The 144179-nt window shown below is 38.5% G+C and overlaps 4 protein-coding genes and 1 long non-coding RNA gene across 9 annotated transcripts; 3 read left to right on the top strand and 2 right to left on the bottom strand.

Annotated features, from left to right (window-relative positions):
• The first annotated feature begins 14227 nt into the window (after positions 1 to 14227).
• Cavporv1r632 (vomeronasal 1 receptor cavPorV1R632) lies at positions 14228 to 15169 on the top strand. Its single transcript, NM_001167416.1, has one exon. The coding sequence runs from the start codon at positions 14228 to 14230 to the stop codon at positions 15167 to 15169; it is 942 nt and encodes a 313-aa protein (NP_001160888.1).
• Positions 15170 to 39753: 24584 nt separating this feature from the next.
• Positions 39754 to 59170, top strand: LOC134470275 (zinc finger protein 665-like). 5 transcript variants are annotated; one of them, XM_023563156.2, is made up of 6 exons: positions 39760 to 39860; positions 42837 to 42927; positions 49168 to 49241; positions 53250 to 53376; positions 53928 to 54056; positions 55967 to 59170. In XM_023563156.2, exons 3-6 carry the CDS (start codon positions 49191 to 49193, stop codon positions 57985 to 57987), a joined length of 2328 nt encoding a protein of 775 aa, XP_023418924.1. In that variant the 5' UTR covers positions 39760 to 39860; positions 42837 to 42927; positions 49168 to 49190; the 3' UTR covers positions 57988 to 59170. The 5 variants fall into 5 exon arrangements, with proteins under 5 accessions (XP_013003253.1, XP_013003255.1, XP_023418924.1 ...); XM_013147799.3 differs by lacking the exon at positions 49168 to 49241 and having other exon boundaries at positions 39754 to 39860; XM_013147801.3 differs by lacking the exon at positions 49168 to 49241 and having other exon boundaries at positions 39754 to 39860; positions 53969 to 54056.
• A 5133-nt stretch (positions 59171 to 64303) lies between these two features.
• LOC134476684 (uncharacterized) lies at positions 64304 to 67374 on the top strand. The gene is made up of 3 exons (XR_010048482.1): positions 64304 to 64640; positions 66517 to 66624; positions 67104 to 67374. It is a non-coding gene; the product is annotated as an uncharacterized LOC134476684 (long non-coding RNA).
• A 3433-nt stretch (positions 67375 to 70807) lies between these two features.
• LOC106026655 (zinc finger protein 83-like) lies at positions 70808 to 85856 on the bottom strand. Its single transcript, XM_013147814.3, has 7 exons — positions 85691 to 85856; positions 82484 to 82626; positions 81270 to 81426; positions 81089 to 81179; positions 78280 to 78406; positions 77708 to 77836; positions 70808 to 74150 (listed from the first exon to the last, which is right to left on the bottom strand). The coding sequence occupies exons 4-7, from the start codon at positions 81101 to 81103 to the stop codon at positions 72463 to 72465; spliced, it is 1959 nt and encodes a 652-aa protein (XP_013003268.1). The 5' UTR covers positions 81104 to 81179; positions 81270 to 81426; positions 82484 to 82626; positions 85691 to 85856; the 3' UTR covers positions 70808 to 72462.
• Positions 85857 to 115767: 29911 nt separating this feature from the next.
• Positions 115768 to 116658, bottom strand: Cavporv1r631 (vomeronasal 1 receptor cavPorV1R631). The gene has a single exon (NM_001167415.1). It carries the CDS (start codon positions 116656 to 116658, stop codon positions 115768 to 115770), a length of 891 nt encoding a protein of 296 aa, NP_001160887.1.
• Positions 116659 to 144179: the final 27521 nt, after the last annotated feature.

The raw sequence follows: 144179 nt of genomic DNA on the forward strand, positions 1-144179 counted from the left end.
TGGACTTGATAGACATTTACAAAGGGTTCCAATCAAAAACATCAGAATACACATTCTTCTCAGCAGTATTTGGAACATTCTTTAAAACAGACCATATATTAGCCCACAGAACATATTTAAATAAATACAAAAGGGTTGAAATTATTCAATGCATGTTATCAGACCATAGTGCCATGAAATTAGAAATTAATGATAAAAGTTACAGCAAAAATCCCACAAACACATGGAAACTGAATAAAACAGTCTTGAGTAATCAGTAGGTTACAGGGGAAAATAAAGAAGAAATTAAGCAATACCTACAAGCAAACAAAAATACAAATACAACTTACCAGACTCTGTAGGATGCAATGAAAGCTGTCCTCAGAGGAAAATTTATTACATTGAGTTCCCATATCAGGAAAACAGAATAAATACAAATAAATGACCTGATGCTACATCTCAAATATCTAGAAAAAGAGGAGCAAGTCCAGCCCAAAGCCACAAGAAGGGAAGAAATTATAAAAATCTACCAGAATTTAATGCAATATACAGACTAAGAAAACAATCCAAAGAATCAATGAACCAAAGAGTTGATTCTTTGAAAGAATAAATAAAATTGATAAGCCCCTACCCAAACTTATTCAAAAAGGGAAGAAAAAGCTCAACTTCATGCAATAAGGTATGAAAAAGGTGAAATCACTACAGACTCTGCAGAAATACAGAAGATCATCAGCACCTATTTTGAAAAACTCTGCTCTCATAGGTTTGATAACAGAAGAAATAGACAAATTCCTAGGAACATATGAAGTAACAAAGCTAGGTCAAGAAGATGTAAAACTGCTGAATAACCCAACTTCTATTAATGAAATTGATAACATATTTAATCCTTTCTTACAAAGAAGAGCCCAGGCCCAGATGGATTCACAGCAGAATTCTACAAGAAATAGAAGACTTAATGCTGACACTCCTCAAACTCTTCAATGAAATTGAAATGAAAGAAATAGTTTCCAAGTCATTCCTGGAATCAAATATTATTCTAGTACCAAAACCTGAGAAAGAGAAACTCAACTAAAAAAGAGAACTACAGACCAATCTCCCTAATAAACACAGTTGCAAAACTCCTCAATAAAATATTGGCCAACAGGATGCAGCAAATCATCAAGAAGATTATATACCATGAGCAAGTGGGATTCATCCCAGGCACACAGGGATTGTTCAACATACATAAATCAATAATTGTAATCCACCATATCAATAAAGCCAAAAGTAAGAATCACATGATTATTTCTATATATGCAGAAAAAGCTTTTGATAAGGTCCAGCATTGCTTTATGATAAGAACCTTACAGAAATTTGGAATAGATGGTCTTTATTTCAGTATAATAAAGGTCATCTATGACAAACCAACAGCCAGTATTATACTAAATGGCCAAAAACTAAAGGCCTTTACCTTAAAATCACATACAAGACAAGGATGTCCCTTATCATCACTCCTATTTAATATTGTACTGGAAATACTAGCCAGAGCAATTAGACAAGAGAGAAATAAAATGTGTAAAGATAGGAAGACAAGAAGTTAAATTATCATTACTTGCAGATAACATGATACTCTACATAGAAGACCCCCAAAAACTCCACTGAAAGACTTCTACATATAATAAATAAATTCAGCAATGTAACTGGATACAAAATCAATACTCAAAAATTAATAGCATTTCTATATACTGACAACAAAATCACAGAGAGAGAAATAAGTGAAGCCACACTAGACTTCACACTAGCAACCAAAACAATGAAATATTTAGGAATTATTCTCACAAAAGAAGTGAAAGATCTATATAGGGAAAATTATAATACACTGAAAAAAATTGAAGAGAATCTCAGAAAATGGGAAGATATTCCTTTCTGATGGATAGGAAGAATAACTATTGTGAAAATGGCCATTCTCCCAAAACTGCTATACATATTCAATGCAATCCCAATAAAAATACCATCAACATACCTCACGGATCTAGAGAAATCACTCCTCAAATTCATCTGGAGCAAGAAGAGACCTAGAATAACAAAGACAGTTCTAAGCAGCAAAGGTAAGGCAGTATGCATCACAATCTCTGACTTGAAATTATACTACAAAACAACCATAGTAAAATCAACATGGTAATGGAATCAAAACAGAGTCAAAGATCAATGGAATAGATTTGAAGATACAACCACAAATACAAACACACTCAACCACCTTATTTTTGATAAAGGGGCCAAACGCATCCACTGGAAGAACCACAGTCTCTTTAATAAATTATTTTGGAAAAACCAGCTCTCCATATGTCAAAAACTAAAACTAGACCCATGCCTATCACCATATAGTAAATTAAAATCTAAATGGATCAAAGATCTGAATATTAAAACAGAAACACTAAATCTATTGGAAGACAAATTGGGTAAAACCCTTGCAGACATTGGGATAGGTAGAGAATTCATGAACAGGACTCAACCGCATGGGAAATATTTCCCAGAATCAATAAGTGGGACCACCACTTATTAAAAAGTTTCTTCATGTCAAAAGAAATCTCCAGAGTAGTGAAAAGAAAACCTACAAACTGGGAAAATATTAGTGAACTGTCCCCCAGACAAAGGACTTCTGTCTAAAACACATAAAAAATTTTAAAAAAATCAGACCCCCAAAATTCAAGGATACAATCCAAAAATAGGCGTCTGAGATGAATACATGCTTCAGATGAAGAACTACAAATGGCAAATAAATACATGAAGAAATGTTCATCAGCATTACTTATTAGAGAAATGCAAATTAAAACCACACTGAGATTCCATCTCACTCCTGAAAGAATGGCCAAGATCAAGAAAACTACCAACAACAAATGCTGGAGAGGCTGTGGGGAAAAAGGAACTCTCCTGCACTGTTGGTGGGAGTTTTGACTGGCACAACTATTGTGGAGATCAGTCTGGAGATTTCTCAAAAAGCTGGGATTGGAAGTCCCATTTGTTCCAGCTACTCCACTTCTAGGCATATTCCCTGGAAAACTGAAAACGTCATACTACTGTGATATATGTGCACCCATGTTTATAGCAGTACAATTGGTAATAGCTAGATCTTAGAAACAACCTAAGTGTCCATCAACTGAGGAATGAATAAAAAATTGTGGTACTTTTATACAATGGAGTACTACTCAGCTATAAATAATGATCACATTGAGATATTTATAAATAAATGAGAGCAGCTTGAGACCATACTCACAAGTGAAATAAGCCAACTCACATGTATAAATACCGAATAGTTTCCCTAGTGTAACAAACGGTAAGAATAAATAAAAGTATGTGGTAAACATGATTTCCCATTATATTGCTTTGAAGTCTTATAATGTTTTCATTCATTAATTGGAATGGTTTTATTCTGGGTTGTTTGCTTTTATTGTCTGTGATGGTGTGAACATTATTATGAAGAAAATAAGACAATATAATAGCTAGTGCTGATTTAATATCTGACCGGCGCAGCTCCAATGAACAGGAGACAGGAGACGCTTTTGTGGACGACAGTTAACTGCTAGTTTATTTAGGCGGGCTCTGGTTTATATATTCGGCCATGACCAATCACAGGCTGCCACAAGGAAGCAGGGCGGGAATGGGATGTAGGCTCCGGCTACTATATCCAGCTGTGGCCAATCAGGAGTTGCCACAGAGTATGGAGTGAGCACGAAGTGCACACGGGTTGGCTAATTTAAGGAGGGACATAGCGCATTGCGGAAGCTGGCGTGGTCCTTAGTCCCGGGTGGGGTATGGTATGTTGAGCGCCTGCGCCCAACAAATATCATCTTGTTTTGAAGTCCCATGAAGCTTTTTTCTTCTGTCTCCATCGGTTTATCATGTTGTATCTTATTGGATTTTATTATATGTTATAGTATAAACAAAATTTTTTATAGACAAGGAGATAATATAGAAACCATTGTTCATTTTCTGTTAGTTGGTTCTAAATACCCTGTAATACTTTCATTCTCTTGAATGGTTTTACACTGTCATGTTGTGTTTGATGCTGTAATATATGAAGTTATACTCAAATATTTCAATGAAAGAGATACTATGGTAGCTACTGTTATGTCAGGGTATCTTGTGGTGAAACAATATGTTGCTTAAATTGTTCTGTTGTGACATGTGTTATTATGTTGTTATGTCCTCTTTTATCTTAATTTCCTTTTTTCTTTTATTTTTTAATAAAAAAATTAATACAAATATTATGAGATCTCATCATTAACCTTGGAAAGCTAAAATGGATAAAGGAAACATTAAATATGTATGGGTCTGCTGGGCGTGGTGGCACAAGCCTGTAATCCTAGTACTTCTCAGGCTGATCCAAGAGGATCACCATGAGAGCAAGATCAGTCAGCGTTACAATATGAGTTCAAGGCCAGCCTGAACTTCACAGTGAAATACTGTCTGAAAAAGACAAAAAAACAAACAAAAAATGCACCAGTCAGTTTTTACAGGTTACTCCATGCCAACAAATATTCCTAAATTCTCAGTAGCTTACAACATTTACTTCTTTTTCACTCATATCTATTTTCATTCAACTATTGCTTCCACAATTCCATAGTGATTCAGGGTAAAATTTTCTATATAGGACATACCATTCTTTCTGTTGTTTTATATGGCTTATTTGTGTGTTTGCATTGAGATAAGGTCTCCATAGATAATGCAGGCTGACCTTGAACTCACTATTTATGCCAGGCTCACCTTGAGTTTGAATTGATCCTTCAGCCTCACCTCCACACCAGGCAGAATAAAACCAGTCTTCTTATAGTAGGTGAAAGGTTTGGCCCAGACAGGACACTGTAGCCAGGAAAGCCACAACCGGAAGCAGGAAGCCCCATCTTGCCCTGCCCCTAGGAAGTTACCTGTGACGCCATCTTCCCGCCCCTGGGAATTTACATATGGCGCCAAACCTAGGACCAATGGGCTACCTGTGTATCCCTAATGCCCGCCTTAGGTTCCACCCCAAACCGAGGCTATTTACAGGCCCCCACGCCGCGTGTCCGCCGGAGAGATTGCCGGACGCCAGCGGTGGGGTTGCCGGTCATCTCTCTCCGTGTTCTCAGAATAAAGGCCGCTTTTTATTTTATATTTCTCATCTTTTGTTAATATTTTTCATCTTTTGGAAATAACTCTATCAGTAGGGTTGAGCAAGCAAATGGAATCTCTTAAAACTTCTATTTAAGGGCCAGGGATTTAGCTCAGTGGCATAAGCACCTTCCTAGTAAGTATGAGATTGTGAGCTCAATTCCCAGTGGAAAAACAAAACAAAACAAAAAATCCTTCCATTTAAGTTAAAATAACCAATTTTCTGCCACCAAGCTTCTGTAGCAGGACACAGAGCTTTCAAGGGTTTCTCCGTAAAACCAGCTTCCTGCAGGGATCTACTAACGGCTGAGTCACGAACTGCCTAGGCCCCTGGGTACACAGCAGCCCATAGTGCCTGTGGCTTGCTGTCACTCTGTTTCTTGGGGTGGTGATGCTGGATAAAAGAGAATGTTAAAGCCAGAGATTTATCTCAGTGGTTTAGCACCTGTTTGGCATCATGAGGTCTGGAGGTTCATTTCCGGTATCGATGAAAAAAGGAGTAAGTTAGATCTGGCCTACCTTTGTATATACTTCCTGGTTTTGAGATTCCCACAGGGCCAGAAGCAGGAGCACACTGAGTTTGTTTGGTCTAAGGTCGGTATATGCTAAGGATGGGTCACTTCCTTGTAGAGCCTGCTGGGTGAGCAGGTAAACCCCAGTGTGCCTTTTCCTCACTATGTGCACCATTATCTATCACTTACATGTTAAATAGGTTTTTTAAAAAGTCCAGATACAAATGTCTGAACCTGACATGGGCTGGGGAATGCACATTTTTACAAGGAGTTCCAAGTGTCTCCTGACACATCTAGGGAATCAACTTCCTTTTGGTTAGAGGTCTAATGTATATGGGAAGGAGAATTTTGTGTTACCTTTGTTTACCTCTATTTTGGTTATTACAGCAAAATATCTGAAACTAGGTCACTTATAAAAGAATATTTTTGGGTCATGAATTTGGAGGATGAGATGTCAAATCAGATGGTGCTAGCATCTGTCCTTGTGTCAAGTCCTAACAGACGGCTTCCAGCTGGGGTGGGTGAAGAGAGGCTGAACATAAACTCTATGAGTAAACCTGGCTAGATTGTCTTTTTTCCTAACACTGGTCATGATGTATGTTTCACTGAGAGAGTTTCCTCAAGTTTACAAAAAGAAACATTTTCAGGAAAAGTCAGTGTCATCAGTGTGAGTGGTGTACCAAGCAAGCTGAAGAAAAATGCTACAGTTATTTCCACATTCTAGACTATATCACCAGGCATGGAAGCATACATCTGTAATCTAAGTACTCCTGGAAGCTAAGTCAAAGGATCAGAAAGTTGAGCCCTTCATGGGTAGTTTAAAACACTCAGAAATACTCTCTCAAAATAAAAAATGAAAAAGGGCTGGATTGAAGGATGGGGAGCAGTCAGAAATAAGGGGTGTTGGGCCCAGGGTTTAGTCATTATAAAACTTTATGTATAGTGCACCTCAGTTAATGAACTTAACTCTCCATGATTGTGGTCACAGATTGCATAAACTTTTTTGTAAAAAAATGTTTTAGATGGATTGATATGTTCTCAAATAAAATGTGGAGATGATTTTACAATTCTGTAAATGTACTGAGTTACTGAAATGTGTACCTAAAATGAGTAAATTTCAGTTCCATAGTATGTAAATTGTATCTCAACAAACTTTTTTTTTGGTACCTGGGATTGAATTCACCACCTTGCACTTGCCAGGCAGGTGCCTATACCACTGAGCTAAATCCAAAACTTGTTTTTAAAAATTCCAATGTGACTCCTAGACTCAGTACAAATCAATTTCAATTTACTGCACATATTACTACACCTTTTAGATGAATATTGTCTTTCAAGTCTACTTATTAGTAATGTTTAATAATTATTCATTAATAAGCATAATCAGCAATCAACCATTTATTTACTATACTTTCTTTTTTTAATTTTATTTTAAAGAGAATAAAACAAAAGAGGACAGAACAAAGTATAACAGAGCTGAACAATGTAAGCATCACAGCACTTAATAACAAGACAACTGGATATTAACAGTAGCTACCATAATGTCTCTTTATTTGAAACAGTTGAGTATACCTTCACATACAATAATATCAAAGATAACAAAATAGTATAAAACCATTCAAGAGAATGAAAGTATCACAGGGCATTCAGAACCAAATAACAGAAAATGAACAATGGCTTCTATATTTCATTTTCCATAAAACATATGTTTATACTATCAAACATATTAAAATCCAATAAGACACAACATGATAGAACCAATGGAAATAGAAGAACAAAAGCATGGTAGGGCTTCAAAGCAAGATGATATTAAGTCAGGAATGGCTGCCATAATGTCTTATTTTCTTCAAAATAGTTGTTCATACCATCACACATAATAAGATCAAACAAAACAGAATGAAACCATTCCAACTAATGAACGAAAACATTATAAGTCTTCAAAGCAATGTAATGGGGAATCATGATTATCATAAAATCTTATATACTCTTAACAGTTGTAATGGTTTATGTCGGTGGCTCCCAGGCCTCATGCATTTGCATTATGCATTTGTGATTGGTTCATTGTCTAGTGCCTGGATTGATGGTATCAGTGTACACCCAAATAGAAGTAGAGCCAGCATACAATGTAATGGCAGGAAGAAGGTGTGTATCCCTCTCTTGCAGGTTTCTTCCTTGCTGTTTGCAATCACCATGAACTGCAGTCTCACCATGCCACCCAGCCTAGGCGCCAACTAAATACGGACTGAAATCTCCAAATACTGTAAGAAATTAACCTTTCCTTTCCTAACTTTTGGCATCAGGTATTTTGTCTCCTCAATGAGTAAAACATAACTAAGACACCATTTCATACACTATGGAGACCGTATGTCCATTACCACCATTCCTATTCAGTATACATCTAGAAACATTAGCCAGAACAATTAGATAAGAGAGAAAAATAAAGGGAATAATGTTAGGAAAGTAAGAACTTAAATTATTATTATTTACAGATGACATGGTATTCTACATAGAAGACCCCAAGAACTTCACCAAAATTCTACTAGATTATGATAAGCAAATAGAGCACATAGCAAAATTCAAAGTCAACATTCAAAAATCCATAACATTCTTGTTCACAAAAAGCAAAGTAACTGAGAAAGATATTAGGAAAACAACACCTTTCACAACAGCTTCCATTAAAAGGAAATACCTAGGAATCAACCTAACAAAGGAGGTAAAATATCTACAAATGAAAATTAACCATTCTCTGAAAAAGGAAATTGAAGAAGATCTCAGAAAGTGGAAAGATATTCCCTGCTCATGGACAGGAGGAGCCAATGTTATGAAAATTATCATACTCACAAAACTGTTACACATATAATGCAATTCCCATCAAATATCATTAGCATATCTCATAAATATAGAAAACATTTCTAAAATTCATCTGGAAACAGAAGAGATCTAGAATAGAAAAGGCAATCCTGGGCAACAAAAACAAGACAGCAGGCATCCCAGTCCCTTACTTGAAATTATACTGTAAAACTGCTGTAATAAAATCAGCATGGTACTGGCAAAAAAGCAGACCTCAATCAATGGAACAGAATAGAAGATGCAGACACAACTAAAAGCAGGGAAAAAAATGGAAGGGAAAAGAAATATGTATATAATTTCATATATATATATATATATATATATATATATATATATATATATGAATGATACCTAAGATAGCTGTACTACTAATTCTATCAGTCAATGGAAAACAATCATTAGGGTTCTTACACAAGACTTCTATCTAGAATGTGTAAAGAATTGAAAAACTCCCCTCCAATTCAAAGAGCCCAATCCAAAAATAGGCATCGGACATGAATATGCAATTCTTTGATGAAGAAATACAAATGGAAAATAAATACATGACAAAACGCTCAACATCATTTGTAATTCAAGATGTATGAATTGCAACAACACTGAGATTCCAGTTCAGTCTAGAAACAATGGGCATTATCAAGAAATCAACAAAAAACAAATGCTGGAGGGGATGTGGTAAAAAACAGCTCTTCTCCATCGTTGGTGAGACTGGTCTGAATACTTTGGAAATTCAGTGTGGAGATTCCTCAAAAATGATGACTGGAGGTTCTATTTGATCTAGCTGTTCTCTTTTTGAGTATTTTCCCAGAATAATTAAAAACATCATTCCACAAAAATATATGTACACACATATTTATAGCAGTCCAATTTGTAATAGCAAAATCTTAGAAACAACACAAATGCCCATCAACTGAGGAATGGGTAAAAAAAAATAAGTGGTTATTTTATACAATGGATTACTACTCAGCTATAAAGAATGATTAGCTCAAGGTTTTTGTAGGTGCATGGTTGCAGCTTGAGACCATTCTCATAAGTGAAATGAATTAGACTCACATGTGTAAATACCATATTTTCTTCCTAGTATATGAAAGAGTATATAAGATCCAAAATCTACAATAAATATTATGAAAGGGTAAGAAACTGCTCAAACAGATCTGAATATCTCTCTTTTGAAGATAACAATATGCACTAAAGCAACCATCATTAATTTCTTGTCATCCTGCTTTGAAATCCTATTTTGCTATTGTTTTTGGAGTTTTTTTATTATTGTTGTCTGTTTCTTTTGTTTGTTTTTATATTTTGGATGTTTATCTCTTTAAAATAAAATAACACAATATAATTAACTGGAATTAGTGAAAAATCAGAAGATATGACAAATGAAATTAAAACCCTTTTGAAGGGGGGCTGGGGATTTAGCTCAGCGGCATAAGTGCCTGCCTTGGAATCAGGCAGTCGTGAGTTCGATCCCTGGTACCGATAAAAACAAAAAAGACCAAAAAAAAAAAAAAAAAAAAAAAAAAAAAAAAAAAAAAAAAAAACCCTTTTGAAGGAAAAAAAAATAGCAGAAAACTTCCCAAGTACCGGGAAAGAAATTTAAAAAACAGGTAAAGAAGGTATATGGAGCATCAAAATGTGTCTCAAATATGTTCTATTAACATTAGTTCCATTAACAGTAGTTGACTCAAATATGTTGGTTTATACAAGGTTTTTCTTCTGTTCTACTTGTGCAAATCTCTGCTTATGGTAGCATTAGTGTTTTAAGTATTATGGCAGTGTATTTTATAGTGAAAAGAATGATATCTAAGGGTTCATTTATTTTTGCTCAAACTTTGTTCTTTCCAGTCTCCTCTAGCTCCATGTATATTTTATACTGGTTTTGTGTAGGATTTCAAAGACACTGAAGCCCATACTGGGCACCTGACATTCTCCACCAGGGGAATAAAGATCTCTTTCTAACTGCTCCTGTGATATGTGGGGTTCTGGTTCCATCTCTAGAGGCAATGGTTGAGAGCTGTGAATCATTATCAGCTTACTGTAGTTTTTAGTCTGGAAGATGCAAAGCTGATCAGCAGTTTACAGGTACTGGTAGTATAGTTACACACGAAGGACATTAGTGGAGCTTCCTTTCCACCAGTGCTGTCACAATTGGAGCCTCCACAGCATCAAATGTTTTCTCTTTCTAGTGCATCTGGCTGTTTTGATAAGGATAGACTATTGCCAATAACTCCTATCGTCTGAGATCTTTCACCATCATCCTCTCCTTCCTGGCCATATTATTTTGTTACAGAAATTTGTTCTCAGATAGGCATCTATGGCTACACCACTCTGAATATACTTGATCTCATCTCATATGTCTTAGTACTTCCATGGAAGACTGACTGGAAATAGACGAATTCTCCTCAAGCCATCATGAAGATCCTGTGTACCTTGACCAATCCATAAATCACCCAGTCCTACTCTTAGTCACAGTGTTTCCTTGGTTGAGTTTCTCTAATTTGAAGCCAATTTCGTTTTTATTTTCCAGTAAATGGAGCCTAGAGAACATACACTCAGTCTCAGAGATACACTCAATCTAGACATCTTCTTACAACAGTGCATTAGCATGCACAAAGTGTGAGCACCTAACAATCCAAACTTCCTTCTGCTACAATATATCTTCAGTTTAGTTTTCCTAGGAATTTTTTTACCTACTATGTTGTCTATTTCTTCTTTATATGAGATGTCATTGAAAAATGTGATGAATTTCCAAATTAAAATATATTTATTGTTGTAAAGACACATTGCCATTAATGTTCCTCCAAATACTCCTCACTATTACTGTTTCATTTCTGAACCATAGATTTCTTATTTAATACTATTTATTATCAAGAATGATCTTTATTTTTCAACCAATGTCCAGAATTTTCTACCTATACTTTGTGAACACCTAGAAATCATTTACAAAATATATTACTTCATTTGGAAGTTTTTAGATTTCCTGACAGAATTTTAATATTAATTGCCATTCAAGTGGATCACAAAGTTCACACTAGTGGATGTACTTGTGTAACTTTGTCCACTGTTGTTGACCTTTTTAGAATTATGTTCTTACTTTCACTAGTGTCTCTTAAAATCCTTCCCGGATATTTTTGTCTCCCACCATTGCTCTTCTAATAACATAAATGTTGGCACCATGGAGTAAGGTTAAAAATAAGATGTAAACAGATTTGGGCAAAAAGCAATTAAGGGAAGCAGGGAATATGAGGATATTTGTTCACTACCAGTCTCTTTCATGTAGGGCTCAGCATTTCCTGCCCTACTTCACAAGGGACCTGTCTCCCTGCAGTTGTTAAGGAGAAGTCATAGCCTCTCCAAAAGTTTAGTGTTTTCTTAAAAGATTCTGACAAGAAACTTATAAAAGTTGTTGACAACCATCACCTGGGAAAAATAGCTGTCAGAACTGATCTCAACTCCCCAAGCCAGCATACTCATTGCCACTACAGATGAAGTGGTAATTACAGGTCTGAGGGGAGGTGAAGTCACAGAACCCCAGATCCATATATCAGGCACTAGCCACCTCCCTGTAGTACTAATCTCGGGCATAAAGAGAGGTGAGTGTCACACTGTGATCTCCAACCTAGGAAAATGAGGCATCCTGGTGAGTAATTTCCATTACAATCAGCAAGACAGAGTTAATAAGGGAAAACTTATATGCAGAGTGTGGCTAAGAACCCTAGCATAAAGAATTCTGGATTAAGCCTGACTGAATGCCAAAGCTATACAGGGAGCAGACACTTTTCTGAGTAATGAGCTCAGAGAGTAAAAAGAGATGAGGTTTCTAGAACTTCTGCTAATACCTGATAGTGTCTAAATTAATGTGATCATCACTGGCAGTGATTTTGTGGACTAGTCTATGTGACATTGCAGCCTGATATTTAACATGCTTATTGAAGTTGTTCCAATTGATATAAACTTTCATTTACAATTACAAATAACAAGGCAATCTAACATATAAAAAATGATTGTGTCTGTAAGGCTCTATTATTTACCTGAAAATTTATGAATGGGCTGGTTTTAAACATCTTTTCAATACATACACCAACACGCACACACAGAGACAAATGCCAAATATGTGTGGGATGGATGTGCAATGAATTTGTGATACTAGTATACAATCTGTGCATATATAATGTTATTACATTGTATAAATTTGAAGTGTATAATTTTTGCCAGTTAGGCACTGGAATATGTCCTAAACAATATAAAATAGGTAACAAAAGGAAACATATGCATCATTACTTAAAAAGCAAAAGTTTAAAAATTGCTGTTCAGTCTAAGAAATAATAAATATACTTTTCAAGATTACAACACTGAGCCTATGATTTATTGAGATCCATAAAAAATAAGATGAATTCACAAGACAAATTATACCCTGCACAGTAAGTGAATCAATCAATTGGACAAATGGAAAGGTTTTTCACCAACTGTGTACGTGTAATTCATGGAGACAGTAATCATATCTCTTCTAAAAATTACTCAATATGTTCAGTGTCTTGTTATATTTTCTCTCTTAAATTTAGGGTAGTAACATATAAGAAAAACTAATATAACTATTGTATATTCCCATAATTTGCTGGCAGTATTATATAATCTAATTTTCATATATTCATAAACCTTCATATGAATTGTAATGAGCCATCATGGAATCGCAATTTCATTGAAGATGTACATATAGAGGGAATCTGTATATTGTCCCTTAAACTTAGCTTTGAGCAGAAAAATACCTTCAACAAAACACGTACAAGTATACACTGCACTATGACAGCCCCCCAAAAAACCAAATCCACTCCTTTAACACTTACATAAAAAAGTTCTATGCCTTGTCTTTCCATTTTGCATCTGTTTATTCTGGTTCACAGATCTTGTTGCATTGTTAGTAATTTCTGTTATGTCAGGGATCCAGTAGCAAGTGAGTAAATCATATGAAATGAATAACCAGTTTGTCACTATCCTACAGTCTTCCACAATATATTGTAATTACATACCATAGTTTAGTGTACGACATGGTTATTGTCTATAAAAGAAATTATTGCTCTTGTTTCTGAACCTGAGGGCAATTGAGTGATTCATCAGCTCTCCTGGAATTATCTTTTTTTTCCCTTATTGCACACAGCTTATCAGGAATCTGCTTCCTGCCACAATAACAAAATTCAGTGCGTCTATATATTTTAAGTATCAAAATGTTCACTCATAAATGATGCTGACCAGTAGTATACATGTTCAAAAGTAAATGCAAATACAATATCAAATATTATGAAAGAATATAGCAGAGATATACCTAAAAAATTACATGTACTGGTGGATTTCTTATAGAACTCAGGCATAGAGCTTTTAAGAAAGCATGGAGGTTCTCCATGTCATCACTCAGCCAGGAGCAAGGCCATGCCTAACTTTAACTAAGGCATAAATTTAGACAAATACTTAACCACTCTGCTCCTAAGATTTCCTTATCTTTGTAGTTCCTCATCTTACTCATGCTTGCATCGCAGATGGTGAAAAAGGAATTATCATGACTGTCCACTTCCCAATAGGAACTTATACATTAGAAAATCTCCTTAACTGTGTAGATCTGACTTGGAGTCTTCTCAAAGAAAACATTCAGCACATAGTTTTTCATGGGAACAAGTGGCAGATGGGGATGCTTGGTCCATGTGACCTGGTACATGTAGCCAATGCCTCATATTTCCTTGCAGGGTCCTCGGTTCAGGCAACAGGGAATGGGCATGATGGCAGCCAGTGAAGTGGTTGTAGGAGTGATCTTCTTATCACAGACTGTGATTGGGGTTCTTGGCAATTTGTCTCTTCTTTACCAGTATTTCTTTCTTTACTTCACGGGGTGCAGGTTAAAGTGCACAGACCTGATTCTTAAGCACTTGATTGTTGCCAATCTCTTAACTCTCCTGTGTAGAGGAGTACCCCACACCATAGAAGCATTTGGTTGGCAAGTTTCCCTTGGTAACATGGGGTGCAAACTACTCATCTATCTACACAGAGTGGGCAGGGGAGGGTCCATTGGCACCATCTGTTTCCTGAGTGTCTTTCAGGCCATCACCATCAGCCCTAAGAACTACAAGTGGGCAGAGATTAAAATGAAGGCTTCCAAGTATGCTGGCTCCACTTTGTGCCTCATCTGGGTCCTGTACAGCCTTGTAAATGTTGTTTTTCTTATGTACATTACTGGAAATTCCACCAACAAAAATCACACAGGTCTAAAAAGTCATGGATACTGTTCCAGTATTCGTCACGATAAAACCGCAGATTTATTATATATAGCCTTGTTGTCATTCCCTGATGCTTTATGTTTGGGGCTCATGCTCTGCACCAGCAGCTCCATGGTTTCCATCCTGTACAAGCACAGGCAGCAGATGAGAGACATCCACAGGACTAATGTCAGCCTTGCATCTTCTCCAGAGTCCAGAGCGACGAAACACATCCTTTTCTTGGTCAGCTTCTATGTCTGTTTTTACACACTATCCTGCATCTTTCAAGCCTTTATGTCTTTTACGTATAATCCCAACCTATTCCTAGTGTACTCATCTGCAATAGTTGCTGGGTGTTTCCCAGCTGTCAGCCCTCTTCTGTTCTTGAGGTGTGAATCTAGAGTATCCAGGTTCTGCTTTGACTGTATAAGGAATGGAAAAGCTCCTTTTAATATGACAAATGGGTAAATGTTTAAGTTTGTGCACTATTGAAGATTTTCTCCATCATCCTACAGAATTATTCACACTTACACATTCATATGACATGAGAATAAAGATTTATACAACTGTACTGTGTATTGCATATTTAAGTGTTTATACAATTTTCTTTATCATTTATCAAGGAATAATTCTGGAAAATTCTCTACTACAAACATATTTCACAGTTAAACATAGTGCTAGTTACAAGGTAAGCTGGTCTAACATATATTAAATGTTTTATATATTCCCGTATTCTAGGTGATGAACCTAATAAAATACAAAACATGTATTTTTCATTTATCTACTTTTATGCTTGTATCTTATTTCTGATGTAAGAAAGATCCAGTGAATTTAATCAAACATCATTTCACTTTAGCATCTGAAATTACCCTTACAATTTTCATATAACAATGAACTGATTTGGGCAGTAATAATCAACCTATTTTGTCACTGTAACCTTGGTTACTTTTTTTTTGCTGATCTCTATTATGTTAATTTATTTTCATAAAGCTGCATTTCATTGTAGGGAGATTAAATGCATGGCCCTGTTGATGGATATTAGCAAATGTTCTAGCACTGAAACATGCTGCTAGTTGCTTTATTTATTTTTTAAAAACTGGTCAGTATATGCTCTTAATGATTTTTTAATAATTCACAATGATGACATAGGATATTGATGTATTACCCTTTTAAAAAATTCTTTTAAAGAGAATAAAACACAACAATAAATGGAACAAAACACTGGTATTTTTCAGAAAATTGAATGCAGATCTCTTTTTCTCTGGGAGAATGATTTGGGAATGACAATGCACAATATATGTACCATATTGCCTTACTGATGTGCTTTGAAATTTTGTTGTAGTTTTTTTTTCTTCCTCCTCTTTTTTCTTTTTTCTTTTTTTACTCTTGGAATAAAATGGATTTGAGAAAAGTGGAACAAAACTAAACAGTGAGAACAATATTGGATTTCAAAAACAAGACAGAAGGAAATCCCTAATATTGCCATATTGCATATTGTTTTTCTCTAAATAGATGTTTAGACTACTAGCTTGAGGCCTGCAATGTAAATCAAAGAGTTCTAACAGTAAGACTTTTTTTTTACTTCACTTGCTATCATCTCAGACTTTATTCCTCTGAATCAGCCAGTTGCTTATGGGGGTGGTTGCAGGAGATTTCCTTGTCTTCCAGCCCATACCCCAGCTGGCTCACAGCAGTGCATGGCTAGGCTTCTGGGTTCTCCTACCAGCCCACAACTGCCACTGGCTCATGAGAAGGTGTGGCTCAGCTTCTTGCTTCTCCTCCTGGTCTGTATAGCTGCTTCTCGGTCACAGCAAGTGTAGCATGGCTTTTTGGCTTTTTTCCAAACCCACAACTGCCACTGGCTGATGAGAGGCTACTGGTTGTCATCTTCATTCTCCTCCTGGCCCTCATGGCTGATTCTGGCTCATGGGAGGGCACATCCTGGCCTCTTGGTTCTTTACCTGGTCAATGACTGACACTGGCATATAGGAGGTCACCATATATTTCCCTTTTAACTGTTAACTATTAACTTAAACTATTGTGTCTTTAGAATATTTTTGCATATAAATCATGCATGCTATGATCAATGTCAGTTCCCAAAAGGCTTATGTGACTTGCAACTCCAGAGATGTCCTGATTTTCCCCAAAATAGCATCTGAGTTTTCCTTCTTTATGACTAATTAAAATCATTTTTATATAAGACCTCTGAGTTAGTGTCTTTCATTTTTATTTAAAGCATCAAACTGTACTCTGAAGTTTTATGCACAATCTACTCATAACCAATTTGTTAGGTACTAGTAGTGATTTGAGCATGTTTTAATGCTACTAATAAATTTCAAATTATTTTGAAAATATAGCATATGATTACTTTTGCTTCTCAATATCCAATGACTAATCCAGGTTAATGTCATGTCCCCTCTGATTTGGATTTCATGACAAGTCTCCTGCTCACTGTATCTGTTCTTTTTTCTTTTGTCTTATCAGTGAGTGAACCATACAGTCAAGACAAGTCCTGATGTTAAAACTCTAAAGTGGATGAGGATCAGAGCAGATTATGAAGTTGGAATCATGATTATTCTTTCAGCTTGTAGACAGGAATTACACTGTCAGAACCTGTCTACAGTGAGCACTATGGAACTCTGGAGCACATTAAAGATATGAAACTTCCAAAACAAAGCTTGATGGGTAAACTAACGTCAATTTCTGGCATTTGTAGCTGTTAGCACTGTAGCATCTGCTCATCCCTTCTTGATGGCACAGGGCCACCTGTATGTGTTCCTGGAGTAGTCTGCCTACGTCTTCTAAAATCATGTGGGCTGAAGACCTATCCTGTTCAATTCTTAGGACACTGTCTTGTGACTGCTTGTTCTAGGCTTGGTAGTATTGTCCCAGAGCCTGACAGACACACCTAGAAGCCTCCTGGCACTATTAAAAGCCACGCCTCTTTTGTGGGATTTAAAAGAACAGTATCCCTCTTTTCTATTTTTACTATTTCTTTCTGATTGGTTTACCACTCCTGTCAGGTAGCCATTTAAGATCTCTAATATTTAAAATATTTGTAGATTGAGTGAAATTGAGAATATGGTTATGCATGAACAACTCAAGAAAAAAACACTGTAAGAACCTCAGAGGACCTTACCTTTACACCTCAGTTTGATCACCAGTTTGTACACCTCAGCTTGTAGTACACAAAACATACAATACAAAGTGCAAATAATAATCAAGGAAACAAAAGCTCAATTCGGGGAGGGATAAGATAAGGTGATTTCTTGAATTCTATTTTTCTCGTATTATTCATAAGTCCAGTTTCCAATTAAGGAAAAAATTAATTGAAAAGAGAAAGAAGGAAATAAAACAACCAAAAGTCATATAGAGAAACAAGAAACTGGTCTATTCAAAAGCCAAAAAATATTTCACCACGGTGTAGTAAAAATTGTCATTCAGAGATCGCCCCTGAAGTATCCAACATGGGCAGTCAGAGCCAACATGGGCACAGTGGTAGGGTAACTGAAATAGGCCCTGCAATAGGTGGCATGGAGAAATAAGAAGCAATAGGGGGAAATGAAGCAGTGAATAAGCTCAGGTCCTATTCAAATATAATCTGAAGACACTGTTATTCACAGCATCATGGTATCAAGTGTTCTCTCCACTAGGATACTGCCCAGATCTGTGATAACCACAGCATGCAGGTTTTGCACCCAAAAGGGTTATGTTAAGCCCCAGTCTAGAGACCTAGACATTCATGAAAGGCAAAAATGTTTCAGAGGAAGAAGCCAGGAGGGCAACCACAAGTGGACACTCACCCGGGTGCCCTTGTCCATAACACAGGCAGAGCCATGGTCAATGGTTTTTTACTGCAACTGGGTATTTTTCTATCACATTTGTGGACATCAGAAAATATCATCCACACTTAGTAAAACACTGAGATAGTCATGTTTAAACCTTAACAAAATCTCATTATTCAATACACTAAAAAAGAGTGTGCTAGGATTTTGAGGCCTGCCTGGCTACATCTGAGTTCTAAGCTATCTTGAACTGCATAGTGAGATCCTGTCTACAAAAAGACCAAAAAAGGTCAGTTGAGAGAATTTAATTCATAGTTGGGGAAATTAACCAAAGGTCATTTTATAATAACTTTTAATAATGTCCTAAAACAATATCCCCTCATCACTTCAATTTTACATAAAAGTTAGCTAGCCATTGATTATTTGTGATATGATCATAATGAAAGACATGAAATTTGTCATGTGCCACTCAATGTTTAAGCATGCTATATAATTCATTTAGCCCTCACAATAAATCCAGAATTAGGGTATTTCTATCCCTACACACAACTTAGTGGAGACAAACTTCTTTCCGTGGAATTCAATACTCTGTGAGATTGTTTAAATAAATTTTTTTTCTAGACTCTGGAATCATTTGCAGGGAATGTAGGTGAAACATGAAACTTCTGAGGACCAACTAGATATGGTGCAGAGCAGGCAGTGATTGATATTAATTCATAAACTGACATAAAAACAGATTGAATGGAGTGTTTTAAGCCTAAGTGAGTTATACCAAGGTAATTGGCTGGTATGGGAATGAAATTACTCTACAGGCCAAGGCCAGGGATAAATCCAGCTAACAGTCTATGAAGTTATGGCTCCTCAAAGCAAGAGAAATCCTGCAGCTGAGGACTTTGACTCACCCAAATTCCATCTAGCTTAGGAGTCTCCGTTAACAGATAATCAGGTTGATCTTTAACCATGAACTGTTCATGTGTGCTTTTCCAAAAATGTTTTATTCTTTGAATCTCTGAAACTTATTTGCATCAGCAGTTCACCCCCATTGATCCAGCCCACGGATCAATCCATGGGATGTACCTGGAGGGAGAACAGGGATTAAAATAAAAACATGGGGGAGACAGAGAGAGAGACTGAGCCAAGTTGAGAGAGTCCAATCAAGCCCCGTTTATTCTGGAAGTGATTACATCTTTTACAGGCCAAGGGTGGCTGGTGGGACAGGAAGAGGCTATGGGCATGAATACAACAGGGTCATCGTCACATCCGGGTATGTGATGTAAACAGGAGAGGATTATGGTAAATGTAGGCAGATGCATTGTGCCCATAGGAGAGAGAGAGGCAGGGAGGCAGCAATGGGGCTGTCACATGGCTCCCTACATCTCCTCCCTTTCTATATTATTTAATCAGGAGGATGGCAGGGCCTGTGAGAACAGCATCTGTCTTAGGTCAAGGACCTTATTACATGAACCCAACCAGGCCTTACCCGTCATGGGCTTGTGGGACAGCAGTTAGTCCTGTGCCTGTCTTAGGTGGCTGATGGAGTTAACATTCATGTCCTAGTTGCCTGTCTCTGACTGCCTGTCCACTGCCCCAGGGCAGTTAGGCTGCATCATCATATGGGCCACTTGTGGGAATTCCTTCCCGGTAGGTTTGTTGATCTGCCATCACCAGCTGGTAATAGTGTACCTGAATGGGCTTTGGGATAAACGTGTTTTTCCAGTTATTAATGAGCGTCATAATCCTCTGAAAAATACAAGGACTCACAGAAAGGAGAAGCAATAGGGCAGCTAGAGGACCCAAAAGGGGCGCTAGGTAAGGGAAAAGCTCCCCCCCCACACACACACACACATCGAGGAAAAGGGGTTGGCAGCCATTTGTTGTTGTCGCTGTTGAAGCTGTTCTTCTATTTCTTGGAGCTTGACTCACATAACACCAGATGCAGTCTATTTGGCTGATTTATGTTCCTCCAGACCGAGAAGAGCCTCCCCTGCCGTCACAGGGGGTTGTGTGTATGGCTGTCAGCAGTTGTAGTGTGTTTGGAAGGGGTCTAAATCCACCATGGGTATGGTACGGCTCAAGGAGAAGGCTGAGTAGGCAGCATAGGGCTCCGGGCAGTTGTGTCACGTGTAAGAGAACACAGGAGACTGTGCCTCAGGAAATGACATTATTCCTGGGTGTTGTATGGGGTCTTTGAAGAACTATTTGTTTTACAAGGCACTCAGGTAGCCATCTAGCCTCTCTGTCTTGTTGAGAGTAAACACATACTGAGCCATGTCCCCATATGAGAACAGGGTCAGGGCCATGCCCTGAATTAGTCAGGGGGTCTCTCCATAGTATAGAAGCAAATTGCTTTTGTGTTTCAGAATGCCAAAAACGCATGGCTGCTGACTGTCCAGCAGCATTCAAATTTTAAAAAAGTAAGGATGAATAAGGCATGAGATAGAATATTTTTAGGTGTCCTCCTTGTGGAGTACCATTCCCCCTTTTTTATTTTATCAACAGTGAGTTTTAGGGAGAGATGTGCTCTTTTAACTATGCCTTGACCTTAAGGGTTATAAGGTATGCCTTTTATATGATCAATATTAAAATGTTGACAGAAACGATCAAAGGCAGAACTAGCATAGCCTGGACCATTATCAGTCTTTAATTGTTGTGGGCATCTCAGAACTGATAAGGTAGTTAACATCTGGCTAATAACATTTGGTAGCTTTGCCAGTCTGGGGAGAGGTATAAATGAAGCCACTAAAGGTATCTATAGTTAAATGAACATATTTAAGATTGCCAAACTCAGGAATGTGAGTGACATCCATTTGCCATAATGCATTGGGGATAAGTCCTCTAGGATTAACCCCAAAGTGTGGAACTGGGAGGTGCATGGCACAAGAAAGGCAATTTTTTATTATCTGTCTGGCTTGTTTTTTAGTGATCTTAATACAGAATTACAGAAAAACAAACGGTAAGAAATCAACAGTTAATAAGTTATATATTGTCATCCTAGAAATAGTTGTCCAGCTTACAAAATCAAAGCATGTAAAGTGATGTTCAAACAGCGACACTGCTAACAGTTCTGCTCAATGATCCAACAAAAACTCAGTAACATGTTTATCAGTCCCACACACTTGCCTTCCATCTCAAAGAGGGCAAGACCAAACATATCAAAACAGAACAAAACAGTTTTTAAAAAAAGATTTAAAGAAATACAGATTTCAAAGCAAGTCTACTGGAGATCTTTACTGTTTATCTAATTGTCTCTAGTTTCCTCCAAACAGTTGTGCCCATCTTTATGCACATTAAATACACACTACATATTATAGACCTAATCAAATCATTACAGGATGATGAAGGCTTCTCAGGTTTTTAAGATCTGACATTGGGGAAGACAATAATAACTAACATAGTGTCTCTCATTCTCCTTTTAGCAGCTGTCCCTATCCATATATATACTGAAATTAAACTTAAGAGACTAGACCAATATCACTCCAATCAGTTAAATGAGTCAAAGTAATTGACATTGGAATCTCTATCTCTTGAGCCTTTTCTGTAAAATGACGAGTCTCTCCACAGGCAAAACAGTTTTGTTTATGGTTTTGAGACAAGAACTGTCCAACTGCAAACCCCTGCAAGGCAGCAGCCACAGCAAAGGTGAATGCATCCTGTTAGGCCTGTTCTATTTTTACGAGGTCTGATAGCGGCCCGACAGACAGTGCCGGAGCCTTTAAAAGCCAGCTGTTCAACAAAATCAGTGCTTGTATCAGCGTGGCCAAAGACTCCGCTAGCAGCAGCAATCAAACAATCAACAAACTCTGAAAAGGGTTTATTTGGGCCTTGCTTAATGCTAGTGAGAGAGGAGCTCATATTATCTTTTGCAGGCAGCTTTCTCCAGGCTCAAGTAGCTGCTGTTTGAATTTGAGCAAAAAGTATTGGATTGAACTCCTTTTGAGCCTTTCTGCATGCATAGGCATCTTGCACTATTAACATATTAAGGTCCCACCTATTGCCAGACTGTGTATTGTGCCTGGCGGTCTCTTTGCAATTTTTTGTATATTTTGATTTTTGCAAAAGATTATCCCCACCCAATAAAGTCACTCAGGCTAATCTTTGCCAATCTGTAGTTGTGAGCCAGCCGTCAGCCAGAGAATTTAAAACAGCAAGAGTCAAAGCAGCTGTAAGGCCATATTGGGCAACCACTATCTTTAATTCTTTTAAAGCAGCCACTGTGAATGGCGTATGTGTCCTAATGACTCATGGAGCTAGCGGTGTGGTGCTCATGCCATCTTGTGGCTGTGCGGCACCATCTTGGGGAGGTACATTTGTTTCTGTCACCGGAAACACCATTTCAGGAAGGGACCCACACTAATGTGGCAGAAGTGAGGCAAGCGCCATTTTAAGAGTGCCACGAGGCTTGCCGGAGGCAGGTGCCATCTTAGGGGCACTATAAGGCTGTGTAGCTCAGAGGGCCTTGTGTGACAGTCTCGTCTATCTGAGGATCTGCATGCTGCTGGGCAAGCAGCTCAGAAATTAAATTCCAATATGCAAAGGTGGTCACCAGAACCTTTTCCGGGCTGAAAACACTATAATAATCTTTTAAAGCATCTCTTACTCTTGTCCACCTCTTGGTATCTATAGAACCCTCTAGGGGAACCCAAGGGCAAACCTTATGAATAAATTGAAAATACTGCAATAATTCTTTTGTTCTAACCCTTACCCCTCTTGTCTTGAATGCCTTTATAAGGCCTCCCACAGACACTTTGTGTTCCTTCAATGCTTGACCCATGTCCGGGAAAGGAAATGGGGTCACCATTCACTCACCATGACTCGGGCAGGATGCTGGGTAGTCGTCCACGCAGGCCTTGGTCCTTGATTTAATGTCCTTTTGCTTTTAGCTTTAATCCTTGATTTAGTTTGCTCACTCCTTGCTGCGGTCTTTGTTTCAATTTGCTTTCACTTTCAGCCGGCTTCCTCGAATGGCTCCCTCGTTGTCTCCTCTGTGCCAGGAGCCCCCACGCTGGGCGCCACTTGATCCAGCCCACGGATCAATCCATGGGGTGTACCTGGAGGGGGAACAGGGATTAAAATAAAAACATGGGGGAGACAGAGAGAGAGACTGAGGCAAGTTGAGAGAGTCCAATCAAGCCCCATTTATTCTGGAAGTGATTACATCTTTTACAGGCCAAGGGCGGCTGGTGGGACAGGAAGAGGCTATGGGGATGAATACAACAGGGTCATCGTCACTCCTGGGTATGTGACATAAGCAGGAGAGGATTATGGTAAATGTAGGCAGACGCATTGTGACCATAGGAGAGAGAGAGGCAGGGAGGCAGCAATGGGGTTGTCGCGCGGCTCCCTACACCCCATCACTACCTGCATCCCACCATCACACCCTCTACTCAAGCTGTGCACCTAACAAAGGCCAGGGACACAGTGCCTCAAGGTCTTAGTCTTCTTTAGACTTTGATTTGTATTAATAAAAGGGGCACCATTTGGGTGTCCCTTGTAACTAAAACATATGTATCCTGTCTGTGTTTGTTTCTGTCCTTGTACCACTGAGCAGATTGGTGGTCCTAAGCCAGGGATCTAATATAGAAGTATTTGAATAAACTCACCAAAAAGCCCTGATGTTACAGAAATTTTCCTGACATCTACAAGTTTATGAGATAATGAATTTTAAAACACATACACTTAATACAAATTTTAGATTCCTAAGAAAAATCTGTTCAAGATGTGGAGAGTTCTGTAGTTTTCCGACAACAGATGGACCTAAGTTGGCTGCCTTGTTAGCTCAATGGTTGGTTTTTCTTACTGCAGATACAGTCCCAGGCATTCACACTGAGAAATATCTCAAGACCTCTTTCATTTTTATTTTAATACAAACTTTTGTTACAGACTATGCTACTCAGGATGGGCTCAAACTTGAACTCCTTCTGCACATTATTCCCAGAATTGAGATTGCAGAGTTTTGCTACTACTTCTGGGCTTAGATGTGCTCTTTCCCAGTGGTATCCAAATTTTACTCATTTCTTAGGAACTTATGAACTTCACAGCTTTCTTTTTATATTATACTGTAATGTTATTTTCTTACGTTAACTGAGTTTCATATATAATTATTTTTAATGTTCAAAGAACTCTATAAGACAGACTAATAAGACCCATTTTAAACACAATTCAATTCACAAAATTTCAATAAACAGTATCTGTTCATTTATCTCTAAATTTATCAGCATTTCCAGAATTTACAAACACCATAGCCTAAGAGGCAGTGATTCATAGGAAACAGTTGTTGACAGCCCCTGTTATTCCTTGGTCTCTTGGTCACATCCATGTCACATGAGGCTTGATACTGAGCCCCCCCCAAGGTTAGGAGATCTTATTTCCAGTCATTGTCCCCAAATGAGGAAGAAACCAGAAGGTGTTCGTAGAGGAAACTGAGAACATGGTCCTCATAGTCCTCATTTAATACTGGAGGACTCTGGTCAGCAGGGTATGTTTCACAGTTAGGTTGTGAGTAGGAAATCTCTCCTGGAATTCTGCCAGCCCTTGTCATATCTCATGGAGGAAGTTTGCTTGGGTTTGACCAGACCTTGGGTGGAAAGCAGACACTGGAGCACAGCACAGTCCTGGGTGCAGGGCATAGGGGAGGCTCAGGCAAGATAAATAGAGCAAAAGTTGCAGCCCCACACTGCACTGTATGCTTGGGGTCCTTCAGGCAGTTGGGGAAGCTACACAATCTCTCATTCAGGTAATTGATTAACTCATTCTTCACCTGGGAAGTGGGAAAAAGTCTGAGTCTTGCTTTCTTTGAATGAGTCAGGATGGGGCCTGGGAAGATGTCTTGGTTAATGCCTGGATTCTGATTCTGGAGTCCTGGCTGTGCTTTTGCTTCAAGAACGGGAGACCATGCTTTTGAATTCCTATGAGATTACTTGATGTGCATGGTGTCATAACCCTGGGCAGACTTCTGGAAGGCTGGAGGGGCTCTCCTGAGCACCTAACACATCCCGTGGCAGTTGGTATTGAACTCAGAATAGGGTCCTAGCAGTTCTGTGAAGCAGAATTTGAGAAGTCAAGGTGATTTACCTTATTCCTTTGTCTTGTCCACAAATGCCATTCTGAGGTCTGTCCTAAGACTGTGTAGGACAGAATGACCTCAGATTAGATGTCTTGATGGTTGGCTCCCCCCTTGGGGACAGGGCCCAGTGTTGACCTCTTCCTGAAGACATGGACAGGCATTGGCTTTGTAGGCTGCTGTGGGAGAGGAAGCCTGACTTTAGTCAGCTCCTGAAGAGCTCATCTCAGCACATACAGAGCTAAGAGATTCAACCACATCTAAATGTAAAACATAACAAATACAGATCAGGTGAAGACAAAAAAAAAACAGTAGACAAATATAACAGATGGAAAAATAATCAAAGATTTCATGCAAATTAGGATTTTTTAATAGGGAAACTGTATACAATGGGAAAGTACACATGGAGTTAAATTTCATACAAAAGTGATTGTAGTACCTGCCTATAATTCCTCCACTCTGGGAGGCTGAGGCAGTACTGTGGTGACTTTGATCACAGCCTAGGTACCATAGCAACTTGGCACAACTTATCTCCAAATGAAATATAAAATTTAAAAAGACTGAGAATGTAGCACAGCCCAAAGGCCCTGCTTCAATCTTCAGTACTAAGAGCAAGAAGTCACAGTTCATCAGGATAGATTCTAACTTCTGTGGTGACCATGGGAGGAAAAAAACAATATTAATCTGATTTTTTATCAATAATATGAGTGTTGATCAGATGTTGTCACATTGTTCACCAATGAAAACTCTATTTATATCATCTTCTATTCAGCTAAAGGGAACAAAATACTTCCCAATAATATGTAAATGACAAACAGTTTTTGAAGGGCAACTTGGGACTTTTAGTGAAAATGTGAAACTTTCCATGTCTGGTTATAAGATTTCAGATATTTGATACAACATTTCACAAATGCACAGAAATGCTTCCACTGGCATTTGCTGGCCAACTACTGAAAAATGTCATAAATTTTTCCAATGAAGTTTTATCAAAGAGGAACAGGACTCCTGTGGGACAGTTCCCATGTGAGGGGCACAAAAATCTGATTCCTCATGGAACGCAGGCAAAGAATCACAACAGGCAAGCCAGCTCAGAGCCACTCACTCTCAGAAAAAGCACAGGATTCCCACAATTACCTGCATCTTCTGGACACTGACTTGTGAGAGTAGCCAGGCAAGGTGTGCAGCTTAGCCTCTCTCTATAATCTCTCCTTCCTGTAGGGTGGATGATGTTAATTATTTGGAAAGGATCCACCTCCTGTATCCCCAAGTGATAGGAAGCATCAGCAATTCTGAAGCCAGGTTTTAGTACTCACAGGGACTGAGGGAGGATCTCAATACCCCGTGGGCCTGGCCTGTCTTTTTCTGTGATTCTGGGACTCATAAGCAGCCCCTGCCTCCAGGACATTCCTCCTTCCATTTAGAGGTCTCAGCACTGTACACTTCCATTTGGACTCCACTGCTCCATGGCCTGCCATAGACCACATTCCAAGGCATTCTATATCCCATCAGTGATTCTCAGCACCAAAACCTGTGAGGATCCTGAGAGGTCAGGCTTCTGTTTCTCCAAGCAGTTTCCCTCACTGTGATGGTGATACCTGTACAGAGTAGAGGTGGAGGCACTGGCTCCTTGGGTTTCAGCACTCAAACATGCTTTGATGCTGTGGGATCCTCACCTCAGATTTTGTTTCTTTGTTCTGTCTGTATTGCCAATGAGTCCAAGAGTCCAAAGCTGCTGAGGCTTCATTGGATTTATGTTCTTATTCTCCATATTGTTTCCCAGGAAACAAAGAATCCCACTCTAATTCTTCAATGGGCACACCCTTCTCCTTGCTATGTCACTGAAGGCTCCAGAGTTCTGGCATTCTACCTGTGGGTAAGAGATGGGATGTTCACTGAGTCAGTAGTAATCAGTGGAATCTTTCAAAAACACAGATTTTGGCACTTGAATATCCAGTTGGCAGTATAAGCTATACCCATGGTCTATGAGTTTCAAGGAAGTTCAAGATTTTGTGATCCTGCCGAGAGCCAAATTTACAGAGATTCAAAGACAAAGAATTTTGATGTGCTAAGGTAACAAGGGTAAAGAAGAGTTTGAGTATAGAACCAATGTGAGTTCCAACATGACATGAAACAAGGAAGGAGACTGATCCTCAAAAAATCTCTGAACCTAGGTCAGCTAGGTGAGGATTGCACAAGCAACAGGACCTTGGATTAGAGAGAACTGTCAGTTCAGACACTGGGGCCATATTGAAACACAATGCAAGAGTACAAGAAACTCCTTCTCACAAGTATGCACTCACCATGGTTCCCTCCTACTCTGCTGGGAGAACACTGAGCTTCACAGGTCTCCTGTGCTGCTTCTTCAGGACCTTGTTCTCATGAGGTGCTTGAGTCTGCTGAGGAGCATAAAGACCTGGCCTCTGCTCTGTAAGCTGGGTCTTCTCCCAGCCCTGCAGACTGGCTAATTGCTAGGTTGCCTACTCATATTAAAGAACACACATTGTATAGACACAAGTGAAGTTCTTCATGTGCTCACTTCCCCAAGGAGGAATGAGAAGTTCTCATTGAACAGTCGGTCACACCCACTAGAATCCCATATTCTCAGTACTGATATCTGAGCCTGTCACTCTCTCTCATCATCTACCCGCTCATAGCATAGTACACTGCCTGAGAAAATGCCATCTGTTTTATACACAGCAAAATTCGATTTACATCCTTGTATGAAAATACATTTGATTCTGAATTTCTCCCCAGCCATTCTCTCCAAGTTCAATACCTCTAACAATATCTATTAAAACCCATATACATAAATGCCAACAACTATTCCTTTTCCACATATTACAAGAAAATCCATTGTTTTTGCAAAATATCTTGTGGTTCAGGAAACCAGCCACATATTCTAATGCACTACAAAGCTGTGACATTTAAACTAATAAAACACTTGTGACATTTCGCATGAGACCCTTATAACCATGTCAGTTTCCACACCGGCAGCCACAAAGCCAGAGGAATGGGTTAATCCTGTGTACATACTCACACCAGACAACTCACTCCTAAATGTGTATAGTGAAATACAGAGGAGGGAAAAGTTTCCAGACATGTTCATAATGAAATTAACAGCCCATCCTTGTCCTGTGGAGAAAACCTCCAGGCCATATTCATAGCACTCACTGATATTCAACCTACCATTCCTTTTTCTCTCCAAGTCTCTGGGAGGTTGTGTGAGGCTGCTCTACTGAAGGCTGACATTTTTCATAGTTGGGACACGCCCCTGCATCAACAGAAATCTTAGTAGAACTTTCACAGGGGCAACAACCTCCCATTCATCTCCCATCATATCAATCTGAGGAAAAAGAAGAGAGACAGAAGCCACAATTGCAGTTCTGTAGATGAGAAGAGGTCTCTGGATAAGAGATGACAAATGGATTCCCAATCTCATGATCTGTTTGATGTCATAGTAACCAATCTCTAGCTCCCTTGTACAGCCCACCAAGTCTTCTGATGATCTCTAGATTGGGACAAGGGTGCAAGCTGAAAGCATTAGGGAAAAAGCTGTGCTTCTGTGTATTTTCAGCAGTTATATCAGGCTCTATCCATCTTGATGTAGTCCATGTCCATCTTTACTTATGAGTACCTGTTTGTTGAGGTTGTTTTAAGGACTTATCTTGCCATGGGAGGAAAGTCTACCTTAGAATTGATCCCAGGATAACTCTGCCTCCTTTCTCCCTTATCTCCCATGCTTATGTCATTCTGTGGGACCCCACTGTATTTTAAGGAGTTTCCCCTTGTCCACTGAGAGAGTGTTGGGTTCTATCTCTCTTAGTCCTGTACATTGGGTTCTGTTTCCCTGCAGAAGATAGAGAATGACACCAAGGGTCTCTTGGTTTGGATGAAATCTTCCATGTGTGGGATGTAGGCAGCCCCATTCCCTCTCTGTGCTTAAAATCTCATCTACAACCTTTTCCTGAGAAATCCATGTAGGTGCCCTTCCACTAGTAACCATACCAGTGTGAAAGAGCAATACGCACATTAGACAAATAGAAATTTGCTCACTACATCTAACATAATTTACGTATATGGAATGAAGTAAATTATCACAAAGCCTTATCAAGAAACCTTCATGATATTCTGTGAAATTTTGGGAAACATTCATCATTTACTTTTGTTCAAAATAAAGGTGAATATATAGACTGTCCCAAACTTACCACATCCATCCTCCTCCCTTGAAGGCTGCTTGCCTATAATCCTAGCACTCTTGAGGCTGAGGCAAGAGGATCACCATGAGAGCAAGGCCAACCTGGGTTACAATGTGAGTTCAAGGCCAGCCTGACCTACACAGTGAAATCCTGAAAAGACAAAAAGAAAAAAAAAGCACCAGTCAGTTTTGAACAAGTTACTCCCTGGCAACAAATATTCCTAAATTCTCAGATACTTACAACATTTACTTCTTGGTATCTATTGTCATTCAACTATTGCTTGTCCATAGTGATTCAGGGTAAAATGTTGCTGTCTAGGTCATGCCATTCTTTCTGTTATTTTATGTGGTTTGTTGGTTTATGTTGAAACAGGGTCTCATAGGTCTGCAGGCTGGCCTTGAACTCACTATGTATCCCAGGATCACGTTTAGTTTGCAGTGATCCTTCAGGTACAGACTCTTGTGTACTGTGATTACAGGTGTGCACCTCCACACTAAGAAGAACAAATCAGTCTTCTTTGAACAAAGTTGAACAAGTAAATGGAGTCTCTTAAAACTTCCATTTAAGTTAAAACAACCAATTTTCTGCCACCAAGCTTCTGGAGCATGACACAGAGCTATCAAATATTTCTCGGTCAAATCAACTTCCCACAGGGATCTACTGATGGCTGAGACATGAACTGCCTAGGCCTCTGGGTACACAGCAGCCCATAGTGTTTGTGGTTTGCTGTTACTCTGTTTATTGGGATTATGATGCTGAATGAAAGAGCAAGTTAACACTGGGATTCACCTCAGTCTCAGAACTCCTGCCTGGCAAGCATGAGGTTCTGAGGTCCATTTGCAGTACCAATGAAAAAAGGAGTAAGATCTGGCCTATCTTGGTATATGCTTCCTGGTTCTGGCCTATCTTGGTATATGCTTCCTGGTTCTGAAATGTCACTGTGCCAGAGGCAAGATTCATGCTGAGTTTGTCTTGCCTAAAGGTCAGGTACATGCAGAGGAGGGGACATGTCCTGTAGAGGATGCCAGGTGAGCACATAGAGCTCAGTGTGCCTTCCTCTTACCAAGTGCATCATTTTCTATCAATTACATGTTAAAGAGGATTTTTAAAAAATCCTGATATTCATGCTTGAAACTGACATAGCCTGGGAATTCACATTTTGGTGGTCCAAGTTCTCTGACACTTCTAGGGGAGCAACTTCCTTTTGGTAGAAGTTCTATTGTCTGTAGAAAGGAGAATTTTGTATTACCTTTGTTTACCTCCATTTGGTTATTACAGCAAAATGCCTGAGTCTAGGTCTCTTATAAAAGATTTTTGTTGGATTAGGTACTTGGAGGATGAGATGTCTAACATGATGGCACTGGCATCTGTATTTTGTGCCAAATCCTAACACAGGGCAACTTCCAGCTAGGGTGGGTGAAGAGAGGCTAAACAAAAACTCTATGAGTGAACATGTCTCGACTGCTTTTCCCCTAATGATTGTCATGTTGTATATTTCACTGAGAGAGTTCCCTTAAGTTCACAAAAAGAAACACTTTCAGAAAAGTCAGTGTCACCAATGTGAGTGGTACACCAAGTAAGCTGAAGAAAAATGCTGTAGTTCTTTCCACAGTCTAGTATATATCACCAGGCGTGGAAGCACACACCTCTAATCTAATTACTCTGGAAAGCTAAGTCAAGAGGATCACGAAGTTGAGCCCATCATGGGTAATTTAAAACATTCAATAATAGTGTCTCAAAATAAAAAATGAAAAAGGGCTGGATGGAAGGATGGGAAGCAGTCAGAAATAAGGGGTGCTATGTCCTGTATAAAATTTTATATACAGTGGCACCTCAGTTAATGAACTGAACTCTCCATGATTGTGGCCACAGATTGCATAAACTTTTTTGTAAAAAAAACATGTTTTGAATGGACTGATATGTTCTCACATTAGAATGTGTAAATGGTTTTATAATTCTGCAAATATACACAGTTATTAACTGTATACTTAAAATGAACAAATTTCAATTTCATAGTAAGTAAATTATATCCCAACAAAATTTTTCTTTGGTCTCTGGGATTGAACTCATGACCTTGCACTTGCCAGGCATATGCTCTTGCCACTGAGCTAAATCCAAACTTATTTTTAAAATGTCCATTATCATTTGTAGTCTCAATGCAAATCAATTTCAATTTAGTGCACATATTACTATACCTTTTCAATTCATGTTATGTCTCTCAAATCTACTTATTAGTAAAGCTCCATAGTCATCCATTAATAAAGCTACTCTGTAATCAATAATTCATCTGCTACACTTATTTTCCTACTCATAATTTTGTTTCTATATATTACCTTGCCACAATATTGTCCAATTAGCTTACTTTTTTATTTTAAAGAACAAGACAGAACAAAGCTAATTGAGACACTGCAGTGACATTGGTACAGAACTTCACAGCATGATACCAGGATAACAGTAATAGGTACCATAGTGCATCTTTTATCTTCACAATTGCTGTCTAGTCATTTAGGTATATCAAAATCAAACCAAAAACAGAACATTATAAAACCAATCAAAAGAGAATATTGAAAAGAGCAAAACCAAAAATCACAACAAAACAGTGAAAACATTTTCCTACAAACAGAAGATAGAAGAAAATTCCCGCTCTTTGCTATATTGTGTATGGTCAGCCTTCCACGAGATGTTCATACCTCTGCCCCCAATTGCTAACAAGGGTGGTGTGGATGAGATGATGATTCTCAACTCACATGCTGGTATGCTTACTAGAGACATCCACTGGTTCCCCTATTGGCTTGAGCCAGGGCTCTTACCAAGAAGGAAGGTGAATTGCTTTCTTGTTCAGATGCCAAAGTTTCACCATGGCCGGATCTTTGGAGCCATTGACTGGTTCTCCTGACTTGCGCAGCGGTGCTTACCAAGAAGGTAGGCAAATAAATATATGAAAAATGTTCATCATCATTACTCATTAGAGAAATGCAAATTAAAACCACACTGAGATTTCATTTCACTCCTGAAAGAATGGCCAGAATCAAGAAAACTACCAGCAATAAATGCTGGAGAGGCTGTGGGGAAAAAGGAACTCTCTTGCATTGTTGGTGAGACTGTAGAGTAGTGCAACCAGTGTGGAGGTCAGTCTGGAGATTTCTCAAAAAGCTGGGATTGGAAGTCCCATTCAACCCAGCTATTCCACTTCTAGGCATATTCCCAGAACTGAAAATATCATACCACAGTTATATATGTGCATCCATGTTTATAGCAGCACAATTTGTAATAACTAGATCTTTGAAACAACCTAAATGCCGGATAAAAAAGCTGTGGTATTTTTATACAGTGGAGTACTACTTTGCTATAAAGATTGCTCACATTGAGATATTTATAAATAAATGGATGCAACTTGAGATCATACTCATAAGCGACATAAATCAAACTCACATTTATAAATACCATATAGTCTCCCTATGTGTAAGAAATGGTAAGTGTACATAAGAGTTTATGGTAATCATGATTCCCCATTACATTGCTTTGAAGCCTTACAATGTTTTCTTTCATTGTTTTATCATGGTTTTATCATGGTTTGTTTGATTTTATTATCTGTGATGGTATGAACAGCTATTTTGAAGAAAACAAGACATTATAATAGCCATTGCTGATTTAATATAATCTTAGTCTGAAGTCCTACCATGCATTTGTTCTTCTGTTTCCATTAGTTCCATCATGTTGTACCTTATTGAATTTTATTTTGCCATAGTATAAATTTTCTATGGAAAATGAGATAATATAGAAGCCATTGTTTGTTTTCTGTTATTTGGTTCTCAGTGCCCTATAATATTTGCAATCTCTTGAATGGTTTTATACTCTTTTGTTATGCTTGATACTATTGTATATGAAGTTAAGCTCAACTATTTCAAAGAAAAGAAAGAGACATTATGGTAGTTATTGTTAATTACGGGTTGCCTTGTGGTGAAATACTGTGTTGCTTTCATTTTTCTGTTCTGATCTGCTTTGTTCTGTTCTTTTTTGTCTTAATGTCTTTAAAATAAAATTTTAAAATATTTTACAGAATAGTCCTAAACAGCAATTTTTATATGCAGTTATTTGGTCTTTTCTTTTGTCTTGGCAGTACTGGGATTGAACACAGGGCCTTCACACAATGTTACAGTTCCATGCCCACCCTCTGCCTTTTTGTCTTTTTCCAAATTTGAGACAGGGTCTCACTACTTCTCTATGTTACTCAGGTTGGACTCAAACTTGAGGTCCCCTTCCCTCAGGCTCCTGGGGTGCTAGGCTTGCTGGTATGTGTCAACACCCTGATGGTGTACTTCTAGCATCCATAATGTGCAACAGGAAACGGTGCAGTACAGTTGGTAGCATTTGGAAAATTGTGGTCTTTCCTAACCAAGAAGTCAAGAAACCTAAGAGTAAAGATTCAGATTTTACTCAGTCCAACTTTATTTCTGCTACTGACACCTTCCAAATTTGTCTTCTTATTCTGCCAGGTTGAAAAGCTGATACAAATCTTGAATGCTTTTTGGCATCATTTGGAAGTTCATGTTGCATTTAGTTATCCCCATCCCAGCCCACCCAGCAACCATGTAACACTAAGCCAATCCTCACCCAATTCCTCTAGTCATGATAGACAAATTGGGAAGTCTATCCTCCTCTCTCCCAGAGAGCTTCTTTCTCATAATACTTTAGCATTATGCATTATCAGTTTCAATATCTGAACCAAGCTCTAGGCAGATTCCCATGAACGGAGTGGCCACAAGTGCACATAAACAAAAAATATTTTTTGCTAGGGATATGGCTAAGTGGTAGCATGCTTGCCTACAGTGTTCATGGTCTAGGTTTAATCTCTGGCACCCCCAAGAACAAAACAATGTTTTTGTAATGAAACATCAGTTTTTAAAAACTTAGCAGTGTGTACATTATCCTTCTTCCTGAACTTCACATATGCTTACTATTTATTTTTATTGCATGTAAGTCAAAGTACAAACCACAACAAAATCCATTCAGGATTATATAAAAATATAAAATTTGATTAAATTGTAAGACTTATGGCACATTCTGAATAAAAATATACTTGTTAATGTGAATTTACATATGTATATGCTATTTGAATTTTGATTAAACTTTTGACACTTCCTTAATTTTCACAATTAACACTAACTTTTCATTAATCCTTGGGATTCAACAATTATTACCACTGAAAAATGGGTGACCATTATTTTCCCTGCATTACTTCTATCAATAAGCATATTCTAGTAATCTATTCTATCATAAATAGTTGTCTTAATGTCCTGCATAGGCATAGCTATTACAATCAACTGGTAGAAAAATCCTTTTGTATGACACACGGTGGCCCTATCTGACATTGTTGATGGCCTAGAGGTCTACATCAACTTCTACCTCATAATAGTAAGATGCAATACAGGAATTTAAAATTTACCATCCTTTTCTTCCACCATTAAAATATGAATGTGTTATTTCCTTATTATTCTTCATACGAATTCTACAATCTGTAGTCAGTTGTGAGAATTGGTTTAAAATTTTACTGTTAGCTATACTACATTACTGTCCATGTTAAACACATTTATGGGTTGCCTTGTATAAATTCTCTCATAACAAAGGGATTGCTGTTGTTTGTTTTATTTTGGTACTAGTGATCGAACTCAGCACAGTACCTGTGCTAGCCAGGCAGGTACTTATGCCTCTGAGCTAAACCCCCAGTTTGGATGTTTAATTTTTTAGGAAAGCTTTTCCAATTTTATTACAGTTGAGTGTTTGATCTCTAGGATGACTTTCCTGATGCTATGGTGTTATCAGCTGAATGTACTAATGTGTGAATCACTTTTGTGAGATCTTTCTCAGATCTACACTCTGATGTCTAGTATAGTGTGAAATCTAAGTAAAGTGTCTGCCACATACACTTACATGGTTTCTCTTTAAGACTCCCTAATGTCACATCGCATGTTACTCATGGTAAAGGTTTTGTCATTGCATTCACAAGGTTTACTTCCAGTACAATTCTTTGAAATTCCTCAAATTTAGATCTTGAGGTAAAAATTTTTTGCCATACACAATGCAGTTACAGATTTCTCCCCAAGATGTATATTCTTATACCTAACAAGTAGTGAGAAAAACATTGAAACTTTGGGATATTAGTTGCCATTTGGACCTGGTGAACTTTGAGTTTAGGGCCATACTTAAAGCGTTCTGCTATGTTCAGTACATTTGTAACATTCTCTCCAGTATAGATTATCTGATTAGTGAGTTGTGGGGCCTTAGTAAAGGCTTTATCAAGCTCACTGCATCTGTAAGGTTTCTCCTCTGAATGAATTCTTTGGTGAATCCTGTGGTCAAACCACCTAAACATCTTGCTACATTCAATACATTTACATGACTTCTCCCCAATATGAATTTTCTCATAAATTTATGGTGTGATCCTGTTCAAAGCCTTACTACATTCACTGCATTTGTAAGCTTTCTCCACTATGAAACAGCTGTTTAGTTATACATTAATGCACATTAAAGGCTTTACCACACTGATTACATTTCCAAGGCTTCTCTCCAGTATGAATTCTGATTCAGAAGGTGTTAACTGTGACTGAAAACCTTGCTACATGCATTGCACTGGTTTTTCTCCAGTACATTATGTTATGTATTGAGATGGGAGCCCTGGTTAAAGGTCTTGTCACACTCATCACATCCTTAAAGTTTCTTGCCACAAGAAATACTTTGAGCACTGTCAGACCAATATCTATAGGACTTGCCACATTCTATGCATCTATAAGGCTTCATTTCAGTGTGTACTTTTTCATAATGTCTAAAGTGGAGCAGCTTGATAAGTCTTGCTACACTCCCTACACTTGTAAGGTTTTTCTTCACTATGAATTACCTGATGGTAAGTTAGGCTAGAATGTACATGGAAGGCTTTCCCACACTCTTTACATTTGTTAGGTTTCTCCCCCGAAAGAATTCTCTGGTGACTTGAAAGATGGGAATTCTGACTAAAGACTTTGTCACACAGTTCACATTTATATGGTTTCTTTCCGGTATGGGTTAGAGCTAGAGAAGTAAAAATAAAATAAAAAGGGCTGGGAGTTCACTTAGTGCAAAGGTCTAGGGTTCAATTCTTAGCCAGGGGAAAAAGTAGAATATTTTCCCTCTGTTTTCAATCTCTTAGCAGATTGTTTCTATTGCTCATCATATTCTGATTTAACATTTTCATTTTATTTTTAAAAAGTGCTTTCCTTCTCTATTTCCATGGTGGAGAGAATTTCTGGACTCAGAGAAGATTGTTTTTATTTTCAGTTATATTTTTCCTAAATTTTATTTTATGTTTTGTACTTTTGGGAATCTTGCCCAGGAGTGCTCTATCACTAAGCTATTATATCCCCAGCTTGTTGGTTCTTTCTTTCTTTCTCTTTTTCTTTCTGTTTCAATCAGGGTCTGGCTGTGTAGTTCATGCTGGCCTTAAACTCATGATCCTCCTGCCTCAGACTACAGAGAGCTTGCATTAGAGATTTGTGACACCATATCGAGATTATTTCCCTAATTTTCTTAAAGTGAAATAAAGAGTATTTCTTGGATAGCTGAGATGAGTTTGTGAGTACTACACTGGATACACTGAATCCCGGTGTTGTTTGTCCTTGATGATCAATGGGGAACAATGCTTGTTAATCTGGTAACTCAATCTTCAGTTAAGCCTCAGTTCTCCCACACAGTGGAACTGTGGATCACCCTTGTGCATTGTAATGCAAGACAACATCTCATTGGTAACAACCTCCTTAGAGAGTGTTGACAGCGGACATGTTCCCTAATCTATGGATCTTGTCACTTGTCCTCTGCTCACCTGACCGGCGCAGCTCCAATGAAACAGGAGACAGGAGACGCTTTTGTGGACGACAGTTAACTGCTGGTTTATTTACGCGGGCTCTGGTTTATATATTTGGCCACGACCAATCACAGGCTGCCACGAGGAAGCAGGGCGGGAATGGGACGCAGGCTCTGGCTACTATATCCAGCTGTGGCCAATCAGGAGTTGCCGCAGAGTACGGAGAGAGCACGAAGTGCGCACGGGTTGGCTAATTTAAAGAGGGACGTAGTGCATTGCGGAAGCTGGCGTGGTCCTTAGTCCCGGGTGGGGTATGGTATGTTGAGCGCCTGCGCCCAACACTCACCTATGGTACTTTCTAGCATTTTCCCTCTCCAAATAGAAGAACAGATAACTCTGAGTAACTCTTGGACATTTGCAGAACTTGTGGTTGGAGGATTTATCCTATTACCATTAAATTTTGAATAAAATCTCTCCTATCCTGAATTTGTTCTGTTTCAGTGGTATTTTTGTCCCTTTCTTTTTCTTAAAAATTTTTTTCAGTAGTAAATATTTTCATTGTTATCTGTATTCACATATGTACTATATATGTTGTCTGTTTCATCATAGGTTATAATAGATCCTCAACAGTCAATATGTAGAAATAGTTACTGGTGTTAAATATAAAATTTTGAATCTTTAGTAATTTTCAGCTTTTATGATGATATCACCCGGAAGAAAGTATCAAAATCTCTGTGTGACAGAAGAATATCTTTTTTTCATTTCTTGTGACTATATATATGTGTCTCTCCATTGAAAAATTTAGAAGCAATAAAACTCCCCATACACAGACTAGATCCGTGGCTCTTAACTAGAATTACCTTTTATCTACTGTAGTGAAAGAGGCCCAGTTGATTCCATGTACAGAAGTACATGCTGATAAGACTGGGCTCACAGCTCAGGGTCAAAGCATTTGCTGCCAGGCCTAATGTCCTGAGTTTGATCCACAGCACCACTGCGAAGGGAAGAAGGAAGAAAAATGAAGGGAAAGGAGGACGAAAGAAAACAGGACACAAGGGAGCAAGGAGGAAAAGAAAGTTATGCTGAGATAGATTCTTGTATTCACCTGCGTGACCTGCTGGATGTTCTGCTTATTTTATTTTATTTTTGGTACCGCGGATCAAATTCACAGCTTCACACTTACCAGGCAAGTGCTTATGCCACTGAGCTAAATCCCAAGTCCTTCTGCTTATTTTCAACTAAATATATTTTATAGGTGCCAATTTCCTATCTAAACATTATCATGTTTCAACTGGTTACCATTCCCAATGAATGAAACTTCTTCACAAATAAAGGTGTGAGAAAAACAGATTTCACAATAGATGTTTCCTCATTTATTGCCATAAAGTTTATGGCAGTAGAAATGGCTATTTAAAATGATGACATGGTTTTACTGTTTTCCGAGTTCACATAAAAGAGAACAATGTGCTTGCCATATATCTTTAGAAATATCTCAAGATATTCTTTACAGAAAAATACATCCAAATGGGGCATTTTGACTTATAACTGTAATCCCAGCACTCTGACAGGGTGCCAAGTTTACGCTCAGCCTGGCAATTTAGTGATTTAGTGAGACCTTGCCTCAAAAAAAAAATCTACTTTTAAATTTAAATATAACTTCTCTCCTATTTTCTTAAAGCAACTGTCGGTGACCTATCTTTATCAGAACCCCTGGTGCCCTCATGCCAACACTCCAGCCGTCCTCCCTCAAAGAGAAAGTGAATAGAAACGGGAAGAATGCTTGTTCTGTGTTCTTGGACATCAGCATGAATGTGCACCTTCAGCAGAGACTGGTCTGCATTTCGCGGTCTAGTTTGCATCTCCTTCAAAAGCAATAGCGAGATATTTATTGAAGGGCTGAAATTCACTTTAATAGTAGGAACTTTCATAGGTATAATTATCATCCTACATTGATGGCCCCAGTCCCACGCTATCTTGGTTTCCAGATCAAGTTGTTGTCACAGCAACTCCTGGGGACGCCCAAGGACTAGGCAATGGAGATGTGGCTTCCGCCCCCAGCCCCGCCCATCTCGGGTCTTGCTGCCGCGTAGCCCCGCTCCCACTCGTCCGCCGGGACAATCCTTTCACACTTTCCTCCCTGCCCGCCCCTATCCCGGCCCCCATCCCCGCCCCTATCCCGCCCACTCACATCCTGGCAGGGCCCCGCCCCCTCGCCTTCCCTGCTGTGCGCGGTTTCCTGCAGATCCGGAAGTGCATTCTTGAAGTGAAGGTCGCAGCGGCCCGTGTGAGTTTCCCTCTCTTTAGGTTGTCTGCGCTCCGCTGTCCCCAGCGCCTCCTTGTCAGGTTGTGAGTGTCTGGGGAACGTCAAGGCCCTGCCCCGCCCCCTGCGCCCCAGTAAATTCGGACGGCGCTGTGAAGGTCGCTTGGCCCTGCGGGGCGGAGGCGCTTGAGGCCGGTCCTGCCAGTCCAACCCGGGCCGCTGACGCCTCCACCCGCGACCGCCTCGCCTGCTGCCCTCTCCGCGGCCGGCGGCGTCCTCACCACGAGGGAACCCGGGCTCGTCCGCGCCTCCCGGGCCGGGTTGCCTCCCAGGCCTCCCCCTCTAACCTCCCCGCCAGGCCAGGGGAAGGTGACCTGGACCTGGCCTGTGACTTCAGGATTCTTGTGTCCCAGGGTTAGCTATGCTCCTCCAGAGGCGGCTTCTCATCCATGCCCTCCCAGTGAGGGGTGGGAGAGATAGACCTGTAAACATGGCAAAGTAGTGGATGGGTGAGGAATTGGCAGAAGTGATGAGAATGAAAGAAGCAGCTAAGATGGTAGCAGAGAAGAAAACCAAATAGAGACATTTAAAGATCTGTGTCTCCAGAGAAATGAAAAATAGTGAAATAGGAAGAGAGCCCTTGGCAAACAGCAGCGTGGTGTTGGGACAAGAGGAGAAGGTGGCGGGTGACAAGGGGAGCAAAGGAAGGACGCCTAGGACTGTGAGGTTCAGAGAGCAGGACCCAGGGGCTGCACCAGGCAGGGGGAGGAAGAGCATCCATGGGGGAAGAAAGAGGCAGAAATAGGTGAAAATTGGGGATAATCAAACGACTAAGTTGACAGGGACCCAGAGGTGAACCGAGTACAAGAATGAGGCAGAATAGGTATAGGGGCAGTACCTTAGGGAGGAAATCAATGGAGAGTGAGAAACAGTGGCCATAAATGGTGGTGGAGGGAAGAGAAAAGAAGAGCTGGAGAGAGGTTACAGTGAGACTGTACAGAGTGACAGAGAAAAACAGGAAGGGAGAAAAGCCGGGAGGAGGAGTGGACCCTGCGTCCAGACCAGGATGGTCAATTAGGTACGCATCCTTAAAATGTGCTATATTGATTTCTGTGTTGATAATTCACTGTTGATAATTCAGTGGATTTAAAATTTGTTTAAATCATATGGACAAGGGTAAGACTTGTGATTCTGCCTATAAGCTCTGTATATTGTGCAATTTTGGGACCTAGAGGATACCTTTCCCTTTGTGGTCACTACTCAGTGTGAAGGTGGAGTTCTGACTCATTTTACCTGTGGGTTACCCTGTTTTCCTGGGATGGATTGTGGTTTGGGAAGTGTGTGGGATAAAGGAAACCAAGAGTGGTTTTCCTAGTCACGCTTGATAGTGAACACAGCGCAGTCTTCACTTCTAGTTAAGAAATTATGTTAGGAAAGAAAAAGAAATTGTTAGGATTTGTGTTAGGATTTGATGATTAAGGAGGCACTTGTCCCTAAGACCCCAACGTGGTGTTCTATAAATTAATTTATGTCTGGCACTCACTCCCTGGAAATGGCGTCTGATCCCACAGGGTGAGGCCTTAGACCCACATTGCCTTCACTTCAGATTTGCATTTAAACTGCCATCCACTGGCTATAAAAACGGGATTCTTCTGACTCAACTGCTCAGGTTAATTTGTCAGATTGTCTCCCAGCGTTCACTGACATTTACCTGTTGTTAAAAGGATGCAGATGAATAGGTACATAGACCCTTTGCAATCCTCAGTGTCACAGTTTGGGTGACTTTGTACTGCCTTGAGTTTAGCTCAGTATCTCTGCCTATATTTATTTAGATCAGTTAGTTAGTTAATTAATTATTGAATTATGTTGTTTTCGTTACGTGGTGTAGGCATTGAACCCACAGCCTCATGCATACTAGGCAAGTGCTCTATCACTGAACTACATGTCCATCCCTCTGCCTGTACTATTTATAATACAGAAGATAAAAGATTGTTTCATTTATAAAATAAAGAAAAATTACGTATTTCCTTGTATCAGGCAAGGAAGCTTGTTTTAAAATTCCTTTGAGGGATAGAAAATTTTTGACAGTTTTGGCCCATTTTGATCTGCTTCTGGAAGTCCTCCTGTGGTCATCTCCTGCAGTATCCTTCTGCCCACTCTGGTCCAGCCACACAGGCCTCCTGCCTTTTCCTGCTACTGCTATAGCCCCTGCCTCAGGGCTTTCCCTTGGTTCTGTCTCTGCCTGAACTCATTGGCCCCTCACCTGCAGGTGATAAATACTTTCCCATGTCTATGGTCTAATATCAGTGATTCCATGGAGAATTCTGTAGCTTCCACTAATATCCTAACCATCCCCTATCTCCTCCTCTGGTCTGTGTTGCCTGCTCTGCAATTTCTGATCTCCCCAGTCCACAGTGTGGATTCTGGGGACCACAGGGTTGCAAAGGGAGAGCTGAGTCAGAAGCTGGGAGGGGAGTTGGACTTGCTCAACTCTGGCTTCCATTGGCAGACTGAGGTGTTTTGTAGCTAATTCTCCCTTTCCCATCATCAGCCTGAGACCCAGTCTTCATATTATTAAAGTTGATTGTATTTGGTGCACAACCTTGGGCACCTAGACTGTCTTGTGTCTATCAAGGCCAAGATCAACTTGTGATCCATGGAGAAGTGAAGGGAGTGTGCTGTGTTTGGCTCTAAATAGGCCTTGGTGTGTTCCCTCGTAAAGCCCCAGGGAGAGAGAGAGAGAGAGAGAGAGAGAGAGAGAGAGAGAGAGAGAGAGAGCTCACAAGAAGTGTCAGGAAGTCTTCTGTTGGTCTTCCTTTAGGAGTCTCTGTCCCTACCTCTTTGGTCCCCGGCCCCTACCTATCCCTCCTGCCCCCTCCCTGTGCAGTGGGCAGCAGAAGATGGTCTTTCCTCATGGCTGGTACTCCTTGTGTGCAGGCTATGATATAGGAAGAACGTGTGTCTGTTCTGAGCATTCACCAGTGTGTTTTCAACATTCAGGTTTCACTCCCCAAAACTCATGTTACCTGCGGAAGGAGCTGGGAAGAGGAGGAGGCAGGAAGAAAAGGAGTCGGACATGGCTCTTACTTGGGTAAAGTGATGTTGTTATTTGCATGTTCCACATTGCCTTCCTTCCTGAAGTGCTTTGCATGGGCGCTGCATCTTCGGATTCTGTCACCTGGCATACTCTCTGAGTCTCCCCTGGGCTGCCCTGGGCCCTCCTCACATTCCCTAGGACTCACGGTAACCAGTGACAGGTATCATGTGAGGAGGCTGTATTAATCATGGTCCTGGGTAGGGCTTCCTGCCAGGCAGGGACTAGAGACAGATGTGGACCCCATATGTCAGTTTTGTGGGCAGCAGGATTGTTTAGGGCACATCTGGATGTAGAAGCTGTTCATGGAAATCACTTATTAATATAAACAAATATCTTTCTAAGTTCTGGAAAAGAAGACGTATGGGAAAAATGTGTTCTGCCTGACACTATATACTACATTTACACGTAATCAAGTTAGTGTTTTTGACTGAAAATCTCAGTGATTAGAAATGGAATGGAAAGTTAGACACAGCAATGAGGGATGTTTAATTGTGCCAGTTTTAAATATGTGATTGCCTCTGTGTCTAGCAGCCAGGCACTCTTTTAAACTGTTTTCACCACTTCCATCTGTGGGAGATAGTGATGTCCTTGCAGGGCTCTTAAGCAACAAGTATTTAGGGGGAAAATGATCATATTTTCACTTCGATATCATAGCAGAACTTTTTTGGCATCAGAGGGGATGGAACCATATTCTCAACTCAGCAGTTAGTATTAAATACTCAACAAGAAACATAGCAACATGTGATGTAAACGTTTCTCTTACAGTGAAGCCATAGACCGTCACCAGTCTTGGGCACCAAGGTGTAAACCTTGTCCTTTCCTCATCTTCTCCCTCTGTCACACATGAGCAGGAGGCACTGCTGTCAATTTTGTGGTCTGTGGCAGAAGTCTGATCATGTGTGGGACACTTGTGTTTGCGTATCACTGTAGGGCTTTAGAGAAGATTCTTCAGTGAATGAGGAGGAACAGAGACCACTTACTCTTTTGCATTCGTATTGAAGTATTCTAGGAATGAAGACCTGTGTTTCTTCCTTTTTCTCTACTACAAAGAGAAGTGAACTGCCTGTGAACTCAGCAGTTTTATGAAAGTCATTCATTACCTCCATTTGCAAAGATGTTCTCTCCTATGGATAATCATTCCTTATCAAGTAAAACTCGTCACTAAGTTCCTTTATGTTTTACAACCTCAAAACTAGACTGTTTGTATGCCAGTTCCTTGTGATTCCAAGTAGGTTTCATGGTTTGTGGATATGTATATAAAAAGAGAATTTGTAGTTTAGGACCTATTTATAATCTGTAGTATATACTTACTTACATATACCTTCTTGTTCCCTCCGTCCCTCCTTTTTTTTGTCTCCCCTGGGGATTGGACCCGAGGCCTTTATAGTAAATGGCTCCCTCTTGTCCTTTTTTTGATTTTTCTGAATTTTGAGACAAGGTCTCACCAAGTTGCTCAAGCTAGGATCAGAATTGGAATCCTCCGGCCTCAGCTTCCCAGAGTGCTGGGATTATAAGTGTGTGCCAATATTATCTTTTCTGAAGTTTTATTTTTTTTATGTTCTACTTTACTTTTTCTTTTTCTGCAGTACTAGATATTGAACCCGGGCCATTTCACTAACCTGTATGCTCAGTGGTGGAGACAGGGTGTGAGTTGCTTACACCTCTAACTTGTAACCATTTTATCTCAGCCTTCAAGTAGCTGAGATTGTAGGTATGATCCACTGTGCCTGGCTGTTTAGCTTGCTTCTTCATGTAGAATTTCTCTTAGTACAAGATTATGAAGTACTATATTTCTCTTAGATTTTGTGTTTTACTGTTTATTTTTTCATGTTTAAATTTAATTTAAAAATATTTTTATGAGAGAGATTCTTGCTAATTCTTTGAATTATTCGGGCTGAACCTAAACTTTGAGAGGCCCCAGCCTCTCAAAGCCCTGAGATTGCAGGTAGGCACTACCATACCTGGCTGCATCTAATGTTTCATTGTTTAATAATTTGTTTATATCTCTTTTGTTTGCATGTTTGTGCACATGCTTTTCGTTCATTTTATTTATTTATTGGATGTTATATTACTTTATTTCAATGCTGCCTAGAGATCAAAGTCAGGGCCTCATGTGTGGTAGGCAAACAGTGACTGAGCTACATCACCAGCCCCTGGGTTTAAAGTAAAAGCAGAAGATAATATATATCATACAAGATTTATATGTAGTTTGTGAGAACACTCTATTTTTTCTTTTCAAATTTCTGTTAGTTTTCTTTTCAGCTTTTTCACTCAATAAAATTCTTCAGTTCCATTTTCCAATCAGATATAGTTCCATTGGTCTGATTTTGCCTTTCTCACTTGTATTTTTGTGTCATATACAAGAAGCCATTACCATCTCCAATATACTGGACTTCCCTTTTGTCTGTAGTTTGTGTGTTTTTGCCACGACAAGCAGTTAATTTTGTCTAGCACATTTTCTGAACCGATGGATACGGTGAGGGAATCCACCTTTTAGCTTCTTCTATGTCAGTGTTGTGCATTGCAGGGATTGACTTTGTTCAGTTGGTCTAGCTTTGTCTTCTAGAATCGAATCCTGCCTGTCAGGGTGTGTGTCCTCTGAATAGACTGTAAATTCTGGTTCCCTAGTTATTGCTTTGAAGAATTTTTCAATGTTCCTCAGGGCTACTGGTCTGTCCAGTGCTGGCAAAGCTGTGGCACATGCTACAGCAGGCTGTTTGTTATTGAAAGCTCTCAAGGTTTGCAATCACTGGCCTCTTTTCCTGTGTTGGTATCAGAATAGTGATGGTCTCACAGAATGATCTGTTCTTAAGTGTGGGGCCTCGATCCTGCTTGTCAAGTACTCTGCACTGTTATACTCCCCAGACCTTTTTGAAGTTTTCGAGATAAATGACTTGGGCTGGTTTTGAACTTAACTTGTACTTCTCCTGCCTCAGCCTTCTGAGTATTGGGATTATAGGGGTGTGACCCCATGCCTGGTTTAGAATGCTTTTAATGTTTCCTTTTCTTCAGATTATTAGAAGAATTTGAGGAGAATTGATGTTAGTCCTAATTTAAGTGTAGGGCAGAATGGAGTGACGAAGCCCTCTGTCCTTGTGTCTTTGCAGGGAGGTTATTGGTTATTGCTTCATTTCCCTTACTACTTATGTATATATGTTCAGATGTTTAAAAATCTCCCTGATTTCATCAAGGAAATTTGTATATTTCTAATGATTTATCCTTTTCTTCCAGGTTATCTCATGCCTGTTACATACATGATTTTGTAGCTACTTATTTTTCTCTTTTCTTCCATGATATGAGTTGAAATATACCTGCTTATATGTATTTGGGTCTTTTTTCAAAGTTTTTCTGTCTAAGCATTTGCCATTTTTGTTGATATTTGTAAAAAGTTTATTTAGATTCTGTGCTTTCATTTATTTCTGCTGCAGTGTTCATTATTTCCTTTTTCCTGTGTCTGTTGTTTTTGGTTTGTGCTTTTTTGCTGAAATGCAAAGTTAGGTTGTGTTTGAGTTAATTTTTATATTTGAACAGAAGCTTTTACAGACTCTTTCCCTTTACTGCTTTGATTGCATCCGTGAGCTTTGTATACTGTGCTTTTCTGTCTTTGTCTCTAGATGTTTTCTAAGTTCTGCTTGCCTTATTTGACTCTAATTATGAATGAGTTCAGTGCAACATATTTGCAAATTTTCATTTCTCTTCTGGTATTGATTTCTACATTTATTCCATTTGGAACAGAGAAAAAAAAATTGAATACCAAAGTTTTTGAGGTTTTTGTGACCTAACCTCTTATCTGTTGTGTAGATGTTCCCTGTGTGTGTTAGAGGTAGGAGTTTCTGCTATTGTTGGGTAGAATGTTCTATACAGGTCTGTGAGGTACATATGCTATGTGCTGTTGTTGAAGCCCTCTGTATATTTCTTGGTCCTCTGATTATTTTTTCCATAAGTCATATGGAGCATAGAGTGTCCCCCAGGTATTGTGCTAATTCTCTCAGCATTTGCTTCATACATTGGAGAGGACTGATGTTGGGTTTATGCTTGTAATTATCGTATGTCCTGGGGAGCTGTCCTTTAGTAATTATGGAAAGTCATCTTTTATCCTTTGATCGCGTGTGACAGTTTTTAAAAGCTGTGTTTTAAAAATATAAGAGTAGCTACCTCTGCACTCTGTAGGTTTCGGTTTGCATGGAGTATCTTTGGGTCTTTCCCTTTTAGCCTGTGTGTGCCTTCAGAAATAAACTAAAACTGTTGTTTAGAGTATAGTTATATCTTATGTGTTTCTTCTTTCAGCCAGTCTTTTTCTTTTAATTAGGGTGTTTATATCTAATTAGTCATAGAAAAGGACTTACTGTTGTTCTTTTTTTAACTGTTGTATGTCTTTTGCTTTGATTGCATCCCTCTTATATTTTTGCTGTCTTCTTTGTATTTCCTTGGTTTTGTGAAGTGGCTACTTTTCATCGTCTTGTCATTTTTCCTTGTGTATGTTGTATAGCCACCATTGTGGTTATTTCATTATATAGAGCACGTTGTCACTTTCACATAATTTTAAATGAAAAAGTTTGAATTAATCACATTTAAAACCTCTACACCATTACATTTCTGTCTCACATACCCCCTTACATTATTCATAACACAAATGATGTCTTTCTGTATTGTGCATCCCTTATTAAAGATGTAGAATCTTTTTATGCTTTTAAGAAGATTCTCTGCTGGAGTTAAAAGTGATCTGTAAACTTTAATATGTTTTTCTTTCTCCATTTATCACCCTTTTGTTTCAATTTGATGGTCTCTTTCAGCAGTTCTTAAAGGGCAGGTCTGGTGATAAACTCCTTCCAGTCATTCCTGGAAGGCTCTCTGTCTCCTCAGTCTTTGTGGACACTTTAGCTGGATGCAGTGTTTTTAGTTGGTGGTGTTTTTCTTGTAGCATTTTGAACATACATAGTTCCGTTGTAGCCTACAAAGGTTCTACTGAGAAATTTGATATTCAAAGGAGCTTGTTGCTGTATCTTGTTTCTTGTCTGATGATATTCTCAAGGTTTCCATCCTCTGTCCCATGTGTTGGACATGAAACTTAGGGTATTACATGTTAGGCAAGGACTGTACCAATTGGCTTTATCTGTAGCCTATGTCTCTAACTTTTGGTGGTTTGATTATCATGTGTTTTGCAGTATATGTCACATTTATCTCATTTGGATTTCTTTAAGCTTCTTGAATTTATATGTGTGTCTCACACTTGGAACGTTTTGGGCCTTTCTTATGATCAGATCATTTCTGTATCCCTTTCTCTCTTCTTTTGTTTGATTTTTAGTTTTTAATGAAATCTGATTTTGTTCTTAATTATTATAGCCACAGCTAAATTTGTGCTGATGTTGTACCTTCCCCACTTTAATCCTTCTAATGAGCTGACAAAGGACTACTGCCAATCACTGCCAGTCACTCTGCACAACAGTAGTTTCAGTCTTGTGTTTTTAGATACTATCCTGAATAATAACTCAGTCTAACTTAAAGAATTCAAAAGTAAAGTCTAACTTGCTATTGAATCATGCTTTTAAAAGGATCTGAACTCACAGATCAACTATAAAATGTGAGAAATGGTAAATATTCTTGATTTGGTATTACACATCCACTACTCTGAAATGCCTTTCAGTCAGTAAAAGGTAGCACTTTTTAGATTCAGGAAATTCTGATTAAATTGGCATAGTTAAGACCAAAAATATAGACATTACTTCCTTGTCTGCAGCCACTGTTTAACAGGCCAGTAAATACACATTGAAACAGGGGAGTCTTGCTTGATTCTGAGACAGTGCAGGATTCCCCACTACTTAAACATACTCATGCAGCCAGTTATATAAATCTAAATACAGAAACACTGTTTGATAGATTTTGAGATGATAGTCTCCATTTTTGTGAAAAGCCAATCATTACTAATCAAGGCCAACCATATATTTAGAAATATGACAGTATTTATTGAACTAGAATTACTATCAAAACTTGAAAAAAAAGATAACCATTTAACTGCAGGCCAATTTTACTGAAATCAAGAATGTCTAACAAAAATATTCTATCAGCTGTTAATGATCTGAATTCTAGCAAAAGAGATATGTTAAATTATGGTGTGCATAAAAAAGCCTTGAGACATTTCTGTTCCATAATAAATAAGGCAGTGACTTACTCATTAGTAGCTTTTCTGAGGTAAGCTATTAAATGTGCCCTTTCTCCCTTCTTCTTAAATGCCAGGGAAGAGCATTTTTTTTCGAGGGATGTGCTTCTTGGGATTCTCCAAGGCCGCCATCAGTGTGCCCTCTCCCCAGGTAATGCCTTTTCCTTGTTGGCATCTGTGTAAGAATCCAACAGCCTGACTTGTCTCCCACTCAGACAGACCCTGGAGATACGGCCCAGTTTTTCGATTGCTTCCTTTCTCCAGTGTGGCATTGAGGACATATCTGTATAAAAATCTTCTGCCTTTCCAGCATCATTCATTTTTAAATCAGTCTTTCATCATTACCACAAGGAAGATTCCTTTTCAGAAGCCAGATGTCCTGTGCTCTAGCCCAAGGACACACTGGTGCATGGCTAAGTGCTGGCGTTGGTTTAAGCACACTTGCTCACCCTTTTTCTCTTCTTCATTTGAGGTACATGTGATGTTATCCCATAAGTCTCTAAGCCATCTTTACTCTTCCTGCGTTTTTTGAGACAGGGTCTCACTCTGTTGTTAAGGCTGGCCTTGAACCACTAAGTAGCTTAGGCTGGCCTCAAACTTATGGCAATCTTCTTGCCTTAGCTTCCTCAGTGCTGGGATGATAGGTGTGCACACCTGACCTCCTCCTTTTTCAAATCCATTTTTCTTTCCTTTTGCCTGGTCAGGTCTGCTTTTCAGTTTCTCTTGAGTTTAATTTTAGTTATTTTATTTTTTGGTTCTAAAATTTCTTTGTAGTTTTTCCTCATAGTTTCTGTGTTCATTGTTTTTCTGATTTCCTAAAGTTGAATTTGTTTGCTGTCTTAAATCATTCAGTAATGAATGATTGAATCTCTCATTTTCAGTTCTTTGGTGGTTTATACATCTGAATTTCCAGGCTGGCCTTGAACTCACAATCTTCTGCTTCCTGACTGCTGGAATTACAGATGTGTGCCATCATCCCTTGCCTATGTCTGATTCTTTAGTGTTGTTTTGTGACTGTTTAGTTTTCTGATTTGAATGATCACATCACATTTGTTTTTTTCTCTTTGTGCAGCTTGTTTTCTTTCTTTCTTTCATTTAGCTTTTTTTTGCAGCAATTTGAAACCAGGGCTAGAATGTGGCTCAGTGGTAAATGACCTGCCTAGCACGTTCAAGGCCTTGGGCTCTGTCCCCAGTGTCACCAAAGTAAAGCGAGCAGGTAAGCAGGTTTGGTGCTGCATGTCCGTAAAGCACAGAAAATCAGCTGCCTCGCCCAGTTCTGGATGTTTGGCTTCCTTTAGGGAGGCTTTCCATTCCTTCCTGCTAGAGATTCTGGAGAGTTCTCAGGCCTCTGCCGGGATTTGACTTTTCTGACATTTTGCTTATAATTTCTAACTGAAGACCCCTGCCAGTTTCTACTCAGCTCTCCCACTTTCTTTCTGCAGCCACAGGAGTTTAGGATGTGGATTTGAGCCTAGATTGTGCCTTTGTTGCTGCAGACACTGGTTTCTATCAGTTGCCTTTGCGTCTGTGCCCTGTCCTGCCTGATGCCCTTGCCTGTTCATGCAGTTCAGTGTTCCTTCTCTAAAGAGTCATGATGTTAGATGAGGTTCTCATACTGTGCTTTCCTGCCTTAACAGATTGGGAGTAGACTGTCCTCTCTCAGAGAAGGGGTTCTGGCAAGGAGGTGCCACAAGTTGACCCTTCAGGCTTGCATTAAGAATTGCACTGTCATTTACAAATGGGGAGGGATTGTCTCAGTTACTTTTCTAGTTAAGTTTAAGGAGAAAAGTTTTATTTCAGCTCACAGTTTGTAGAGGTTTCAGTCCATAATGGCTGGCTCCAAGGCAGGGTGTCATGGTAGAGGGGCATTGCAGAGGAGGACCAGTGCATGGTGTGGCAGGGCAGGGCAGATGGAAGGCAGCAAGCAGCAAGCTTACCTCTGCCTTTCACTCCTTCCAGGCTACTGGTCTTTGGGGTGGTGCCACTCACACCCAGGGTGGGCCTTCCCATTATCCACACCCAGAGCTGTGTTAAACAAACCGTGGAGTAATTTAGTAACCATATACTCACTATCACAGCCATATTCCTGGCATCACACACTCTAGATATACACCTCTAAAAAGCCCCACCTATGACTGCATGAGATTTTATAGATACAGTACAAGAGGGTGGGAGGAGAGTGGAGGGGAAGGGGACACACAGAAATTTAAATGTGTCATGTACCTGTACCAGCTGCTCACAATGAAGGTAACTGCTCTGCTTTTGCAAATATGAAAAATTGGTGATGAAAATTATATCATTGAGAGACACCATCTCTTGTTTCACAACATAAATAAGTGTGTGTATGTGATTATGTCACATATACAGTAATTTTTGTTCCTGAGACAGTATCTTGCTTTGTAGTTCAAGCTGGCCTTGAATTCATTATGTGGCCCAAGCTGGCCTCAAACACATGGCTATCCTCCTGCCTCAGCCTCTTGAGTGCTGCAATTATATGCGTATGCCACCATGACTGGCTCATCTGTGCATTTTTAATGTGATACTGGGACTGAACCTAGGGCCTCTACTCCAACTTTTATTCCCAGTCCTTTTTTTATTTTTATTTTTTATTTTGAAACAAGGACTAAGTCATTCAGTTACCCAGGCTGAACTTGAATTTGCAGTCCCCCATGGTAGGTTTTGTTTGTTGTCTTCATTTGTTACGTGTTCAGGTCTTCCTGTGCACTCCAAGCTGGACTCACACTGACAGATACCAGGATTATGATATGTGCCATGGTGCCACACCAGCATGTGATATTTTGTTTTGTTTTTTTGGTACCAGAAATTGAATTTAGGACCTTGTGTTTGCCAGGCTGTGCTGCTGAGCTGTATCCCTTGCCCATGTTTTTTTTTTTTTTTTTAATAAAGAACAGCTTGCATGTTTTTTTTTTAGTTAAAATTTTATCTGCAATTAAATTTTCTGTTAAAATGTTCTGCAGCCTTAAATTGCTGTGCACTGTCATGTTAATATGTTAATGAGTTGACACTACTATATTAAGAATACCGCATATCCAATGTGTGCATGTGTGGCTGTATAATGACCTTGTGAGAAGCTCTGTATTGTCCTTGAACTTCCTAAGCTTTCCTCCCTTAAGTCATCTGTGGTTTATTTTCTTCGGATGTGCTGTTGCCTCACTGATTCTTAAGGTTCTGTTTCAGTCTCAGACACCTGGGGGCAGGTACTTCCTCTCCCAATCTGAATTCCTTTACCTGAGCAGAAACCACTTGGTGTCTGTGACAGCTCGTCCTCAGGTGTGGACCTGTACCTGTCTTTCTCTCTTAGATGTCATGTCACTGCAGCAGCTAGTATAGAGCAGGCGAAATGCTCAGCACTTGGAAGTGTTCCCAAGCTTTAGCTATTCTGTTGCTATCATCATGGTTTTTAGATTCTGAATTTTTTAAAAATCCCCTATGGGCCCTCATCTTTAAAGTCGCCACACATGCTATTGAGTGTGTATTACTTGGTGGGTTAAACATTATGTCTAACAGTGCTATAGAGATAAATTTATTTGTATGATTATTTGTATATATTTTTTCTCTTCCTTTCTATATCTCTGTCTCTGTCTGTCTCTCTCTGTCTCTCTGTCTCTCTCTGTCTCTGTCTTTCTCTGTCTCTCTCTCTCTCTCTCTCTCTCTCTCTCTCTCTCTGTCTCTCTCTCTCTGCTTCTACTGGGGATCCAATGCAGGGCCTTTGCACTGAGCTACATCTGCAACACTTTTTGTACTTTATTTTGAAATAGGATCTTGTTAAATGACTGCATTACCTAAACTGGATTCAAACTTGCAATTCTTCCTTACCCTCCCAGAGTCCTGGGATTATAAGTGTGTGCCATCCCATCTGGCTCTGTCATAGTCTTTCTGGTGACTAGTCCCCTTCCTGAAACTGCACAGGGGTCTCTTGCCAACTGACATCTTGTTAGCATATAAAAGCACCTAGTGATTCCAAGTGAACTATGCATCTGGAAACATTCACAGATACCAGATGTGTATTTCATAATATTGAAGCATGGATTTAGCTCACTCTCTCCAATTAAATCTCTTTACAGCTCTGTTCTTTTTTACTTTATGTCATAATCGTAACTATCCATGTGGCGCCCAGTGACATCCCTTTTCATTGCAGGAATGCTTAACATTCAGGGATGTGGCCATAGAATTCTCTCCAGAGGAATGGAAATGCCTGAATGCTGCTCAGAGGACTCTATATAGGGAGGTGATGCTGGAGAACTACAGGACCCTGGTCTCCCTAGGTAAGGATGACTCTACCAGAAATTGGGTCTGCCTTCTGTATAGTTTCCCTGTTCGTACTTCTAGCTGAACCTGAAGTTTTATTGATGCAGAATTGAAACGCTTTCCAGGGTACCCTCTGCACTTTAGCCATCTCCTTTCTTTAGATTTTCTGCCTCCTTTTGATGCATCATTGGGTGGCTGTAGAACTAAGTATTCATCCAGTCTTATGGCTGATATTATTTTCCTTTCTTAACAGTGCTGGGGCTCAAACTTGGGCTTGTATATACTAGGCCAGTGCATTAACACTGAGTCACATCCTCAGCTCTTACAGCAGACTGAAAATACCTAGTTCTTTTTTTTTTCTTTCCCTGTTCATTTGATTGAGTAGTTCTTGGGAAACAACTGGATGTTTGCATGTTAAAGCATTTCCCAAGCCTAAAGGAATAAACCAATGGGTGATTTTGTGCAGTGTTTTGTAGATCCATCTAGAATATTTTCTGTCTTCACATGAACATAGCACTGGATTCTAGAAAAGCCACAGAATACTGTTTTCCTTTCTTTTTATAAACAGGAATCTTTCTTCCTAACGTGAGTGTTATTTCTATATTGGAGCAAGGGAAAGAGCCATGGACTGTGGAGAATGAAATGAAAATAGCAAGAAACTCAAGTAGGTGGGAATGCTGTAAAGGACTGAATACAGGTAAGACAACATGGACAGAGGAGCTGCGGAATGCCATTGGTCACGGCAGTTGTTTGGGGTTTGATCTGTAAAGCTCAGGCAGCAGAAGCAAAAATAGGAAAATGTATTGCATAAAAAGAAAATATTGCTGTGCCCCAGATCACAGCATTGAGAAAATATTTATAACCTGTGCATCTGAGGGAGCATTAATATATAAAAATATATAAAAAATGGAACAATCTTAGCATTAACACAAAAACAATTTAATAGACATTTCTTGAAAGACATATACAAATGCATAACAGATATACAAAAAGATTATCAATATCACTAACAATGGAAATAGAAGTTTAAGTCTAAATAAGTTACCATTTTCTACTTATCAGAATAGCTTTTATCAGAAAGATAAAAGGTAATGTGGACAAGGATGTGGAGAAAAAACTGTTATCCACTGTTGATTGAAATGTAAAGTAGTGTATTCATAATGGAGAACACAACCTGTGTGTCAGAGAGCTCACCTGGCACACAGGCTGCGGTTTGATCTACAGCACTGTGGTTTGATCTTAAAGCTAAAAATAGAATTACTGTGTAATGCAGGAGTCTAGCTTCTAGGCACATGTACAAAAAATTCAAGATCAGGGGATCAAAGAAATAATCCACAGTGCATGTTTTCTGCAGCGTTATTTACCATAGTCAAGGTATGTAACTGACTTGCATGTCCATCAGCCAATACTGGATAGAGAACATGTATACAGACAGCTGGGGGGGCAGCTCTGTTGGCAGCAATGTGTGTTTACCTGGTAAACATTTTATTAAGTGAAAGAAGTCAGGCAGAGAAATACAATACTGTGTTCTCACTTACAAACAATCTAAACCAGTTGGACTCCTAGAAGCAGAAAGAATGGTAGCTGCTAGATAAGTGTAACACTAAGTTGTTGGTAAAATATATTTTTTAAATAAAGAAAAGTAACAACAAATTTTTAGGTGGTAGATATGGTAATAAGTTTTTAGTCATCATTTCCATGTTGTAAACATTTATCATGACATTAATTTTTCCCTATAAGTATATATGTATATATTTATAATGTCAGGTATTCAGTGAAACATTTAGAAAACTGTTCCATTTCTAGTGTACTGTTTCTTAGAAAGCCTTGCTTTTTGTTTTTGAGACAGTGCCTCACTATGTATTTCAGGCTGGCCTTGAATTCACCCCAATTCTCTTGCCTCAGCCACCTGAGTGCTGGCATTATAGGCATGCACCACCATGCCTGGCAAACCTTGCTTTTTCTTAAGAGAACATTACTCATAATTATAGTTTATAACTTTGTATAAATATAGATACTTTCTATTTGCCTGGTTATTTTATCATGGCTTACTAGAATTTTTTGTGGTTTTTATGATGATTTATAGATGATGATTTTTTAGCATGAAAAATGCAGAAATTATCTCATACTAACTTGTTATAAAACTCTTGCTGTGTGAAGGTATGGGTAGTTTTATAACAGAAATTCCAAAACATGCTTTTTTTCTGTTTTATTGAATTCTTCCTCTTTACCCATTGTTTTATTGCTTTGGAATTAAAGGTTACCATTTATCAACTCGTTACATAAATTTGCTATGGATAATTTACCATTAAAGTATATCATGTGGTATTTTAGGATTTATTTATGCTTAATAAATATGAATTTTTTCTCTTCATTTATGAGATGGCCATGTTTTTTGGCAGTTAGTGTGTGCTTCAGGGCCATGGTAGAAAAATAACTTTCAGAGCTAACATTTTGATGATAGTTTGAAAGTACATTTTCCTCCTATTGATTGGAATTGTATGTAATTAATTACCTTTCATTAATTAAGAGTATAGTTTTGGGCTGTCTTTTTCACTGTGAATTTGTCTAATTAATTAGAAATATATGTTACTTTGTATCTTGTAGATATCTCTCCTAAATGTGTAATAAAGGGTTCATCACCAAAAGGGAAGAGCAGTACAGGAGAAATATTTAAAAGAGTGACACTAGAAAGACATGAAAGGAATAACATCAAAGGCTTTTCATTCAAGGATGTCCATAAGAATAGACATGGCTTTGAGTTGCACTGGAAAGATACTGAAAGAAATTACAACAGCGTGCTTGTGGTTCAGAAGGAAAGTCTCATTAGTAGAAGAGGTCAAGGTAGTAAAAGGGACACAGAAAATAAACTTATGAAAAATTGGCTTGGCTTAAGCTTTCAGGCCCATCTGCCTGAACTGCAAGCACTTCAGTCTAAAGGAAAAACTGGTAGTCATGAAGGTGACGGGTCCATCAACAATGCTTCCTCAGTTTCACCACCTCAAAGAATTGCTTCTGTCAAAGCACATATTTCTCAGGAATATGGAAATGACTTTATTTATTCTTCATTACTCACAAGACAGAAAGCTCATGTTAGAGAGAAACCTTACCAATGTAACGAGTGTGGCAAGGTCTTTAGTTACACTTCATCTCTAGCACATCATCGAAGAATTCATACGGGAGAGAAACTATACAAATGTATTGAATGTGGCAAGGCATTTTTCAGGCGTTCATACCTTTTGGTACATGAGAGACATCATACAGGAGCTAAGCCTTACAAATGTAATGAATGCGGCAAAGTCTTCACTCAGAATTCTCACCTTACAAGTCACCGGAGAATTCATACTGGGGAGAAACCTTACAAGTGTAATGACTGTGGCAAAGCCTTCAGCGTGCGTTCAAACCTCACTAACCATCAGGTTATCCACACAGGAGAAAAACCTTACAAGTGCAACGAATGTGGCAAGGTCTTCAGTCAGACTTCAAGCCTTGCAATTCATCGGAGAACTCACACTGGGGAGAAACCCTACAGGTGTAACGAGTGTGGCAAGGTCTTCAGTTCCCATTCTAACCTAAACACCCATCAAGTGATCCATACTGGAGAAAAACCCTACAAATGTTCTGAGTGTGGCAAGGTCTTTACTCAAAATTCACACCTTGCAAATCACTGGAGAATCCACACGGGAGAGAAACCTTACAAGTGTAATGAGTGTGGTAAAGCCTTTAGTGTGTACTCAAGCCTGACCACCCATCAGGCCATCCATACTGGAGAGAAACCTTACAAATGTGATGAGTGTGGCAAGGTCTTCACCCAGAACTCACACCTTGCCAGTCATCGAGGGGTTCATAGTGGAGAGAAACCATACAAGTGTGATGAGTGTGGCAAAGTTTTCAGTCAGACATCAAATCTTGCAAGGCACTGGAGAGTTCATACTGGAGAGAAACCTTACAAATGTAATGAGTGTGGCAAAGCCTTCAGCGTGCGTTCTAGCTTAACTTCCCATCAGGTTATCCACACTGGAGAAAAACCTTACAAGTGTAATGAATGTGGTAAGGTCTTCAGTCAGACGTCAAGCCTTGCAATTCACCAGAGAATTCACACTGGAGAGAAACCTTACAAGTGCAATCAGTGTGGAAAAGCCTTTAATTCACATTCTAACCTAAACACCCATCAGGTGATCCATACTGGAGAAAAACCCTACAAATGTTCTGAGTGTGGCAAGGTCTTCACTCAAAATTCACACCTTGCAAATCATCGGAGAATCCATACTGGAGAGAAACCTTACAAGTGTAATGAGTGTGGTAAAGCCTTTAGTGTGTACTCAAGCCTGACCACCCATCAGGCCATCCATACTGGAGAGAAACCTTACAAATGCGATGAGTGTGGCAAGGTTTTCACACAGAACTCACACCTTGCGAGTCACCGTAGGACTCACACAGGAGAGAAACCATTCAAGTGTGATAAGTGTGGCAAAGCCTTTAGTGTGCGTTCAAGCCTAACTACCCATCAGGCAATTCATACTGGAGAAAAACCTTATACATGTAAAGACTGTGGCAAGGTCTTTAGTCGAAGTTCCAACCTTGCAAGCCATCAGAGAATTCATGCTGGACAGAAACCTTATAAGTGAATGTAATTGGTCACAACTTCTTGCATAACATCAGAGATTTCATTTTTAGGAGAATCTTTATAAATGCAATGAGTATTAAAAGCCATTTGTCAATAGTTAAAACATTAGTGGACATAAGAGTCCATGCTGAAAAGAAATCTTACAAATTACACAGCACAAGCCTTAATCAAGTCCCACACTAGATGCCAAAATATACATCTTTGATGAAACCATACAAATGGAAGGTACTTGTGTAGTTATGCTATTAAGAGATGATCATAACTTTAGATGAGGATTTATTCCAAAACCAGTTCAGTCTCTAGCTCTCTATTATATTCTGCAGAATATTTCCAATTAAAAATATGTGAAAACCCATGACCTTAAACACATGAAAGGTACAAGGATGTTTGGAAATACTCATTCTCTTCTGGTTATAAATTATTTTACCCAGTTATTTGAGGTCTCTTTGCTAGTTTTGACTCTGAACTTGAATTTTAAAACATGTTCATATTCTGTCTTCCCTACCAGCCTTTTATTGTGGCCTCTGAGAAAGAACTAGTAAGATAGGCTTACCTTTGGTAGATAAGGGTCATTTCTGTGTAATGTCTGAGAAGGAGTTTGCCTTTTGAAGTTTAAATATTGTCTAAACTGGCAACTGGAAAAGGCAAACAATAAGGTAAAACTGACAAATCATCACATTTATTTGTGTACATTGCATCTGCAAAAGATCACCATGGTTGATAGGAATAAACATGCTACCAAATGGTTGTGCAGTACAGCAGGCCAGGAAATTAGGCCCTGGGGAGTTTATGGGCTAAGAATGATAGCCTGGAAGGGGCTGAGTGTGAAAGAACTAATATAGAAAAATGACCACCTTCTACGTTGACAGTATGACAGTAAATGTCATAGAGCAAATCATGAATGAATGATGTCATTTTTCAAGTTGAAGAAAGATCATTTATACTGTAGAGTGTAATTGAAAGAACTAGAGTAGGGACTGGGAGGAGTATAGCTCAGTGATAGAACACTTGTCTAGCATGCACAAGACCCAGAGTTCAATCCTCAGTACCACAAAGATGAGTAATTTTAAAAATAGCATTTTGTTGAGGATCATTGCATTTAACTGCTGATGTTAACAGCTTGCAATTGCTTTATTCAGAGTATATTATTGGTGTGATGTTTTAATAAAATTAATCTTTTAGTATGACTGCTCCTTCTTTTGTCCACATGGTTTTATTTCTTCTCAGTGCAATATTTTACAGACAGTAACAGTAACAGTATATAGTTTAAAACAAGTTCATTAAAGGTGGATTATCACAGGTAGAGGGGTTTACAAGTTCTGAAAACACGAGAGTGGAGTGCTTGCAGCTGCTTTTCTATTGTGTCAGCACTAGCCTGCCTAGCTGTTGGGCACCAGCTGAGGTAGAGAAAGGGTAAGTGAACTTTTCCTAAGAGGGTTCTGACAAAGCCCACCACCTGCAAAGCTGCTGGTGGCAAAGAGAATGAAAGAGCCACTGTGCAAGAGCACCTTCTGCTGGTTAGGTGGAGAAAAGTATGTTTACTGGCCATGGGCATTAACTCTTTATAGGTTCACTGATTTGTACCCGCTCAGCATCTGGGGAAAGAAATTTAAGGACTTCAAAACAGATCTGTTTTCCTATTGCACACCTATTGGTGTTTTCCAGGAAGTTTCTGGGAACACAATTAAATTTATCTTTTTTCCCTTCGTACTGGTCAGTCAGGGCTTGGTGCAAGATTCTTTCCTCCCATCCTGGTTGGCCACTTTGCAGATGTCAGGCTGTGTGCTGTCCATGCCAGACATACGACAGTTATGCCAGAAGATTGCTACACATTGCACTGGACTTATTTTGCAGCTAAATGAAGACTTTGGGAGTCCATCCCCACTTGCTTTAATTAGGCACTCAGCATATCCTACTGTGTCCATGAACTCAGGACAAGACTGCTTTCTTCTTTTTACTAGTAAATGTTTTCAATACTTACAGATTACAACGGTTGCAGAGAGTTGCTGCATATACCTAATACATCTTATTTTTTTCCTTTTTTCTGACATGATGTCCTATCCTTACCTCTCTTCCCTGCTCCTTTCAACTTTTGGTTCCTTTCCCATTTGGGAAAGCTCTATTTTCATCATTTTTCCCCTCTCAATCCCCTCTGCTTTCCCTCCCCCAAATTATATAAAACCAAGCCAAAAGCAAAGCCCAGCCTTGGTTTCTAAGAAACTTTAAAAACTGGTTTGGTTTGTTTTCAGATGTGTGCCACCATGCCAAGTTGGACAGGGCTGTTTTTAAACATGTCATTGATTTTGAGAATTCAGTAAATGAGGACTTGGTTGCTTCTGAACTGCCTCAAGTTCCCCAAGCTGCAGAGAGTGAATCTTCAGTGTGGTGACATAGCTGTTAATGTTTTAAACATGCACAAGACAGTCTATTGATAGCCCTTGATTTTGGTCCAAAAATGATTCTGTAGAAACTTTCAATTTAAAATAAAAATGGAATAAATAAATAAGTGGAATGCTGACAAAGTTCATCAGTAGAGCTGGGCTCTGGGTTCAATCCCCAGTACTGGGAGAGGGACAGGAGGCTAGAGAGGGGTGAGAGAGAAAGATTGGGTCATCTAATCACAATCAGCAGATCTTGGATGTTTTCTTCAAAGACATACTGTCTTCATGAAGCACTTCTTACGCTCTCTCTCGTTCTTGGGAGAAATTTATCACAATTCCATTTGGATAGACTTTCTGTCATGGATTTTTCTATTCTTACAATTTAGCCTATTGTTATTTCAAGATTGGAAGTCTCATAGGCACATTTCAATTAATCCTGAAAGCTTAGTTTATTTTGTTATATGGTAGCCTGAGTAGCACATTGATTTCAGAACCATGGTGCTTAAGAACTATAATGAGATTTCCTTATTATTTGGATATTATGATTATTTTCTGTGTTGACATTTGAACTTGGCCTCATGTGTGCTAGGCAAGCAGTCTACACTTACCCCCAACCCTACTGCTTAAATTGTATACCAGTTATCAAAGTTACTGTGGTCTACACTAAATGACATCAGGAACCACTAGAGGTTGGTATTGTGTCTAGGAGCTCATCGCTTTCTACTAAATCACCACATGCCTCACTGTTTTTCCAGTTTTCTTCTTCAGTCTCTTTTTAGTCCTGAACGACCCCCGTTTCTGCTATGAAAACTTACCCATGACTCCTGATAGGTGTCCTTCCTTATTGGCTGTGCCTCTGAGAGTCACATTTATCCTTTTGCAGGGACAATGAACAGAGAATGAAGCAGCTAATGCTGTGTAGGAAGGAAGCAGCCAGACCTGAGTCATGGTCCTATTAAGTGGTGACTTCCCTTCTCATGTTGGGAACCATGAATTATAAACCTAGTGTAGAGGATGTCCCAGCCTGTTCTTTTCCTGCCCTGTAAGCTGGACTGCAATGTGAAAACTCCCCACTTAGTCTTAGCTGAAGCTCTATGGCTAGTGGCACTCATGGCACTCATAGGGCAAGATAGGAGCTGCTGAGAATGACAAGAATCTTTAAAGCAATGCAGTAGCAATAGTAAAAGTTTCCTCTGGTAAAAAATAGTTTCTTTACTGACCTTTGTCTCATCCTTGCAGGAATGCTTTTTTAAATTTTTTACAGTCATCACCACTTTTACAGGAAAAGTACACTACCCCTATGAAATTGTACCTACATGCTCAATAAACAGAGGGCCAGCCTTGTTTTGCTTACCTTAAAGCACTGACCTCCCAACCCCCTTTACATATTACCAAATAGTCTATCTGTTATTTCAAAGTATGCAGCATACAGGCAGTTGGAGATCTTGGCCAAGTCACTGGCAACTGGGACTGCAACAGGGACATTCTCCTGATTAGGCCTATAAGAGGCACCCAAATGGAAAGAAGAGGGCATGAGATGGTAAGAGGATGCTGCAGAACAAATTCAGAGTCCTGAGTGAAAGAGAAAGGCAACATGGTGCCATGGAAAGATTTTAGTTAGCTGTGATGATGGAGCAGAATTTGTTAGTAAAAGGACAAAGATATGCACAGTTATTATGTACATTGCTAAAGCAGGCCAGAGCTCAAATCAGTACCTGAAAACTGACAAGAATGTTACAAGAAATTGCTCAATATAATTGGGGCAAAGTGGGAGACAATTGAGATCTTGGCAGAGGATAAACTGTTTTTCCTGGGACATTTTCATCTAGGGGATTGGTAAAATCTCTTTCAGGTCTGTTACTGAAATTATGCCTACATGCTCAGAGGGCCAGCACTTCCAAAGTACTAGCACTTCCAAAATTCCCGTTTCAGAGCAGGACAAGGGAGAAAAATGTAAAGAAAAGGAGAAACCACCTTCTGTGTGGCCAGCTCCTGGCGAAGACCCAGAGTTGGATGAGGCTTAATGGGGAAACTCTTCATTGGCCTGCACCTCCAGAATTTTTAGAGGGTGACATAATGTGCCAAAGAGGGCACTGCAGTGTTCTCCAGGTGACAGAGGCAGTGGCATGGGACCTGTGCCAGGAGGAATGAGGTGCCACTGGCAGGCCAGTGGTGGAGCCATATAACAGAGAAGTAACTTCTCCTTCTCTGCTTTCATTGGTGACTATGGAGAGGGAATGAGAGCATGGTGGCACCAAAATATGTTCATTGCTATGACAGCTGTCAGAGCCTGAACTGTACCATTACATGAATTGACAGAAGGATCAAAAGGATTAACTGATCATAATTATATACCAGTCAATTTGGGGCACCTCCAGGAAGGTAATAATTGGATTGTATTGCCCAACATTCTGTACACAATGGAGGGTAAGTGAAACGAGGGGTATAATTTATGCAAGCCTTAGCCTGCATCTCTAATAATGATGAAGGGCCAGGTAGCTCCAATTAACATGTAATAAACTTTTGATTTATGATAGATGTCAAGATTCAGGCCCAAGTAATGGGTGAGATTAGGCACCTATTACTAGTACTCGCATACTGGCCAGGTTACCAGCACTCTCAGAGTGCACTCATCTTTTCACCCGTATTGACATGGACAGTGCAGGCTTGGGGAGCAGAGATGTCTTCTGAGAAACATTTCCCCAACTGCTATGTGAGGAAAAAAGGTCTCTGGCCAGCATCTCTTAAGAGACCATTGGGAGACCGGGAAGCTCTTTCTGTGACATGAACCTACAGACTGGCCTCCCACAGAGAGATCCAGGAATCAGACCTCTGACACACAGGAGACTTGATGAGAAGCTCATGTTTCCAAGTGCTTTAATGTTTTACAGCAAAGTGAGTTCCTTTCAATCTTCATACCAAGGACGTATGGCACCACTAACTTACACCTATTGAAACAGATGAAGTGAAAATGCCAGGAAAGGATTTTCAAGGACATGCACATAGGCACACATTGGATAGATGAGCGTTCCGGTCCTCGCCCACTTGGCCTTTCCAAAGCTGAGTGTCCTTGTGCTATCTGTGCTAAATGTGTAATAGCTATATCAGAAGGCTAATAACTTCAATAAATGCAAATATTACATGTCATAAACATGAACTAAGTTTAGTATCAACAAGAAGAAAACTGGGAAAAGGGATTTACAGGAAGGAGGGTGGTGGGAAGAGGAAGGGGATTAAGAAGGAAAGAAGCTGTATAATGAGTTATCACTCCCTAGAATGTATACTTCATGTACTGCAAACATGCACTAAAAACCAAACCAAAACAAAAAGATCCAGCTAGTACACAGATGTGTCTGTGATCCTGCAAGTAAATGAGGAGTTTGATGAGTCCCTCCTCAGGCATAACACACTACCTAGTCTATTACTGAACTGTGACAAAGCAGGACTATTTTCTTTTTCCCTTTCCTTCCTTCCTTCCTTCCTTCCTTCCTTCCTTCCTTCCTTCCTTCCTTCCTCCCTGCCTCTCTCCCTCCCTTCCTTCCTTCTCTCTCTCCCTTTCATCATCACTCCTTTTCCTCTCCTCTCCTTCGCTTGTTTTCATTACTGAGGATAGGACCCAGAAGTGCTCCACCATTATCACTAACACTTGATTTTTATTTAAGGGTAGGACCTGGGTTAGTTGCCCAGCCTGGGCTCAAATTTAGGATTCTCATGCCTCAGTCTCCTGAATAAATGGAAATAAGTTTGCCCCACAGACCTCTGCCAAATTTTGAGTTTTACTTGTTTTGGGAAAAATTTGTATTTTACTGTTTTTGGGCAATGTGCCACTCCACATTCTCTCTTGATGGTGGGCACAGGCCTGGTGTTCCTTCAGGAGAAGAACCCTTAACCTAGAATGCTTTGTTGCTAAATTGTATTACTTGGTGAGATGTTTTATATTTTAACTTACAGTAGGTTGTCTGTATATTGCTAGAAGTATATAGCACATGTTAAACTTTTTAATTCTGGAAATGGTGAACAATAAATTGTACAGTTCTGTAGTGAAATGAATGTGAGAGAAACAGAAACCCCAGAAAAAATGACTCATCAATCCCAGCAGAAGATCCAGAAATAATCCAGTCATAGAGGCAGTGTGCTATTTGCTGTATGTGGACAGAGATTCTGAACATCCTCAACCCTATATAGAGACTTCACATTTGGAGATCCGGAGTAGAGTGGAGTTCAAACTTTGCCCAATTATGAAGTCAGCTGTGCACATCCAGAAGGACAGCAGGTTAGTATCCATCATTTGGGACCTTGGTTTATTTCACTGGAAAAGTGGAAGAAATCTGCATTGGGTGGGCTCAGCGCTGAGATCAGGAATATGTGTTTAATAGAATTTCCATCACAGAGTTTGATCTAGGTGGGTGAGCATTTTTGGAGCCCCGGTGCTTTTGATGGAAGGAATTGAAAAAGTGTCATCATTTTTGCTCACTAACATTTGATTTCAATATTAGGAAGCAGTTGGCAGGAGGTGGTAACAGGTAGGGCTGTGAGTATAACTTGTGGATGAGTCCACAGAGTATTTTCACTGTGAGCTCCTGGTACAGTGTTAGAGGCAAAATACAGTCTATACTTTCGTACTTGGAAAATAGTCTTTCATTTATTTTGGTAATCTGAATTCTTAAGAAGAAAGTGTCCTTTTTTCTATTTTTAAGGTATGGTTGTTTTAGGGTTAAATATAGTATTTCCTGAAAATTTATTTCCTTTTTTGTTTGTAGCATTGTTTTTGTATTTTCCTAATATGATTCATTATGAAAATTTTATTACATTTTTATGGTAGCCTATAGTAACATATGCTATTGCTAGTTTTCAAGAAACTATTTTTGTCATGTTCTATTTATTTATTTTTATTATAGTCATTCTTTTTATGTATCTGGTACTGGGATTGAACCCAGGGCCTTTATGCTGAGTTGGGCTTCAGCTATTTTTTTTTATTTTGACACAAATTCTCACTAAGTTGCTAAAATATACTGAGATTATGCACATGTCACTCCACCTGACTTACAGTTTTATTTTATTAACAAATGTCATCTTTTTTGCCTTTTAGGTAAGATCGTGGTTTTTTGTGTCTAATGTCTTAAAATGTGCACCTCTGTATACTTTATATTTTGCAGCAATATGGTTGCTTAGAGTCAGAATCTCCTCATAGGATTTGCTTCACTTTTAAGTTTGGGTATAAAATGGTTTATCATTTATTTTATCAACAAATATTGATTTGTATTACAATATTTTTATTTCAAGATATTTTTCAGAAATATTATGAAGTGTGTTTAAAACATGGTTAAATTTATAAAGAAGTTACAGAAACAGCTATACCTAATTTTGTGAAGTTGTGAAAAAGAACAGACTACATTTTTTGGTAGACTCATAGATGATACTTGTCCTACAGTGTGGTTACATTCTGATAAGCCTACTGTAAATTGAAACTACTGTACATCAAAAATTCATCAAATACACTTAACTTATTGAGCATCATGCCTTAACTTAGTCTACTTTATTTTTTTTTTTTTTTTGTCTTTTTTTCCTTTTTATCGGTACCAGGGATCGAACTCACGACTGCCTGCTTACAAGGCAGGCGCTTATGCCGCTGAGCTAAATCCCCAGCCCCCAACTTAGTCTACTTTAAACTGAACAGAATACTTATATTAGCATAGAGGTGGGCAAAGTCTGTTTTGCAAAAAAGTGTCAAAACTCTTATGTAATTTACTGAATATTTATATTCACGACACCAGAACACAATCCACTGTAGTGCTTGTGTGGTTTACCCTCATGGTCTGTCATGGCCCACACAGAGCTGGGCTTTGCTGCTGCATAGCACCATGGGAGATTATCATACTATCTGTCATTAGCCTAGGTACAGAGAAAAATTTAAATTCAAATGGTAACTTTGAGTCAGTCTATATGTTTTCTTTGAATCCAAGTAAATGATCAGCTTCTTCCTCTTTTCCTTCTCCTTTTCCTTCTTCCTCATCTTCCTTTTTCCTTCCTCCTCCCTCTTCTCATTCTTTCCCCTCTCCTTTCTCCTACCCTTCCTTCCCCTGTCCCCTTCTTTCTCTCTCTCTCTCCTCCTCCCTCCTCTTCTTCCTTCTGCTGTCTTTTTGAGACAGGGTCTTGCTGTCTAGTTCAGGCTCGTCTTATGCTCACTATGTTGCTCAGGCTGGCCTCAAGCATATGATGAATTTCCTGACTCAGCCTATTGAGTGCCAGGATTACAGGTATGTAATCTTCTTCTCTCCCCCCTCCTCTTTCTTTGGTTAAACTTTTCCAATGTTTTAATGGCATATCAGCAGGGTCTCTCAACAATATTCTTTGTATATCAATCACGTTAGGTATAGTGAAAAGCTTGATTTTGACTGATGGCTTTTCATTAATACTGGTACTATGATATGTATAAAGACAGCTACATGGACTTTTCATCAAAAGTTATTAGGTCAGATGATGGATACAGAGGAACAATGCGATCAACTGCATACTGCATATGGGAGATTGCAGTCACATGGTGAGTCTATGGAGTCATAATCTTTTTTTTTACCGAGAAACAGAACTCCTTGGATGTGACCAATGCAGGTGAAGCCCAACACTCTCTCAGTGCAATATGCAGTATGGGATTCTACAATGAGATGTAGTGTGGGAGATGAAGGAGTAAGGAGTCAACCTGGGGTTAATGCTGTGAAGGTTCACCTTCCATTGCTAGGGGAATACTTCACAAAACATCAAAATGCTGGCAGTGACAAGTGAAAATGGGATGGCATAACATCAGGATGGACAGAGCCAAAAGCATTGGAGACAACTCAGTCTAACTTCCTGGGAAAACAGCATTCTCATCACTCTTCACCTCTCTCCATTTGCACCATTTGGAGGTCATCAGCTTATACTTTGTGGGCTGTGGAGCAGAGGAACTGTTGGTTACTATAGTATTAAGTGGTTCACCAGTTTGGGAAGCCATTTATCCTCTCTTAAGGCCTCATCCAAGTGGCAGCATTCACACTTTATCTCCATTCCCCTTTCTTTTTCAGATAGATAAAATGCTAGAGAAATGAACAGTTTTTACCTCTGTGGAAATTTTGCTGTGATTTCCTCTGGTGCTGGGAGACACTCTAGCAGCCCACTGTGTCAAAAAAAAAAAAATCTAACAAGAAGAAAACCAAAAAAACCCCCACAAAGATCCTCTGAAGAAGAAGCCTCATAATACCTCCTGAACACTTGGAGACTAAAATGGGAGGTGTGATAAACATCAGGGAGCAATATGGCCTTGATGCTTTCTGTAGCTTGAAGGTGGGTTGTGGGCTGTGGACATGTCTGGATGTGCCTGGAGGGTTCTGTCTTCTCTGTCTCTTATTGTAAGTGGCCTGGCGCTGTTTTCACATTGTTCTCCTCCACATGTGCTCTAGGTGGCTTGCCTTAGTGCGGCCTTACAGATGCCTGTGTGGAACCTGTGGTGTAGTTACAAGGTGCTCACATGAAATGCTGAGTACCCACTAGTTTAAATGTTACAGGTTTGCAGTGCTTGTCTGAGCAAGTGGCTGGTTTTCTGAATGAGAAATTGTTTTTATATGTAGTGGGTTTTAGGGAAATATGTGAAGTACTTTTTGGGTTTTGATTTCGTTAGATGCTTTATGTTTGGAGGAGATAGGTCAGTTATAATTGTAGTTCTTTGATTAATCTCTTTTCTGATAACTGTTCTTCAAATTCCAATAGGAAGAATTTTTGACCAGTCATGGTATACAATAGTTATGGTCATTCAAAAGAGAGGTACACATAATTTCCCTTGCACAATCTATCCCAAAGATATATTACTCTTCTCCAATAAAAACTTCAGTCCCTTATGGTGTTATCTTATCTTACAGTTTTTAGGTTTCTTACATTCTATAGTGCTTCTACATGTGGAAGAGGGTGGGTTGAATACAGTAGGCAAATGTAGGGAGAAAAGGCTCCCTAACTTTAGCCAAAGTGACTCTATCCTTTTGTGGATCACTGTTTAGCTGTATTGGATTTCAGAACTGCAGCAGATATTGCATTGACCATATCATGTGTGACAAGGCACTTACCCGAGGCTATCTCCCATATTGTGGGACATATTGTGATAAACACCCCCTCCTCCAAGTGGTACAGAGTTGAATTATTCCCTTAGTGCGTCTAATTTGCTGTGTGAGTACAGGGTATTCTGAGAACATCTGATGACATGACATACTGTCATAGGATTATAGGAGAGCAGTGGCTGGTACTGCATGGCCCTTGCTATGGGTGACAAGGCAGGCCTAAGGCTGAACTAGCAGCCCACGGGGAAACCCTGGGATGGCGGTTTACCTCTAGGTGAGTGGTAGTTTCTATTATGAATGCATGGGAACCACTGTGAATATAGGGATGCCAGTTTCCACAAAGCAACATGTCAGATGTGAGAAGAGACTCTCAGACCACATAGGGGCTGGTAATGAAACTGGGGTTGAGTCATCTCTAGTTATCAAGTGAGGGGGAATTAGCCTTCCTGATGACACTGAAGGAGCTAATGAGCTCAGTGTGGCATATTCTGGGGGGGTCAACTTTTGGAGTCCAGTTTGTCTAAATGGCATGCCTAAAGCATTTCATGTGAGTAGCTTTTAGACAGTTGTGAGGCTGTAACAAGATTGTTGCTTTTCAGTTGCTTTGTGCTTGTGCTAAAATTATTCTGTTCAGTTTATGTGAAAATCTGTTATTAAACCATTAGTTCTGCCTATGGTGCAAGTACTGGTGAGCCAGCTCTTAGATCAAAGAACAGATAGGAAAATACCAGAGGGGTTTAATATCTACATCATCATAGGGCATGTGATCGAGTCATTAAATAGGACAGGTAAAGGGATGTAAGTGTTGAGTGTAAAGATATACTTTGGTAAGAAGGGATTTTGTATGCTAAGATTTTGCCCCGCCAGACTGAAAAAAGATGGGAAGAATAATTGTAACATTAAATACACAATAGGTTGTGAATGATGAGCCTTTCAAAGGGAAATACGTTCAGCTGTTTTGTCTCTGTTCCTGTTGGTTTTGTGAAACTTAGCACTTACTTCTTACAAACAATTATCTCAATCTCCACTTCCCCTCCAATATAGGACTGGAGAAGACCAACAATTGGAACAGCATTCAAGTAATGATCCTCAGTGGAAATAATAATCATTGTGAATAATCAGTGATGCTTTCAAAAACAATTTCATTAGAAGAAGGGGAAATACAAGGAAAGCACAAGAGTTGTGAAAATTAAGAAAAAGCCACTCATGTCTGTCCCACCTAAAGGTAAACAGAGCTGGCTTGTAAACAAAAGCTTCTTAGCTATCAAAGACTGATGGTAACTGCTGCAAGGGGCTCTCCTAAAATCCTGTTTATTCTGAGTCTGTTTTATTCCTCATTTAACAGACCTGCCATTAAATAATCTGCATCTTGGTATTCACCGCAAGAAAAACCTTATACCAGGGTAAAGGGCTAAATCAGGGCCCGCCCATCATAATGCAGAGAATTCGTCTGCTGGTGTAAATGGAGAAGATGAAGACCTGGCATCACTGCTTGGCTGTTCAGTGGGCCCTTATTAGGGCCCAGAGTCTGCCACACTGCAGCACAAGGTCAACAGACACTGTGGGCCTACGTGCTGAGACCCTCAGAGCTCCACAGGATGGAATGAGAATGGAATGCAGGTAATTTTATCACAAGGGCTTCAGTCTTTTTCTCTTACTTTCTGGCTGATTGCCACAGTCTTATAAGTTCAACTTCTCAAAGATGATTAGAAACAGCAGGAGTGAGGCAGCATACACATTATCCTTCACTATGTAAGCAACCCCTCATAAACTCAGTCGCTAAGCTGTAGTTGTCTGTGTCATGCTGTGTGCCTTCTCAATTTGGAGGCAAGTGTTTCTTTTATATCTTTCTATCAAATGAATGGATCAGCAGATGACTGGTATAATTTTAAATCGCTATCAGCTCATATATATATATAATGTTGGCATCCTGGTTCATGGTTTTTCTCCCCAGCAATTTGGTTTCAAATAGAAGTGTTTGGCATAATTTTTTGTTTTGAAGCTCTGCTGTGGTAACAAACGAGCAGAGATATCTTCCCCACAAAATCACAAATGTGGCCACCATTTCCAGAATTATGTAACGAACTAAGTCCATACCATTGTGTACCACTGTGGAGTGTGTATGCATATATATATATATATATATATATATATATATATATATATATATTTTACTGGAGATTGAACACAGGCCTTTGACATGTGCAGAAGTGCTTTATCACTGAACTATATCCTAATCCTTTATATATTTGTTTCACACAATAGTATTTTTGTTTCACGGGGGCCTCACTAGTTGCCTAGCTGGCATTAAATGTGCTCCTTCTACCACATGGCTGAAGTTTAGGCATGCACTATGACATCAGGCCCAAATACTCTTTAATGTAAATCATAAGTTTAAAAGGCAGTGTCCTTGTTCCAAAGGAACATGGACACCCTTCCTCACTTTATGAGGTAAGACCTTTATTTTACTGATGCCTTCGTAAACACAACTATGAAAAGCTTGTAAGAAAAGTTTTTTAACAGGTTTCAAAGGTTGGATTAAAATCCAAATATAGTCCTTCCCCCCAAAAGTCTGAGGAATGAATAATAGAAATATTTAGCCATTTACAAATATCCTTCCATCTTAGACATGCATCATGAATGTTAATATAGTTTAACTTGTAATTATTCTGTAGTATGCAAGAGACGTTTCATCTTGGCTAGATCTATTCTTCATACAAATGCTGTGATATGGAGAACATTGAGAATCAGTTAAATAATTTACCATAGCATTATACTTGTAGTTCTTTGTAGTACTAATTCATTGGCGAATCCTGAGGAGATAGCCTTGAAAAATGAACTTTTTGTTCACTTTGAAAGGGTCAGTTCAGGCTGTCCTCAAAGTAGTGGCTACCCTCCTAAGTTTTCCAAGACCTGGAATTACAGGCAGGCTTCACAGTGTTTGTCTGGTTTCACTCCAGAACAAACCCTTTTATGACAACAAAATAAATATTTGACAAGGTTCACTACACATATATCTGTAAGGCTGCTCGCCAGTTCAACTATTCTATAGTTTTGATGCTTGGATAAAAGCCTTAATATGCCCTTTACCTTTGTGTGGCTTCGTCAAAAGATATCATTTGGTACCTACTGAATTTTGAAGCCTGAAGGTCTCTGTTGCATATGCATTATGGTATTTTTAACTGTCACTCTTTAGTATGGATTGAGATACTGGTTATTGAACTCATCATGAAGGTTTTGTCACTCTACTGCATCTGTGAAATATCAGTCATGTACAAATTGTCCAGTGTTATGCAGGCTGTGAATGTGCACATTTGTTACATTGCTATGGCTTCTCTCCAGGATGATTATGTGTACTCAGGTGTGAGCACTGGAAATAGGGTTTGCCAAACAGATTACACTCTTTTAAGGACTTTATCTAGGATGTATTTTGTGATGTGTACTGAGGCTTTACTGCTACTCATGTATTTGCGACTCTCACTCCATTTGTGAGGTTTCTTTCCACTTTGAATTTTTTGGTGAATACTAATGTCAGATTTTCACCTTAAGGCATTGTTACATTGGTAAGGTTTTAGCTTACAATTAATTATGTGTTAAGTAACTCAAAGTCTGTATAATTACACATGAAAATTATCTTTCCAGCAGGAACTTTTCAAAGCTTTGTAAGGTTCAAACATTAATGACTCCAGCCTCATTTGTCAGCTTTCTCTCCGGGATGAAATTCTCCATTACATTCCAAGTTAAGAATCATCAGAGATGTCCTTGAGTTTTTTTTTTTTTTTTGGTATGGCCTACATGCTTAGTTAGGCTTAAGCACATACTAACAGCTTTGCTACACTCATTAATCTTGTAAGATTTCCCTTCCCAGTGAGTGTTGTGGTATATAAGCTGTCAAATTTCACTAAAGATTTGGGCGCATTCATTACATTTCAAAGGATTTGGTCAAGTATGAATTTTCCAATGATGTGCTAGAGATGAGTTTAGACTGAATACTTTGCCACATTCATTGCATTTTTAAGGTTTCTCTTCAGTATGAATTTTTTGATGACGTGTTAAAGATGAGTTCAGACTGAATACTTTGTCACATTCATTACATTTGTAAGGTTTCTCTCCAGTATGAACTCTACGATGATATACAAGGTATGAATTTTGAGTGAAGACCTTTCCACATTCATCACATTTGTAAGGTTTCTCTCCAGTATGAATTCTACGGTGACATATGAGATGGGAATTGCGATTGAACGCCTTGTCACATTCATCACATTTGTAAGGTTTCTCTCCAGTATGAATTCTACGATGACATACAAGGTGGGAATTGCGACTGAACACCTTGTCACATTCATTACATTTGAAAGGTTTCTTTCCACTATGAAATAGCAAATGTTCTGCAAGATATGACTTACGGCTAAACCCTTTACCACATTCTTTACATTTGTAAGGTTTCTCTCCAGTATGGAGTCTTTGATGATTTGCTAGGGAAGACTTGTGACTAAAAACATTGCCACATTCACTACATTTGTAAGGTTTCTCCCCAGTATGAATTCTACGATGCTGTGCAAGGTGTGAAATATGGTTGAAGACTTTGCCACATTCATTACATTTATAAGGTTTTTCTCCAGTATGAATTATCAAATGTTGTGCAAGGTAGGAATTGCGACTAAAGACCTTGCCACATTCATTACATTTGAAAGGCTTCTCTCCAGTGTGAACTGTTCGATGTCGGGCAAGGTGTGAAATCTGATGGAATACTTTTCCACATTCATTACATTTGTATGGTTTCTCTCCAGTGTGAATTCTATGATGATTTGCAAGGTGTGCAATCCTTTTGAAGACTTTGCCACATACATTACATTTGTGTTGTTTCTCCCCAATGCGGATTTTCTGATGATTTTCTAGGTCTGATTTATGGCTGAACACTTTGCCACATGTATTATATTTGAAAGGTTTTTCTCCAGTATGAATTTGCTGATGTTGTGCAAGGTGAGAAATATGATTGCAAACTTTTCCACATTCATTACACTTATATTGTTTCTCACCTGTATGAGTTCTCTGGTGACTTACAAGATTTGATTTCTGATTGAAGGCTTTGCTATATAGACCACATGTAAATTGCTCCTCTCTAGCACAGACTGTTTGATGCATAGTAAAGTGTGGGGCTTGATTAAAAGATTTGCTGCAGGAATTCCATCTGGAAGGTTTTGTACTAATGTACATGTCCTGTTCTTCTGTGAAAAATAAAGAATTAAAAAAATCTTTTTCATGTTTATGAGAAAAATTTGTTATAACACTAAAATTATTTTTCTTATGGGAAGAAACTCTGGAATCATTGTTGACAGACTGTTTAATGTAATTCCATTCAAAAATGTTTCTTTCTCTTGCATATAGCTGCAGTTCAGGCAGATGTGACTGAAAGCTTAATTCAAGCCGATTTTTAATATATTCCTTTCCTGTATCCTTTCTACCATGTTCATGTCTTTTATCAGAGAGATGTTCCTTGTGAGTCAAACAGAATCCTGTGTCAAGTCTTTCATCCTCTCTGCAGTGACAATGAATGTCATGTGTATTTTTCTGGATTTCTTTGAAGCACAATTCTTCAGTGTCATGGATTTTACAACTTTCTGAAATTACTGTTTGTAACATTTCTCTTGTAGCACTTTTCCTTTCTTGTGGAAATTCCTTGATGACACATTTAGGAGGGTTATCTATGAAGTAGAAGAAATCACCAGGTTCTGATTAATTATAGGTAATAAATAAATGCTGTTACAGAAACACATGACATTACACTAAAAGAAATAATACATATATTAAAGAGTTGTGACGTCCATGATTTTAATTTTTAGGAAACTGAAAGGTACAGATCTTTTGATGTGGAAAGTCTGATTATACGGAATTCAAATTAACTGCAGAAATGCTCAGTTTCACACCTATTTACACAGGCAGGACATAATGCAAGAAGGCACAGCAAATCCAAGAGCACAGAAAGTAATACTTCAAGATAAACAGAAAAGCAGAGCTGTGTTGTGATAGTGTCACTCAGTTATCACTCGCAGAAAATGTTAAGTGATCAACGCTGCATACGATAACTTAGGTGGTGTCCTGAGAACATTTAAAGGATGAATAGGTGTCTTTCATTATCCTGTGAGGGTAGTGTGGGAGTCCTTGCAAATTCGAGTGTACAGAAGAACAGATATAAACTAAGAAGCAGTAGTACGCTGCATGCAGATCAAGGAACCACACGAAAGAAAGCCAGCCTGGGGAAAGACAAGCATGCAAAGCAGCAGTAACAGGCGAGAGAAAGCAGCCTGAGCTGCTGAGTCTGCGGGGCTGGAATTGCGCAAGGGGAGTTAGTATTCCTACTACTGTGAAAAAGAGAAACAGATGCAGCAAGTGGCACAAAACTCTCATTCCCATATTTAAGAATGGGAAAAAGCTTTTGACAGAGTCTAGCACCCATTCATGAGAAAAACTCTACAGAAAATTGGAATAGATAGTCTTCATCTCAATCTGATAAAAGCCATCTATAATAAGCCAACAGCCAACATCAAACTAAATGGACAAAAACTGGAACAAGACAAGGATGTCCACTGTCACCACTCCTATACAACATAGTCCTGGAAACCTTAGCGGGAGCAATTAGACAAGAAAAGAAAAAGAATAAAGATAGGGAAGGAAGAAGTTAAACTATTGTTATTTGCAGATGACATGGTACTCTACTTAGAAGACCCCCAAAACTCCACCAAAAGACTGCTAGATTTAATAAGCAAATTCAGTAACATAGCTGGATACAAGTCAACACTCAAAAATTAATAGCCTTCCTGTATACAAATAACAAACTGAGAAAGAAATCATGAAAATAGTACCTTTTACAATAGCATCCAAAAAAAAAAAGAAAAGAAACAACACATAGGAATCAATCTAACAAATGATGAAAAGACCTCTGCACTGAAAACTACAGAACTCTGAAAAAAGGAGACTGAAAAGAATACTACAAAATGGAAAGATATTCTGTGCTGCTGGGTAGGAAGAACCAAAATAGTGAAAATGGCCATACAACCAAAATTTGAGATAAAATGTTTGCCAGCTGTGCCTTACACATAAGATCACTATTGAGGACATACAAAGATCTTAAAAAAAAAAAAAAAAATCAATGCTCCTAGATTTAAAGATCCAATCCAAAAATGGGCATCTGAGATGAATGTATACTTGTCAGATGAAGAAATACGAACTGCAAATAAATATATGAAGAATGTTCAACATGCCTGGATTTGAGAGATACAAATTAAAATAACACTGAGATTTCACCTCACTCCAGAAAAAATGGCTATTATTAAGAAATCAACCAATAACAAATGCTAGAGGGGCTGTGGGGAAAAGGAACCCTTCTCCATTGTTGGTAGAAATCCAGACTGGTACAACCACTGTGGAAATCATTGTGGACATTCCTCAAAAAGCTATGACTTGGAGATTTAACTCAGCTATTCTCCTTCTGGGTATCTCCCCCAAAGAATGAAAAACATCATACCACAGCAATATATATGCACCCATGTTTATAGTAGCACGATTTGCAATAGCCAGCTCTTGAAAACCTAAATGCTCACTGACTGAAGAATGGAAAAAATATGTAGTATTTTTATACAAGGCAGTACTACTCTGCCATAAAGAAAGATAAACTGGAGACTTTTATAGGTAAATGGATGCAACTTGGGACCATGCTCATTAGTGAAATAAGTAAGACACAAATGTAGAAACACTGTATTGTCTCATTAGAGAAGCTAAAGGAAACAACATATGTATATGTATGTGTATAAAAAACAGACAGTTAAGATAGTTATATTACTGATTTCTCTGAGTTCGCTGAAGAGAAAGATTTGTGCCAGTATTGTTTAGACAACTGAATGCAGATGTCTTATGCTCTGGGTGAATGACTGGGGGATGACAATGCACAATATATGTATCATTATTGCCTGACACAAATGTGGGAATAGCATGGATACTTGACATTTTGAAATTTTTAGGTTTTTTTTCTTCTTTTTTTCCTTCTTGAAATAAAATGGATGTGGGGGGGGGGAAGAAATGTTGCAAAATGGCATAACAACCAAAAAGAATGATCCAATATTAGAACTGGGTCTAAAAACATAGCGAGGCTCTTCGTAGGGGTGAAATATATTGAACAAAATGCCAGCAGTGCTACTGTGTGTTCAAAGCTGTAACAGATCAAATGCTACAGGATGCTGTGAAATACACAGAGGATGAAATGCAAGTAAAAGGTTCCAGGTGTACCAAAAGCCATATTAAAAAATGTATTTATTATGATACCTCACTAATTGAACTGAAAGCATTCATAGGTCTGATGTACTTAGCAGGGATTTCTCATTATTGTCACAGGAATGAAACAGAGTTATGGAAAAGAGATGGTTCAAAATATGGCATAAAGACTTATAACCTTGTATATATGAAGTTTTACTATGCTTTCAATTTAGCCATTTATGCTAGAACTCAACCGTCAGGTCCTTATTTGTAGAGTATATGAATTATGTTATGAACATCTCCCATCTCCCAAACTAGTAAGAATGTAACATTTGATAACTGATTTTTCAGTTTCCAACCACTGTTACACAGAACACAAGTTGGCCAGCAGGAACTGTACACAGGAACAAAGCAGAAATCCTAAATGAAATGTATTAGTGATGTTTTCTGTTCCTGTTAACTATACACTGTATAAGAGAATAAGAACCTCCTGACGAAACAGCAAGCCCTATGAACTGTCAAATATTTCCTATGAAAAGGTCAGGAAAACAAAATGCACGTGCCATCAATATGATATGTGTGTATGGTAATATATACAGACTTAAGTGTAATAACTGATTAAAGATTATTTTTTTTGTAAGTGCTATTGGTTTTTTCATTTTAGTTCATACAAGAATTTATCTGTGTTGTTCTATTTTAGACCTTGTACACCAAAAAATAGTTGACAATGAACATTTTGATGTTTTATAAACAATAAATACTAAAAATTCAATATTTCAGTGATTTTTTTCCTGGTAAGTATTCACTATTTAATATAACAAAACTCATGAAGATCAAATGAATAATTCATCAATAGATGTATTTTAAAGAATAAATGTAGCTCCTATACACCCACATTTTTGTACCTTTATGGCAAAATTAGTGTTACATTCCTAATGGTACAGCTTCCTCTCTATTCATCTCTGCTCTTACCTGTGTTTACAACTTCCTCTCTACCCATCTCAACTCTTACCTGTGTTTACAGCTTTGATATATTTCCACTGACTTGGATTTCTAGATACTTTCACTTGGCCATCCACATTCCAGGGTTCTGCTCCTTGCTCCAACACAGAGACAATACTCAGTTCAAAAGGAGAGATTCCTGCTTGCAAAAAGAAAGGCAGGTGATGTGCTGTGGCTTTTCCACACTCCAGTCCTGTTTACTTGAAGAAGAGATTACAGAGTGATGTACACAAGTATTTCTCTGTTATATCTCAGATATCAGATATATCTAACTCTCTCCCAAGAACCAATTATTCAAAGGCACTAGGCTCAAAAACGGAACTGCATACTTCAACAGTCTCCAATAAGTTTTCATTCACATTTCATCTCTAGAACCACCACTGGCATATCAACCACAAACAGGGCATAATACCTGAAGAAAGAGCACTATTAAAATCCAGATGACACACTACGAAACTACAAATTTCAGAGACAACAGGACATTTGTCTCAGGCAAACAATACAGAAGATTCCATGAAGACACAAGGGAAAATGCAAAGAGACACAGAGTAGACCTGACTTCTGAAAGGAAGTCATCCTCACCCAGGGAGATCAGGTTCCTATAGTTCTCCAACATCACCTCCCTGTACAGAGTCCTCTGAGCAGGGTCCAGGCATTCCCACTCCTCTCGAGAGAATTCTATGGCCACATCCCTGAATGTCAACAGATCCTGAAATGAAAAACATGTATCACCATGGGGACATGGGGAGTGCTGTAATATACATATAAAATGAAAAGGAGAGAAATGTAAGCGCTGATTCAATTGAAGTGAACAAGCAAAATTCATACTGTTATGTCAGGACTTTCCCGATACAGGTCACTTTCAATCTCTGGAGTCACAAAGGCTAATAAGCTAACTTGTGACCAGAGATTCCCATGTAGCCTAAGGAGAGGGGCTTCTAGATGGTCATGACATTCACTGCAGCCCTTGACCTCCAGGAAGGGATGGGGGGGTGGATGTTAGAACTGATCAGCAATATCAATGATATAATTAATCGCACTTATCGAGTGAAGATTCCATAAACTCAAGAGAACAGGTTTCAAAGCAAGTGTCAGATGGATAAGTGTCTAGAGGTTTCTGAAAGGTGAAGCATCCACAGAAGACAGGGGCACACCATGTTAATTATCCCATAGCTCATGCTATGCATCTTTTCCATCTAGGTGTCCATCTTTTTAACAAGCTTTACAAGAAATGCTAAGGGTGAGTGTTTTTGCTGGCTTTTGTGAACTGCTTGCTTGGGGTTGCATAAAAATCCTCACACATCCTGAGTCACAGCTGCTTGTGTGGTGAATATATAGGAGGAAGTAGGTTTTGTTTTTTTTTATATAGTCACACACAGTAAGGTATTTGTGAGCATGTTGTAGCTCTACAATTGTGTTTCATTACATCTTTAAATAAGAGGTTGTAATACTCTACATCAAGGATAGATTTCTCATTCTCTGTACAAAGAAAGAAATGCACAAATGAAAAACCAGCACAGGCTTTTCTCTATGAAAAGTGACAGTATTTACATGAGCTAGATAAGGCATGTTAAGAAATGACACAGTGCATATCAGCTTTAAAGAAAGATCAGAAACATGATAATGAAAGCAACATAATGGCTAAAGCTTCAGGACACTTCTAGGTACTGCATACTTTCTAACTGGCTTACTTGTATAATTCACAGAAAATGTACTAGTCCTCAGGAGAAATGTTTCCCTCTTAATATTGAGAAAACTGTGTCACAGACATTTTGGGATTCCCCTTATGTCAGAGCTAAAAATGGCAGAGCACACACCTGAAGCTAGGTGGCTGGGAATAAGAATTAAAGCTAAAGAATCAAACAATTCAGCGATCGATGTAGTATCAAAAATAGACTGACCTTAGGTTTCCTATATGAGAAAACTAGAAACAAGCTCAAGATAACATCATGAATGTGCATGAAAGTTCATTATTTATATGCACACATATTTTATTTTTCTCACTGCTACCAATACATTAACAGGATAGAGTAGTAAAAATTTAAGGCAAAGGAAATTATCTAAGATACAGTTTCTACTGTTAGAAAACTTAAGTTTGGGATGGCGATGTAGCTCAGGGTAGAGTTCTTGCTAGTATGCCTAAGACCCTAGGCTTGGGCTCTAGCATTCCAAACAAACAAACAAACAAACAAAAAAGAAAAGCAAAACAAAAAAAAATCACATTCCAAGGAAATATATATATTTAGAATATGACCTTGATAAAAAATATGGAATTGCACATACACATACTCGTGCATACACATCACACTTAAATCAAATTTAAAAGAATCTCTCTGAATGATTTTTTAAGTGTTTTTTTAATCACCATTCATGTTAATGTATATTTCAACATGCATGGACAATGAAAATGTAAAAAACACACTGGAGACTATAAAACACTAGTGTTTACTAGGATTCTTAAAATGGACAACACAAAAATTTATGTAATGCAACTTTAACTCCAGTCTACCAAACATGTATACTAAAACTGTATTTATAACTTCACCCATTTAAATTAAGATATCTAGGCATTACCAGAGTTCCAATGGAATTTATTAGTTTAATAAAACTGTATGATTGGGAATTTTTTGAAAATGTGTAGTGCTGGGATCAGACAGAGGGCTTCACATATGAAGAGTGAACACTATCTTGGAGCAACATCTCCATCTGAGAAACTTTTTAATAACATTAATTTAACAGATCAGCAGAAAAAGATTACATATTATAGAAACACATAATGAAAAGAATTATTAAAAAATTAAAAAGCAGCCAAAAAATGTAACTTGAAAATGTAAAACTACCAAGCCTGATATTTACCATACATATTTCATCAAACTATGGCTGACAGTAAACACGGGGTGCATTTCCTCCTAGTGAAGGATAAAAGGGTGCTGGTGGGATACCAGCCTGTCACTACTATATAGGACGCCTGAGCAAGGATCAGTAAGGAACAAAAATGTAGAAAACAAGAGGGCAAAGAAGATAGAAAAAAGTTGAATTTGTTAACAACTAATAGATTACATGACTACATCCTGAAAAAAGAATGCTATTTAAATATAGGACGTAAAACCTCAAAATTACCTTCCTCCCTTAGTGGCTCTCATTAAGCATACATGCACATTTACATATGAAACATCTTACATCTCCATTAGCAATTATACCAGGTCACTTAAGCAAAAGACACTGCCTGATCCATGAAAAGAAATTACATAACTGTTCCGAAGGACTGATGCATAGTTGTAGTTGAGCAAGAAGCTCCAGGTGTTCCCTATCTCACAGAAACAAGGATTTAATAACAATACAGCAAAAACCACCTTTACAAGACAGAAAACAAATGTGAACACTGCTTTACCTGAATAACAGCCATTTCTGACTCTTTTTCTTTCTTTTTTCTTCTCTTCCAGACTTCCGCCTTATGTAACAGGAATATTTAAAGGTTAATCCTGAATATCAAAAACATAACAGTTAAATGCTCAGAAGGAACACATCCCCTTCTGGTCACACAGCTATATACACAAAACAGAAAAACTCACAGTGTGGAAAGGTGGGTCCGCTGCTGCCCACTGCAGTGAGATGGTGATCCAGAGATATGAAACTCCTTCAGGAAGTCCAAGCAGAGACTTTCTCCACACTTCTTTGGAGTACACTGTCCTCCTGGTGAATCCCCTGCACTAAGCAGCAGTGGGGAGCCTGGCAACAGTGAGTTCTCCTTCAGAACATAGTCCTGGCCCTGACCAAACCCATGCATACCATTTCCCACTCTTTCCTCCATGGAGCACACACTGATCATAGCTCTCAGAAATGCAAGACCCAGTCTGGTATCTAGTACTGCACATTGAATAAAATCTACTTTAATATTATGAACGCTTAGTTCCAGGATGATCATGGGAACTGGACTCTCCCATTAGGAGCCAAAGTAGAATTATTTGTAAAACATCTCAGCACTCCAATGGGAACCCAAGGTTAAGCACCACCCAGGGAGGCAAACCCAGTCCACCTCCCACCTTTTGGTTCCACTTTCTTTGAGGCCCTGTTGTCCCAGGATCCATACAGTGGACTGCCAGGATCCATACAGTGGACTGGGAAGGATCAGAAAGCAACTGTAGAGCAGGGAGCATGGACCACAGATGGGGGTGAGGGTGTAGTTATGCTGTTAGTGGAAGGTGGAGGCCATGGACTTTTCCATGGAGATGCAGATAGCAGAACAAAGACCAGGGAAGGTAGGTGTCTGATACCTGTAGCTGAAGGCCCTGTGAGTTATAAGCAAAGACAGAACCCAGGGAAGGTTCTGAGCCAGGAGTTACAGTGGCCCCAGGAAAAGGCAGGAGGCTTGTGTGGCTGAAGCAGAGTGAAAAGGAAGGAGGATACTGCAGGCAACGAAGGGAGGGAAGGGCTTCTAGAAGCACAGCAGGTGTAGATTAGATCTAATATTTCTCTCCCACTTGTCCAATGTATTCTTGAAATGATGGTACTTCACCACTCACCTGATATAAAGATGTGATTTTTGTACTTTTTTTTTTTTTGAGACATAGTCTCGCTGTGCAGGCTAGTACTGAACTCACTAGGTAGCCCAGGGAGGCCTTGAACTCATAGCAATCCTCCTGCCTCAGTATCCTAAAGGCTGGGACCACGGGTGTGTGCCACTAATCCTGGCCTCTTTATACTTTAAATGAAAACAATCTAAATACAATACACCCTATATTTAAAATATATGCACAAGTGTTTGGCTAAGCAGTGTCACCCCTACCTGAGATACTGAGGACTACAGAGGGAGTCATTTGCAGAGCCCAGGAAATCACATGGGGACTATGAAGGTAAAGGTTCCTGTTGATGTCTCAGCAGAATCGAGGTGATACAGGGATCCAGGGTTCTAGGACTCCTGGGACAGGTCTGAAGGACAGATGGAGACATAGGTATGAGATCAAAGCCATGCAGGAGGTGATAAAGGCGATGGGTATAGTCAAAAAGGGGTTCCAGGCTAAAGCATGGGGAATCACCACATTCAGAGAACAAGGCTGAGGAGACACTAGCAGATGAAACTTTGAATTGATGAGAGAAGAGATAAAAAAAATTGAAGTAGCGGATTTTTTTTTCCACATACGTGGAGAAACTAAGTATGGCGTGTCATGGTTTATGTCTGTGTCCCCCAAGCCTCATGAGTTTGCATTGTGTATTTGTGATTGGTTCATTGCCTAGTGCTTGGATTGATGGTGTCAGTGCTCTACCCACATAGGAGTGGAGCCAGGATGTGATGTAATGGCAGGAAGAAGGTATGGTTTGAGCTTGCTGTCAGTGGCTGCCATGAACTGCGGTCCAGCCATGCCCGCCTGTCTTGGAGCCAACTGAGTGTGGACTAAAACCTCCAAAAACTGTAATAAACCTTTTCTTTCCCAACTTTGGGCTTCAGGTATTTTGTCTCAGCGATGAGAAAAAAGTAACTAAGACATGGGGAAAAAATGGCCATCTGCTTCCCACTCCAACAAGAGAAACTTGGAGACAATCAACTCAAGCTTAGTAACAAATGAGTTTTCTCATTCACAGTTCAAATGTTATCCTTCTACAAATATGCTCATGCCGGATTTGTATCCTATTCTCTGAGTGCTTGTTACTTAATCAAAGCAACTGCTTCCTCTGAGTTTATGACCTCTAGCTGTGCACTGAATGACCATCAACGCAAGACCAAAAAGCTTGTCTTTTCCTTCAATTTGGACCATGTCTGAAAAGCCATTCCAGTTCCAGCATTTCTGGTAACGCTAAACTGAGTTTAGATTTTGGATTTTTGTTTGGAGGGTCAGAGGAATCATAAAAGAATTTAATGCCATAAGATACGATGAAATTTGAAACTTACCCAATTCAGAAAGAGAGGGAGGAGAAAGAGAGAAAAAACAGTGACAGTAAGAGTATTGAGACTGACAGATGTGTGTTAAGAGGCAGCTCTTTTGTCTTGGAGCCTATAACCCTGCCTCATGTTTGGAGGGCTGAACATCATTCCAGATTCGAATTGGGCATCTTCCTTCAAAAAAACTGCCATTGAAAACCGGTCCGATTTTGAAAATCATTTCAGGGATCTCATTTAATTAGATTCCTATCCTCATGTAATCCATGTTTCAGGTGGGTACACCGAGGCTTCAACAGGGGAGTGACTTCATTAAGTTACCCTGAAGAGGTCTGAGTTGAGTGAAAGCCTCGTAAAAGTGAATTCTGAAAAAGTAGCTTGGACAAGGCAGTGAGAAGAGTTTGGCTTTATTCAAGAGTTCATTCATATCCCTTAATCAGAGAAGGTTTTATCAATCTCAGATATTTAATTCCTCTTTCCCAGAAAAATATTTAAAACTTGAAATTAGAAGTAGCCATCACTCCTGGGAAATAGGCAAGAATTTCAACTGCAGAGCAGTCTCTTCATCATCAACACAACAGACAACCTCTGCTAGAGGAAAACTCCACAGTAATTCAATACATACTTTAACACCTGCACAAAAAGGGCGCAGAAGACCTGAGAGGTACACTGTAATTACTTAGTTGGAAGCTTGAGTTTACTAATTAATTAAAAGATGCCAGAAGAGAAGACTCTGAGTATAAAGTAACTGGTTAAATACCATTAAGTTTTAGACTGTCACTATCCATTCCAAATGTAAAGTGAAACACTGTCAAATCAGCTAACAGGAAATAGTTTCAATTCATGATAAAGAGTACAAATCATAATATAATGATCTAATAATAATCTATGATCTAATAATCATAATCTAAATGATCAACTTTAGAGGAGAAATAATTGGGAAAATATCAAACTTAGGAGTTATAAAAGAATGGCGGAAACAAAATAGAGGAGTCTGACCTCTTTCTCCTTCTCCACACTTCCTCTTGGAAGAGCACAGAAGAGAGCGATCTGGAACTGACTAGGCTGTCCAACAGCGGGATGCCCAGGAGGCCCGAATGGTATCATCATCTGATTCAGTATAGTAACTAGAAGATGAAGTACCTCGCACAGGTTTTTTAATTCTCATACATTTCTGTGTGTGTGTATATATATATATATACACACAGTAATTGTGCCAGTTATTTTATACTCAGTCTTCTCTTCTGGCACCTTTTAATTAGTAAGCTCAAGACTTCAACTAAGTAATTACAGTGTACCTTTCAGGTCTTCTGTGCTCTTTCTGTGCAGATGTGAAAGTATGGACTGAATTACTGTGGAGTTTTCCTCCAGCAGAGTTTGTCAGTTCTTGATGATGAGAATACTCTACAGTTGAAATTCTTGCCCATTTCCCAGGAGTGATGGCTACTTCTAATTTCATGTTTTAAATATGATATATATATATATATATATATATATATGCACACACACACATATATATATATATATATATATATATATATATATATATATGCACACACACATATATATACAAAATTTAATTTAAATGGGGTCAGGAAATAACTCGTGGCATGACTGCCTTCTGCCTGGCAAGCGTGAGGTCATGAGTTCAATCCCCGTGCCAAAAGAGAAAAAAGAAAAAAAAAAAAAGAAAATACACTAAAGAACGTACAAATCATTACTTCACAAGTTAATGTTCCTCATCCAATCAACTCAACGCTCATCGGGATGTGGGTTTCATCTCTTCTCTACGTGTCTCTCTCTGGAAATGTTTCTCCTCTTGTTCCTTTTTTCTATTCCCCCCACTCTGTATTTCTACTTATTCTGCCCCTCTCCTCTGGATCCCTGCTCTAATAGTGCCGCTAGACCCGCAAATGAAACTGACAGCCCGCCAGCTCCACAAGGCGCTCTCTGCCCTCCTCCTCTCTTCTGCTTAGGCTCTTTCAGAGGGCCGCGATCGCAGTGCAGCCACCTCCCGAGGGATGACGCCGCAGCGGCTTGGCCAGGTCAGGGAAGGGACGAACAGGACAGGGGCGCAGCGAGGGCAGTGGGCAGACAGTGGGGCGAGGGCGCACGTACCGCCGCGGCTCGCCACGCGCCAGACTCCGGGAAGCTCAGGGCGATGCGGGACCGGGATGTCCTCACAGCGAGAGGGAGAACAGGCTCAGAAGCTTTCACCTACGAGTGAACACTGCGACCCACTCGCTGGAAAGAAGAGGTGGGGGCGCAACGCGCAGGTTTCAACCAGATAAACGCAGACTCACCTCAGTCCCAGTGATCCCTCAGATCAGCTTCCGGGTCAGCAGGCCACTGCACAGGCGCAGAGTGCACTTGGTGGACGGGCCCAGGACGTGAGGGGAGGGGCCTGTGGCAGGGACCGGAATCTTGAACTGGAGCGAACGCTGAGAGAGGCGTGGCCGGAGTCAGGGGCGTGGCCGGCGTAAGGGCGGGACCGGCTGTGGAAGTGTTTCTTCTTTTCTGTTACGTTTGTTCACTCTAAACCACCTTTCTTGAGCTGTATGAAAATGGGAGTATCTTTGAGACAGAGTAGATGGAATCTTGTATTTTGCTGGACGTTAATAGCTAATCATAAATTTAGTTTCCCTGTTTAAAGTCTTCTCAGTTGTTCAGAAGTGTGTTTTTACTTTGAAAATTATGTTAGTTGCATCTTTTAAGCTACCTTTGTTTTCTGTTTCCAAGTGTTTTGTGTCAAGTTCAGATAATGAGGCTTATGGCAGTTGGTTTTCCTTTTAATTAAAAACACTTGAAATATTTGCAGATATTCAATAAAGATAACTATTCCTTTGAGCAATAGAAGTGAATAGTAAAACTAGCTCTTAAAAATTTTCAAGAGTATCTCATAGTCTTAATTTAATTTTAATGTACACTCTTATATTTAATTTAAAATGTGGGTTAGTAACTCCTTTTCTGTTTCTAGGAAATAATGAAGTGAATGCTGTTGGAATCTCACTGTACATGATCAGTACAACACATACCCAGAGATTTCCAAAGGATTATTTCCAGTAAAGGATAGTTCTCAGAATTTGAAGAATTTTTTTTCTCCTAAAATTTCTCTGAGGTTTTAGTCTTTAAAACAAATTCATGATCTCAAATAGATTTACACTTTAGAGGATAAATTTCTCTTGGAAAAAGAACAGAAATAGTGCTTATTCTGTTCATAAAAGAGCCCTTCAAGAATTGCTTAGGAAAGAGGCAAAAACAATGAGAAAAGTATACTCGAAGTGAGGGGGAGGACTCGGAAGGAGACAAATGGCAATGTGTCTTTTAATGTAATAAATTAAAAAATTTCAGCACGTTTGTTTTTGATCAGCCCTTGTAAACAGTGTCAAATGATTAAGCTGATGCAATACCCATTTTCACAATTGCATTTAGCGATGAAAACATTTAAATTAGCAATTTTGAAATGTATATCACATTATACGAACATAGTCACCAAGTTGTATAATAGATCTCAAAAATCATATGTGCCCTATTCAGCTGAAGCTTTGTACCATTTCACCAACATCTTCCTATTCCTCACAACCCCAGTATCTGGTAACCATTGTTCTACTTTCTACTTTAAAGTGTCCTGCTAGTTTTGATCCACTTGTAGGTAGGAACATGCAGTATTTGCGTTTCTGTACAGGGCTTATTTCAACTAACATAATATCCTCCAGATTCATCCACGTTGTTTCAAATGACAAAATTTCCTTCTTTTAAAGGCCAAATATATATGGAGCTATGTATTTGTATCTCATTTTACACAAATGCATATAATATATACACCAATTTATCTACTTACAGATAGATATCCATCTTTCTATATACATCTATTGACATTTAGGTTAGTTTAGTAATTTACCATGCTTCCATCACTGAAATGAAATCTCCAAAATAATCAAGTTCCAAAGAGGCAAGGTTTATTTTTACTCACAGATTTGGAGATTACATTCTACAGTCAGTTGGTCCTTTGATCTGTGGATTTGGAACCCATGGTAACACAGCACATCATGGGGGAACACATAGCAGAGGAAGTTATTAATTCATGGTGGTCAGAAAGTAAAGTAATAGGAAGCAACTAGGGATCCCTACATCTCCTTTAAGGGCACACCTCTGATAATATCTTCCATCTAGGCCACATGTCCTAAACTTTTCATATATCCCATGAATACCATGGATTGAGGACAAAACTACTGACATAAAGGTTTCTGGGGATTTGGGTTAGGGTTAGAGTGGCATGGAGTGTGTGCCACAGTAAATCAGTGTTAAAAGGAAAAAACTGAAGTCCTGCAGTCTCCTTTGAGGCATGTCTTCAGTGAGCTTATGACCTTAAGGGTCCACCTTTTAGAATATTCACTACTTTCCAAAAGTGGTGAATTGCAGATCAAGCCTTTGTCTCAAAGGCCTTTGATGATATCCCAGGTTCCACTTATATGTTCTGCCAGTTCCATAGAGATGCTCTAAATGACCAGAGGGGATGACACACAGACAGATTTGCATCACAGCTAAAAATGTACAGCTTAAAAATTCCCATTTTCCAAAGTGGGCAACAATCAAATCTGCCCAAGCTTTGCCCCAGATGAGGTATTACATTTATTATGTTGCTTAGGTAATCTTTCCCTTGATTTGGAGATAGTGCTACTGTGAGATTCGTTTTTATTAAAAACAAAACAAAGAAAATGTGCTAGCTTTTCATCATTATAATTAAATACCCTTACAAAGAAAAAGAGGTTTATTATTGTTGGGAGCCGCAGCCCCGAGCCCGGTCGCCTCACTTGGCGGACGTGTGGCCTGTAGTAAAGAGTGAAGCCTGAGGTAGATTGCCCCTCCCATGGAGCACGTTAGTTTCCTGCTTACCGCGTAAGCAACCCGCTCAACAATATAGTCTGCCTGGCAACTGATGATGTTAGCCAATCAGCTTGCCTTGCTTACTTTAACATGATTGGACACTGTACCCGTATATATACCGGTGCCACCCCTGGGCGGAAGAAGAAGCCAGGTAGAAGCCCGGAAGTAGAAGCCCAAAAGGAGCCGCGGAGAGCGGACCGGTAGAGGCTTTGGGGCAGACTGAAGCACAAAAGGAGCCGCGGGGAGCGGACCAGAGGAGGCTTCAGCTGGGAGAACCCAGGGCAGGCTGTACGGAGAAGGAAAATAAAAAGAAAAGGTTGTCCACTACCAGACTTTGTCGTGTGTCCTTCCTGCCGGCCGGGAGCGGACATCGACATTTGGAGGCCCGCCCGGGGACTGATCACCCCCGAGACGTGGAAGTGGACAACGCTCCAGTACAGAGCTGCGAGACAGGTGAGTTGGGGATAAGCCTGGGCTCTGGGTGGCGCGCACCTACAGGGCTTTTAGACTCCCCTCAGGCTCACGCGTAAGTGGCGGATTCCTTGGGCCTCACGCGGTGAGTAACATATTAAAAGATGGGAAACATGTTAGGTAGCAACACTAAGAGCGAGGGTGGTTGTGGAGAAAGCTCTCAAGAGCTTACAAAAGTACGCAGGGTATCTGAGCAGGCCCAGTCAGGGAGCTCCCGAGAGGGGTCCGTCAAGGGGAACAAGGATGCTAAGGAGGAGGACGGGGCTCTAGCCTCGGAGTCATCTGACTCCGAGGACGAGGGAAAGTTGAATGGCAAGGAGGCCAAAGAGACCAGCTGTCAGGAGCCTAAATCGCTCAATAAGGAGTCGCAGGGTTCTTTTCCAGCGTTGCCCCGCGAATTGCGCTCTGCTCAACCTGGTCTGCGGAGGAGTAGAGAGCTCCTGAGCGCTCCCCGGCGCGAGAGGGAGGCGAAGCCTTCCGCCCCACCTTGGGGGCCGTTTCCGGAGGCGATTCCTCGCCACGAGGCGGCCGCCTGGGAGCTCTCTCCCCTTTCGCCAGAACAGGAAGTGATGCACGGGCCCCCATTTTCCGCCCAATCACGGCCGCCGTCTTATGCTCCGCCGCCGGCGGGTCGGTATTTTTACAGGCGGCTTTGGCAGGGGGGACGCTTGTCTCATGAGGTACATCCACCACCTGGGATAGATAGTGGCCCCTACGGGATATTTCCTGTACAAGTAGCTATGGGCCAGGGACGCAATGTATGGGAGCCTTTTGAGATAAAGCAGATTAGAGAACTTAAAAATGCAGTTACAACCTTTGGGCCGACTGCGCCTTACACCATTGCCATGCTGGAGAATCTGTCTTCTGGGCCCCTCACCCCCGCGGACTGGATTCAGCTGGCAAAGGCGTGTCTGCCCTCGGGTAGTTACCTGGATTGGCGAGCCTGGTACACAGAGTTCTCTGCAGAGCAGGCTGAGAAAAACGCCGGTCGAGGAAATGGAGGCTGCGGATTTAGCTTAGCGGCATGGGCGCCTGCCTTGTAAGCAGGCGGTCGCCAGTTCGATCCCTGGTACCAATAAAAAAAAAAAAAAAAAAAAAAAAAAAAACGAAAAAGATAAAAATAAAAAATAAAAAATAAAAAACAAAAAGGGGGAGTAAGCCAAGGCCTGCCTCCAAAGGCGCGGTTATCTATGACAGGACAATGGATGGGCCCGGATCCGGTAATCAGCTGGAACCGAGGCGCGGTTTGTGTTTTCCCACAGGAATCGGGACGAGAACCACTGTGGATACCGGAGAGACTGACACGGGCAACAAAGCCCTCGACTGAAGATCAGACCTGCCCTACCGGAGATCCATCACAGACCAACCAATAAGATGAATAGAAATAGCGGTAGCCCGAAATGGACAAGAAGATCCTCAGGCATATGCATGGCTTGCTCAATTGGCCCACGACCGAGTCTAGATATGGCGGGCATCCCTCATTCTCCTCCATAAGGTGACAATACACAGCAGGGTAGGTGAGTCAATGACGGGTAAGAGCGTGCCTCCCCAGCACGACTCGACCTAAGCCAGGCCCTACCCCATCCTGCACGTAAGCCGCTGGACTGTTAGATGCTGCCCAGGTCTAAATTTCTCTCCGAGGGGATTTCTTTACGGAGAGGAAATGAGTGCAAGCTTGTGTGCATCCAGGTTCCGTCCAGTTTGTGCCTGGCCCTAGAAAAAGGACGAGGGCCTCAGGGCCTTGGCAGACCATGGCATGGCCAACCAGGGTCTAAGCCAAGGACCTACGGTGGGCCTACACATAGGGCATAAGCCTCTGCACCCAGTCCAGGAAGGGCTACGATGCGCACATTCATAAAAAATAAAATAGGGGGAGATGTTGGGAGCCGCAGCCCCGAGCCCGGTCGCCTCACTTGGCGGACGTGCGGCCTGTAGTAAAGAGTGAAGCCTGAGGTAGATTGCCCCTCCCATCGAGCACGTTAGTTTCCTGCTTACCGCGTAAGCAACCCGCTCAACAATATAGTCTGCCTGGCAACTGATGATGTTAGCCAATCAGCTTGCCTTGCTTACTTTAACATGATTGGACACTGTACCCGTATATATACCGGTGCCACCCCTGGGCGGAAGAAGAAGCCAGGTAGAAGCCCGGAAGTAGAAGCCCAAAAGGAGCCGCGGAGAGCGGACCGGTAGAGGCTTTGGGGCAGACTGAAGCACAAAAGGAGCCGCGGGGAGCGGACCAGAGGAGGCTTCAGCTGGGAGAACCCAGGGCAGGCTGTACGGAGAAGGAAAATAAAAAGAAAAGGTTGTCCACTACCAGACTTTGTCGTGTGTCCTTCCTGCCGGCCGGGAGCGGACATCGACATATTATAATCTGAGTTTTGTGGCTCAGAATTCGTGATCAAATGGCCTCATTAGTGTGGGCTCTGATGAAAACAGCAGCCGATTATGCATCATGCTGAAGTTCCTGTAAGCTGAGTAATCACTGTTGAGCCACGAAGAGAGCAGGAGAGGGCAATGGAGGCCATGTTCTTAAAACAGTCCTTTTGTGAAAACTCAAAAGGTAATATGTGAATGACCAGTGGTCACATATGAACAACTTGACGCCTCAGAAACCTAAGGACTTCCCATCAAGCACATTTTCCAAAGGTGCTATGACTTACCAATAGCCCATTGGGATTTAAATATATACCTATGATCAAACTAATGATTTTGTTTTTAAGGCCACTGAATCTTTAACAATTTGTATCATATTTATATGTACATGTAGGCAAGTATATTGAAATGTTTTCTATACTTGCAAAATAAGCATTTTACTACTTTCGAAATGTATTGTCACCATCTCTACATAAGTAGAATAGATTTATAACTTTCCCCTCCGACTGACTAGTTCTCTGTTGTCTCCAATATATGTCAATAAAATGAAAGCTTTCACACACTTCATCATGACAGTGTTCATTCCCCAGTCTCTTTATTCCAACATGATTGATTGAAATCATCACATTATGAAGAAGAAAAAACATCCATGTTCAACAGATGCACAAACCAAAAAATCTCATATATATATTTTAAAATTTTTTTATTTAAAGAGAAAAAAACCAAAACAAAACAGTAAAAGGGTACAAGTAATACAGAATTTCAAAAAAACACTTAGAAATAGTGTTCAAGTTACAAAGCATACAAAGTAGATATTCAAACAGTGAGACTGCAAACAGTTGTGTTCAATGATCCTACAAACTTAGTAATATGGTTTTCTATCTTACACACTTAAATATACGTGCAGTTATATCCTTTAGAGCACTTTCTTTTCCTCTCTTTTTTTCAATAACAATTACACATTTTGGGTTTTATTACTCCCACAGTTCTTATTACATTTTTTTGAAGAGAATAAAACCAACTGTGACAAAACAAAACGGAGTCAGTCAAAACAAAAGGATGGACATATGACATGATGTAAAAACAGAATACCAGGTGATCAACAACGGTTACCATAATGCCTCTTACTATCTTAAAAAGAGTTGCCTATATCATCAGGTATGATAAAATTGGACAAAACAGTACAGAACAAAAGCAATAAGACCTAAACATTGGAGACCTTACAGGACTTCAAAAGAAGGTAATAGTCAAACCAGAATGGGCATGATAGTGAATCTTATTGCCTTCAAAAGAGCTGCCTATACTCTCAAACTTGATACTATCAAACAAAAAAAGAATAGAGTAAAATCAGTCAAAACAAGATAATGAGAGCAATATAGGGGTTCAACTCAAGTGAAACACTATGTTGCTTAAATTGTTCTGTTCTGACCTTTGTTGTTATGTTGTTATATCCACTTTAATCTCAATCTCCCTTTTTTTCCTTTTTTAATTAAATTTATTTATTTATGTTTTTAATTAAGGGAGAGATAAATTCAAAAATAGCAGCATATATTATAGTAACTTTTGTTTTCCCATTTTTTAAAATTATAAAGAATCATCTAATTGTTGTAAAAAAAAAGAGTCAATGGAAGAATACTTCATACTCTCCTTTGCGTTATTATAGTTCATGCTAATGATCTCTAAACGACAATGTATTAAATAACTGGAATCTTTCCATATGAAATTTTAACTTTTCTTTTTTTCTTTTTTGAGAGATTGAGAATCTACATTAGGTCTTCTTATGTAGTAGGCAAGCACTCTACCACAGAACTACACCAGACTCATGTTTATTTCCTTGTGTATCTATGAATGTATTTATTTATACTGCTAGGGACCAACCAAGTGTACCACTGAGCTACATCTGCAGTTCTTCATATTTTTCATATTAAAACAGCAGCATCTAGTTAAGTTGTTCAGGCAGGCTAGGCTCAAATTTGTGTTGCCCTACCTCAGCTTCCTAAGCAGCCTTGACTCTCATACCCTAAGGGTGTAATGTATAAGATCTGTAACTCAACTTTTAATGTCACTTTGAAACTAGGTTTGTACATCACATTTGCCCCTGATACCTCATTTTCATCTGAGAAATATTTTAAAATTTGATTAACTTTATTGGTACAGTTTAGGAACACATAATGATCACATGCATCATGGAGAATTTGTACCTGTACATGATATATCTTTATGGGGGGTTACAGGGAATTGAACACAATATATCTTCCAATTGCTCTTTTTCCACCAACTCTCTTCCCTTGCCTTCAACCCCTTTCCCTTTCTTATTCACAAAGCTTTTATTCCATTTTGTACTTTTCTCTTTTTAACTTTTCCTTTCTTTCCTCCTCTAGTTCCTCCCTCTCTAGTTTCTTTTTCCTTTTGAAAAATGTTTTTCTATTCACAAATCTATTGTACAATTTTTGTTCTTATTTACATTTTCAGGTTTGCACACCAGAGATACTGTGATATTCACATGTGTGTCCAATTTGTTGAGCTTAACAGGATGGACTCAAGGTGTATCTATTTAGCTAGAAATCTCTCAACTGATCCCTCTTTACGCAGAGTGTTATTCCATTGTATAAAAAACATATCTTGTTTTATCTATTTATTTGTTAATGAGCATTTAGGTTGTGTCCAAGATTTAGCCATTGCAAAATGTGTGCAGGTATTGCTGTGGTACGATGCTTTAAATTCTTTTAAATTCTCTTGGGAAGATACTCAAAAGGAGAAGAGCTGGGTCAAATGGGACTGCTAATCCTAGTTTTTGTTGAATGTGCACATTGCTCCAGTCTGCTCTACCACCAACAGTGGAAAAGGGCTCCTTTTTCACCACCGCCTTGTTTTTTATTGGTTATTTTCTTGATAATAATCATTCTTCTGGAACTAGGTGGAATATCACCATTGTTTTCATTTGAATTTCTCAATGACCTGTGATGTTGGATATATTTTTTGTGTATTTATTTGCCATTTGTATTTATTCTAAGAAGTGTCTATTCATCTCAGAGGCCCATTTTTGAATTGAGTCTATGGGGAGTTCTAATTTTTTTCAGTTCCTTCTATGTTCTAGAAATTAGTCCTTTGAGGAACATATGGCTAAAAATTTTCCCAGTTTTTGGATTGTCTTTTCACTCTTGGTGATTTATTTTGCTGTGCAACATCTTTTTAATCAGATGAGATCCCAGTTGTTGATTCTTTGTCATATTTCACAAGCAGTCAGGTTTTTGTTCATGAGGTCTTTGCCTACATATATTTCTTCAAGTTTCACCTATTCCCTCTTCAAGAAAATATTTTCTTTGTATTTTTGAGACAGGGTCTCATTGTATGGTTCAAGCTGCCCTCAGAATCACTGTGTAGCTCAGGCTGGCCAGGAACTTATGGCATTCCTTCTGCCTCAGCCTCCAGAGTGCTAGGCATGTGTCACTACAGCCAAGTTGTCCAGCAGGTTTAGTGTTCTGTCTTAATATTTAGATCTTTAATCCACTTTGATTTTAATATAGCACATAGTGATAGATGTGTGTCCATTTTGATTTTAGTTTAGTGCATGGTGATAAACATGGGTCTAGTTTTAGTCTTCAGCATGCACATAGCCAGTTTTTCTAGACCTGCTTATTAGAGATGTTATCTTTATTGTAGTGAAGGTATGTGGTCTCTTAGTCAAAGATCAGATGGCTCAGTGTGTTTTGAGTCTTTTTAAATCTGTTCCTTTGATCCTCAGACTTACTATTTTTTGCCAGTATCATTCTATTTTTATCACAGCTCTGTAGTATAATTTCAAATCAGGGATTTTGATGCCTCCTGCCTTGCATTTATTGCCTAGATCTGTTCTAGGTCTTTAGGTCTCAGGTTTTTGCTGTTCTAGGCTCCAAATGAGTTTTAGGAATGCTTTCTCTAGTTGTGTGAGGCATGCCAATGGTATTTTGATTGGGGTTACATTAAATATGCATAAAAATTTTGGGAGTATGCCCATTTTCACTATGTTGGTTCTTCCTACCCAAGAGCCAGTGATGTGTTTCTATTTTCTGACCTACTCTTCAGTCTCCTTTTTCTGAGTGCTGTAGTTTTCATTGTAGAGAACTTTTACTATCTTTGTTAGATTCATTGATTTGTAACTGTTCCTTGTATGGTAGTTTGAAAGGTGTTTCCCCCCTAATTTCTTTCTGAGTGAGTTTGTTACTTATGTAGAGGAATGTTATTGATTATTGATTGCTGGCTTTGTATCAAACTATTTAACCAAATATTGAATCTAGAAATCTTTTGTGAAGCTTTGGGGTTCTTCTATGTAGAAAATCATGTCATCTGCAAATAATAATAATTTCACTTTTTCCCTTCCTCCTTACTCCTTTTATTTTTCTCTCTTGTCTAATTACCCTGGCTAATATTTCGAGAACTATATTGAATAAGTGTGGTGATAGTGGTTATCCTTTTCTTATTCCTGATTTTAGAGTGAAAGCTTTCACATTTTGTTCATTTAGTATGACGTTAACTGTTGGTTTGTTATAAATGACTTTTATCAGGTTCAGATAAAGACTATGTATTACAATTTTCTTAGGGTTTTGGTATAATGATAATACTTGCTTTCAGAAATGACTTTAAGACTATTTTTCCCTTTCAATTTCACTGAAGGGTTTGAGGAGTATTAGTTGTAGAACTTTTCTAGATTTCTTAAGAATTCAGCAGTGAATCCATCTGGGCGTTTCTTGTTTCATAAGTTTTTAATTACATATTCAGTTTATTCACTGATATCGGGTTATTTAGAATTTTTATATCTTCTTGATTCAGTCTGGCAATTCATATATATTGAAGAATCTGTCCATTTCTTCTGTGTTTTCTATCTTGTTAGAGTAAAATTTCTCAAAGAAGATATTCTTGATCATCTGGATTCCCATGGGAACCATTGTGATTTTACTCTTTAGATTCTTAATTGTGTGAATTTGAATCTTTACTTTTTTTTTGAAAAGTTTGTCTAAGGATTTTTCTATTTTACTTAACCTCTAAAGAACCAACTGTTCTGTAGTCAATATGAACTGCAAAACAAGATGGATCAAAAGAAATTGAGTCATTGATTCTTTGTATTGTTTTCTTAATTTCAACTGCATTATTTGCTGACTTCAAGTGTATAATTTCCTCCTTTATATGAGCTTTAGGCTTGACTTGCTCTTTTTCTTTTTAAAATGCTCGAAGTTTAACATTAGTTTGTTTATTTGACGTCATTCTGTTTTGCTGCTGTGAGAATGCACTAGTATAAGTTTCCCTCTTATGACTACTTTCATTGTGCCTCCTAATTTCCTTATGTTGTATCAGTTTTATTATTTAATTGCAAATACTGTTTAATTTATTCTTTTATTTCATCTGTGACTTACTGATTGTTCAGGAGGATGTTATTTATTTTCCATCTATTTATGGAGTTTTTGTGATCTTTTGTCAGTGATATACAGTTTAATTACACTATGGTCAGATATTATTTATGGGATAATTTCAATTCCTTTGCATTTAATTATGTTCTATGGACTAGTATGTGGTATACTTTTGAGAATATCCGATGTGCAGCTGAGGAGAATGTGTGTTCTAATTTTCTTGGGTGAAACACTCTAGACAGCTACTAAATTCACTTGTTTCCAATTTGCTATTTCTCTGTCTATTTTTGTCTAGTTGATCTATCTATTTGTGATAGTGGCTGTTCAGATCCCCATTGCAATTATGTCTGTGCTTATTTGATTGTTAATGTTTGTTAATATTTGTTTTATATAGTTGTGTGCACCTCTATTTGGGATATGTGTGTTTGTTTGTTATCTCTTCTTCTTGGAGTTTTCCCTTACCAAGGTCATAGAAAATTTTGTCTCTTTTGATCATTCTTGGCCTGAGGTTCATATTGACTGTGAATAGAACAGCAACCTGCATTACTGTCAGCATGGAGTATTGTTTTCCAATCTTTGACTTTCAGTCTATGACTTTGTATCTTTTATTTTAAAGAGAAAAAACAATAAAAATGTTACAAATTTTCCAAACAAGCCAGTGGGAGAATAATAATGATTAATATATTGCATACAATTATCTTCAAGCTAATTGCTCAGATTACAAGATATAGGCATCAAAAATAGATCAAATAATGTAAACACAAATGTTTCCTTTCAGTGAAGTAATAGAAATTAGTAGTATAATTATCTTAACTATCACACATGCGCACACACACACACACACACACACACACACACATTTCCTTTTCTCTTCCTTCATTTCTCTTTTCCATATCCCAGTTTCTCTATTCTTTTGAGCAACATCTTCCCATTTTCCAATATCAATTGTATTTTGAATTTTAGTCTTTTAGCTTCTTATGCTAGGGAGAACATATGATGTTGATGTGAGTCCAGTTTATTTTACTTATGAATATGGTCTCAAGTTGCATTCATTAAGCTATAAAAGTCTCAAATTTATTTTTCTTTATAGCTGAATAGTAGTACATTGTATAAAAATATCACGTCTTTTTTTAATCATTTCTCAGTTGATGGGCATTTGAGTTGTTTCCAAGATTTTGTTGTAACAAACTGTGCTATTGTACACATAAGTACATGTATTTCTGAGGTATGATGTTTTTAATTCTTCTGGGAAAATACCTAGAAGGAGAATAGCTGTGTTTAATGGGACTTCTGATCCTAAATTTCTGAGGAATCTCCACACTGATTTCCACAGTGGCTACACCAGTCTACTTTCACGCAAATATTGGAGAAGAGTTCCTTTTTTTTCCCACAGACCTTCCAGTATTTATTATTGGTTGACTTCTTAATGATAGCCATTTTCCCTGGATTGAGATGCAATCTCAGTGTTGTTTTAATTTGCATCTCTCAAATTATCAAAAATATTGACTATTATTTCCATACATTTATTTGCTATTTGCATTTCTCCATCTGAGAAGTATGTATTCATCTTAGATGCTCATTTGGGATTGGATCTTTGAAGTTAGGGGATTTGATTTTTTTTTCAATTCTTTATGTTTTAGATGGAAGTGATCTGTCTTAGGGACACTTGGCTAAATGTATTTTCCATTCTTTTGGTTGTGTTTTCACTCTGTTGGTGATTTATTTTGATTGCACAAGCTTTTTAATAAGATGAGACCTCAGTTGTTGCTTCTTTGAAGTATTTTCCATGAAGTTTGGGGTTTGTTCATGAAATCTATGACTACATCTATGACTTCAAGATTTCTACCTATTTTTTACTCCCTGTAGATTTTGTGATTCTGTTTTAATATTTAGATCTTTGAATCATTTTGTCTCTAGTTTGGTTCCTGGTGATACAAATGGGTCTGGTTTTAGTATTTGGTATGTGGAAAGCCTGTTTTTTCCAACACAATTTATTAAAGAGAATATCATTCTTTCAGTGAACATGCGTAGACCCTTTGTCAAAGATACGGTGGCTGAGTGTGTTTGTAGTTGTGCTTGCATCTTCTATTCTGCTCCACTGATCCTCAGGTCTGTTTTTTGGCCAGTACCATGATCACTGTATCACAGTAGCTTTGTAGTATAATTTCAAGTAAGGGATTCTAATGCCTCCTTCCTTGCCTTTGTTATCCAGAATTATTCTTGCTATTCTAGATCTTTCCGATTTCAAATGAATTTTAGTAATGTTTTCTGTATTTCTATGAGGTATGCTTATGGTATTTTGCCTTGAGTTGCATTAAATCTATGTAACATTTTTGGGAGTATGGGTATTTTCACAATGTTGGTTTTTCGTATCCAAGAGACAGGGATAGTTTACACTTTCTGATAGTCTCTTCAATCTCCTTTTTCAGAATACTGTAATTTTAAGTGTATAAATCTTTTACTTATTTTGTTAGTTTGATTCCTAAGTATTTCATTGGATTCTATTGTAAAGGTGTGGTTTCTCTAATTTCTCTCATGGCTTTGTTGTTAATGCACAGTAATGCTATTGATTTTCTAGTGTTGACTTTGAAACAAGTTATGTTGTTGAATTTGGTTTTTAAATCTAGTAGTCTTTGGTGGAGGTTTCGGGTTCTTCTATTTAGAGTACCATATCATTTGCAAATACTGATAATTTAATTTTTCTGTTTCTTATCCTTATTCTTTTATTTTGCTCTCTTTACTAATCATTGTAGCTAATGTTCCCTGAAGTATATTGAGTAGGAGTGGTGATAGTTGACATCTGCTCCTTGTTTCTGATTTTAGAGTGAAAACTGAAAGTTTCACTGTTGAAAGTATGCTGTTGATTGTTTATTTGTCATAGATAACTTATTTATCAGATTGAGATCAAGAACATCTATTCCAGTTTTCTGTAAGGATTTTTATCATGAGTGAATGCTGGATTTTGTTAAGTTTTTTCTGAATCTGTTGAGATGATTATGTAGTTTTTGTTTTAGGGAATAATGCTTCCCTTTCAAATTCATTAAAGGGTTTGGTCAATATAGGTATTAAGTATTCTCTTAATATTTTGAAGAATTCAGCAATGAATTAATTAGGACTGGGCATTTCTTTGCTGGTGAGTTTTTAATTACAGCTTCAATCTCATTAACTGATATTTGATGATTAAGAATTTTTATGTCTCCTTGATTCAACTTTGGTAATTGATAAGTATCTAGGAATAAGTCCATTTATTCTGTTTTTCATCCTGTGCAAATAGTTTTGAAGTAGGTATTGATGGTCTTCTCAATTTCTCTTCATTCCTCAATGCATGAATTTGAGTCTTTTTTTGATAAGGTTTGCTAGGGTCTATCAATTTTATTTATTCTTTTAAAGAAAAAAACTCAAATTTGTTAATCTTTTTTTTTCTTAGATTCCATTGCATTAATTTCTGCTCTGATCTTTATAATTTCCTCCCTTTTATGGGCTTTGGACTTGTTTTGCTCTTCCTGTTATAAAAACTTGAGATGTAACCTTAGGTTGTTGATATGTGCTCGTTCTGTCTTTCTGATGTGAGAGTTCACTACCATAAGTTTCCCTCTTAGGACTGCTTTACTTGCATTCCCCAGGTTCCAATATGTTGTATCTTCATTCTTGCTTAGTTGTAAATATTACTTAAATTCTTCTTTAATTTAATCTGTGACCCATTGTTTGTTTAGGAGGGTGTTATTTAATTTCCATGTGTTTATGGAGTTTTTGTGGTGTCTTTTGCCATTAATTTCCAGTTTCTTTGCACTATGGTCAGATAATGTGCATGCATAATTTCAAATACTTTGCATTGACTTAAGCATGTTCTGTGGACTAGTATATGGTCTATTTTAGAAAATGTTCCTTTTTGAGCTGAGAAGAATGTGTATTATGATGACATTTGTTGAAACACTTACAAAACATTTAATAAATCCATTCATTCACAGGTTTGGTTTACTTAAAATATTTCTTCGCTGAACTTTTTCTTTACATGATCTAGGGTACTGAGGTCTCCTGTAGCAATTGTGTTATTGTGTATTTGATTTTTCATATCTTTAAATAATTATCTTATATAGTTGGGTGTTCCCATATTTGATGCACATATGTTTATGGTTGTTATCTCTTCCTCTTGAATTTATCCCCTAACAGGTATGTAGTGACCTTCTTTGTCTCTTTTGATGATTTTTGGGTTGCACTTCACAGTGTTTGCAAACAGAATAAATGCCTCTGCTTTTTCCTGGGTTCCTGTTTCATGGAATATTGATTTCTAACATTTTACTGTCATTTTACTGAATTATTTTATGAGTTAAATGCATTTCTTGTATATAGCATATTGTTGGATATTATTTCTTGATCCATTCTGCCAGTCTTTTTCTTTTGATTATTGGATTGGGACCACTTACATTGATGCTTATAACTCATATGCACTGGCTTATCTTTATCTTATTTTCACCTGCTGGTTGCCTGCTTTATGCCTCTGTTTAATTGCTTGCCCTGCCCTGTGGTTTCTTTCTGTTGTTGTTCTTAGAAATGTGGTTGTTTTTATCTCTGTGTAGAATATGTTTCCATCCTCTTTGAAGGGTTGGTTTGTTGGTTATAAGTCTTTTCAGTTGTTCTTCATGGAAATATTTTATTTCTCCATTTATTTTGAAAGATTATTATGCAGGGTACATCAATCTGGTTTTGAAATTTTTTTCTTTCAGGATTTGAAATACTTCACTCTAATTTCTTCTTTTTTACTGGCCATATATATTTATTTATTTATCTTTTATTTTAAAGAGAAAGAATAGAAAAATCAAGAAATGAACAAATAAAAAAACCCAACAAGAATAAAACTTCAGCAACAAGAAAAAGAGCTATGCTTATATATCTTTTTAAAAACAAAATAATAGGCATTTAACAAGTGTTATTATATTGCACATTGTTATCTTCAAGAGTTACCCAGGTTACCAGGTACAGGAATGAAATAAAACAGTAAAATGCAACATGCCATGGCATTTCAAAAACAAGACAAAAGTAAATCCCCTACTGTTGCTATAATGCACACTGCCATTATCCAAGTAGATGCCTAGACATGTAAGGTCAATCTTTCAATATAATCATCAAGCTATTCCTTTTACTTCAGTTGCTGTCATCTCACCATTAATTCCTGAAAATAAGGCAGTTGCTTCTCAGGGGATGGGTGTCTCTTTTTGTCTGCCATCCTGTGCACTAGCTAGTGCATGGGAGGGTATGGTTTGGCTTCTTAATTCTCTTTCTGTTCCACATGGCTGGCGTTGGCTCACGGGAAGGCCTGGTTTGGATTCTTATTGCTCTTTCAATCCCACATTGCTGGCCCTGGCTCAAAGGAAAGTGTGGTTTGGCTTGACTCTCTTTCCATTCCACATGGCTAGCCCTGGTTTACAAGAAGTTGTTATTTGGCTTCTTGATTGTCTTGCCATTCCCCCAAGGCTGGCCTTGGCTCATAAGCAGGTATGGTATGGGTTCTTGATTCACTTCCTGTTCCACAATGCTGTCCCTGGCTCACAGGAAGGTGTGGTTTGGCTTCTTGATTCTCTTTCAGTTCCCCATGGAGGACCATATCTCACCGCCAAATTCTTCTTGCCTTCAGGGTTTTTGCTAAGAAGTTTGACATGATTTTGTTGAGCTTTCCTTTAGAGGCGATGGGTTTCATTTCTCTAATATATTTTAATATTCTGTTCTTGGTAGACTATAGGGAAAGAGAACAAGAAGCCTTGAATTATTGGTAGGAATTATGCAGAGAAAATGATGGTAATCCACTTTGATTGGTAATAATTGTTGAGTACCAAAGATTAATGAAAAGTTAGTGTTAGTTTTGAAAGCAAGCAAATGTCACAAAGTTTAATCAAAACTCAAGTAGCATATACATATGTAAATTCACATTAACAAGCATATTCTTATTCAGAATGCATCATCAGTCTTACACTTTAACCAGATATTATATTTTTATATAATCCTTAATGAATTTTGTTGTTTTATACCTTGATTTACATGTAATAAATATAAAAGTATAGTAACCATATGGGAAATAAGTACTATCATAGACAATAAAATCAAACAACCCAGATTAAAACCATTCCAATTAATGAGTGAAAACATTATAAGGTTTCAAACCAATATTATTGGGAATCATGATTACCACATACTTTTATGTATTCTTATCATTTCTTACACTAGGGAAATTATTTGGTATTTATACATGTGAGTTTGATTTATTTCACTTATGAGTATGGCCTCAAGCTGTGCCCGTTTATTTATAAATATCTCAATGTGATCCTTTTTTATAGCTGAGTAGTACTCCATTGTATAAAAATATCACAGATTTTTTATCCATTCCTCAGTTGATGGACACTTAGGTTGTTTCTAAGGTCTGGCTATTACAAATTGTGCTGCTATAAACATGGGTGCACATATATCACTGTGGTATGATGCTTTCAGTTCTTCTGGGAATATGCCTAGAAGTGGAATAGCTGGGTCAAATGGGACTTCCAGTTCCAGCTTTCTGAGAAATCTCCAGACTGACCTCCACAATGGTTGCACCAGTCTACACTTTCACCAACAGTGCAGGAGAGTTCCTTGTTCCCCACAGCCTCTCTAGCATTTGTTTGGTTTTCTTGATCTTGGCCATTCTGAAATCTCAGTGTGGTTTTAATTTGCATTTCTCTAATGACTAATTATGAGGAACATTTTTTAATGTATTTATTTGCCATTTATATTTCTTCATCTGAGAATTGTTTATTCATCTCAGATGCCCATTTTTGGATTCAGTCTTTGAATTTTGGGAGTCTGATTTTTAAAAATTCTTTATATGTTTTAGACAGAAGTCCTTTGTCTGAGGGGCCATTCACTAAGATTTTTTCCCAGTTTGTGGGTTTTCTTTTCACTATGCTGGAGATTTCTTTTGATGTGCAGAAACTTTTTAATAAGAAGTGATCCCAGTTATTGAAGAATCAAATGTATTTTCATGCAAGGATATAAATCTAATTTTGCTTGTATAAAACAGATGGCATTTTCTCAGGCAGAGTCATTTGCTCTGTGGGTAGATGATGAGAGAGGATGATGGGCTCAATTATTAGCACTGGGAATTCCAGATTCTGTTGGTTGTGACTGAATGTTCAGTGAGAATTTGTCATTCCTGCTTGGGCAAGTGAGCACATGAAAGGACTTAGCTTGTGTCTATACAATGTGTGTTCTTTATTATGAATAGGCAATCTAACCATCATCCGGTCTGCAGGGCTGGCAGAAGCCCAACCTATGGAGCAGAGGTCAGGTCTTTATGCTCCTCAGCAGCCTAAACCACCTCCAGAGAACAAAGACCTGAAGAAGCAGCAGAGGAGACCTGTGAGGCCCAAAGTTCTTCCAGCAGAGTGGGAGGGAACCGCAGTGAGTGGATGCTTGGGAGTGTGCAGAGCAGAAAGATTGCCTTGCATGTGGGTTTAGATGTAGCCCCCATGTGTAAATTGGTAGTTATCTCGAATCCAAAGCCCTGTTGCTTGTGCTATTCTCTGCTGGCTGAGTGGCCCATTCAGATATTTTGAGGATCCATCCTTATTTCGTGTTATGTTGGTTCCATACTCAAACTCTTCTTTACCCTTGTTACCTTTGTGCATCAAAGTTCTTTGTCCTTGAATCTTTGTAAATGTGGCTCTGAGAGGGACCAAAAAGTCTTGAACTTCCTGGCAGCTCACAGACCATGGGTATAGCTAATTCTGCCAATAGGATATCCAAGTGCCAAAACCTGTGTTTATGAAAGTTTCCGATGATTATAACCAACACACTGAACAGCCCCTCTCTTACCCACAGGTAAAATGCAAGAACTCTGGAGCCTTCAGTCACATAGCAAAGAGAAAGAGGTGCCCTATAAAAGACTAGATTGGGATCCGTCCTGTCTTGCTTTGGGGCTCCAGTATTGAGAATGAGAACATACATCCAGTGAAGCCTCAGCAGCTTTGGACGCCTGGAATGATTGACAATACAGATAGAATGAAGAAACAAAATCGGAGGTTAGGGTCCTGCAGCATCACACTGTGTTGTCGCCCTGGCACCTGAGGAGCCAATGCCTCCATGTCTACTCCATACATGTACCCTTGGCACAGTGAAGGAAACTTCTTGGGGTAGACAGCAGCCCGACTTCTCAGGGCCCTCACCTATTTTGGTGCTGAGAATCACTAATGGGTAAGGGCTGTGGAATATCTTGGAATGCTGTGCATAGCAGGCCATGGAGCACACAAAAAGACAGGCCATGTCCACTGGGGCTTGAGCTTCTTCCTAGGTCCCTTGTGAGTGCTATAACATGGCTTCAGCATTTTTGCTGCTTCCTGTCACCTGTGTATACAGGAGATCAAGCGCTTCCTAATAATTAACATCATGTTAATAATTAACAATCTGCAGAAGAGAGGGGCTGTAGAGAGAAGCTGAGCTGCAGACCTTGCCTGGCTATTCTCACAAGATAACGTCCAGAAGATGCAGGGAATTATGGGAATCCTGTGCCTTTCTGAGGGTGAGTGGCTCTGGGCTTCCCTGCTGTGATTTTTTCCCCTGGATTCCATGATGAGCCAGATTTTTGTGCTCCTGATATGTGATCTGTCCCACAGGAGTCGTTTTCCTCTTTGACAAACCTTCTTTGGAAAAAAATTATGCCATTTTTGAGTAGTTGGCCAGCAAACACTAGTGAAATATTTTGCCCATTTGTGAAATGTTGTATAATGTATCTCAGATCTTATAACCAGACATGCAAACTTGCCCAACTTGCCCTTTAAAATGTGTTTGTCCTTTACACATTCTCGAGAAATATTTTGTTCCCTTTACCTGAATAGAAAATGATGCAATGAAAGTTTTCATTGGTGAACATCTCATTGATACACACATTATTAGTAAAAAATCAGATTAGTACTATTTTTCCCCCATGGCCACCACTGGAATTGGAATCTCTCCTGATGTACTGTGACTTCTTGTTGTCAGTACTGGGGATTGAACCATGGTCTTTGTGCTAGGCTACATTCCTGACTTTTTTAAATGTTGTATTTCATTTGGAGATAAGGTTGTGCTAAGGTGCTAAGGTGCCCAGGCTGTGATCAAACTCACTATAGTCCTGCCTCAGCCTCCCAGAGTGGCGCAAGTATTGGCAGGCACCATAATGAGTTTTGTGTGAAATATAATTCCATGCAGACTTTCCCATTGCACACAGTTGCTGTTTTTAAAAATCCTAATTTGAATGAAGTCTTATGATTATTTTTCTATTTGTTATATTTGTCTATGATTTTTTGTCTTGTTATATGTTTGTTGTATTTTACATTTAGACGTGGTTGAATAAACCAGCTCTGTGTGCAGTGAGATGACCTCTTCAGGAGCTGACTAAAGTGAGGTTTCATCTCCCCCAGCAGCCTACTAGGCCAATACCTGTCTATGTCCCCAAAAAGAAGTTGACTCTGGTCTCTGTTCCCAAGAGGGCAGCCCCTATCAAGACATCTGATGTAAAGTTGTTCTGTCCTTCACAGTCTTATGAAAGACCTGAGAAGGACATTTTTGAACCAGACAAAGGACATGAGGTGAATCACCCTGACTTTTCAAATTGTGTTTCAAAGAACTCCTGCCAGGCCCTATTCTGAGTTCAATACCAATTGCCAAGAAGTGTGTTAGATGCTCAGGAGATGTCCCTTAGCCTTCCAGAAACCTGCCCTGGGTCATTCCTCTGACATCATGCACACATCAAACAACTTCATAGGAATTGAAAGGATGGTCTACAGTCCATGAAGCAAAAGCACAGCCAGAACTCCAGAATCAGAGTCCAGGCATCAACCAAGACCTCTTCCCAAGGCCCATCCTGAGTCATTCAAAGAAAGCAAGACCAGCTTTTCTAAACTTCTCAGCTAAAGAATCAGCTACTTGACCTGGGGTACTGTAGCTTTCTCCATTGCCTGAAAAACCCCAAGCTTACAGTACAGTGTCCAGTTCCAGTTACTGCCCTACTCCTCTGGCCTGAGCCAGCCTATGCCCTGCACCCTGGTCTGTGCCAAGTTCAGTGTCTGAATTCTAGCCAAAGCCTTGTCAAACCCAAGAAAACTGGCTACATGAGATATGACAAGAGCTGCCAGAACTCCAGGAACCAGAGAATTCCTACTCAAAACCTAACTGTGAAGCATACCCCTACAGACAAGAGTCCTCACATATTAAATGAAGGCCCAATTCTAAACCTTTTGGTTTTTTCCTCATTTGTGGACAGTGACTGGAAATAAGATCTCCTGACCTGTGGGGGAGACTCATTGTCAAGCTTTATGTGACTTGTATGTGACAGAGACCAAAGAGTAAAAGGGGCTGTCAACAACTGTTCCCAAAAGTCACTGCTTCCCAGACTATGTGGAACTGCCAATAAAATTAGAGACAAATGAACACACACTTCCTATTGAAATTTCATGAATTGAGTTGTGTTTAAAATGGTTCTTGTGAGACTGTCTTATAGAGTTCTTTGAATGTTAGAAATAATTATATGTGAAACTGGGTGAACATAAGAAAATAACATTTACAGTATAATGTAAATAGAAACCTGTAAAGTTCACAAGTTCCTGAGAAATGAGTGAAATGTGGATTCCACTAGGAAAGGACACATCTAATCCAGGAGTAGGGGCAAAGTTTTTCAATCCCATTTCTGGGAATTAATGTAGCAGAAGGACATCAAGTTTGAGCCCATTCTGATCAATGTAGCCCTTAACAAAGGCGTATAGCTAAACAAAAATGAAAGAATTCTGGAGATGCTTCTCAGTGTGAAGACCTGGGTCTGAATCCTCAGTAAGAAAAACCAACCAACCAGCCAACCAACCAACCAGTCAGGCTACTGAAGTTTGTCTATTGTCAGAGAACTGCAGAACTCTGTATATCATGGACAGAATTTTTTCTTGGGAATCTAGAATTTTTATTAAGTGGAAATGTTTTAAATTGCATTATCTCATAACCTTAAAGATATAAGGAAAATTTCTCTAGCGTCTGGGCTTTTTGGTGAGTTCACTCAAATACATATATATCAGAGCCCTGGCCTCGGATCACCAATCTCCTGCTCAGGGATAAAAGGACAGACCAAAACAGAGACAGGATACGTTTTTAAGTTACAGTCGGCATCCAGATGGTGCCCCTTGTATTAATAATAATCAGATTTCATGGAAGTTTAAGAACTTGAGTCATCGTGTCCTGATCTGTGTTAGGTATGCAGCTACACTAGGGGGTGAGATGGTGGGAAGCAGGTAGTGACGGGGGTGAACTGCTGATGTAGGCAAGGCTCAGAGATCCAATGAACAAAGCATTTTTGGAAAGGTACATGTGAACCATTCATGGTTAACTATCAACCTGACTATTTGTTAACGCACACCACTGAGTTGGATGGAATCTTAGTTAAAGTCCTCAGCTGTAGGATTTCTTTTGCTTTGAGGACTCAGCACTTCACAGATTGTTTGCTGGTTTTGTCCCTGGCTTTAGCCTGTGTATTAATTTCATTCCTATGCAAGTCAAGAACTTTCCCATAACTCACTTAGGCCAAGGACACTCCACTCAACATATTTTTATGTTAGTTTATTAAATAATATCAATCACTGCCTGCTCTGCACCATATCTAGTTGGTCCTCAACATTGTCATATTTCATCTCCATACCCTGTAAATGATTCCAGAGTCTAGAAAAATTTCATTTAAAGAGTCTCGTTGAATATTGAATTCCATGGAGATAACTGTGTCTCCACTTATTTGTGTGTAGCGATAATATCGATTTTTTTTTGTTTTTGTTTTGTCTTTTTAAAAAATTTTATCTAAGGAGAAAAAAGAAAAAAAAACAGAAAAAGGGTACAAGAATTTCAGAAAAAGTAAACAGTAGGCAATCACTAGTGAATTACATATTGTCATCTTAGAAATAGTTGTTGAAGTTACAAAACTAAAGCATATGGAGGGGACTTTCAAACAGTGAGACTGCAAACAGTTTTGTTCAATGATCCAAAAGAACTCAGTAATATGGTTATCTATCTTATACACTTAAATATATATGCAGTTATATCTTATAGAGAACTTTCTTTTCCTTTCTTTTGTACAATGACAATTACACATTTTGGGTTTTATTACACCCATAGTTCTTACTCCTTTTTTTTTGAAGAAAGTAAAACCAAATGTGACATACCAGGATAGAGTCAGTCAAATCAAAAGGATGGATATAATACATAATGTAAAAACAAAATACAAGGTGATCAACAATGGTTACCATAATGCCTCTTGTTATCTTAAAAATAATTGCCTATATCATCAGTTATAATAAAACTGTACAAAGCAGTAAAGAATAAGACCAATAAAACCAGAACATTGGAGACATTAGAGGACTTCAAAAGAAGATAATAGTCAACCAGAATGGGGGTCACAACGAATCTTATTGTCTTCATAGTTGTTGCCTATACTTTCAAACTTGGTACTATCAAGCATAACAGAATAGAGGAAAATCAGTCAAAACAAGATGGTGAGAGCAATACAGAGTTTCAAATCAAGTTAACAGGAAATCAAAGTGGATTACCATAATATATCCTGCTATTTTTTTATTTTTCCCCTAACTAAAAGTATAAAAAACAAAAAGTAGATAATAAAAAGGAGATTGAGATTAAAAAAAAAGAGGGCATAACAACAAAACAGCGCAGGTCAAAACATAGCCATTTAAGCAAAATAGTGTTTCACCACAAGGTAATCTCAACATAATAGTAGTTACCATAGTGTCTCTTACCTTAAAATCTTTGAGTGTAACTTTGTGTACTGTAGCATCAAACATATCAAGACAATGCAAAACCGTTCAAGAGAATGACAGTATTACAGGGTATTTAGAATCAACGAACAGAAAATGAACAATGGTTTCTGTATAATCTTGTCTATAAAAGTTTTTGTTTATATTATCACATATAATAAAATCCAATAAGATACAACAGGTTAAAACCAATGGAGACAGAAGAACAAAAGCTTGATGGGACTTCAATACAAGAGGATATTAAATCAGCACTACCTATTATGATGTTTTGTTTTCTCCAAAATGGCTGCTCCTACCATCCAAACTTCTCTGCCTCATTTCTGTTGAGCTCTTTTTCTGTCATCAGTTGTCAGTTTGTCCTCTTCATTTCACTTTGTGCTCCATTCATTGTGGCCGCTCTGCCACTGTTTCTGGAATCTTGGTATTTTTCATTTTTAGAATATCCTGCAGTAGTCTCTGTACAGTTGAACTGGTTGTTGCAAATTCCCCTAGTTCCTCTTTATCCTGGAAGCACCTTGTTTTTCCGTCAATTTCTAGGGACAGTTGTGCAGGATATATCAATCTTGGCTGGAGGTTGTTATCTTTCAAAGCTTGAATTATTTCCCCCCAAGCTCTTCGTGATTTGATGGTTTGTGCCAAGAAGTCTGCTGTAATTCTGATGGGTGTTCCCTTGAAAGTGATCTGTTTCTTGTCTTTGACGGCTTTTAATATTCTGTTCTTATATTGGATTTCTGATATTTTGATTATTATATGCCTGGGTGTAACTCTGTTTGGGTTGTAGGTGGCTGGGGTCCTGTATGCCTCATACATCTGAGTATCTTTACCTTTTGCTAAATTAGGGAAATTCTCCTGGATTATTTCTGTGAATAGCTTTTGTAGCTCATTTGTTTGAATCCCTACTTCTTTTATGTTCTTAATTCTTAAGTTATAGATCCTCTTATCATCTTCTACTCTTTGCATTATTGCTGTTTGTTTTCTTGTTATTTTTAATAAGTTTTTCATTTCATGCTCCCACCTTACAAATCTGTCCTCCAGTTCTGATAATCTATCCTTAGTTTCTTTCAAGCTGTTACGCCAGCTTTCAGTAGAGTTTTTAGTTTCCTGGTAATCTCTTTGAACCTGCTTCACGTATTCTATGTTTTCTCTATTTGTCCATCAAACAATTCTCCCTGTTTTTTCTGTTCTTCCATTCCACCATCTGTTTTTTCTTGGGCAGTGCTTAGCATTTCTCTAACTATTCTACTTATTTCTTGTTTTATTTCATGAGGCTCTGTAGATACTGCTTTATGTCTATAGGTGCCGTGTCGGATATTGCCTGTTTTCTGTCTTCATTCTCTTTTGCATTTACCTTTCCTGGATCGGTGTTCTCAGGATTGGGGGCTGAGGACCCTTTCTTGTTGCTCCCTTTTCTCATACATTTTGTTCATTCCATACAAGCGTATGTAGGAGGCCCAGTTTTTTTTTTTTTTTCTCTTTGTCTGTTACATTTTGCTTGAATTTGCCAGCTAGGTGTTCCCACCCACTGCAGTGTACTAGAGAGACACAGACCTGGGCAGCCTCTGCTGGGCCCACCCCTCCAGTTCAACCTACTGAATGCTTCACTGCTAGGGTGCACTGCCAGGTGCAGGGACCTGATTTGGGTTAGCCTACTGGATTTTAGTCCGTGGCATCCCAAGTGCTCCCCACCACTCCTGCTTGAGAGGGGAATATGCGACTAAAGTCACTGCAGGGCCCTGTTCCAGCTAGTCTCCTTGTTCCCAGAATATCCTCTGCTGGAGCTTCCTAGTCTATGAAAGAGTCCCCATTTCTCTCACTCACCGCAGGTCGATGAAGGACTCCCTGCCAGTCCCACTCTCAACACCGTTTGGTTTGCTGATTCCAGCTCTCAGAGCTCTCTTGTGTCTCTCTCCCTGCCGTGTGGATTGGGACACAGTAGCAGCAGCAGGAAATTCAAATCACGGCTTCCAGTGGCGCGGGATCCAGCTTCTGCACTGAGATTTTATCTGTTCCTGTTATAGCATCAGGATTGCATTTCCAGTTGGTTTCTCTCAGCTTAGTTCATTCCTGTGTTGGCAGGGTACCTCGCCCCTCGCGTAGGACTCCTCACACAGCACTGCTCCTGGATTCTAAACTGGTAATCTTAGAGAGCCTCCGTGGCTGCTGTTATTTGTCCACCAAGTTCTCCCAGAAGTTGTAGGGATAATAGCTTAAGTTTGGAGTTATTGTTAGGGTTAAATGAATTATATAACATGTTTAAATATTGATTGGCACATGGCAAATTTCATGTCTTTCGTTATCATACCATAAACCATGGATTTCTAAATTTTATGTAAAATTGAAATGATAAGGGGATGTTGTTTTAGTATATTATTAAAAGTTAGGTAAAATGACATTTGTTTAATCTCTCCACTTATGAATGAAATTCTCTCAACTATGATTTTTTTTGGTCTTTTTGTAGATAGGGTCTCACTATGAATTTCAAGATAGGTTAGAACTCAATGGTAGACAGACAAGCCTCAAACTCTCAGCATTCCTCCTACGTCAACTTTCCAAGTATTGGGATTACATGTATGTGCCACAACTTCCATATTGGACTATTACATCTTTTACAGATAATTATATTTTCCAATGAATTACCGCCCTTTTTAAATAAAATTATTAATGGGTCTCATTTTATTAATGGCAATTTGTGATAGAGTAATGTGCACTCTTTGTTTAGTGCATTAAGTAAAGAGCTCTCTTCTTCTAAGGTTTAAAAATCATGAGTATTTCAAAGTTTTGCTAAGTGTGGATGATATTTTGTGATATGCACAAGAGTTGTGATTGAAAAATACCTGGTGGCAGTAGAAACCACTGACAGTCGCTCTGCTTGCATTGTGGACAATGGCACCTGTGTGAGTGTCCAATTGTGGTTGCCCTCCTGGTTTCTTGCTCTGAAAAGTGTTTGCCTTTCTTGGGTGTCTAGGTTTCTAGATTGGTGCTGAGCATTACCCTTGTGACCCCAGTACCTGCTTGCTGTCATTATCACAGATTCTGTGCCGTGTCATGGTGGAGAGGACACTTGATACCATGAGGATGTTAACCACAGAGACTTCAGATTATATTTGTTTAGAACCTGACCTTATTCACAGCTTCAATTCTTCCTGTTGCTTTTTGTTTTCTCTATGTTACCTTATTACTATCTTGCTCAAGTTCTATTTCAGTTTCCCTACCTCTGTACCCATCTGGACTCTGACTGCCCCTGTTGGATACTTTGGGGCTCTCTTTCCATGGTAATTTTTGCTACACCACAGTGAAATTTTTTTTTTGGTTTTTTAATAGACCAGTTTCTTGTTTCCCTATATGACTTTTGATTGTTTTGTTTCCTTGTCTTTTCAATTTTTTTATTTGAGTGGAAACTAGACTTATGAATATTATAAGAAAAGTGGAATTCTGGAAATCACCTACCTTATCCCTCCCACATTGCATTTTTGTTTACTTGGTTATTGTTTGGATTTTTAGTGTATGTTTTGTACCCCATGGTTATCAAAGTGAGGTGTAAATTAAAGGTCTTCTGAGGTCCTTACAGTGTTTTTTCTTGAGTTTCATGCATAACTATGTTCTCAATTTCACTAAATGTGCAAGTACTTTTAAATATTAGAGATCCTAAATGGCTCCCTGACATGAGTGGTAAAGCAAGTAGAAAGAAATAGTAAAAGTGAAAGAGAGAGACACTGGCCTTTTAAATCCCAGAAAAGAGGAGTGGCTTGTAATGGTGAGAGGAGACTTCTAGGTGTGTCTCTCAGGCTCTGGAGTAATATTTCCAGGTCTACAAGTGCACCCCGAATACAGTGTTGTATGAATTGAACCACACAGGTCTTAAGCCCCCATGATTTTAGATGTAGGCAGGCTGCTCCAGGAGCACATACAGGTGGCCCTATGCCAATAAGAGGGTTTGGGTAGATGCCACAGTGCTAAGAGATACAAATGCCAGAAATTGGCAATAATTTACCAGTCCAGATTTGTTTTGGAAGTTTCAGACCTTTAATGTGCTCTGGAGTTCCACAGTGCTCTCAGTAGACAGGTTCTGACAGTGTAGTTCTTGGAAAGGGGCTGAAAGAATCATTATACTTTCAATTTCATAATCTTGCCTGATTCTCATCCACTGTAGAGTTTTAACATCAGGACTGGTCTTGACTGTATGCTTCACTGTCTCATAAGAAATAAGAAGAAAAAACAGATACAATGACAAGGAGACTTTTCATGAAAGCCAAACCAGAGGAGAAGTGACATTAACCAAGGTTAGTTAGTGGACATTAAAAGGCAAAAGTAAACATATGCTATATTTTCAAAATGAAATGAAATTTATTGCTAGGTTTAAATGACAGGCTTATATCACCACTAGTACCTAACAAACTGGTTATGAGTGGATTGTGGATGAAAACTTCAGAATATAGTTTGATGCTTTGGGTAAAAATGAAAGACATTATCACAGATTCTTATATATAAAAATGATTTTAATTAGTCATAAAGGGGGAAAACTCAAAAGGTATTTTGGGGAAAATCAGAACATCTCAAGGTGCAATTTACAAAAACCTTTTGGAAAACTAACATTGAGCACAGCATGTATGACTTATATGTAAAAATGTTTTAAAGATACAGTAGAGTAAGTTACTAGTCAGCAGTTAAGAGGGAAATATAAGGTGCCTTCCTATGAGCCAGTGACATTCATGGACCAGGTAAACAGCCAAGAACCAAGACGTGCCAGAGACACATGTGTCAGAGACAGCCATGAGGGCCAGGAGGGGAATGAAGAGGCCAAACTGTGGCTTCCCACGTGCCAGTGGGAGTTGTGGGCTTAGAAGAAAATGAAGAAGCTATACCTTCCCGTGAGACAGTGGCCGCCATTCAGGCCAGGAGGAGAAGCAAGAAGCTGAGCTGCAACTTCTCATGAGCCAGTTTCAGTGGTGGGCTGGTAGGACAACCAATTATCCAAGCTATGCACTCCTGTGATCCAGCTGATGTATAGGCTGGGAGACAAGAAAAGCTCCCTGCCACCACCTCCATAAGCACCTGGCTGATTCAGAGGAACACAGTCTGAGATGATAGCAAGTGAAGTAAAAAAAATGTTAGAATTATTTGATTGATATTGCAGGCCTAAAGCTGATAGTCTGATTATCTAAATAGAGAATAACAATATGCAATATCGCAACTATGGGGCATTTTCTTCTGTCCAGTTTTTGAAATCCAATATTGTTCTTACTGTTTAGTTTTGGTCCATTTTTTAAAAATCCATTTTATTCAAAGACGAAAATAAACAAAGAAAGAAGTAAGAAGAAGGAGGAAGAGGAGAAAAAGAAGAGGAAAATCGACAACAAAATTTCAAAGCACATCAATCAGGGTACATACATTGGTACATACATTGTGCATTTTCATCCCCAAATCATTCACCCAGAGCACAAGACATCTGCTTTCAATTGTTCAAATAATACCAGTGTTTTGTTCCATTTTATTATTTTGTTTCATTCCCTTTAAAATAAATTTTTGAAAGGGAAATATATGAGTACACAATGTAATTGTGAATGTTTAAGAAAACATTATCAGCTTCTACTTACTAGCTTTTAAAAAGAAGAAATAAAGCATCTAGCAGTGTGTTTTAGTGCTAGAAAATGTGCCAACATCAACAAATAATGGCATGCATTTAATCTCCCATGATGAAATGTAGCATTATGGAAATCAATTAAGATAGTTGAAATCAGCCAAGAAATGTAACCAGGGTAATAGTGGCAAAAATAGGTTGATGATTAGTGCCCAAATAAGTCCAGTGTTATATGAAAAATGTAAGGCTAATTACAGTTGCTAAAGTGAAATAATGTTTGACTACAATCACTAGATCTTTCTTACACCAGACATAGCCAAGATACAAACATAAAAGTGGATAAATGAAAAATACATATCTTGTATTTTATCAAGTTAAACACTCAGAATACATAAATATATAAAAGATTTACTGTATGTTAAATCAGCTTGCCTTTCTTGTAACTAGTATTTATGAAATACATTATTGTTATAGAAAATTTTCTGGAATTATTGCTGGATAAATGATAAACAACAACGTATAAACACATAAGTATTTAATACACAAGTGCAGTTGTGTAAATCTGTATCCTCATGTAATATGAATGTGTAAATGTGAATAATTCTGTAGGATGATGGAAACAAACTCCAATAATGTAAAAACTTTAAAAATTCACCCATTTGTCATGTAAATAGGTGCTTTTCCATTCCTTATACGGGCAAATCAGAACCTGGATGCTCTGGATTCACACCTCAAGAGCAGAAGAGGGCTGATAGCTGGGAAACACCCAGAAAGTATTGCAGATATGTTCAACAGGAAAAAGGTGGGATTATATGTAAAAGACAACCAAACTTGAAAGATGCAAGAGAGTGTGTAAAAACAGACATAGGAGATGACCAGGAGAAGGATGTGTTTGGTTGCTCTGGACTCAGGACAAGATCTGGGGCTAGCATTAGTCCTGTGGATCTGTCTCATCTGCCGCTTGTGCCTGTACAGCATGGAAACCATGGAGATGCTGGAGCAGAGCATGAGCCCCACACACAAAGCATCAGGGAGGGACAGCAGGGCTGCATATAATGACTCTGAAATTTTGTCATGACGAATACTAGAACAGTACCCATGATATTTGAGGCTTGTGTGATTTTCGTTTTTCCAATTTCCAGTTACATACTTAAGAAAAACAACATTTACAAGGCTGTACAGGACCCAGATAAGGCACAAGGTGAAGTCAACATACTTGGAAGCCTTCATTTTAAGCTCTGCCCATTTGGAATTCCTGGGGCTGATGCTGATGGCCTGGAAGACACTCAGGAAACAGATGGTGCAGATGGACCCTCCCCTGCCCACTCTGTGTAGGTAGAAGAGTAGTTTGCACCCCACATTACCAAGGGAAACTTGCCAGCCAAAAGCTTCCATGGTGTGGGGTACTCCTCTACACAGGAGAGTTAAGAGATTGGCAAAAATCAAGTGATTAAGAATCAGGTCTGTGCACTTTAACTTGCACCCAATGAAGTAAAGGAATAGATACTGGTAGAGAAGAGAGGAATTGCCCAAAACCCCCATCACAGTCTGTGATAAGAAGATCACGCCTATGACCACTTCAAGGGCTGCCATCCTACCCATTCCTGTTGTCTGTGCTGAGTACCCTGCAAGGCAAGATGAGGCATGGGCTGCATGTACCAAGTCATGTTTTTGGTGATCACTATGAAGCAGCTCTGAGAAGCATTTTAAAAATTCACTGGCTTTCTCTGTTTATCTGTGAGACTGTCCTTGGCCTAGGCCCCTTGCATAGTGGGTCATAGTAAGTGAACCTTTATGAATCACTGGTCCTGGTTGAGACCTGTAGTGGCCTGTGAGGCCAGAGACACTTCACAAGGCACAGTAAGGACACAAATGGGGATACATTGTCTGTAGAACTAATTAAGTAGGGACTGCAGCTGCAGAAATCTCACTCCTGCAGTCTCACTTCTACCATAAGTGTCATCATGGAGATAAGATGGTTCTCCTAAATTGGAGTAATTTTCCACTTGGAGAAGTCTTTGAAGTGACTCCTGAAGTACTGCTCATTGCTCATACTTTCTTCAGTTTCCCTGTTCTTTGTTTTGGACCGAATAAATATGAGCGGTCTTTATCTTAGCCTTCAGAGTCTTAAACTTGGCCAAAGGGTTTGATCATTCTGGATCCCCAAAATCATACTACTTGTCTCATTTATCTAAAACTTTACTGTACACTTGTTTGGGAGATTGGGGATCTAGGTCAGGACCTGATATCACATGAAGCAACAGTACCCACTTTCCACTGGTGCCCATTGAGAACAATGTGCTGAATGTTTTCTTTTTAGTGATTTACACATTTATGGAGCTCTTTTAATGTATAAATTCCTGTTGGGAAGTGGACACTCATGACGACTAATTCATTCTTCATCATCTATGATTCAGCCATGAGTAAGATGAGGAACTAAAAATATAAGGCAATCTTAAGCACAAACAGATTAAGTATTTGTCTAAATTAACATCTCAGTTAGAGCAAGGGATGGTCTTGATCCTGGTTGAGTGATAACATGGAGAACCGCCATGCTTTCTTAAAAGCTGTATCCCAGGGTTCTAAAAGGAATCAAGCATTACATATGATTTTTTAATATGTCCCTGCTATCTTCTTTTATAACATTTGATGTTACATTTCCATTTATCTTTGAACATTTATACTACTGGTCAGCATCAATTTATGAATGCTTAAAAAACATAGGTGCACTGAGGGACATTACTGTGGCAAGAAGCAGGTTCCTGAAAACCTGTGTGCAACAAGGAAAAAAGAGAATGCCAGGAAAGCTGCTGAATAACTCAATTGCCCTCAGGTTCTGAACCAAGTGCGTTAATTCCTGTTACAGGAATTGTTCAATAACCATGTCATATACTAAATTTGGGATGTAACTCCAATACGTTCTGCAAGAGTGTAGGATAGTGACAAACTGGTTATTCATTTCATGTGATTTCCTTATTTGCTATTGGATCCTTGAGATAACTGAAACTACTAACAATGAAATAAGTTCTGTGTTCCGGAATATGAAGGTGCACAATGGTAATGCAAGACATAGAAACTTACTTATGTAAATGTTAAAGGAGTGGATTTGGGTTTGTTTTGGGCTTCATAGTGCAATGTAAAGTTTAATGCATTTTGTTGTTTAAGAAAGTTTTCTGTTCAAAGCTAATTTTAGTGGACAATACAGAGATTCCTTCTATATGTGTATCTTCCATGAGATTGCAATTCTGGGATGGCTTGTTACAATTCATGAGCAGATTTTTAAATATGTGAAAATTATATTAATTATAACTGCCAGAAAATTATGGAAAGCAGTAATGATTATCCTAAGTTTTTCTTATCTATTGCTACCCTAAATTTAAGAAAGAAAACACTCAGAAGACAATCAACATGCTGAACACTTTTAGAAGAGATACAATTAATGTTTACATGAATTACATGTTGCATCCCTAAAGAAAAATCTTTCTATTTTTTCAATCACTGAATGCACTTCCTGTGTAGGATATGATTTTTTCTTGTGAATTGATCATACTCTTTATAGATATGGAAAATCAGAGGCTCAGTGTTGTACTGTTAAAATGTGTATTCATGATTTCTTAGGCTGAAAAACAATTTTTAACTTTTTTCCTTTTAGGTAATTGCCCATGTATTTCCTTCTGTTACCTATTTTATATTGTGTGGTACATATTCCAGTGCTTAACAGGTAAAAATGATACACCTCAAAGTTATATAATGATGTAATAGCATGATTATGCACAGATTATATATTAGTAACCCAAATTCATGAAACATCCATCACACAAATTTGAAATTTCTCTTTGTGTGTGCATGTTGATGTGTGTATTGAAAAGATATTTAAAACCTGCCCTTTAAAATTTTCAGGTAAATAATAGAGCCTTACTGACCTCATCCTTCTTCTATATATTAGATTGCCTTGTTATTTCTAACTGTAATTTAAAATTTATATCAATTAGAACAATTTCAGTAAGCATGTTAAATATCAGGCTGCAAGGTCACATAGACCACACCACAAAATCACTGTCAGTTAGACACTATCAGGGATTAGCAGAAGTTCTAGAAACCTCATGTCTTTTTACTCTCTGAGCCCATTACTTAGGAAAGTGTCTGCTTCTTGTGTAGCTTTGGCATTCAGTCAGGCTTAATCCAAAATCCTTTACTCTGGGGCCCTTAGCCACAGTCTGCATATAAGTTTTCCTTTATTAACTCTGCCTTGCTGATTGCAATGGAAAGTACTCACCAGGATGCCTCATTTTCCCAGGTTGGAGATCACAGTGTGACACTCTCCTCTCTCCATGCCCGAGATTAATGCTGCAGGGAGGTAGCTAGTGCCTGATATATGGGTCTGAGACTCTGTGAATTCACCTCCCCTCAGACCTGTAATTATCACTTCATCTGTGGTGGCAATGAGTGTGTCAGCTTGGGGAGTTGAGGCCAATTCTGACAGCTATTTTTTCCTAGGTGGTGAATATCAACAGCATATACAAGTTTCTTTTTAGGATCTCTTAAGAGAATACTAAACTTTTGGAGAGACTATTATTTCTCCCTGACAACTGCAGGGAGACTCGTAAAGTCGGGCAAGAAATGCAGTCCTACATGAGAGAATGTAGTGAACCAATCTCATTGTATCCCCTGCTTTCCTTAATTTTTTTGCCCAAATCTAGTTACATCTTATTCGTTATCTCACTGCATGGTTTCAACATTTATGTTATTAGAAGAGCAATGGAGGGAGACAAAAATACCTGGGAAGGATTTTAAGAGACACTAGTAAAAATGAGAACATAATTCTACAAATGTCAACAACAGGGGACTAAGCTGCTGAAGTACCTCCATTAATTCTAGCTTTGTGATGCAGTTGAATGGCAATTAATATTGAAATTCTGTCAGGAAATCTAACAGAAGTAAAATCTTTCTGTAAATGGTTTCTAGGAGTTCACAAACAATAGGTAGAAAATTCTGGATGTTGACTGAAAAATAAAATTCACTTCTGATAATATATAAAATAAAATAACAAGTATATAGTCCAAAAAATTAGATAGTAATAGTCTGGAGTATTTTGAGGGACATTAATGACAAAGTCTTTACAACAAAAAATATAATTTAATTTAAAAACTCATCACATATTTTTATGACATCTCATATAAACAAGAAAAAGACAACACAGTAGTTCAAAAAAAGCTGAGGAAAAAACTGAAGACACATTGTAGCCAGAGAAGAAGGTTGGATTTTGAGGTGCTCACAGTCTGTGCATGGTAGTGGACATGTGGAAGAAGATATCTAGACTGAATGTGTTTCTGAGCCTCAGGGTATCTACTCTGAGCTCCATTTGGTGGGAAATAAAAATTAAAGTAGCTTCAAATTGGAGAAACTCAACTCAGGGGAAACTGGGGCTTAGAGTAGGACTGGGTGATTTATGGATTGGGAGCGGTGCACAGGAATCTTCATGATGGATTGAGGAACAATTAGTCTATCCCAAGCTAAGCCTTCCACGGAAGTGCTAAGCAGAATTGATGTTGCTTACCTTTCAAGATCAGATGAGATCAGGTATATCAGTGTGGTATGGCAGTAGAGGCATGTCTGAGGACTAATTTCTGTAACATAAGAACACTGTCAGCAGGAAAGGATGTTGGTGAAAGAGCTCAGACTATGGGTGTTATAGTCAATAGCTTATCCTTACCAAAGCAGCCAGATGCACTAGGAAGGGCAGATACTTGATGCTGCAGAAGCTCAAACTGTGATAGCACAGGTAGAAAGGAAGCTCCACTAATGCCATTATGCAGTAATTGTACTACCAGTATCTGTAATCTGATGATTAGTTTTGTATCTTCCAGACTAAAGAACTACATTAAGTTGATGCTTCAGAGCTCAGAACCAGTGCCTCCAGAGGCCCATATTTCACAGGAACAGTTAGAAAGAGATCTTTATTCCTCTACAGGAGAATGCCAGGTGCCCCAGTAGCAGCTTCAAAATCTTTGAAGTACTGGACAAAAATTGTCTTAAAATATATATGGATGTACAGGAGACTGTAAGTAACAAATTTTGAGCATAATAACTGAACCTGTAGATACCTTTTTTCACTATAAAAGATATTGCACTGTAAAAGACACTTAAAACAGTGTAATGCTAGCATAAGCAGAGAGATGCACAAGTAGAAAAGAATAAAGAACTTATACAAACCAACATATTTGAGTCAACTAATGTAAATGAAAGGTATTGGAGACATATTTTTAAAAAATTATTTAGAGAAAGACTAAAGAAAACAGAAAATGGGTAGAAATAATGCATACATTCAAAGAAAAAATGAACAGTAAAAAATCACTAGTTGATGTTTACATACTGTCCTTTTACAAATAGTTGTTCAAGATAAAAAAGTGGAACACATAAAGCGGGAATTCAAACAGTGAGAATATAAACAGGTATGTTCAACTACCCAACAAAAACTTAGTAATATAATTATTAACCATATACACTTAAACATACATACAGTTATCCATATCTTCATTTATTTTGAGATGAAACAAACTAAAGCAGGCTAAAATCATTCTGAACAAAGAATAAAGTATTGCTGGATTTCACATGACACTCTGGGATCAGCACTGGGTACTGTAATCTTTTTTTAAAAAATATTTAAAGAAAGACTAACCAAAACAGAAAACAGGTAGAAATAATATATATGTTCAAAGAAAAAAAAATAAACAGTAAGAAATAACTAGTTGATGATTACAGATTGTCCTCTTACAAATAGTTATTCAAGATACTAAAGTGGAGCATATAAAGTGGGGATTCAAACACTAAGATTGCAACCAGTTCTCTTCAACTATCCAACAAAAGCTTAGAAATATGGATATCAGTCCTATACACTTAAACATACATGCAGTTTTCCATATCTTCAATTATGTTGAGATTGAAGAAACCCAAGCAGGTTATTATCACTCTGAACAAAGATTAATGAGTGTGACATTATGACACTCCAGGATCAGCACTGGGTACTTTAGTGTCTCTTTTTCTTCAAAGTATTTATTCATTTCATCATGTGTCATAAGATCAGTTCTCATAAACTGTTTATAGGTTCTACACATGCATGAGTCTTAAAATGTATTTCTATCCTTTCTATATTAGAGGGAGAGACAAAACAAAGCAAGACAAAACAAAACATATTCCCACAAACACAAGAAACACAAAAGACATATAAGACCATTGTACAAGGAGTTCTACCATAGTGCTATGTTGTCTCTTGTTATCTTCAATAGAATTGGCTATATCATCAGACATAGCATAATTGAATACATCAGTACATAACAGTATTAATAAAAAACACAACTTTGTATGCGGTATAAAACCTCAAAAACAGGCAGTAATCAAATCAGAATGTGTATCATAGAGACTTGTCATCTTCCGTGTACTTGCCTATACTCTCAGACTTGATACTATCAATCATATCAGTTTTGAATAAAATATGTCGATACTAAACAGCAATCAAAGAAACCAGATCTAACTAAGATCATCCGAGTATAAGTCATACCGTGCTCCAGATTAAGTTAATAGGAAATTAAAGATGATTACTGTCCTGGTGTTCGTGGCATAGCTGTCTGTGTCCTCAAATCTAATGCAAGTAGACAAACTGGGACAAAATAAAATCTATCTAAGCAGAGTGGTGCAAGTAATGTGGGTTTTAAATCCTGATACACTATTAACAATGTCTTCTGCCATCTTTTTAAAGACTGTCCCTCCCCTTTCACTTGCCCGGGATACACTGTGCACTTTTGGGTTTCATTAAGACCCTTGGTTTTAAATTGGGGAGGGGAGAACCTACTGTTTAACTAAGTGGTTCTGAACCTTCTCTCTCATGGACTTGATCTCTAGTTGTATTCCTTTACCTATCTTTCCAACCTATCCACAAATACTGGTCTAGTTGCCCTTAATACTCTCCAGTTCTCTGTCACATAGAGCATTGTTTTCTCATATTTGATTTTCAGTCCATATACTCTTTTTCATGTTAATTATATTTCCTATAAATAGCATCTCTGTAGACCCTGCCTCCTGATCTACTCCACGTGTGGTTCTTTTTTTTAAAAATTTAGTGTATTGGTGGATATCTCAGCAAGCAGGGGAGCATCGCAGGTTCCAGAGGTCCCTTGGCCTAAGGTAAGTGCTCAGTGCACTCTGCCTGAAACTCAGACTGTTCGGGACCCTCCAGGCTTCCAGGTGCAGTGAAGAGGATAAGTGGGTTTGAGGCATCTACATCCGCCTCCACATCCTGGCTGTTCTTGGAGAACTGTGGAGCTTCCAACAAGTAAGCAGGCGCACACTCTCCCCGGAGCCCAGCGTATTTGGGACTCCTGCACCTCACCATCGGTGTGCAGAGGAGGGGCTGGGCGGATGTGGGGCACCTACACCCGCCTCCCCGTGTGTCTGGAGGACTGTGGATATCTCAGCAAGCAGGGGAGCATCGTAGGTTCCAGAGGCCCCATGGCCTGTGGTAAGTGCTCAGCACACTCTGCCCAAAGCCCAGACTGTCCGGGACGCTCCAGGCTTCCGGGTGCAGTGAAGTGGATAAGTGGGTTTGAGGCATGTACATCCACCTCCCCATCCCGGCTGCGCTTGGAGAACTGTGGAGCTTCCAACAAGCAGGTGGGTGCACAGTGTCCCTGAAGCCCAGCTTATCTGGAACTACAGAGTTCTAAACAGGCAGAAAAGGGCCATTGGTTCTACAGGCCCAAGTGGCTTGGGGTAACAGGGTGCCAGAGTCTCAGGAGCTGTGAACATAGAAGGGGATTTCCAGCAGACCTTGAGGAAGCTTTCAAATAACACTTGAAACACAGAAATATAGGAAAATGGGGCTGAATTCAAACTAGAAATATTCTCTCAGATGAAAGAAGAATTGATAAAAGAAATGAAGCAGATGCTAAACATAGCTAAAGAAGAGGCAGTTAAAAAATCAGAGGAACTAAACGGAAGGATAGAATCCCTGGATGAATAGTATAGGAAGCAAAAAGAATACATAAAACAGATGCAAAGAGATATACAGGAAATCAAAAACTCCATTGAAAGTTGTAAAAACTGCCTCAATGAATGTGAAAATAGAATCTCAGACCTCGAAGACAAGATTGCAACAAGTGAACAGGAAAGAAAAGATCTTTTAAAAATAACAAGAAATCAGGAAATAACAATTCAACACCTACAGGACGACACAAAGAGAAACAACATAAGATTGATAGGGGTAAATGAAAAAGAAGGGGACAACATAAAGGATGTCAAGAGGATATTTAGAGAAGTAACAGCTGAAAATTTCCCAAACATAAGATTGGAAACTGATATCAAGATCAATGAAGCATATAGATCACCAAAATAGTCACAACCAAAATAAATCTACACCCAGACATATAATAATGACCATCTCAGAAATGGAACAAAAGAATAGGATATTAAAGGCTGTCAGAGAGAAAAGACAGATCACCTATAAAGGAAAACCTATCAGAATTACAGCAGACTTCTCAGCACAAACAATAGTCAAGAAGAGCATGGAGTGATGTATTTCAGATCCTAAAGGAAAATGATTTTCAACCTAGGCTGATGTACCCTGAAAAAATGTCCTTCAAATTTGATGGGGAAATACAATACTTCCATGACAAAGATCAGCTGAAAAACTTCATGATCACCAAGCCAACCCTGCGAAGAATACTGAAAGACCGCCTAGATACATTTAGGAAAAAACCACTAAACAAAGCAGACAGTTGAACAGAGCAGAAAGATAAACATGCAACACCAGAAAGATAATATGCCAACAATAAACCAATTTATAACAGTTCTTACTATTAATGTAAATGGTCTTAATACACCAATTAAAAGAAACATACTGGCAGAATGGATCAAGAAACAAAATCCAGCCATATGCTGTTTACAAGAAACCCACTTAACTCAAAAGGATACTCACAGACTCAAAGTCAAAGGATGGAAAACAACATTCCATGCAACAGGAAACTGAAAAAAAAGCTAGGGTAGTTATTCTGTTTGCAGACAAAGTCAACTTCAAGCCAATAATGATTAGAAAGGATAAAAAAGGTCACTACATACTGGTTAGGGGAAAACTCAGAGAGGAAGATATAACTATCTTAAATATATATGCACCAAACTCCAGAGCACCCAGTTATATAAAACAAGTACTAATAGAAATGAAAAACCAAATCAGTAGTAATACAATTCTGACAAGAGATCTTAACACACCATTGACACCAATGGACAGATCAACCAAAAAGAAAATCAACAAAGAAATAAAAGAACTGAATTGCACCTGTGAACAAATGGACTTAATAGATATATACAGAGTATTCCACCCAACAACAACAGAATACACATTCTTCTCAGCAGTACATGGGCCATTCTCTAAAATAGACCATATATTAATTCACAGAACATATTTAAATAAATGCAAAGGGTTGAAATTATCCCTTGCATGCTATCGGACCATAGCGCCATGAAATTAGTAATCAACAATAAAAGATATTGCAAAAATCCCACAAACACACGGAAACTGAATAACACACTCCTGAGTAATCAGTGGGTCACAGAGGAAATTAAAAAGAAATTAAGCAATACCTACAAACAAATGAAAATACAGATACAACTTACCAGAATCTATGGGATGCAATGAAAGCCGTCCTCAGAGGAAAATTTATTGCACTGAGCTCCCACATCAGGAAAACAGAACGAATACAAATAAATAACATGATGCTACACATCAAAGAGCTAGAAAAAGAAGAGCAAGTCAAGCCCAAAGCCAAAAGAAGAGAGGAAATTATAAAAATCAGAGCAGAAATCAACACAATAATGACTAAGAAAACAATCCAAAGAATCAATGAATCAAAAAGTTGGTTCTTTGAAAGAATAAATAAAATTGATAAGCCTCTACCCAACCTTATTAAAAGAAGGGAGGAAAGAGCTCAAATCCATGCAATAAGAAATGAAAAAGGTGAAGTCACTACAGACTCAATAGAAATACAGAAGATCATCAAAACCTATTTCAAAAACCTCTACTCTCAAAGGTTTGATAACACAGAAGAAAGAGACAGATTCTTAGAAACATATGAAGTACCAGAGCTAGATCAAGAGGATGTAAAACTGCTGAATAACCCATTCTCTATCAATGAAATTGAACATGTAATTAATTCCTTTACCTACAAAGAAGAGCCTAGGCCCAGATGGATTCACTGTAGAATTCTACAAGAAATACAAACAAGACCTAATACCGACACTCCTCAAACTATTCAATGAAATTGAAAGGGAAGCAATTCTTCCCAAGTCATTCCTGGAAGCAAATATTACTCTAGTACCAAAACCTGGGAAAGACCCAACTGAAAAAGAGAACTACAGACCAATCTCCCTAATGAACACAGATGAAAAATCCTCAATAAAATATTGGCAAATAGGATGCAGCAAATCATCAAGAAGATTATACACCAAGACCAAGTGGGATTTATCCCAGGCATGCAGGGATCGTTCAACATATGTAAATCAATAAATGTAATCCACCATTTCAAGAAAGCCAAAAGTAAGAATCACAGGATCATTTCCATAGATGCAGAAAAAGCCTTCGATAAGGTCCAACATTCATTCATGATAAGTACTCTACAGAAAATTGGAATAGATGGTCTTTACCTCAATATAATAAAGGCTGTCTATGACAAACCAACAGCCAGTATCATACTAAATGGCCAAAAATTGAAAGCCTTTGCTTTAAAATCAGGCACAAGACAAGGATGTTCTTTATCACCTCTCCTATTTAATTTGGTACTGGAAGTACTAGCCAGAGCAATTAGGCAAGAGAGAAAAATAAAAGTGGTAAAGATAGGAAAAGAAGAAGTTAAATTGTCGTTGTTTGCAGATGACATGATACTCTACATAGAAGACCCCCTAAACTCCATTGAAAGACTTTTAGATATAATAAACAAATTCAGTAATGTAGCTGGGTACAAAATCAATACTCAGAAATCAATAGCATTCTTATACACTAACAACAAAATCACAGAGAGAGAGATAAGAGAAGCCACACCCTTCACACTAGCAACCAAAAAAATGAAATATTTAGGAATTACTCTTATGAAAGAAGTGAAAAACCTATACAGGGAAAATTATAATACACTGAAGGAAGAAATTGAAGATGATCTCAGAAAATAGAAAGACTCCCATGTTCATGGATAGGAAGAATAAACACTGTGAAAATGGCCATTCTCCCAAAACTGTTATACAGATTCAATGCAATCCCAATAAAAATACCATCAACATACCTTATAGATCTAGAGAAATCACTCCTAAGGTTCATCTGGAACCAGAAGAGACCTAGAATATCAAAGGCAATTTTAAGCAACGAAGGCAAGGCAGGAGGCATCACAATCTGTGACTTGAAGTTATACTACAAAGCAACAGTAGTAAAATCAACATGGTACTTGTTATACTAAGATCCTAAAAATTAAAATAATTAATTAAAAGATAATAACAAAAATAGTTACTTAAAAAGATAGTTATTAGTAATATTGTCATTCTGTACTGAGCTCATTACCCTAGTAACCAAGCACCAACCACATAGTTACAAATTAACTGACCACGTCGTTCTGCTGTTCTGTGATGCATCATCCCCCCCCCACCTTAGTGACCTGTGTATTATGTAAACTTTTGTTCCCCTTGTAAGAGACAAATGATGCTGTGTCAACCATTGTTCCCTTTATGAGAGACAAATGTTCCTGGAATTGGCAGACCAAGGGCTATGAATTGGCTAACCACCCACTATGAAATGCCTCTGACCTCAAGCAAAGGGAAACAAAGGTCCACCTTGTTTCTGTTTCTCATCACTATGTACTTAATGATCAAAGAGCTAATCATAAATGAACTATAAAAATCAGTCAAAAGTCTAACTCAGTTGCATAGCTTTGCAAATTCCATCTGCACTGTGTCGCTAGGCCAGCTAAAATAAAAGCACTTCTTTTAAAAAAGACGTCTTGCCTGTTTGTCATCTTGGGGTCTTGCCCCGTCTTTCATCACGGGGCCCTGTTTTTTTGAGTAGAGTACATCAGTACTGGAATCAAAACAGAGCAGAGGATCAATGGAATAGATTAGAAGATACAACCACAACTACAAACACACTCAACCACCTTATCTTCGATACAGGAGCCAAGCAGGTTCACTGGAAGAACGACAGTCTTTTTAATAAATGGTGCTGGAAAAATTGGCTTTACATTTGCTGAAAACTAAAACTCGGCCCAAGCCTATCGCCATGTACTAAATTAAAATCTAAATGGATTAAAGATCTGAATATTAAAACAGAAACACTAAATCTATTGGAAGACAAATTAGGTAGAAACCCTGAAGACATAGGGGCAGGTAGAGAATTCATGAACAGGACTCAAACTGCACAGGAAATACTTCCCAGAATCAATAACCGGGACTACCTCTTATTAAAAAGTTTCTGTAATTCAAAAAAAAAATCTCCAGCATAGTGAAAAGAAAAAACTCAAATTGGGAAAAGATCTTAGTGAACCCCCCTCAGACAAAGGACTTTTGTCTAAAATATATAAAGAATTAAAAAAACTCAGACCCCCAAAATTCAAAGACCCAATCCAAAAATGGGCATCTGAGATAAATACACACTTCTAAGGGGAAGAAATACAGATGGCAAATAAATACATGAAATAATGTTCATCATCATTGGTTATTAGGGAAATGCAAATTAAAACCACACTGAGATTCCATCTCACTCCTGAAAGGATGACCAGGATCAAGAAAACCAACAACAACAAGTGCTGGAGAGGCTGTGGGGAAAAAAGAACTCTCCTACACTCTTGGTGGGAGTGTAGACTGGTACAACCTTTGTGGAGGTCAGTCTGGAGATTTCTCAAAAAGCTGGCATTGGAAGTCCCATTTATGCCAGCTATTCCACTTCTAGGCATATTCCCAAAAGAACTGAAAGCATCATACCACAGTGATGTATGTGCACCTATCTTTATAGCAGCACAATTTGTAATCGCCAGATCTTGGAAACAACCCAAGTGTCCATAAACTGAAACATATGAAGTACCAAAGCTTGATCAAGAGGATGTAAAACTGCTGAATAACCCAATCTCTGTTAATGCAATTGAAAATTTAATTAAGTCCTTACCTACAAAGAAGAGCCCAGGCCCAGATGGATTCGCTGCAGAATTCTACAAGAAATATAAAGAAGACCTAATACTGACACTCCTCAAACTATTCAATGAAATTGAAAGGGAAGCAATCCTTCCTAAGTCATTCCTGGAAGCAAATGTTACTCTAGTACCAAAACCTGAGAAAGACCCAACTAAAAAAAAGAACTATACACTGATCTACCTAATGAACACAGATGCAAAAATCCTCAATAAAATATTGGCAAATAGGATGCAGCAAATCATCAAGAAGATTATACATCATGACCAAGTCGGATTCATCCCAGGAATGCAAGGATGGTTCTACATATGTAAATCAATAAATGTAATCCACCATACCAATAAAACCAAGAGTAAGAATCACATGATTATTTCTGTAGATCCAGAAAAAGCCTTTGATAAGGTCCAACATTCATTCATTATAAGAACTTTACAGAAAATTGGAATAGATGGTCTTTACCTCAATATAGTAAAGGCCATTTAGGACAAACCATTGCCAGCATTATACTAAATGGCCAAAAATTGAAAGCCTTTACTTTAATCAGGCACAAGACAAGGATGTGCTTTATCACCACTCCTATTTAATATAGTACTGGAAGTACTAGCCAGAGCAATTAGGCAAGAGGGAGAAATAAAAGGGGTAAAGATAAGAAAAGAAGTTAAATTATCATTGTTTGCAGATGACATGATACTCTACATAGAAGACCCCCTAAACTCCATTGAAAGACTCTTAGATACAGTAAATAAATTCAGTAATGTAGCTGGATACAAAATCAATACTCAGAAATCAATAGCATTCCTATACATGAATAACAAAATCACAGAGACGGACATAAGAGAAATCACACTCTTCACATTAGCAAGCAAAAAGTGAAATACTTAGGAATTAATCTTATGAGACATTGTTGATAACCATTGTTGATAACCTTGTACCCTTTTTTACATCATGTGCTATGTCCATCCTTGGTTTTGACTGACAGCTTTGTTTTGCCATATTTGACTTTATTCTCTCCCCCCAAACAAGTAATAAGAACTAAGGAGTAATAAAACCCAAAATGTGTAAATTGTCTTATAAAAAAGAATGAAAAAAGTGCTATAAAAGATACAACAGCAAGTGTGTTTAGGGGTGTTAAATAGCTGACCATATTAATGTTTTTGGTTGGATCACTGAACACAACTGTTTGCAGTCTCACTGTTTGAATGTCCACTTTGTATGCTTTGATACTGTGACTTGAGCAACTATCTCTAAGATGATAATATATAATCTATTAACTGGTGATTTCTTGCTGTTTTTTGTGTGTGTGTAATTCTGTATTACTTGTACCCTTACACTGCTTTGTTTTGTTTTGTTTTTTCTCTTTTTCCTTTTAAATAAAAATAAATAAATAAATAAATAAATAAATAAATAAATTTAGTGTATCAAGGCCATCTATATTAGAGATGATAACCAACCTTCTCTGCCTCATTTCTGTTATGCTATTTTTTGACACCAGTTTTCTGCTTATTTTCATCATTTTGTTTTCTGTTCCATTTATTGAGGCCTCTCTACCAGTGTTCCTGGCATCCTGGTACTTTCCTCTCTCTAGAATGTCCTGCATTGTTATCTGTAAAGTTGGACTGGTTGCAAATTTCCCAAGTTCCTCTTTGTGTTAGAAGCATCTTGTTTCTCCATTAATTTCTAGAGACAGTTTAGCAGGATATATCCATCTGTGTTGGGGGTTACTTTCTTTCAGGGCTTGGAATATTTTACTCCAGGCTCTTCTTGACTTGATGGTTTGTGTCAAGAAGTCTGCCATTATTCTGATGAGCCTTTTTTATAGGTTATGTATTTCTTGTCTCTAATGGCTTTTAATATTCTGTTCTTATATTGAATATCTGGAATCTTGATTATTATATGCCCTGGGTGTAGCTCTGTTTTGGTTGTAGGTGGCTGGAGTTCTGTATGCCTCATACATCAGAATATCGTTTCTTTTTCCTATGTTGGGGAAGTTTTCCTTAATTATTTCTGTGAATAGCCTTGTAGTTCATTTGTTTGTAACCTTGCTTCTTGATTCACACTCTTTATTCTCAAGTTGTAGATCCTCTTGTCGTCTTCTATCCTTTGTATTGTTACTGCTTGTTTCCTTGTTATTTTTGAAAAGCTTTCCCTTTCATAATCCCCCATGGCAAAACTGTCCTCCAGTTTGGATAATCTATCCTTAGTTTCTTTCAAGCAGTTTTACCATCTTTCCATAGAGTTTTTAGTTTCCTGGTAATGTCTTTGAATCTGCTGCATGTATTCTATATTTTCTTTATATTCTTTATCAAATGGTTTTCTCCTTTGTTTGAGTTCCTCCCTTCTTCCATCTGTGTCTGCTTAATGGGTGCTTAGCATCTCTTTTATTAATCTTCTTATATTTTGCTTTACTTAGCTAAATATTTCCCTTTTGAACTCGTCTATGAGTTCCTAAAGATATCTCCTTATGTCCACTGGTGCTGTGTCTGATACTGCATGTTTGCTGTTCTCATTCTACTTTGTATTTACCTGTCCTGGGTCAGTGTTTTCAGGGTTGGGACCTGGGGACTTATTCTTGTTGCTTCCTCTTCCCATCTTTTTTGTTTCTTCCAGGAGGCCCCAGCTTCTTTCTTTGTGGGTTACAGTTCTTCTGAAGCGTGCTGGTTAGGTGACCCTTCCCACTGCAGTATGCTACTGAGTTGCAAACAGGGGCAGCATATGCTGGCCCCTCCTCTCGAGGTCAGTCACCCTGCTGAGGCCTTCACTGCATTAGTGTGTGTCACCACCATAGGGAATTGATTTCGGATAACCTATTTGGTCTCAGCCAGGGTGTGTGATCCAGGCCAAGCTCATTCTACCTGTTCAGGAAGGGAACAAGTGACTAAAGTCACTGCTGTCCCTTGTTCCTGCCAGTTCTGCCTGGTTATCTGTTGGATCCCCCTTCTCTGTGGAATTGTTTTATTCCTGTCACTCACCACAGGTCTATGCAGGTTCCCTGCTAGCTCAGCTTTCTATTCAGCTCACTGACTCCCAACTCCGGTGTGACTGCCTTTCCAGTGAGTCCAAATGGAGGGATTTCAGACTGCTTGGTAAGTCACCACTGCTTGGGTTTGGGCCCTGCAGCAGGAGCCCTGAACCTTCAGCTGTTCTAATTGTAGCACATGGACTGTATGTTTGATTGGTTCTTCTCACCTTAGTTTCTTCTTGGGATGAGAGAATTCATCTCCCTCTGTTCAAGACTCCTCATGCTATATTATGTTGAATTCTAAGTTGACTATCTCAGGGAGCTTCTGTAGCCTGCTATTATCTATCCAACATCTTTGATCCTCCTGCCCGAGACACATTTTGATGCTGCCTATACTTCATTTACTTGTGTTTTATTTATTTCCCTGAAGTTGGAATTTTTCTGCTATTATTTGTATCAAAAGAGTTTTTATTTTATTTGTCATAACTTCTGACTTTTTAGTAATTTCAATTTATCTTATTCTTTTACTTTAATGATATAAAACCCAGAAAAAAACAAAATTAAACAAATGTAAGAAATGACAACAACAATAACAAAAACCCTAAAAGAATACCGATATAGGATTTCAAAACAGGAAGACAGAGATGTAATGGTGATTATTATAGTGCATATTGTTATCTCCAAAAAAGAGATGTTCAGATTACCAGATACAGGCATGCAAAAGTGATCACACAGCACAAAACTGAAGGTTATTTTCCATGAACTAATAGAATTTGTAATATAATTATCTTAGCTATCTTGTGTGTGTGTGTATATATATACAAGATGTATATATACAAAATTATGTATATACAAGATAGGTAAGAAACTACAATTCATATACAAATTCATATATTTTCTTTTCCCTTCCATCTTTTCTCCTTTCTCCCCTCCCAGTAGTTGTTTCCTTTGAGCAGATTCTTACCCTTTTGCAATATTTATTATAGATTTTTGATCTCATATATTTTTTCAGTTTCATATACTAGAAAGACAATGTGGTATTTAGACATGTGAGTCTCATTCATTTCACTTATGAGGATGGTCTCCAGTTGCAACCATTAATCTACAAAAGCCTTGAGCTGATGATCATTATTTATAGCTGTGTAGCACTCCATTGTATAAAAATACCACCTATATTTTATCCATTTCTCAGTTGATGGGCATTTGGGTTGTTTCTAAGATTTTGCTATTACAAATTGGGCTGTTGTGGAAATCTCCACACTGATTTCCACAGTCTTTGGAACAGTCTACACTCCCAGTAACCATGGAGGAAGGTTGCTTTTCACCATACATCCTCTAGCATTTGTTATTTGTTGATTTCTTAATATTGGCCATTATTTCTAGATTGACATGGAATGTCAGTGTTGTTTTAATTCATATGTTTTGAATGATCAATGATATTGAGCATATTTTCATGTATTTGTTTGCTATTTGTATTTCTTCATCAGAGAATTGCATATTCATGTCAGATGCCTGTTTTTGGATTGGGGTCTTTTAACTGGGAGGTTTAATTTTTTTCAATTCTTTATGTATTTTAGGTATAAGTCTTGCCTGAAGTGCTGTTGGCAAAATTTTTCCCCATCTGTGGAAGTCTTTTTAGTCTGTTGGTGATTTTTTTAATGTGCAGAAATTTTTTAATGAGAGCCCAGTTGCTGATTTGTTGAATTACTTCTCTTGCAGTGTGATTTTTCTTCATGAACTCTATGCCTACTCCTATGCTTTTTAGATTTTCTGCCTAGTGTATCTTCCAATAAATTTAGTGTTTCTGTTTTAATATGTACATCCTCGATTCATTTTTACTTTAGTGCATGATGATGGTCGTGGATCTATTTTAAGTACTGGGCATGGGGAAAGCCAATTTTTCCAGCACCATTTATTAAAAAGGCTATCTTTCTTCCAGTGAATATATTTTGCCCACTTGTCAAAGATAATGTGGCTGAGTAGGAACACTACTGATTCTTTTCCATTAACTAATAGAATTAGTGCAGTTATGTTAGCAGTCATTCATATATATATTATATATATATAATATATATGAAAAATATAAATACACACACTATTATATATATATATGAAAAATATAAATACACACACACACACACACACACACACACATATATATATATATATATATATATATATATATATATATACATGTATCCTTCCTTTTTTCCTTCTCTTTTCTTCTGTTTTTACGTCTGTTTTTTCTATTCTGTTCCATTAATCCTCAGGTCTGTTTTTGCCAGTAACATGCTGATTTTATTATGGTAGCTTTATAGTATAATTTTAGTCAGGGAGTGTGATGCTTCCTACCTTGCTTTTGTTGCCTAGGATTGCCTTTGCTATTCTAGGTCTCTTCTGTTTCTAGATGAGTTTTAGCAATGTTTTCTCTAAATTTGTGAGATATGCTAATGGTATTTTGATGGGAGTTGCATTATATGTGTAACACTTTTGGAAGTATGATGATTTTCATAATATTGGTTCTTGCTATCCATGAGCAGAAAATAGCTTTCCATTTTCTGAGATCCTTTTCAATATCATTTTTTAGAGAATGGTAATTTTCATTATGTAAATATTTTCCTCCTTTGTTAGTTTGATTCCTAGATATTTCATTTTAATGGAAGCTATTGTGAAAGGTATTGTTTCCTAATGTCTCTCTCTGTAACCTTTTTTTTTGTGTGTACAAGAATGTTATTGATTTTTGACTGTTGACTTTGCATTCAGCTATTCTGCTGAAGTTGCTTATTATAAACTAGTAGAATTTTGGTGAAGTTCTTGGGGTCTTCTATGTAGAGTACCATGTCATCTATAAATAATGATGATTTAACTTCTTCCTTTCTTATCCTTATTTCTTTTATTTTTCTCTCTTATTTAATTGCTCTGGCTAATGTTTCCAGAGCTATATTGAGTAGAATGGTGATAATGGGCGGTCTTGCCTTGTTCCTGATATTAGAGTGAAAAATTTGACTGTTTTTTCCATGCATTATGATGTTGGCTGTTGGGTTGCCATACACAGCTTTTATCAGATTCAGGTAACAACCATTGATTCTGATTTTCTATAGGGCCTCATCATGAATAAGTTTTGCACTTTAGCAAAAGCTTTTTAACCTTGATTGAGATGATCACATGATTTTTGTCTTTCACTCTGTTGATATGGTGTATTACATTTATTGATCTGCATATGTGGAAACATCCCTGTATTCCTGGGATAAATCCCACTTGATCATGGTGTACAACCTTCTTGACGAGTTGCTATGTTCTCTTTGTGTTTTACTGAGGATTTTTGCATCTCAGGTCATTAGAGATATTGGCCTGTAGTTCTCTTTTTAGGTTGGGTCTTTCTAGTTTGGTATCAGGGTAATATTTACCTCTAGGAATTAGCTAGGGAGAATTGCTTCCTTTTCAATTTCATTAAAGAGTTTTACTGGTATCAGCATTAAATCTCTAAATTTCGTGTAGAATTCAGCCAAGGATCCTGCATGACTTAGGTTTTTCTTTGTTAGTAAGGTTTTTTAAAATTACATTTTCAAATTCACTAACTGATACTGGGTTATTCATAAGCCTTACATCTTGTTAGCTTTGATAATTCATGTATTTTAGGCATCTTCTCATTTCTTTGCATTCTATCCTTTGTGAGTAAAAAATTTCTGAAGTGGTTCTTGACAATCTGCTGAATTTCCACAAGATCTGTTGTAACTTTACCCTTTTTATTTCTCATTGCATGAATTAGAATTTTTCTCTGACCTTTTCTCGCTAAGGTTGGCTAGGCATTTATCAAGTCCATATTCCTTCAAAGAACCAACTCTTCAACTCAGTAACTCTTTGTATTGTTTATTTAGTCTCCATTGCATTAATTTTCACTCTGATCTTTACATTTTACTTGCTTTTATGGTCTTTGTGCTTGACTTGATCTTGTTTTACTAGAAGCTAGGTGTGTAGCACTGGATTGTTATTTCTGTTCACTGTTTTCCTCATGTGAGAATTCACTGTTATTATCTTTTCTCTTTGGAAGGCTTTCATTGCATCCCACAAGTTCTGATATATTCTGCTTGCATTTTCACTTGAATTTAGATGTTTAATTTCTTCTGTATTTTTACCTATGACCCATTGGTTGTTCAGGGGGGTGTTATATAATTTCCAAGTTTTAGTGGTTTTTTTTTTTTTGCTATCAATTTCCAATTTCATTACACTACAATCAGATGAAATGCATGGGATAATTTCAATTCCTTAAAATTTACTTAAGCATATTTTATAGTCTAGTATATGGTCTATTTTAGAGAATGACTCATATTCAACTCAGAATAATGTGTATTGTGATGTTGTTGGGTGGAACTCCCTGTAAACATTAAGTAAACCTGTAGGGAGCCGAGTGACAGGCACTGCTGCCTAGATGTCTCTCTCTCTCTCTCCTATGGGCACTGTGTCTGCCTACATTAACCATAATCCTCTTCTGTTTACGTCACTTATCCGGATGTGATGGTAACCCTGTTGTATTTATCTGTTTAACCTCTTCCTGTCCCAGCTCCCGCCCTTAGCCTATAAAAGGTGTGATTATTTTCTCAATAAACCGGAGGCTTGATTGGGTTAACATCAACTTGCCTTCATCTCTTTTTGTCTCCCCCATGTCTTTTGTTTAATCCCCGTTTCCCCTCCAGGAGTTCTAAACTTGTTGATCTGCAGGCCAGATCAAGTGGCGCCCAACGTGGGGCTCCTGGCACGGAGAAGTTAACGAGGGAGCCGTTCGAGAGACAGCCGGCTTAAACCAAAAGTGAAAGCAAATTGAACCAGAGACCTCGGCCGAGGAATGAGTAAACTGAATCAAGGATTAAAGCTTAAAGCAACAGGACATTAAATCAAGTGCCGAGACCTGCGCAGACGACTACCCGACGTCCTGCCCGAGTCACGGTGAGTGAACGGCAACCCCATTTCCCTTTCCCGACATGGGTCAAGTATTGAGCGAACACGAAGTGTTTGTCGGAGGCCTTATAAAGGCATTAAAGACAAGAGAGATAAGGGTTGAAAAACAAGAATTATTACAGTATTTTCAATTTATTCATAAGGTTTGCCCTTGGTTCCCCCTAGAGGGTTCTATAAATACCAAGAGGTGGAATACAGTAAGAGATGTTTTAAAAGATTATTATAGAGTTTTCGGTCCAGAAAAGGTTCCTGTGACCACCTTTACATATTGGAATTTAATTTCTGAGCTGCTTGCCCAGAGGCATGCAGACCCTCAGGTTGAGGAGACAGTTGCACTGGGTGAGGCTGCCTTGCGCGACTCCGTTAAATCAACCTCAAAACCATCCTCAGAAAAATCTAAAGCCTCTGATTTCTCAGATGCAGAGAATGATGGCCTGTTAGAGGTCCTCATACATGGTGATCTGCCACCACTTCCACCTGTTGACATGATCAGCAGGTCCCAGGATGGCAGCCCGCCACTCCGTGTGCCTCCATGGCCAATTGGGGATTCATATAAGCCTTTAGAAACAACCTTAACTCTAAAAAGCTTGCAGCCGCACAGCAGCTGGTGCAGGACCAGTTAGATACAGGCCACATTGTTCCTAGTAATTCCCCTTGGAACACACCTATCTTTGTTATCCAGAAAAGGTCAGGGAAGTGGAGGCTGCTACAAGACCTTAGGGCGATAAATAAGACAATGGTCTTAATGGGGCCCCTACAGCCTGGCCTCCCCTCACCCAGTGCCATTCCTTTGGGATTGTTTAAAATTGTCATAGATCTTAAAGATTGCTTTTTCTCTATTCCTTTACACTTCATGACTTCCAAAAACTATTGGGAGATATTAATTGGCTCATACCATTTTTAAAACTAACTAAACATGATTTACAGCCCCTTTATGCGCTGCTTCGGGGAGACATAGATCCAACTTCCCCCGAAAGCTTACACCTGATGCCAGGAGAGCGCTCAATAAAATAAAAGAGGCTATTGCTCAACAAACTGTTTCCTTTATGGACTACAATGAGCCTTTACAGTTTCTCATTTTTAATACAAAGCTTTGCCCCACAACAGTGTTCTGGCAACAAGCTCCCCTCATGTGGGTCCATTTACCAGTCTCTCCAAAAAAAACACTTTTGCCTTATTTCCAAGCTGTCTCAGACCTAATAATCCAGGGTAAAAAACAGGGAAAATGTTACTTTGGCAAAGAACCAGATATCATCATTCAACCTTTTACAAAAGACCAAATAGATTGGCTACTTCAGAGTACTAAAGTGTGGCCTATTGCCTTAGCTTCCTATTCAGGGACTATTGACAATCATTACCCTCCAAATAAGCTAGTTGACTTTGCTAATCGTCACTCATTTATATTCCCTAAAGTCACAGCTTCACAACCCCTTCCGGGTGCCCTGGTTTTATTCACTGATGGCTCATCCTCTGGAAGGGCTGCTTATGTATCTCAAGACAATGTTTCTACCCTCCAGGCAGATACTTCCTCTACACAATTAACAGAGTTAAAAGCTATTCTTGCAGCTTTTGCTGCTTACTCTGACCAACCATTTAATTTGTATACTGACAGTGCTTATCTTGCCCAGTCTGTTCCATTATTAGAGACTGTTGCTACTATATGTCATGCTTCCCCAGCTACAAATCTGTTCAAACAATTACAATGCTTCATACGGCTTCGCCGTCATAAGTTCTTTATCAGTCATCTGCGAGCTCATTCCAACCTCCCAGGGCCTCTTGCCCAAAAAAATCATTTGGCTGATGTTGCTATATGAGCACAGGTTTTTATGGCTCAGGACTCCAAGGTGTCTGAGGCCCAACAAGCCCACCAGCTACACCACCTCAATGCTCACACCCTCCGCCTTCTCTACAAAATTACCCGTGAGCAAGCCAGACAAATTATAAAAAATTGTCCATCTTGTGCTATCCACTCACCTGTTCAACACCTAAGAGTCAACCCTAGAGGTTTAATTCCTAACGCCTTATGACAAATAGATGTTACCCATTTCAATGAGTTTGGCAATCTAAAATATGTACATGTCATTATTGACACTTATAGTGGCTTCATTTTTGCCACTCTCCAGACTAAAAAAGCTGCTAAACACATTATAGCCCATATGCTGTCAGCCTTCTCAGTTCTGAGATGTCCTCAACAGCTCAAGACCGATAACGGCCCTGGCTATACCAGTACCTCCTTTGCTCAATTTTACAAGAGCCTTAATATCCTCCACACTACAGGTGTGCCTTATAATCCTCAGGGACAAGACATTGTTAAACATACACATTGTTCTCTTAAATTCACCATAGATAAAATAAAAAGGGAGACATGGTACCCCACCCAGGGGTCCCCTAGAAATGTCCTTTCACATGCTCTTTTTATTTTAAATTTTCTGACACTGGATGCTTCAGGCTGCTCCGCAGCATCTCGGTTTTGACATACTCAGACTCAAACACGGTTTGCATCTGTTTTATGGAGAGACCCACTAACCAATGTGTGGAATGGCCCTGATCCAGTCCTTATCTGGGGACGAGGTTCAATGTGTGTTTACTCTCAACAAGACAGAAAAGCTAGATGGCTACCTAAACGCCTCGTAAAACAAGTAGACAGTTCTTCAAAGACCCCATGTAACGCCCAGAAATAATGTTATTTCCTGAGACACAATCCCCTGTGTTCTCTTACAGGTGACACATCTCCCTAGAGCCTTATGCTGCTTAACCAGCCTTCTTGAGCCACACCACACCCATGGTGGATTTTGACCCCTGCCAAACAGACTGCAACTGCTGACAGCCATGCACAAAACCCCATGACTGCGAAAGAGGCTCTTCTCGGTCTAGAGGAACATACACCAGCCAAATAGACTACATCCAGTGTTATACAAGGCATGCTCCAAGACACAGGAGAATGACTTCATACAGAGACACCAACAAATGACTGTCAACCCCTTCTCCTTGATTTTTTGGGGGGGGGAGTTTTTCCCTTACCTAGTCCCCCTTTTGGGTCCCCTAGCTGACCTATTGTTTCTCATTTCTGTGAGTCTTGTATTTTTCAGAGGATTATGATGTTCATTAATAACCAGATAGACACATTTATGGCAAAGCCCATTCAGATACACTATCATCAGCTGGAGTTGGCAGATCAACAAACCTACAGAGAAGAAATTCCCACGAGTGGCCCATATGATAATGCGGCCTGACTGCCCTGGGGCAATGGACAGGCAGTCAGAGATGGACAACTAGGACATACATGTTAATTCCAACGGTCACCTAAGACAGGCACAGGACCAACTGCTGTTCTACAAGCCCATGATGGGTAAGGCCTGGTTGGGTTCATACAATGAGGTCCTTGACCTAAGACAGACACTGTCCTCACAGGGCCTGCCATACTCTTAATTAAATAATATAAAAAGGGAGGAGATGTAGGGAGCCGAGTGACAGGCACTGCTGCCTAGATGTCTCTCTGTCTCTCCTATGGGCACTGCGTCTGCCTACATTAACCATAATCCTCTTCTGCTTACGTCACTTATCCGGATGTGATGGTAACCCTGTTGTATTCATCTGTTTAACCTCTTCCTGTCCCAGCTCCCGCCCTTAGCCTATAAAAGGTGTGATTATTTTCTCAATAAACCGGAGGCTTGATTGGGTTAACATCAACTTGCCTTCATCTCTTTTTGTCTCCCCCATGTCTTTTGTTTAATCCCCGTTTCCCCTCCAGGAGTTCTAAACTTGTTGATCTGCAGGCCGGATCATAAACCCACTTGTTTACAGGTTTGATTCAGTTCTGTTACTTCTTTGCTGACTTTTTGTCTAGTTGATCTTTCTTTTTGTGACGAAGCAGTGTTAAGATCCCCCATTATGACTGTTATTGCATATTTGATTTTTAATGTTCATTAGTATTTGTCTTATTTAGTTGGGTGCTTCCATATTTGGTGCATATAAATTTACAATTGTTACCTGTTTCTCTTGAAGTCATCCCTAATAAGTGTGTAGTGACCTTCTTTATCTCTTTTGATGATTCTTGGTTTGCAGTTCAGTCTCTGAAAACAGAATAAATACCTATGCTTTTTCCTGGGTTCCTGTTTCATGGAATATTGTTTTCTATCCTTTTATTGTCAGTCTATGAATTGTTTTATGAAGTAAATGCATTTCTTGTATATAGCTCATGTTGGATCTTGTTTATTGATCCACACTGCCAGTCTGTTTCATTTGATTGTTGAATGGGAGCCATTTACATTGATGGTTGTAACTTATATACTTTGACTTATCTTTATCCTATTTTCCACTGCTGGTTCCCTGCTTTACCCCTCTGTTTAATTGCTTGCCCTACCCAATGGTTCCTTTCTGCTGTGGTTCTTGGAATTGTGGTTGTTTTTATCTCTGTGTAGAACATGCTTCTGTCCTCCTTGAAGGGTTGGTTTGGTGGTTATACATTTTTTAGTTGTTCTTCATGGGAGTATTTTATTTCTCCATTACTTCTGAAAGATTGTTAAACAGGGTACATCAATCTGGGTTTGAAGTTGTTTACTTTCAGGATTTGAAATACTTCAATCTCTTCTTTTATTCACTTGCCATATTTCTTTCTTTATCTTTTATTTTAAAGAGAAAAGGAAAATTTATGAAATGAACAAACTAAAAAAACAACTAAAGCAAAACTACAACAACAAAAAATCTGTATCTGTGTACATTTTCAAAACAAGATCATAGACATTTAACAAGTGTTGTTATATTTTATATTGTTATCTTCAAGAGTTCTCCAGGTTACCAGGTACAGGAATGAAACAAAACAGTCAAGTGAAACACCCCATTGCATTTCAAAAAGAAGACAAAAGTAAATCCCCACAGTTGCCTCAATGCACTCTGCCATTCTACAGATAGATGCCCAGACTTGCAAAGTCAATCAAATAATATAAGCATCAAAGGATTCCTTTCACCTCAGTTGCTGTCATCTAACTATTAATTCCTTAGCAATCAGCCAGTTGCTACTCAAGTGGTGGGAGTCTTTTCTTATCTACCAGCCTTTGCACTGGCTAGTGAATAGAAGGGTGTGGTTTGGCTTTTTGATTCTCTTTCTGTTTCCTGGCTGGCTCTGGCTCACAGAAAGTCATGGTTTCATTTCTTGGTTGTCTTCTTGTTCCCTATTGCAGGCCCTGGCTCATGTAATGGTATGGTTTGGCTTCTTAATTCTCTTTTTTTCCCCACATGGCTGGCAATGGTTCATGGTAAAGTGAGATTTGGCTTCTCATCTTTTCCTTTTGCATGGCTGGCCTTGGGAAGGCTTGGTTTGGATTTTTTAATTTGAACAAATAAAAAACAGAAAAAGGTTAGAGATATTACTTAATTTCAAAAAATAAATAGTAAGAAATCACTAGTTGATAATTACATATGTTTTCTTAGAAATAATATGTCCTCAGTCTTCTGCACTGCTGGTGGGAGTGTGAACTGGTGCAACCATTGTGGAGGTCAGTCTGGAGATTTCTCAAAAAGCTGGGATTGGAAGTCCCATTTGTTCCAGCTATTCCACTTCTAGGCATATTCCCAGAAGAACTGAAAACATCATACCACAATGATATACGTGCACCCATGCTTATAGCAGCACAATTCATAATAGCCAGATCTTAGAAACAACTTAGTGTACACCAACTGAGGAATGGATAAAAAAGTTTTGGTACTTTTATACAATGGGGTACTACTAAGCTATAAAGAAATATCACATTGAGATATTTACAAATGGACAAAGCTTGAGACCATACTCATAAGTGAAGTAAATCAAACTCACATGTATAAATACTGAATAGTTTCCCTAGTGTAAGAAATGGTAAGAATACATAAAAGTATGTGGTAATCATGATTCCCCATTATATTGCTTTGAAGCCTCACATTGTTTTAATTCATTAGATTGAGTGGTTTTATTCTGGGTTGTTTGATTTTGATTTTTTTGTCTGTGATGGTATGAACAGCTATTTTGAAGAAAACACTACATTATAATAGCTAGTGCTGATTTAATACCATCTTGTTTTGAAGTCCTACCAAACTTTTGTTCTTCTGTCTCCATTGGTTTTATCATGTTGTATCTTATTGGATTTTATTATATGTGATATACTAAACAAAATTTTTTGTACAAGGAGATAATATAGTAAACATTGTTCATTTTCTGTTGGTTGGCTCTGAATATCCTGTAATACTTTCATTCCCTTGAATGGTTTTATACTACCTTGTTATGTTTGATACTATAGTGTATGAAGGTATACTCACATATTTCAAGGAAAGAGACACTATGGTAACTACTGCTATGTCAGGTTGTCTTGTGGTGAAATACTATGTTGCTTAAATTATTCTGTTTTGATCTGTTTTTTTATGCCCTCTTTTATCTTAATCTTTTTAAAATAAAAAAATAATAGAAAAGAAATAGTATGTCCTCTTTTATCTTAATCTATTTAAAATAAAAAAGTTTAAAAAAGAAATAGTTGTTTAAGTTACAAAAGTAAAGCATACAAAGTGCACATTCAAATAGTGAGACTGCAAACAGTTCTGTTCAACTATTCAAGAAAAACTTAGTAATACAGTTATCAATCCTACACACTTAAACATACATGCAGTTATGTTCTTCAGAACACTTTCTTTTCCTCTCACTTTTATATTAGCAATTACACATTTTAGGTTTTATTTCTCCTACAGTTCATATTACTTTTTATACTAGAGACACAATATGAAATATAAATGATTCTTATTTATTTCACTAATAAGTATGGCCTAAAATTGTCTCCATTTGCCTATGAAGACCTCAAGATCATCCTTTTTATAGCTGAATAATATTCCATTACATAAAAATACCATCTTTTTCATTCACTCTGTGGTTGATGGACATCTTGGTTGTTTCCAACATTTAGCTATTACAAATTGTGCTGCTATGAACATGGCTGCACATATATCACTGTGATATGACAGTTTCAGTTTA

The sequence above is a fragment of the Cavia porcellus genome, unplaced genomic scaffold (genome assembly GCF_034190915.1).
Source record: "Cavia porcellus strain 051 isolate PalLab524CR breed Dunkin Hartley unplaced genomic scaffold, mCavPor4.1 scaffold_7, whole genome shotgun sequence".
Lineage (NCBI taxonomy): Eukaryota > Metazoa > Chordata > Mammalia > Rodentia > Caviidae > Cavia > Cavia porcellus.

Coding starts and splice junctions, on each gene's coding strand:
- Cavporv1r632 (NM_001167416.1), top strand. CDS start 14,228: ATGGCAGCCAGTGAAGTGGTTGTAGGAGTGATCTTCTTATCACAGACT.
- LOC134470275 (XM_003465577.5), top strand. CDS start 40,778: ATGGTGGTGGAGGGAAGAGAAAAGAAGAGCTGGAGAGAGGTTACAGTG. Junction 40,915..42,836: donor AGACCAGGATGGTCAATTAG/GTACGCATCCTT, acceptor TTCAACATTCAG/GTTTCACTCCCCAAAACTCA. Junction 54,057..55,966: donor CTGTAAAGGACTGAATACAG/GTAAGACAACAT, acceptor TGTATCTTGTAG/ATATCTCTCCTAAATGTGTA.
- LOC106026655 (XM_013147814.3), bottom strand. Junction 77,837..78,279: donor TAGGAACCTGATCTCCCTGG/GTGAGGATGACT, acceptor TTTTGCAAGCAG/GAATCTCTCCTTTTGAACTG. Junction 74,151..77,707: donor TATCAAAGCTGTAAACACAG/GTAAGAGTTGAG, acceptor TCTACTTCATAG/ATAACCCTCCTAAATGTGTC.
- Cavporv1r631 (NM_001167415.1), bottom strand. CDS start 116,658: ATGGCAGCCCTTGAAGTGGTCATAGGCGTGATCTTCTTATCACAGACT.